Raw genomic sequence first — 144,179 nt, forward strand, 5'->3', positions numbered from 1 at the left:
TGTTAATGTGCAATTAATGGTCAACAATAATGTGGAGTCGATATTTATGTCGATACTTTGTATGTGTACCGTTTTTTTAAACTTGAATATTCTATAAAATGCGTAAATGCGAAGATCACTGCCACTAGATCATTTATGGCAGGTTGAATAAATGTAGCTGAATCCACAGCAAAGTGTGTAGGGGTCCTAACTTTCTAGAATTTTCCAATTCAATCGGGTATACTTAGAGTGAAAGTGTGTGTCCTAATCCATAAGAAAAAACTTTGTTTGGATCGTATCTCATTAAAAAACCAATTATCAAAACCATTATATTATTAGGTACTTAATTTAGCTTGACGTTTCGTCTATGTTCCTGTTTTGTGGCCATTCCCGATTTGATACTTTCTGACATGATAAATGCTCTGTTTATTAATTTATAATTATACATTATTTACCTATGAATAGGTACTTAATAAAAATATAAACAACAATCTACTTATTTGATGACCAAACCACAGGTTCCATTGTCCCCCAGGCTTTTCCTATTAATAAATTATTTATACGTTGTTATTTGATATAATAATAAAGTTAATGTATTTGTTTTCGCGGAAATATAAGGCGTGGTACTAATTGCCATTTTCTGGCACTTAATCGTATCACTTATATGGCTAATAATTATTAGGTTCTATAAAATTGCCAATTTGTATTTAATAGCACCAATCCATGATAATTTGTTGAACGTGAAAGTGATTTATATGACTATTCAATTTGTTTCATTAATGTTGTAACTGTTGGGTATTGTGCAATAAAATTAAGCGAAAGGTGGTGTATTTTGAAGATTATATGTTTTGTTGTGGAAAACCTAGCTTATTTTCATAGGATCGTAGGTCGATCGATCGATCGATCATTCCAATTCCAGGCAGGGGGGCGAGCCGCACATGGCGTGCGTCTTGTGGTACTAGCTTATTGCGGTTATCCCGGCGCACGTCTTTGCGAAAGCGGTTGGACACTCATCAGGTTTTTAGTGGTCTCTACGGCGTACCGTTTGCGCAGTCCCAGTGCGGCAGGGACCTAGCCGGTGGGTCGACCTTTAACAGCGACCACGATGGGTTTCCCTGAGGAAAAAAAATGTACGTCCAGACCTACATCGTTATCTTCTAGCCACTGCGTTATATTATTTTCTGAAGTCTTTGAACAGTTAGCTGCCTTTCGCAGCTTAACTGTTCAACTAAACACACACATGTGCAACACACGAACTAAATATGATATAATTATTTTATATGACTAGTGTGATAAGTATAAATGTTGTGATCAACTACATTTTTATAAGAACAATATAACATTGTTCTTTTACTAGTAAGGCCAAAAGGTCCGAAAAAAGGGAAATTAAATCATTTGTACACTAAACCACTCGTAAACAAGTCAAAATTGTTAACGAGTGGTTTAGTGAGTAGAATCCGACATAATCCGACATAACACTGACACCTCCACAGCGCACAGCTCTTGAAGATTTTCGGATAAAACAAGAGATTTGTGACTATCTAGCTGTGTTTCTAAACGAATACAATACAACTAAGAATCAATAGTAACTCTAAATACCTTATCGATTTCGAAAAAGATCAATCTACTAGATAAGGATTAAGTTATTGATTCTTAATTAAAAGAATAATAATAGTTATCTTATAAAGTTAAATAATTACTATTATGCAACGGTATCATAGATCCAGAATTAATGATGAATACCGATGCTACAAACAAAATGTGGTAGAAGAAAAAATAGATGATTTAAATCCTACTAATATTATAAATGCGAAAGTTTGTGAGAATAGATGGTTGAATAAAAACGTGGTCGATTACATTGATTGGCGTATCAGCGTTTGTTTTGTCCATGGATTACGAGTACATGCTTTAATAGACATCACATAAACTTCATCTTGAAGTGCAAAAAAATACATAATACACCCGACCCGGAAAACCGAGATATAAGAAAATGCTTTTAGAAGTTATTATTATAGGATCACCTATTTTAAAAAGTGTTCATAACACACTCTTTATATATTTTTTTTTGCTTAAATTACTATTACTATTACTGCTTTGCTTAAATTACTATTCTGATGATTAAATTTAACTTTAACTTCAAAAAACTTTCAAATCTTCGAAAAATTAAGATTCGTATGTAACAGAAACCACAACAATTCAAATATAACTTAGTAAGTTAGTATTCGATGCTTCTTAATACTAAAAATACGATATATTCCCTGATGAATGAATTTTGCTACATGCGTTTAATGGAGATCGCCGAATAATGACAAATAATTTTAATTCCGGCGCTAATTAATTTCAAATATGGAGTTCGTGATCACAATGGGCTATCGCTCTAGAAACAAATAAAATACTATCTACCAACGCCTGTATCGTGTTCGATAAAATCACGATCGACTTCGCTACAAGTTGCGCTATTATCTTTAAAACGAAGAGACATTTTATCCCACTTAGATCCTAGAAGCTTAAGAATAAATTAACGGAAAACGAAGGTTTTAGTCGAGTTTGCTTTTACTTAGACTAGAAGCTACTGCACCTATAGTTAGCTAGCTACTGGATATATAGTGTCAAGGGTGAATTGATCTATTAAAAGGTACCGCCATTGTGTTTACTGAGGTTACTGTAAGTATGGTTTATTTTTCTTTATGAAACATAAGTTTTCCATTAGTAACGACCATTGTGTGTGTCACAGGGCACTTGAGAAGTTTCTGAAGTTTACAGATCATCAGGTGCAAATATAAATAGATATTAGCGGAGGAAGAAAATATAATATTGCGGTTCCACTTAGTATACAATGAAGTAGTAATACATAAGTTAATAAACATAGGCTAAAATATGGAACTGGTTGAAATATACAGACTTTTATTGTGATTAAAAGTTTCTTTAGGGTAGGTATTGCCAACAGTTATAATGCGAGTCATATTTCCAAGTGTCGCACGTTTCGTCAGTCAATATTTTTCGTCTTTAGACCAGATAGTAACATGACAAATAAATCCATGAATCATAAATTTATTCTGACAGTCGTATTTACAACCTAACCCAAAGGAAAAGGTTGAACCTTTTCACAAGCACAAATATTTGTGTGAACGAAACTATCTGTCATAACCAAATGATACCGTTAGCTGATCTTTTTTGCAAACGTTGATACTTAATATATCAAAGTTTATTACAAATCGTTGATATTGTGTAGTGGTTTACTTTCTAGTGTGCAAAAATAGGCCACGGTCGACATTATCACTTAAATATACACCTACGTAACCTCCTTTGCAAACAATTAAATCGATTTATAATATTTTTCCGTGATCGTATAATTTTTGCTGGAAGGTCTTTGGCCAACCTGTTGATTAGACTTCTTTCCATTAAATAGGTATGATTGTAAGTGTTAATGATAAAGTATATGTAGAATATAATATGTCTTGTAGCTCCTGACACAATGTCACGTTTTCACACTTTTGATGTAGTATAATACAAAAATGAGCAACTAGATATTTTTGTGAACTCCTGAAACACAAGTCTCGAAAATAACAATTCCTGTATGTCGAGGAACTTTACAAACCAGTCACGGATACAAGTTACAGAACTTGTAAGAAAGACTTTTTGTGAATCACATAAAATGTCGTTTGGATGAAATCCCAGTATTCGAACGGCAATGCTTGCTACAGTTAACAGATACAGCTATTATTACATTGTAGACGATACGTAACTGGATATATGTTTTATGAGTATTGAATTAAAAAAATATTTTTTTGGTGTTGTTTGAGCAGCATTTTACAGAGACGGTATACAAAAAACTTGAAATCGTTATAATCTATCCTTCTATCTTCCCAGCCGGTTTAGGCTGTGAGCGAATTGAGCCTTGCTTAGAGCATCACGTCTAGGGGGGACCACAGACACTTCAAAAAGTTAGACAACTCACGACCAAAAAATGTCGGTAAAATCACGATAAATAAATAATAAAGTGTACATAGATTTGTAAATATCCGTCAACTGTAAATTTCGTAGACGTACAGAGGGGATTTCCTAATCTTCGCAGTCAAATGATCAACCTGCAAATAATATAGTAGAGATAATAAACTCAAACAATATAAACTTGCCGTTATCAGTTGTCTTATAAGACTCATAAAAGAAATAGCCTCGTCTATATTTAAGGCAGTTGACAATGATTGTGTGCACAGAAGTGAGACATCTTTAAGATCAGATAGTCGAATTGTTGGCACAAATCAAAATGTGCGAAAAAACAAGAAACACCGAAAGCGACAGCAATACGAACAATATAGAGAAGAATAAAAATACCGAAGATGTATCCTACGATCAACTTATTGAGTCCGCAGGCGAATTTGGAAAATATCAACTGTTTTTATTCTTTTGTACATTCCCGTTCTACGTATACGGAGTGTTCGCCTACTTCTCACAGCTGTTCTTGACGGAGGATTCGCAAGAACATTGGTGTTGGATTCCAGAACTAGAAAATCTTACAGACATTCAAAGGAGAAACTTAGCTATACCTCTTGATGAGAATTCGCCTTTTGGATACTCGCGATGTCAAGCGTATGAGGCTAACTGGACGGAAGTCCTTGCCTCTGGAGGTAGTCTAAATCAAACGTGGAGGACAGTGCCCTGTCAAAATGGCTGGGAGTTTAATAGGACCGAATTTCCTTACCCCACAATAACAAGCGAGTTAGGATGGGTGTGTGACAAGGATAGCTACCAAGCAACTGCCCAGTCACTTTTCTTCGTGGGATCTATTATTGGAGGCTTTATTGTGGGATGGGTTGGTGACCGATTTGGAAGATTACCTGCAGCTATTTTCAGTAATATGATCGGTGCGATAGCAGGTGCAGCCAGCACATTCACACAAAGCTTTACTGGATTCGCTATTTGCCGATTGATCATGGGTATGTCATACGATAATTGCATGATAATGACTTATATTATTGTTTTGGAGTATATCTCGCCTAAATATAGGACATTGATTACTAATTTATCCTTCTCAATTTTCTACACTCTGGGAGCAGTTGCTTTACCATGGATCGCTTTGGCATGTGGACATTGGAAGACTCTGTCGTTAGCTACCAGCTTACCCATGGGGCTAGCAATACTAGCGCCTCTGATTATTCCTGAAAGTCCAAGGTGGCTTTTATCTAAGGGTAGAGTAAATGATGCCGTGAATAAGGTACTTAGAATAGCAGAGGTGAATAAAAAGGAAGTGCCGCAAGAATTAATAGAAAAGTTCAAAGAAAGCCTTGCTAAAAATAAAGAAGAACCCGGCAATATAATGGAACTATTGAAAAGACCCGTGCTGAGAAAGGTCTTCTTGTGCACTTGTCTAGAGTACATGTGTTGTATGATCATCTTTGACTCGTTGGTAAGGACTATTGGACTACTGAAATTTGATTTCTTTATATCTTTTTCGGTGATATCACTTACAGAATTTCCGTCAATTTTAATTTTATCGTTTGCGTTAGATTTCACTGGAAGAAAGTTTATGTCAATGGCAGTGATGGTTCTGTGCGCCATTTTCAGTTTTTTGATTCCGTTTGTCGGCGGTGGGGTACCATCAGTGATATGCGCTGTAGTGGCAAGGTTCGGAGTGAACATGGCTGCTAATACAGCCATGCAGTGGACCGCTGAAATGTTGCCTACTTCAGTTAGAAGTTCGGGAACATCTATTGTACATATTTGTGGCTATGTTTCTACTGTTATATCCCCATTTGTAGCATACCTTGAAATTTTCGCAGTTTGGTTACCAATGATTGTAATTGGCTGCATTGCAGCTTCGGCTGTATTTATCTGTTTAGTTTTACCAGAAACTGCACAAAAAGAAATGCCCCAAACGTTTGAAGATTCGGAGAATTTAATATCCAGTCAAGGATTGCTAGAAATTCCATTTTTACAGAAAAATAATGTTCATAATAACATGCAAGGCCGTGCGAATGACTCATTTGAGCTCAATTAAAGCTGAATGTTGCACTATTTTGTAATCGTTTTTTTTTGCTTTTCTAGCTAAGTGTGTATAAAATACATAAAATTATTATTAGTGAAGATGTCTACTAAGATTTTTTGTTGAGTGTTAGCGAATGTCACTTAATATTGCCTACATGTTCGTCATAATTGTAGCGAATTTTAATGTAACCTAGTCAATTTTAGTAATAAATCCTTTGACCCAAATGTCGTGTTTGTTTTTTTTCACATAGCTGCAATTCTTCCCCGTATTTCAATGACTTTCTTAAAGGCACGCTGGGAGAATTAATAACAATAATAATTATTATTATATCGAATTTATTTTACCAAGACGAAAGACCGAATTCATTTTATTGAGGAATACGAACTTGTATTTTTCACATTTGTCCATATTTTTTAAAAATATTTATACATAAGTGAGTCGTCCTACATTTCAGTTGAAGTTATAAACAGGCAGGAAGAAAAATAACCATGCAAATGTACATTGTACAAAATATGAAATAGCCTTGACAAATGCATTTCCCGAAAATTGAAAGTAGACCTTGGCTTGGTCGTTGTCAACTCGACTAGAAAATAAATTGTCCTTATCATAACTCTTACTCGTCCTTTAGAACGATGAATATTTTTAGTACAAGGTCCCCCATTTTAGAAAGTTCGCCTGTAACGATATATTACGAAAAATTTGGGGAGCTTGGAGCGTCAGAGAACCGCTCTAACTATTTAATTCGATTTGGGCTGCTGCGACCGCGGCCATTAACGGTAAAGTGTGTGACGACAGGAAAGCTTTTAGGTCAGAAACATCTTAAGGGACTAGGCCGTTTAAAAATAAAGTATATTATAATCTTTCTTTCTTGGTATTAAAGTGGACCGTATGAGAAAATCTTTCTGCTTTGGCTGTGTCATCTATGCGAGGCATCGATCTTGGTCCGCTATTTGGTACCGCATTCCAATAATTTATAATAATCTGTAATGTTTTTTAAAATTATTTAAATACCACCACGCTATCAGCGTACCTATAGAGGCGAGCAGGGCTTCAAAAATGTTCCCATCCATCATAAATATAAGATGATTTTTCTTTATACTAATTGACAAAACGTTATTTCTTTCTCTTTTTCTCGGGACAAAACAAATCACATGATGTTTTCGTATGTTTCTGCGAGAAAGATAAATTGGACGTTTATTAACATGGGTATTGGTAATGCGGCGCGACATTATTCCCTTTACTGTTCAACATTCGTAAGTAGTAAGAAAAAGTAATTGCAAACTATTAATATAAATAAATACTTTGTGAAACGTTAATCAAACCAAAACAAAAATCTAGAAGCTTCGGAACTAAATAGCCATTCATGATGAGTGTGTTTTATGAATAATCGTATAATTTCTAGATTAAGCCACATATGTCACTTATCTAGCTTATCAGTCTATGATTCCATATATTGACTTATAGGCCTGTCACGAGTTACGCCACTTAATTTCGTGTTAAGCCTCATCACATTATTGTAAAACTAAACAATAAAATAAGTATTAACATTGTTCATGTATCTTTCGACAAGGTTTTGTCAATATTGACATTTTAAATTATCGTCATTTAGTCTGTTAATGTGAACAGATTTATCCACTCTGTTAAATAAATTTTAATGTAAAAGGATGTTAGTGATTAATGTAGGAATTTACTACTGAATTGACGGATTGCGATTTTTTAAAGTGTGTTTTCTAACTGGCTTCTGAATTATTGATCAATGCTTTTTATGATATATTATTTTTAAACGTAATCACAGTGGAAAAGTGATCATTTTTTTAAAGTATTTCGTGTATCCATCGTTTACGTTTGTTATTCGGAATTAAATTATTTTTGAAACTGCCAATGGCTAAAGTTTGAATTCTCAATGCAATTAATTGGCTCTGTAGTCAACCAGAATCAGATGCTCCTATGTTTTGTGTTTGATTATTGTGGCTTATGAGTTGGTATCTGATCTAATTACGTGAAAATGTTACTCATTTCCGATATATCTTGCCATTTCATACTTTGATATGTTGAAGTCTACCTACTCTGTCACTTCAGACTAGGTTGAAAGCAAGTCAGAAAACTTTCTGATGTCTTCGCGTTACGTTGCACTCGTGACATGCATTTGACAATCTTCTCTATTCGGTTTGGTTGACTCATCTTTTTCTACAAAATGCTAGATTTTTAGATCGATGTTGTAATAGATCGATTTATACATATTTCAAATGACACTAAAAAGAGATATTATAAATATATTGGTTTCTTAGAAAACGTCACGTGAATCATACATCTTGGTCGTGTACAAATACTGTGCAAAATACTCTACACGATATCTTTAAAATTATTTTTTGTCAACCTGTTAGAATGATTCGCGGACAGAAAGATTACCATTCGGTTTCACTACCTTTGGGAAAACATAAGTGTAAGTTTGGTGTCACTTCATCTATCGATATAAGGCTTTTGTATTAAAAATTGCAGAAAGTCCGAGATATTATGTAACTCTATTCTTTATAAAATACCAAAGTAAAGAATAGCGGATTATATTAAAAATACATACTCGTTCATTTGAAATTCTTGAAGATGCGGGGAACTGTAATAACAAAATAACGTTGCATTTCCATCTTGCTACATGTGTTTGTATTAGGGCACATTGTCATTGTAAGCATAGAGACGAAGTTATGAAGCGATCTTACTCTGCAAATATTATTTTAATATATACACTACCTATAAGACTTAACTCCTAGAACCCAGAATGGATACAGACCGCCAGTGATCTTCTGCAATGGAGATCTTTGGGGGAAGCTTTGCCCAGCAGTTCGACGATACAGGCTTATATTAATAGTAATACTACAATTCACGTAAGTTCTCAATCCTGTCCTAAGGTCCATTTAATAGTGTACAGTCATAGTCACCGGATTGTGAACACTGTTCATCTTTGAGATATTAAAGCAGTCGTCGAGGGCGTCTTGGCTTTGGCCCCATGCACGCCTTCCAAAAATCCGGGACTCTATAGTCCCGAGATATGGTAAGACTTAATAATATTGCCTAACTGGAATCCTTACAAATTTCCTTTGCTTCATTCACACCCATTCATCTTGGCATAATACAGGATTTTGTATTAACATTTTTATAATACATGTAATATTGCCTATGGCTAGAAGTGTTCAGCTCTCAGAAATGTTCTGTGCAAACATAAGAATCCTACAGTCAGTGAGTAAACATAATTAACGTATTTGTTATATTACACAATGTAGGTGATAACGGCTGCTGATGTTTATGTACCTACTTTAATTCCTTTTATCTCCATCAAATCTTTTCTCGGAGTGTTTTCAAGGTTTTCGCTGAAGGGGGTGGTTCTCATGAGCGTTTATTGTTACGTTGCGTAGCAGCGTTTGATCCGACAAGTGATTTTTTTTAGAGATCTGTCGTGAATGAACACATTTGTACCCAATATCCACGACAACAGAGCGCTGTGAAATGGGATCGACTAGATTTTTCTATTGTCATACATACATAAAATTGTACAAAAATTAGGTACCTATAGGAACTAACTAATATTATAAAGCTGAAGAGTTTGTTTGTTTGTTTGAACGCGCTAATCTCAGGAACTACTGGTCCGATTTGAAAAATTCTTTCAGTGATAGATCTGGGGGCACGGAAGTGCCCCCGCAAGTCGAGCACAAAAAAGCGACACGGCCGTAACATCCTTTTCTCGAAGCAATTCGGGCTATTTTTGACACCCCTATAATTTCGTTGTGGATAAAACAAGAAGCCTGGATTTTCAGCAACTAATCAGTCATTGTATAAACACGGTATATTTAAAATTTCAGTCAATTTGAACCAGTAGTTTAAGAATGACAACTTGTTAAAATTTTGAATTTTGTCACTCACTGATTCACTGACTCACTGACTCACTGACTCACCGATCATCAAAAGTCTAAGGTACTTCTAGCAGACTTAGAAGCTTAAAATTTAGAATACAAATAGGGTTTAGTGTCTTAATCATGGGAAAAATTTAATATTTTCTAATTTCGATCCAGTTTTCTAAATACACTGACTGCAACAATAACTTTGTAATCCCATATAAATGTATAAGATTACAAGGTTACATTTGCAGTTAATGAATTATTATTACTGTAGAAAATAAAATAAATAGGTGTAAATAGGTACCTACTATATGAGGCATAACGGGAGGGGGTAAAGGGTGGGTAAGGGTGTTTAGCCCATGAAACTGAACAACATTCCCATAAGAAAATATGTTGAATTATGAAAAAAAAGTCTTTCCATACAAATTGGACTTATGTTCGCTCTACAAAAAGAAGTGAGATGCCACCAAAAACATTCTGTAAAAAACCTCAAGTCTCGCCGTAACAAGTTGTGAGATCTATATAATACCAAGTCGATTAATCTATTTAGTCTCTACTTAAAGGACCTTCTGTCTTAAGTTATTACGTATGTTATTATCATGCCAATTTTAAAAAAATACCTTTAGAACAAATAGATCGACTTGGTCATCGCAAGAAAACACAAATTCGCCATTATTAACATTTCAGGAGCATTAACTTCTTGTCGTGCTGTGTAGTGTGATACATACTAATAATCAAATCATGCGATGGCCAGGTCGGTATATTTGTTTTAGAGTTATTTTTTTTAAATTAGCATGATAATAACATACGTAATAACTTAAGACAGAAGGTCCTTTAAGTAGAGACTAAATAGATTAATCGACTTGGTATTATATAGATCTCACAACTTGTTACGGCGAGACTTGAGGTTTTTTACAGAATGTTTTTGGTGGCATAACTCATTTACCGAGGAAGGCTAGAGGCTATATATCGCAATAGGATCAGAGTACCAGTAAAAAATGTTACAAAAACAGGGAAAATTTTGACCCATTCTCTCCTATGTGACGCAAGCGAAGTTGCGCGAGTCAGCTAGTAAATAATAACTTGCTGGTATTCAGCTTCGATAGTTCAAAGCCTGGACTCTGTGTAGGGGATGAGGATCATTTCATTGTTTATTTAGGCGTTTGTTTACATGCCTAAACTAATATGAAACCTACTCCATCGATATGCGGGTCGGACTCAGTCGAGACTGTCACTTTTTTCGTCTGCTACAGTTTTGCAGCTTAGATTAATAAATAAATAATAATAAGCCCACTGCCGTCCCACTGCTGGGCTAAGGCATGAGACGCCTGACGGAATGAGATAAAGCCTTTGCCGTGAGTCAACCACGTAGTCGAAGTCCGGGTTGGGGACTTTCCATATCTTCAATAATGTAATATTCAATAAAGTAGTAAGGAATATTTGCACCCAAAGAAATCTTGACATTATAGTTTATGTAGGTACCTTATATTTTGTTTTGGTTTATACTTTTAGTAAAGAATGAATATTATTATGCAGTCTGGTTTAATTTTAAGCTTTCAGTTTTTTGAGTAATAAATTTTTTCTACCTAAAAGTCTAATTCAATCATAATTACTATCTAAAACTGTGGTATTTTCACTCTAAAGACGTCAACTTAAATATATTTCTAACAAAATACCAACCCAATTATTTTGTGCGGCAGGTGCCAAAAGAAACGGTCTTAATTAAAACATTTACTTTGGCGTTTATTTGGTCTGACGTCGCGTCGCTTGCTACAATAAAATATAGTGTCGCAAATTGAATTTGTTTTTGTAGATCAATTGACTTCATCACCGAAAGTACATAAATGTGGGCTATAAACATTTAACAGCCTCAATACATGTATGTACAAATACATTAATGTTGTAGTAGCGAAAGTCAGTCTATTTGCCTTCAAACCTTATTCGGCAAAACTATTAATCTGATTGAGTTAAAAATAAATACGATGCTGGAATTCTTCGGTAAATAATCGGTAAATAAAATAGAAAATGGTTGAACGAAGATGCATAGGTTGTAAACTTTGAATCTTAAGATTAAAACCACCTTACAATAACCTCGCGCTAGTTGTCTTTGCCGCCAAACGCATTGTTAGTAGCTAAATGACTTCTTTATGTTGATTAAGCATCACCTAACAAACACTGAGAGCCCCTTTTTCTTTAGGTGTCGTATGTGGAATTGAAAAACCATTAAATGGATAAAAACAAGTTGTAACATTATCCTTCATTCATTATCTCATCCCAGACGTGATAATAGCGAGTCATAAGATTTCACGGCAAGGATGCTTTGCACACGAAAAAGATCATATGACTATTTTATATTATATTACTTTAATTATATCAATTTAAATCTGACGCGAGTGGAAATTCCGTAATCACTACTGATTTCTTTATAACATATGTGTAACGCGGTTTAATTACACGACAAAATATTATTACAGCTTACGTACTTGAATCGAAATTCTGTTAAAATAAACTCGGCAGCATATTACACGTTTTTTAAGGTATCGCGACTTGTACCTACACATAAACTTGCATAAACACATAATATTAAAATTGTTAGACAACTCTTAAACGCGATGCGATTATATATTGAAAGCTCTAAAATTACAGATTTATTTATTAAGTACGGTATGGATCTTCATACTTTTATCCGGTTGCATTTTAAAGCAAAACAATTTACAGTGTCTTAATAAGATTACATTGCATTATATTATCTATCAAAACAAGCTTCAATGTATCGTTTCTTCAACATCATTATTAAAGATGCCATGCTATGAGTATGACCCGTGTTGTACTCTCCATAACATTCATGTGACGACTAGAAAGTACTTTGTATGCATGCCACGGTTTACAACATATTACAACGTCGTACCACATTATTGTGTTTCAGAAAATTGGATGTGTTCTATTCTTGTGGAGGTGTTCGCTATTTTTTGTAAGGATACATTATGGCGTAAAAGTAGTGTGTGAATGTGGGTCACAAGGTACCAACTCGATTAAAAAATCAGCAAATTTTAATTGGTTCTGTAAAGGGTTCTTACTACTTGCTTTAGTTCCAATTACTTTTCTTTTAAATTAAAATAAGTTGTTAATTAACCAATTACAGTCTTACTGGTGGATATTGCACCTCTCGGAATGGACAGCAAACAGTCGCCCATCCGCATTGTCTACCTCTAATACACACACACATATATAGATATCGAATAGATTAGGAGTTGAAAGGCGAAATCGGTCGGAGAGGATCATCATCATACACACATAAATGCAAAAAAGTCTAACGTCTATTCTAATTTGGTAGCAAGAAGAAGGTTTATGCCTCTCGTGTATCTTTATTGTATTTTGTGCAATAATAATAATCAGCGGTCAGTAAACTGATAGGCTCCTCGCCTCCCGCTAGTTAATTACATTGAACCTTGGAGTTAAAACATACTTAGCATATTATGGGAGCGTTTATATCTCTTCCTACGCACTAGGAATAATGGGCGTGGCTTTACTAATTTATATTATGTCTCAATTGCATGTGTTTGTAGATAACTTGGTATAAGCTAAGAGATCTTAAAATAATGATATGTGAAAGGTCCTGTTGAAGTTTTATGATATAGTTTTATGTTTTTTTAACTGCACGTTTGGCGCAGTGGTTTAAGCGGTCACCTCGCCGCGACAACCGTAGCGCCGCGTGTGGTGGGTTCGAATCCCACCCGGGACATATCTTTGTGTGATGAGCACGAGTATATGTTCTGAGCCTGGTTGTGAATTTATCTATATAAGTATGTATTTAGAAGTATATAAGTATGTTTATCAGTTATTTGGTTACCATAGTACAAGCTCTGCTTAGTTTGGAATCAAATGACCGTGTGTGAATTGTCCCACTATATTTATTTATTTATTTATTTATTTATAGAATGAGAAACGATCATCAAAGTGCCTTTTAAACCCTTTTGTAGAAAATCAAATATCTCAGTTTCAGTGTCATCTCAGACAATAAGTCTGAAGATAAATCAATCAAAACCATGAAGAACTTCTATGACATAGATCATTATATGTACATACATACGCAGAAGCATGTAAAACACACCCACATTTCACCAATAAGATATCTTTAGTTAACTGAGTTAAGATTGAGGGTGCTCCCAGCAGTTATATAACGTTAGAAACTAACTTATAACATTTGTTTTTAAACAAATTTGTTTTAAAATTGTAAATATTATCGTGTTACACAATATTGTATAACGTTATATTACTGCTGTGTGGGAGCACCCTTAAACAAATAAGTTTTCTTGCAAATATTATCCGAATTATCGATGATCGATTGACAAGTGAAACTGCGTGGTAGAGCCCTAATTAGGGGTGACATCTGACGTATGACGTCCGAAATGTTTATTCAGACCTGTGTGACCTTGTACTTATTTTTGTTACTGTAGCCGTCTGCCGCTTATCTCCCGACTATATTGAAATTACTACAATACTCCAGTCTAGTCAATGGGAATGAGTTAGATGTTCATTCAGACTAGAGTTCAAATATTATATTATTGAATTATTGTATTTTGCTATAAATATGTATTAAATATGTCTTGCAAAAGGGTTAAATACTTAGTACCCGAAACCGATGGTCCTGCATGAATAGATCTACGTATGAATGTCAATGAAGATAGGGACCTCTGTCTACCTTTATGTATGTATGTCGTGTTATTGTAGTGTAGTATTAAACTACTAAATATATATTACATGATCATTTAAGGTTTTAGTCTTCATTAAAAACACAAATTAAAAGCAATCATATAATATTAGAAAAATATTTAAGAAACAAATATTCAGTTACTATTTTGTAACTTGCGGGTCTTTTATATTGAAAGTTGACATGTGGCGTACCTGCGTCGTGGCCGGAAATTGAACTCTTTTTCAAACGTTATCTTTAGATTGAGGTTTATTTACACGGCCAGTTGAAAATGTCACCATTCTCAAAGAGCCTCCGCAGTACAGTCATGTGAAGCGCTAATACGCAGCTATTCAACGAGGCAATACTTATCTATACTAATATAATAAAGCTAAAGAGTTTGTTTGTTTGTTTGTTTGAACGCGCTAATCTCAGGAACTACAGGTCCGATTTGAAAAATTCTTTCAGTGTTAGATAGCCCATTTATCGAGGAAGGCTATAAGCTATATATCATCACGCTACGATCAATAGGAGAAGAGCAGCGGTAAAAAATGTCACAAAAACGGGATTAATTTTGACTCTTTCTCTCTTATGTGACGCAAGTGAAGTTGCGCGGGTCAGCTATAACTAATATTTTGTTCCTGGTAGACTCGTAATAAAACAGAGAAATATCATAATTTTCATAAATTTTTTGACAGTCGAATGTCGCACGTCGTGTGAGCGAGCCCACCTTTCCTATGTTCAGTAGATTTGAAATATAACTGGACACGCCACGTGTCTGTAAACAAGAACGTAGCTTTACTATTTCCAATATGACTTGTATGGTGAAATTAATTACCGAACTTATTCATACTCGGAATTAATTACGGTAACTGTATATTAAAACATTATTTTGTCGCAGGTGACATAGCTACGATTGCTCAACAGGTTATATATTTGTTTAGTCCCTGAGGAACATGTGGCAATACACGTGTTGTTGTGTATTAATATCGGTTAGAATTTGTAGAAGGTTGATTTATGATTAAAGTATGATTGAAGATTAAGGTATTTTGTAGTACCGGAAGAACGGGGTACTTTTGAATACCCTCTGCATTCTTTAGAATGGAAAGATATGGGATATTTAAAGTCAATTTCACTATTTGAAGTGCTACACTTTTAATTATTGTGATAATTAGTACCAAGAACCGGAAAACAAAACTCTTCGTTAGCTTTTTATGCGACCTATTTACGTATTACTATAATCTATCAAATTAACACTATTTTTTACTAAATTGACTATACCTTTTCTATTACTACAGAATGTTCAGCAAATGTGCTTCATGTTGTTATTTTTATAGCTTAGCTTCTGTTTCGAGGTATCTATGTCTGCATCTGAAGCATAATGACAGACTTTAGTTTTGTACAAAACTTGGGGCAACTTTCTTAGATTTATAATGAATGAAAGACTGCGTCGCAAATAAAACAGCGTCTTTCTTAAAAACACTTTATTATTTGGTTCATTTAGAAAATTCCTAAAACAATATCTTTATTTTTTCGTACTTTAAAGTTATAGCAGCCGTAAGGACAAACATGTATTGTGAAATATGAAATAAAAATACTGAACAAGCACATTATCGTGTGTAAACGAGTTGTTGGTTGTACGTAGTGATTGAATGACTTAATCAAGTGTCGAAGCCCTGTCGCGGCCGAGACGTCGGGGGGCAAACACCCCTGCGTTATTACCTATTATTATGTACCAGTTTAATAGTTAACTGTCACTGTTATCATTGAACGATTTTATGTCATGAATATGCATCTGAATTTTGCAGTGCTCTTCCCTTCGACTTAAAATTTTTAATGTAAGAAAAATATAGGACGTAATTAATCAAGTTTTCAATATTAGGTAATACTTGATGGCACTATAACTAATATGAATGTTAAAAATAGCAGGATGTCAGATCATTAAAAATGAAGTTTGTTTATTATTGCTTATAAACACAATTTCTCTTTACAAAAATCATTCACAAGACACAAAAAGCGGCAGCACGTTTGCGGTCAACCAAATCGCATCAACGAACGCCATGTTGATTTTCAGGATTTTCTTTTCAGCATACGCTAAAGGCTTCGATCAATACCCCGTTGTCAATAGGTCAACATGACAAGATGGTTAAGATGTCTCAATCACTGTTAGATATTTGCAAAACATAAATGGATGGATGTGAATACGAATGGATGTTTATAAGAATATAAATGCACAACAAGGCATTATATTCTTATAAACATCCATTCGTGATTTTCCCTTCGCTTTGACGCCTTGAATTGTCCGAATATGTGTAGCATTTTACCGATCAAAGGATAGAAAAGCGGTATGTTCAATCACAGTTTAAGACATTTGTTGGTTCAAACATAGGAGCTCTTCCTCGCGAGATTCGAGGAAATAGGCCCGATACTTTTAATAAAAGGAGTCAGGTCTCATTTTTGTATCTTTTATTGCATAGTACTTGGAATCGTAGGCATGATTATTTGGATGAATAAATGATTCGATAAATACAATAGTGATAACCGTGTGGTATAAGTTGGCACCTCGCACCCAAGTGGTCGCAGGTTCTGAGGCAACATACCAATGACTTTTCGAAGTTATGTGTGTATTAGAAATAATTATCACATGCTCCAACTATGACGGAAAACATCGTGAGGAAAACGTGCATACCTAAAATTTGTTTAATAAATTTATTGAGAGCATGCAAAGTCCCCAACCCGCACTTGGCCAGCGTGGTTGACTCAAGGCCTAACTCCTCCGTCATTACGGGAGAAGACCTTGCCCAGCAGTGGGACATTAATGGGTTAAATTTATTAATTACAATATTAGTTTAATGCATTTATCGACGGTATGCAAAGTTCCCAACTCGTCCAAAACCCCAAACCTAACTTCTCTAGTTATCTGGTTTCGTTCTATCCTAATAGAGAAATACATTACATCACTCAATTATTATGAGTTTTCCTTATGACTAATATTGTATTCACATTTTATATAAACTAGATCTGATACTCTTATCTTAGACGTCAAGTTCTTTAGGTATTTAAATTGGCTTACTTACTCAAGTCATGTGCGTATTTGCGGTGTGACGACGGCCTGAAATTCAGCCTAGTGGGAAACTCGTAAGTGGGAAATTCTTGACTAAGGTTGCTTTTTGATAGTCACGTGCAGTTTAAATAATATTATTAATTAATAATATATTTCATTGGGTAAATAAAAAGCTTGTACGGGTTGCACAAAAATGCTAATGTCGAGTGGAAATTTGAATAGCGCATTCGGATCCTAATAAAATTACTAAGGAAATATACTTCAAACGTAAGAGTTTGGTTTACTTGAAATAAACAATAATTGTAATGTTCATATGTACAAAATAAATAAATAAAAAAACTTGTGTGACAATGCTCCTTAATAAAAGATAATCAAGTATTGAGTCTGGAATTCTCGCCAAGGAGCATGTAACAAAAAATAAAATAAAAGCAACTTAACTTTTTAAATAATGCAATCAGTTATGAAATGTACTAAGAATATATTTTTGATGTCACAAGCTTACATTAATTACATTAACCTTGTACTAGCCTACTCTAAACCTAATTAAGAATAATTCTAATTAAGATGATCTTGTGAGGTCTTTTCGAAACGCCTCGATAAAATCTGAACCCTTGTTTGAAATTAGACGTACCTAGGTATCTACGTAGACATTTTAGAAAATACTAGAGTACATTGCTAAAATAATATAGGAAGGAGGCTTTTTTATGTTAAAAATATTCAGTGTAGTGTACTTCTTATTTGTTGTAGAAACATATTTCACATTTCTTATCGTGATATGAAATCTAATATTATATGATATTACGAAAATCCTTACACAAAGTAATAAAATAATTCATCAGTAATCATATTTGCTTGCTAGTCTTAGAACTACTTAATTTTTGCTATTTATAAAAATAACATTCATTTAAGGAAAATTACTATAATACTGTTACGTAAATGAGTACATATATATAAATATATTATATTCTTTGGTCTCTGCCTACGGGACCCCCTATGGCAAAATATCGTGAATTTATATATGTGTGTATGTATGTTTGTATGTATCTATATAAAATAAGTGAGATTTTACGATCGTTTACTTTAAAACGCGTTACAATTTGTATTCAAGGACTCTTCTCAATTTAGGAACGTTTTTGATACCAGAATCTCAAAATGTCCCTGGAGGTTAACAATTCACTCGTTTATCTTGAAAAACGTTGTTTCAACTTTTTTTCTTGTGTTTAATAACATAACAAAAAAAAGCTTGGAATTTTGTACATACATACATTATCAATGATTGACCTATTCCGATTTTTTGTGTTTCATGAAGTTAGTGATTTCATATTCATTGCTTCACCCATAGGCACCTAGGCATAGGCATAAGACAAAGGTCGTTTTATGTAAGTGCGATCAATGTAATCCATTTTCCCTTTTCACTTATTATTAATTTAAAATGTTTAACTTGTGTACCTAATATCATTTTTCACACAATTCACCCGTCTTTTATTTTCGTTTCGACAAAATCACGTGCGTTATATTTTAAGTGCATTCATTTTTTATAACACCACTACAAATCACGTGAAATGCATAACTCATTCGAAAACTAATTTAATGTCCTCTTGAACTTTTTAAAAGATAAATATTACTAAATAATTAATTTTACTGTTACATATGTGTTACATAAACAGTAATGACGTACACAATCAGACACTCCATTTAACTACTCGTTATCATGATTTCGTAAAGCAATACTTTAATCCCTACAACAACACGAAGATTAACACGAGCATGCATTATTTACATTTGTTTAACCAGATTGCACCGGCCGTGGTGTAAAGCTTACTGCAAATAGACTCTGCCTAATTCGCCCCCTACTGATAACCATTCACGTAATTTTATATCAAACTATAAACATACATACCTACATACATAATTTCATACATACATAAAATCTCGCCTTGTTCCCACAGGGGTAGGCAGAGATCATAACATTCCTGAAAAGAGTACTTCGAAGTTTACTGCTATCGACCTAGCATTATTGTCGAAGGAGTATGTCGTCGAAGTCGCATTGTTTCTTATTTAAGTTATGTTGAAGAAACGGTTTGTCGGTTTACAATAGTGCCTAAGACTAGGTATATCGAACTCTAGTATTGTCTAAATTAAAACGCATCGGAGTGCCATTTTGTCGGAGTAAAATAGTGTCGTATAAGAATTTGTCGAAGTTCAGTTTTGTAGTCCCACCGGATACGTGTACTATCTACGCATTTGACCTTTTCGTCCCCGGTATTATATACATAATTGTATACCCCGTTATACGCGAAGGTTTAGGCAAAGGTAGTTTTACATACATACATAAAATCTCGCCTTTTTCTCATAGGGATAGGCAGAGACTAAACGCCACTTGGTACGACCTTTACAAACTTCCCTTGCTTTATTCATACCGTACACCTTATCTTACATTCCTTAATTTTATAACAAAATATAAAAGATCTATGTAACTTTATCCATTACTATGACGTACATGTATCAACATGAAAAGTTTTTACAGCTGAAACTTATGTGGGACATCGTCAATCATGATTACAGAGTACCAACTTGCAGACCCTAATCCTAACTAACTACAACTTTAACTATACTTGTTTTAGGTACATAAGACTTTTCGGAATAGATTTTCCTAAGTAAATCTACAAGTCTGGGGGATTGTAATAGTTGTGAGATTGGCAGCGCGATCACAAAATAGAAATATTATGGAGTATTAACTACATACTTTTGATCTCAAATATTCAAACAATAATAAGGATTTATAGTTTTGTTATTCAAAATTGAGATAAAAATTAATTAAATTTATAATGTTGCTTAACTTTATAATAGTATATTCACATAACGTTAGTTTCTAGGTGCAAAATTCTAGTACTGTACATAGTTAATAGTATAGTACCTATGTAATGATGTAAGCGCCTTGGTGTCTAACTGTAAGCTTATATTACATAAAGTTTTCTGATAAAGAAATAAAATAATTAAGTATAACTTACCATAGTTATTAAAAAAGCGTTTAGTACTATTTATTATTCAAGTGACGACAGACGGACGATAAATGAGATGCATACAAACCACTTGTAGATCCCTTATCAAGTAATTAACGGTTGTTTTACACGTTAAATAATTAAATGCTTTAATCAGTGGCATATGCAAATGTTCGAACACCACATGCACGAAGGCCATACATTATATCTAAAAGTAATGAAGCTCGAAAAGCAACATGTTTTTTTAATATAAAATGTGTTTGAATGTAAGATGTGATTGGATTGGCAAAAATCCTTGTAATATACGCCTTTGCGCTTAACCAAATTAACAAACATTGTCTCTGAAAAAAAAATCGCGACGAAAAAATCCTCCTCCTTTTTTGAAGTCGGTTAAAAACAAAAGCCGCGAGTAAAAATTGTAGAAAGTGGTGAAATTACGAAAAGCACGAACTATTCATATTGACCATTTAACAGACAAGTAAAAAGTGAATAGTGCCAAAAAACCGTAGCTTAGTGAATATGTCGTTAGTGTAATGTTTAAATCTACATTTGTATCATGATAGTGGAATAAAACTTTCTTATATGAAATCTTAAAGACATGGTTATAATAGCTTGTTATTCTAATCTCAATAATTTCATGCAAACAGCGTATGGACTCTATTATTCACTGTCGCCTTCGCTCGGGATGAAATATGGATCTTTACGTAGGTACCTTAGAAAAACGTGCCAAAGCAAATCTGCTACGGTTTAACGTTTGATCTTTAATACTGTGGATTATAGGGAAACGAAAGTTAATATAAATCAAGACAGCTTTTAAAAATAAGGAATTTTGTATCAATAAAAAATCACGTTGTTACTCAACCACGCTTGGCTATGGTGCAGCTTGATGGGCTCAAGGCTTAGCCCTTCCCTCATTAGTAGAAGACGCTTGTCTAGCAGTGGGGCATTACATTAATGGGATTTTATTTATTCCATACCCTATTCTTTGCTAAAGCTTATATTTAAAACTCACCGGATACTGGTCACATCAAAGGTTTTATTTGAAATCTATGAAATGAAAGCTCTGTCTGCTATGTTGCAAGTTCTTATATAACTGGCAACCATTGAATTTTTAATTTTATAAATATCTTTCTGCTTGCATGTATTAAACACTGTGTTTAGAAGATACCGCTCATTAAAAAAATCAGCTTCACCTACCAATTATGACCTCGAACACCAACAAGTCCCACACTCCATAAGAGATGGGTTAAATAATTATAATTTCTCTTTAAAGTAAAAAGTTATGTAATAAAATTAATGTTTCAAGAAATTTCTAGACCACGACCTATTTAACATCTGTCGTTTTGTATTCAGCCTCGATTCTTAGAAACGATTCGAGAATAACTTACCTCCTGTAAAGCATATTTGGTACTAAAAATATACCTTATACCTTACCAATAGCTGATATCGAACGAATTTGTTACCATGGTGCAGATTCTTCGTAGAATTCGAATTAGATGTTACTAGAAGCCATCATATATTATGTTAGCTAGCTGACCCGCGCAACTTGGCTTACGTCACGTAAGAGAGCCATAATTGCTTAGCCATAATGCTTGGGCCATAATTTTCACTATTTTGTAACATTTTTACTGGTACTCTGATCCTATTGGTCGTAGCGTGATGATATATAGCCTGCCTTCCTCGATAAATGGGCTATCTAGCACTGAAAGATTTTTTAAAATCGGACCAGTAGTTTCTGAGATTAGCGTGTTCAATCAAACAAACTCTTTAGCTTTATAATATTAGTATAGATGTTTTAAATGCAAAGCAGTATTTTAATTCATGCATTCATCAACACATAATAAATAAGCTGAGACTTACAGATTCACAATTAACTAACACTATATCCCGCTTTGCGATATGCCATAACTGTTAGTTGGATCCTCAAGGTTATTGCAACTTGAAAAAGCGTCTGTTGACGATGTTTGTTACTGCTTAATAAACGTACATAGCACTTACCCTTCGTGACGTCATAACATTGTAAATGTGATGTTTACAAGCGCCAAATATCGGTCTGGTGAAAACGGTCGCCGGCATCGCCACATCCAACCTGTAGCTTCCAAGTAAAGGTTAGTAGAAAGCCTTTTATGCAAGATTTGCGAGTGGTGGAAGTATACAAAATTGGGACATCAGTGACCCGCTCACTGTCGGTGGCCTGTTTGATGCGGCTACTTTATTTCGAAATTACACTGAATTATTAATGTGGTCTTGTGACAGTCTGGTTAAATGATGCATGTAAAGACTCTGTGCTAAGTTATCAGTCTATATGGCTTAATAAAATAGCTTACCTGTTCGTTACACATTATTACCTACTTTATTATAATATTAGGTAACAGTAAACATCCTAAAAGCAATTTGTGAAGAACTAGGCGGGCCTGTTTTACAAATATGTCTTTACTGTACTTTAGGTCGATTACCCTAATGAAAAACCTACCAAAATATCACGCTTTGTCTCTACAGAGGAAGACAGGGACTGAAAAAGCAACAAGCTTTTGTTATAAGTAACTAAATATCTGTAGCGCGATTCTCTACAGTCGGTACTGTCAAGTATTAAAAGATTGAAATATAAAATGTACTGCCATAATAGTTCCTACGACGCGCATTACAGGCGCTGATCAAATTTTCATACAAAATTTCTCGATAGCTATCCAGTTGTTGATACTGGTATCTAATATTGCAATAATAGTAATATATCTGAAATTGACTTTAACTGTTTACGAAAAATTTAGACCTTCACTATCATTAATCACCAATAATTTGTCTTTTAAGAGCTTGTCAGCTAATTTGACAGCTTGTTTAGGAAATGAGTCACAGTTTGATCACGTGAATGGTTACTTTTCACGTCGCCATACTTCCACTAAAAGCTTGGCTTACTTGATGGTCATTCGATCTTGGGCGTGCCTGCGCGATTGTCGTACTCAACTTTACAATACCTATTACATTACAAGAGTTCCCTTTATTAAACCACAGTTGACTACAATCCTAAATATTATAATATGGATATTTATGAAATTATAGATATAACTAAGGAATCGTACAAATGTTTCGATGATCAAGCGTGCTTTTCAGGCACGATATCACAACATTTTGCTATCTTCATTAAATGTTAAGTACTCGGGAATTTTGTTGCAAATCTATTACAGCATATTATTATTATAAAGCCTTGTCAATATGGATACGTCAATAGGAAAAGCAGGAAATTGTACTTAGCCGTTTGCGTTAAACATGCAGCCGAGCCTGCAAATATCTGTCATCGGTGCGTTCTAAGCGCCCACGAACTATCAACACCCACGTGAAACTGACTTTCTCGACGGTTAAAACAATGAGTTGTCGAGTTCGCGAGTATTTATTTCACAAAACCTTATGATCGTCGTCGACTAGTCGCCCAACTAGTCGACAGTGCGTAATAGCTGTAGTGGCTCTAATTATCACGTTGTAGTAGCTCTCAGGCTGTAGGGCGTGGAACCATTAACCCGATGAGCGATGCCTGATAAGAATTTCAAATTACTATTAATTGATTAACAAGGTAAACCATGTGAAATTGTAGTGCGTGAGCGTTACTCGGGATTGCTGAAATTGGTGGGGTTGGAACAGAATGGTGGTTAATTTGATAATATTATTTTAAAGACTCGGTACCTCGTGGTAGTGCGATGACCTCAGCAACCATAAGTACTTCAGTTTTATAAAATAAATTATAGACACTTATTTTTATCATATTTGTGCCTCTTATTGCCAATTTTGACAAAGTTTACACTGCACTTCGATAGATGGCGCTGTTTAACTTTCTTGAGCCGCACGGTCTGCCATCCGAGCTGGCTGAACAAGTAATAATCGACCGAAAACTATGTCCAACTGCCATGAAAAGTAGATTCGTGAAAAAACAAATTTCTATATAGATTATAATATATATACGTTGTTCTTAGGAAGACCTTTTCTTTGTTCCAGAAGCGAATGTGAATGTAATGCCTAGCAAGTGGTTCTTCGGAGGCGGGTCGGTTCGTCCACCGCCGCAGCGGCCGGTGCGAGGTCCCGCGATCCTGGCCACTTCTGACGGCGCTGTACCTCCCGTGCAAGTCATCACCCACAGCTACGGAGGCATCCCTCGGAAGAAAGGATTGGCGGTAAGTAGCCCGTGTTTGCGAAACATTGACGTATTTTTTTCTTGTGTTTAATATTTTTATCAGTGCAAAATTATTCAAGCCGCCTGAATAGTGAATACTCTTTGTTTTTTGATTTTCTATATTGTCAGAGACCAGAGGAAAGTTTTAACGCTATAACGACATTTCGCCAGGGATGGCCCGGGTGGTTGTAAACCGGCTCTGTATTGAAAACTGTTTCAACTATGATGTGAAAAGTTTAACATTATTTCCAATAAAAATACATATCTCAATTACTAAGCAGACTCGAGTTAGTAGTTCTATAGTACGTAGAAACAAGTCCTTTCATATGATAGGCGAACTTTAAATTCACCTCGTGTCACAAAGACGCTCGAACACATAACATAAACTACCTCGTTTTTCTCGAAAGTAATTTTTAACTGTCTCTTGCCAACACGAGCTCCTTTACATATCGCTCCTTCAATGCAAAAGGGCCACAACTCAAAAAAAAATGAAAATCGTTTTATTGCAAAAATGACACCTGAACCGACTATATTTTATAGTAAAAAAAAACCCCTATCATTTTTGCTTATTTTATGGCTGCACTGACTTACTGCCCTTTTTGCATTAGCTCACTTTGACAGGTAATGTCAGTGCAAAACAGCCACTTTGCGAGTTGCGCCCGGAGATTCAACGCAAATGCTCGTCAGTTGCATGAAAAAGTGCCACAATCCAAAATATGTCTGTGTTGGGTGCAAAATTTCAAGTTAATGTGATTATATTTTACAATACAAAACTGCCATATTTTGGAAAACGTCCTTTTTGCATTCTAACTATAGTATTTGTTACCATATTTCGTAATACAAAAGTGCCATATTTCTGAAAACGACCGTTTTGCATTCAAACACTAGTATTTGTTATTATATTTTGTAATATAACAGTAGCATATTTTGAAATACGTCCCTTTTGCATTAAATTATTGTGGAAATTAATAATCATTTTTAGCGTGCTAGAATGGGAAGGCCAGAAATATGACCGTTTGGTATGATAATAATTTTAGTTTTCGTTACAACTTTAAAAATAAAATAATACATTTTGATGCAGGCAAAGTAAAGAGGCACCCTTTCCTTTCAAATTCCTCTTTCAGGGGCTAGATCCGACCAGTCCTTTTCAAATGCGTCTAGATCATCCCGCCATCTCCATTTAAGTCTCCCGCGTCTGCTATGACCATCTTCTGGCATCCAGTTGGTAGATATGCGGGTCCACCTTTCCGAATGCATATGGATAATGTGGCCGGCTCAGTTCCATTTCAGCCAGGCGGTCTTCTCCCTTACATCGGCTATGCGAGTTTGGGAGCGCAGTATAGAATTTCGGACGTGATCTGTTCTTTTGATGCATAATATACTATGCTCCATCGCTCTCTGGCTCTTTCTGGTTTTCCGTAAGGGACCATGTTTGGGCAGCGTAGGTAAGGACGGGTAGTAGGTATAAACATGTCGACGAGCTTTCACTTCAGTGACAGTGGAAGGTTACCCTTCATTAGCTCTTTCCTGGACCAGGATCTCTTTCAGGCACTTGTGACACGTTTGTCCAACTCTTTGTCCCGTCGGTTGTTAAAAGAGGTTATCTGGCCCTAGCAAGTGTACTCGTCGACAGTCTATGACGTGCCCGTCTACCTCGACCCTACGTTTTGTGTTGTTGGTCATAACCTGTGTTTTTGTACGGTTCTTAATCAGTCCAATCTGAAGGTTTGCCGTGCTCAGATCTTTGAGCATTGATTCGAGTTCCGATGCCGAAAAAGAGAAGAGGACTATGTCATCTACAAAACAATGGTTTGTTAACTGTTTACCACTTACAACTATGCTTTTGATTGCCGTAACACCGCCAGGCTCCTGAAAATTTCTCTGAGGGTGCTGGTAAATAATTTGGGAGATAGCGGGTCTCCCTGTTTCACGCTTCTTTGGATTTGGAATGATATTGTTGTCTATTGCTTTGATGAGTTTGATGTATGAAGGTTCGATACTACATAGTATCTTTAAGTAGGACTTGGATGGAGTGATGATTCTATGGCGGAATGAGTAATGCTGTCAAAAGCTTTGGAATAATCCACGAATGCTCAATATAAAGGCTTATAAAACTCAAAAACCTTTTCTATTATCTTATTTCTTTAATACTCCTGCTGCACTCAGTCTACTCGTCACGTAACCCATTGATTGATGATGATGATTGATGTTTATTTTTACTAAATAATGAAAGTTACGCACAAAGTTGATCTCAATAATTTTACTTACTTAATAAAAAGTTAAGATTTTTTCATTTAGATTGTTTAATACAATGTTTTCCTGGTCTATTCAGTTATGGTTTTACTTAGTAATTATTATTAAACTTTTTGATACGGTTTTTTTACCAAAAAAGTACAATTAACCATTTTTATTTGTAAAACTGTGTTTAATTTTTGACATATTTCTCTTAATATTGGTTCAAATTTTGAATGCAAAAGGGACTTATATGCTTTTTTCTCTTAATAGGTAACAGCTATTACAAAGTTTATTTTGTAGAAAGATAGAGCTAAAAAATACGCATCTAATGATATATTAACATCTTATATTTAATAAATAAATATATGAAATGTTATAAAAAAACAGTTTCAAAAATTTGTTTTGGCTCTCCTGTAAAATTTATAGATTTCGATTTGTGGCCCTTTTGTATTCAAGGAGCGATATGCGGGAAAGGGACAAAACGTGACATAAACAAGTTTAAGGGCAAATATATTGCTTACACGTGGAGAGTACTAAGAGTCTCTTATGTCTTTCGAATTGTCGAAATTTTGGGTGGAACATTGACAATAATATCTTTAGAAAAGGTACTGGGAAACTATAAATATGACACGGTATCAAAAATATCTAATGTTATTGCTTTGTTTTAAGAGATTTTGGTCCTTATTATGTGTGGATCTTGACCATAGACCAACAGCTTGAATTTTAACGAAATTGCAACGGAAAAGCAGAGAAGACACTGATCTCAATCTTGACTATATTTATTATCTCATTAGAAAAACTCGGGAACATATTTTGTGAGCTTCTTACATGAACAGTCGTCAAATTATTCAACACTACGCCACACATTCAATGACTTATAATAGTAAAAGACTGGATGGAACATTATAGATTCAATTGTAATTTTTATTTAATCATGTTCTTAACAAAGTCTAACTACTTAAAATGTTTGCCACAAGCCCAAAGGTTTAACCTAATCCTTGTTTTACTCATTCCTGATTAGAAGGTATTATGTACTTAGTTGTAGTCGCTGTAGGTGACCTATACGAAGGATGTAGGTGATCGTAAATGTAATATTGTCTCACCTAGGGACGTAGCTTAACACCTTGTTAATTAATTGTAGCCCGACGTTGTTATAGCCTTTCTTAACTATCATGATAGTAGAATGAATGTTTATAAATAAGTTTTTATTAAGATACGTGTTTTTTTTATTATATTTGTACATAATTATAGGTAAGTATTTGTAATTAGCGTTAAATATACGGTTATTATATTATAATGTCTATGTCACATCACAACATTTAATAAATCACCTTTTCTGTCTGTATCAATTTCAGCAAATTCGTTTTGTTTTGGTCAATGAATAAGATTTGAACTTTAAAATACTACAGTTCATTGATTTTTTAATAATTTTAGTGAATATTTATCCGGCCAGTCAACGCAAACTGCAAGTACTTAGGCGACTTTATAGAATACTTTTCGATGTCTTACCAAATATGTATAATAAAAAGATTGATCTGTGATTATTGCGTCAAACAAATCTATTCTACCATTTACTGATTTCGGTAGGAATTGCTATCCGTGGATGGGTTTTTATGCTTGTATTTAGTAAGCAAATCATGGATAGATAATGCATTAAAAACGGGCGTAAGTCAAACTTATAAAAGGTATCGATTTGCCGAGTTTACATAATCCGAAAACATAAAATCTAGCATAGTTTAAAGGTTTTGGGCGTAGCAAAGTACATTGTTTCATGTACATAACGCCGTATTACACACGTATACATAATATAACGATTTACATAATAAATGAATGTGCTACGTTCGTGTAATGAAATAGAAAATAACGTATGGGCCATAAAACTGTTGTGGATTTTGTATAAAACTTCACAATTATGATCTATTGCCTCTGAAATATGTTTTTTTATAACGTAACATGGTTACTCATCCTTTTATGAATTATAATAATTGAAGAGGCTTTATGTGTACCTTAATTTAAGTATAGATAAGCATTTTTAGAGTTCCTTTAATAAAAGCAACGTTTGATGTACTCTTATGGCAACGATATGTACCAAAAAGCAAAAATAATCATCCGATCTCAATTCTCATTGTTTAGTCTTTTTATCTTATTGAAACAATACGACGGGTACGGGCCCTACTAGACCCCAACTATGTGGATATATTATTTGTAAATCAATTTGTAAGTTATCTTAACACCACCAAAACTAGCTATTAAAATAATTAGTACCTTAAAATTTTACGATTTGTCACTGCAAACACAAAACCCAAGAAACGTCCAACCACGGAACATATAGAAAATAATACCTGTTGTTTGTCTTGCAAGCGTTTACTTGTACTTAGTAACAGATTATCTAGCTACAAGATAATATTAATACGACGAAAACATCAAATAGTTATTCACTTATACCGTATTTAGCGTTAAAAGCTCCCTTTATTGGTTTAACCTTCATAACTTTGATATAGAGTGTATCAATTTCGTACGTGTATCATGTTTTTTGTTTTAGCTAACTAATGTTATAAATGATGTATCACAAAATACGAAAAGATGCTTAAATGAAATCCTAATTTTATTTTAAATACTTTGTTAGATAGTTGTTTGTTTATCGTATGGTAAAGTCTATGTTGTTTACGCCCGATGGCCTGTGAAATAATCTAACTATATCTTTTTCATACCTGACATTAACTTCAGAAATGTGCTCGAAGTACATCAAAATACCACCTGTGGAATTTCTGCGACAATAGCTCAAAAACTACTTACTTTATCTTAAAAGTGACTGGATTAAAACGATGAGGAAATTCTAAAGGCGACAGCGAATTCCTTGCCTAAATTAATTTGAATGTCCCCTTTTGTGAATTTACGTCCTACGTCTAAACGTACTATAGATACATAGTTTCTGAAAGCTAATAACTTTAGTAATCTTAAACTATGAAGTGGACAAAATGGCAGAGCATTATAGAATGAGAAGTATTTTTAAATTGCTCATGAAGTTGTACATTTTCGTAAAGCAGATAATTTTCGTCACCTTCTAGATGGCAATCAATAAAAGTGGTTAAAATCTTACTTGCAACAATTTGCCGGCTGTATAAAACGAATGTTACGGAACAAAAAGTCGTTTCTCATCGACTACTTACTTCCATTCTTTAAAGCGAAGAAATCTTTAGCTTTCTGCTGCTTTCATGCACTTTCATCCATCTTTTTGCTTTTCAGCAGAGTAACGGAATACTAAACTCAGTTTCTGATTCTTTCACGCTAATATACGCTGTATTGTTCTTGTTTTTCAAGGCTTTTCAGGTTTTACGATGTTTTTCAGTAACATTTTTGTCTACAATGCCCACGAGGACCTTTATACTAATTAACGCCCTCCCTTTACGTGATATGTGTGTTGTTACAGCTGTTTTATTTCGTGTGTTGTTTGGACATTGAATACTAATTTTTATAGGCACAAGTAAAGCAAATCTTTAAGCAGAGTTAATTCTCTTAAGGTAAAGTCGCTCGTGCAGTGACCATTAGCGTATACGTATAATAATTTAAGTAAATAAGTTATTGCTTTTTTTTAATCTATACTAATATTATAAAGCTGAAGAGTTTGTTTGTTTGTTTGTTTGTTTGTTTGAACGCGCTAATCTCAGGAACTACGAGTCCGATTTGAAAAATTCTTTCAGTGTTAGATAGCCTATTTATCGAGGAAGGCTATAGGCTATATAACATCACGCTACGGTCATTAGGAGCGGAGTAGCAACGAAAAATGTTACGAAAACGGGGAAAATTTTGACCCATTCTCTTAGGTGACGCAAGCGAAGTTGCGCGGGTCAGCTAGTTCTGAAATAAATCGGGGAGTTCCCTGTTTACAGCAATGCAATGTTGCAGTTGCAGAGTCTATCTAATCATTGCTCAAATACGCAGTCTAGAGATAAATATTTTCTTCCAATTTGCGGGGAAATTTTGATGTATGTAATAATCCGTGACCTCGTGTAGTGTTATTGTCCTCGGGGAGGGAAAATAATATGTTTGAAAATTTATTACGACGTATTCGCTGGAGAGTTTCATTTCAGCTCTAGTTAATTATAAAACTTTTATTATTATAGTTGAAAGTGTATAGATACGTGGACGACTGATTTATTCTAAACCTATTTGTTCTGACCGAGTGAAAATAATAATTCAAAGCAAGACTGTTTGGGAATAAAGAGACTTAATTTAAAATAAATGTGCATAGTGATACATTATTTACGAATATCCGTGCGCGTTGGAGAACATATTTTATTATATTTAGACGAGTGTCACAGAGAGGTATTGCCAATAAATAAAACGAAAATATTACGACTTACGTGTAACTCAAGCTTTTTTAAGGATTCAATAACTTTAATCAAAAGATTGACGGTGAAAAGAATAGTGAGTATTTCGTATTTCTCTCGTTTGATGAATTCCCTTGAGATAAATTATAGCGCTTCCACGTGTGTTCTTAATATCTTTATTTCATAGCCTTCCAGTGGTTCATAAAGCAGTCATTATGCAAACGCCTCGATACCGCGTAACCTTAACCCTCGGCTCTTCTCTTAGAAGAATAATAAAAAGCAACGCAGAGTAAGGTTTCAAACAAGTTCTGTTCGAAAGTATAATAAAAAATGTCACCCTTTGTACATTTAATTGCGAGTGCAGGAACAATGCGACTTGTGGAGCCACGAGGTCTGAAAGGAAAACTTAGAAAAATGTTTTAAGAAGTTAGTTTCCACATGGCGTGTGAATTAGAAAGTTTTCAAAGTGGATGTTTTGTCAGAACACGCGTACATATTGCTTGAAATGTTATAATTGTCTAGTTAATACGATTTTGTATTTGTTGTTCAACCGTTTGGGTGGATAAAGTAACGTAAATGTTCGTACACTTCTTTTTTGTTTGAGCCTTAAAATATCTACCATAATGTTTGTTATTTTAATTTGTTATAATAATTTCTGCTGAAATAGTAAGTTATTGGAGACCTAGATTCTTATACTGTTCAATGAATCTACGTTTAAGATCTGATTTAAGATGAAATAAATTTAATGGTAAAATAAGTACGATACGATACGATGGGCTGGATTACTACTTAAGTCAAAAGGGAAAGAAAGTTATTTGAGATCTATGACTATAATTACATATAGGCATAGTTTCAAAATAACAGGACGTACCCTCAAATGGTGTTCGACACTACTCAACCAGTCCATAAACATGAGACATAACAGATTATTATTGACACTATCGAGCTTATCACATTTTATCGGACACGACTTTTGTCGAGTTTCAGGCTAAAACAGTGAGCAATCTATGCAGTTGAAACATTTCTCGTGGCGAAAAGCAGACACCATTCACGTTAACTAACTTAAAAAGTATACAAAACATCAAAATTCTGCTTTTAAAAGGTATCGGAAATGAATAGCGATAAAGCATAAGCAGACAGATGGACCATTTAATTGCCTACGAGCGCTCCGGGAGATTTTATGTGCTATAAACTTTCATCTCCTTAGTTACTTAAGGGTATATACAATAGTCATTAACTGAATAGTTTTTTGAACTCTAAAGCAAGCGCTTGAAAGCATTATCACATGATATGAACTACTACCTACGTCTGAAAATGATGTAATTGTACCTTTTGTTTTCAGGAGTGGGTGTGGACTCTTACAGGCCAGAATCGTAACCGAGAGAAGGTGCCGGATCCAGGAGGAGAGTTGCAGATCATGTTGCCGGCGCAGCCTGACCGCAACAACTCGGGAGACGTGTGCCTGCTTGCTGAAAGCCCCTTCAGGATCCTGAGGGTAAGTGCTTTTCAAAAATACCCTAAAAATCTACATTTTTGAATTAGTCATTTTTATTTACTAGGCAGTTGAACGCAGAATCTCGAATTGATACTGTTATCGTGACGGTGAAGTATTTTTATATGCATAGAATTGAACAGCGCCTCTATCGTATGCTAATAGAACTAATTCGTTCAAGTGACTTCAAAAGTCTAACACCCGATAAACTGTGTCAAACACCCGATAAGATAGTATCGAAAATTCGGGATCCCAATACAGAGTAATAGCAATATCACAGCAAAATAAAAATAAGCGTTGACAGTAGAACAATACGTATACATTATTCCTAGTACCAGTCAATTTACTGTTAGTATCAACACCGAGGTGTTTCTGGTGTTGTAAATCATGGTGTAATTGACATTTCACTCGCGTAGGCAGCAGTCTAGCGTCGGACTCAGCAATGAGCCATACACAATCTCATTGATGATATCATTGTACTCGTTAATAGGTCTCGCCGCAAACCTCAGTACTTTTACCACCATATTCTAATGGAGTATTAACCACTCTAGATAACATATCAATGTCATTCCACTAAAATGCACTCGGCAGAGATTATACCGTGATCGATACGCTCTATTTATTAGTGATGTTGTTTTGGTTTTCTATCGGGGACATTAAAGAGCTTTGAACTTTGGGAATCTTCTGTTTTGACAAGGGTCAATGCACGCTGATTCTGAAAACATCCAAATTCTACAAACTTTTATTAAGTGTAGTTCAAATCATGTTAATGCTATCGGACATTGTTCTCCCAATAAGTGGAACAAACAAGCACGACAATGTAACTTTGTTGTTGAATCAGGTTGCAAAAGATACCTGACTGAATAATAATATAGTATCTTCTTTAACTTTCGAGTAGCAGACAAACAAACATGACGTAACTAAAGTTTTATTAAAACTAGAACTTCAGTACTTTTCCAATTAGAATTGTTTCACAATGATTACATGATTTATAACTTTATTATCGTATATTTTATATTACAAGTGGTTTTGTAACATTGAAATCGTTATCTTTGCCATATTTATGAGCTTTTTATTCTTTTATTTAGAAGGAAAAGTCCAAACAGTATATGACTATAGTTTCCGGGTTATAATAAAGCTATGTAAAATCATGTCACCTCCGGACGTCATAAAGACGAGCCGATATTAATATTGGGGAACATATTATTGTAAAACAAAGTTGTATAATCTTAATATTTGGAACGTTATGCTCTACAAAATATCTCATTTTTTGTTAGGGATAGGGACCTTTATGATGGTGTGGGTCCACCGACATATATAAAAATAGTTCTTGGATTTTTCAAGGGTAGATAGTTTCGTTTACGTTTCAAGTAAAGAGGTATTTTTGGTGAAAACGGTTGGGCTGAGGCTGGCACTATTCAAATGGACCTGCCCGTTTAAGCACGTAGTACGTGACTGTTACGATTTTAGTGTTATTATCGTTTCTTTACTCGACATTCAGGGGCTAAAGATGTTATTTTTATATAAAGGAAGTGATTTTCTTGACGTTTTTCAGCGCTGCGTTACCGAAGATTTATGAACCTATAGTTTCCTCGTAATATTAAGTCGTTGTCAAAGCTACAGTCCATCTGTACCATCGTGTGTCCATTAATACTCTCATACATTTTCACTGTATTATTTAGAGCATCAAAATCCGTAGTAACAAACATTTAACGTATAAGTTACGTTAGTACCAAAAATAAAAAACAATGGCGTAATTATTGTATTCTTTTTAAAGTTGAATATATTCCATTTGTCGCAAAAAACAACTGTGTTTATTTTCCTGTCGGTAGTTGATTTTCAGGTGATACGTAACAAAACCTATCATCTAATGCGTTCAATTAAACTATAAAAAGTGCCGAGCTTCTACGTAAACTAATAAGCTGAAGTGAGGCTTTCGCACCTCGTTACTTAAACAAGTTGTAAAAACGGGAGACACCACATTATGGACATTAAGCGAATACAATAAGCGATTTGAAAAAAATATTATTGACATTTCTTATTATTATAGTCTGATATTATTGCTATTACCAGATTATGCGAGTTAAGCAACTTGTAGCATGGTCTGTCTTTAGATCGGTGGTCACGTCGTGTATTTTGTAAATTAGATCACTTATGACTTACTAACAAAATAATATCATTGAGATTTCTTATTTTTTAAGTCTGATAATTATACATAGCTACTATTAGCTACCACCAGAAAACGCGTGTTGAGCAACCTTAACCAAGGCCAGTCTTTAGATTAGCGGTCTTGCTGTATTTTAATATTCGATCATTTATGTGTTACTAACGATAACTACCGGAAAAGTACAGCAAGTGGTATATGACAAATAATATGAATGAAATTGGGTTGAAATTATTATTGTTGAAGATATTACTCCAGGCAACATTGAATAAACTTATTTACATTTGTGTGGGTGTATTCAATTTCCTACACAACATCAAAAGTAACTATGGAGAAATTATATGTACATTATTAGAGTTTTATTGCTTCATACATGTTACAATTGAGACTCACCTGCTTTTTGAATTACAATGAGAAAATTTGCCAAAGGAAAAAACGGTTTGATGAATGTTTTGTTTTTGTAGATGCAATATATTCCATTACATTATTTTACCAGAACATTAATGATCCATATTTTTCCTATTTACCGAAGGGTATCGTGTTAATACCCAAGTAACTGGGTTGTGGAGGTCAGATAGGCAGTCGCTCCATGTAAAACACTGGTATCCAGCTGCATCCGGTGAGGCTGGAAGCCGACTCCAACATAGTTTGGAACAAAGGCTAAGCGAATATATATATTTTTTTTTCCTATTTAGGTATTGGTTTCTGGTTCTTTAAAAAAATACAAACACACTATTAATTGTTTGTTTAAAAGTTTCATTCACACATAGTATTTCGTGAAAGGTTTTATTCGTGGTTTGACGCACCAAGAAATAATCCTATCAAACAGAATTAACTCAGGTCCTGTGGAATGATTGTTCAGAAATCTGGGCATACCTACTTCTAGCATAAAAATTTAATTACATTGTTTTCTTTGAACATTTGTTATTTCACCGCTTCAAAGTAACACGTAAAAAAGGTAACAGGATTTGACCGATTTTTTTCAATAAACTCGCTTCCGCTTGTCTACAAAATCGCTACAGCTCACGTAACAAAGCCGTGCCCTCAATGATAGTGTCCGCTGCGATAATCGTCGAACTCGTTACCTGTTAATGGCAGATCGTTGTATCTCGATTAGGTAAGATAAACACGGTCCGTGTAATCTCCATATCGTCATTGCTAATGTGTCAATGAAAGTGGTAGGATGTAAAGAAGATGTGGCTTTTTCGTCGCGCGAACACGGAACCGATTATACCGGTGACGCCTACCAAGTTGTACGCGGTGAGTGACTTTTAACTTTACAATTGATTAACTTATTGCGTATGGTATCTGCATGCACCGTCCTTATGCATCAAGTTCTCTCATCCAGTTAGCTTGGAGTTAATTGATCAAGAACTTTAACCTCACGGTTCGCCCTGGGCAACAGCCCAACTTTTTCTCGTGAATATCAATGTTACTCCCTTCGATGTAACCACAGACTTTTAAGGCTTTTAATGCTCATAACATTTATATGAACAACTTACGACGACATCTACGATTGTTTATAAGCCATTTATTCGCATATTATAAATATTTTGTCCAACATTCCTACTTGCATTGCACCGTCAATTTTAAAACTTATTTCTAACTAGCCGATTAATAAGCCTTGTTTTCATAAGCTTATTCAACGCTTAACATAAACTGTCTTTAAACGAGTGACATCAGACATGTATTTTATGTTATTATGTGCTTGTTAATACATTTCGGAAGTTAAATACATAATTATCACGGTAACTAATTCATGATTGTTACACTGTACTTAAAGCTTAGATGAGCAAACACGTTTCTTCCCACGATAGCAACCTTGTGGAAAAAAACACCGTATGAAAGAACCTATTATATGTATACATCCACATGTGTGCGAAAGGATCGCTAAATACATTTCAATGATTAAGTAACAAACATCAAAACATCTAATAGTATGTCTTGCTTATATATTTCTTCATTCATATAAACTTAATATCGCACCTGTTATAAACAAAGGTGAAGCCAGAGGTGCCTCAAATATGTCCACGTTTTGCCATTAACAATGTTTGTCCATTGTTCCTAATAGTTACTAGTAAATATATTATAGTTCTACAAGCTAACGTAATTACAAGTAACTTTATTTTCGAAACACATAAATCTATAACAATCTGAAAACTATGTGCATGCTAAGGCTCTCTATTTACTTGGACTATAATACTAAATAGAAAAGTGGCAATAGTAGACTTTTTCTTTCTTTTTTTTACAACTCCCGCACTAAGAATTGCTCTTGTGTCGCGGGGACTTTTACAAACATACAAACAACGGACACAAAGCACAACCAGACCCGAAACAATTATTTGTGGATCGCACAAATAATTGTCCCGTGTGGGAATCGAACCCACGACCTCCCGTTGCAGTGGTATCGGCGTAGCGACCTAAACCACTGCGCCACGGAGGCAGTCGACTGAAAATGATCTTTCAAAATGTATATGTATTTACTAGAAACCATTCAAGGCTAGGTTCTATTCATAGTTATATGTTCATTCTGAACCTTATGTTTACGAGTACCTATCTGAACAAACAGACCAACCTCTGATAGGAAAGTTTACTGCTCTAAAGTCGTAAACCTATTTCTAACACAAGTACTAATTATGTTGAAAGGAATCAAGCGCGCTTTTAATTGATTTAGTAATATTGGTGAGAACCACGTCCACATAGCCACTTTCTCACCTTCGTATGTCTAACCCAGTGCTACGGTTAGGGCGTGTTAAGCCATTTCGAAGATAAGCCCTTTGTCCTATCTTCAAACTCTTTTTAGCTTCCGCGCGTAGGTATTGTGCTTGTCCAATATTTTTCAGTCAATTTTGAAACGAAACCTTTCCCGAGGCAAGTGTTTAGACAAACCTCAACATTTCCGTACTTCAAAGAAACAACTATAAAGAAGATTTGCTCTAAATAAGTATTTTTATAGTCAGACTCTTGTAAATAGGTAATAAGTATCTGCCTGGTTAAAAAATGGACAAAACAACATTATTTCGGGAACTAAACTACCGAGAACATACTAAAAAAAGTTTTGTAACAAAAGCGGTTTATATGGTAATGGGGGTAATGGTATCACACATCGTAAACTGTATCGAAAACAAACACGGATACCGTTGACCTTTTACCCTGAACATTTACAAATATCCATAATATACTACGTAAACTTCATAGGAATCATATTGCGAATTTTTCTTTGTTTAGTAGATAGATTGCTACATACCCACCAACCTAGGTTGTTAGATGCACCTTTTCACGAATTCATATATTCGCGTTAGCCCGTGGATGATGAATGACCACAGTGAAATTTTTTTTGATTCGTTGACAGTTAGTTAATACGATATTGGGTCCTGTAACCAGTAGCTCAATTCTCTACAACTATCGACTCCCGACAACCGAACTGTCATCGAGAAATTTTGTATGAAAATCGGATCAGCGCCTCTGACGGGTGTCGTAGGAAACCTTTTGGCAGTACATTCTAAATGTCAAAATTTCGATAGCTAGCCGGTTGCGCTGATCAGATTTTCATGCAAAATTTCTCGATGACAGTTCGGTTGTCGGTAGTCGATAGTAGTAGAGAATCGAGCTACAGTGCGAAAATATCACACCTTTGAAACGTATTATTATTAATTCTACTTTAATTATATATAAAAGTAAAGCAGTTTAAAAAAAATGTTTCTATCATACCTTTTCGGCAAATAAATTTAGATTATTGTTGAAACCGTAGGCGTAGTAAATAGTGATAATTAAACTGTCACGTTTCCGAACGCAGCGATGCTAACGTCAAAGTGACAACAACAACATTTTAGAACATAAATACAAACGAATGTAACTTAAAAACCACGTAAAAGTATGTAATTTAAAAGGATTTTAAATGGATAATTGTATGAATACATTCTTAATGTAAAGAGATCCTCGAATAAACTTAATCAATTTAAACAATAGTTGTTATGTGGTTTAGAAATAGCGTGAATATTTTCTCGAGCTTAGCAACGATTTTAGCTACAATTAAAGATAACAGTATTAAAATGACTGCTTCTTTAGGCGACTTTTAACTAGGTTTAAACGACCATAAACATTTATATTTCGATGGAAAGGCAGTGATAAAGTTCCCTTAAAATTAGGTTTCGTCGCACACAATGTGTGGTAAACAATTTATTGGCTAATAAGTTCACAAAATGATGCCACAGAGAGTTCTCCTTAATATTTATATATATAAATGTTGCATTCCTCGAAGACGCATGCACCAATCTCCTCTATTAAATTGTTGGACTTTACAAACTTGCGACTCTGAATGTGTTTCTCTGTTCCCAGCATATTTTAAGCATTTTGATAACTCGATGTACAGTCAACCTGGGTAATTTTGAATCATTTAGGTAACATTGACAGTGGGAATTTGAACTAGTTTCGATTATTTATTCATATGAAACGAACACAAAGTTTGCAAAACTAAAATAAACCTTTATCAATTGTGTTGGTTACTGTTACCCAAATTATTCAAAGTTACCCAGATTGACCTTACTAGACCTAGTTATAGTTATTATTACGTTTAAGATAGCCTTCTCGGCCATACAAAAATATATTGATATTGGTGTGCCGCTCTACCAAATATATAAAATTACCGACGAGTACAACCGGTCGCTGGTTTATAAAGGGGTGCCGGAGAATCTTAATAGCGAGTTTTAATTCGATGCCTATGCCACCTATTGAGTTGTGTTTCAAGTCTCCGATCTATAGTAAATGATAAGATTAACTTTTAAGTTCCTTCAGTGGCCACGACTCTGAGGAAAGAAATAAATGTCTTTGAGCTTCAGAAGCTTCATTGATACGACTGTTGTTATAATATGACATAAGTTCTATTGCTAGAAAACTTTATTCGACGGCTTCTAAATTAAAATTATATCAAATAAGGGAAATCTACAAAAAGTCATTTTCGATATACGTCTCATCTGCTAACGATCTGAATTAGTAGCATTAATTTGATAGGTGGGGAAGTTGGATGAAGTAGTTACCTGATTTTTAATTCCATCAATATTTTTTCGTAATATAAAAAAAATATCCGCGACGTCCTGTGCAATATTTACCCCCTATCTCGATAGATGGTACTGTACCGGTTTTGTAAATCGCGCTATTAAGATTCTCCGAGCGGCACTATATAAACCCCTGGCCAGTGTTGTACATTCAGTATTCTTGGATTGTTAGCGTCATAACTAACTTCCATACTTTGTTTCGTTTGAGATGTATTATTTTTTGGTATGGTAAATTCATTGTTATCAATGAACACCATCATCTACACTTATCATACGTTTAGTGCTCTCTATATGCGCTGCTAGCGTTACAGTTACATGCTCTAAAAGGTTTTTATTATGCGATGCAATAACTGCACTGCAATAATATTTTAGCTTCGCGATAATGTAGAGCGGTCATTTAAGTGACCGCTGATTATTATTATTTATATGTTACTATACCAATATAATAACTTTACTTGCTTACAAGAGTCAAACATTGTTCTGGTTGAGAAAAAAATATCGTTAAATTGTTAAAAGTGGCGTTTTCTCGTGACATGTATGATTACATTTCGTACTTATTGTAATTAAAAAAACCGTCCCGGAGACACTATTATGATACGTATATTTTCTAGCACTGATCAGTGTTTCAGCACACTAATATCGAAGATAAAACAAATTCTGTGATAACTGAAATTTATAATTACGTTTCAACAAGTTATTTGCTCGTAGCTTTAACCTAGAGCTAATCTTAACATGGCGTAACGGACTAAAATGTTATTGTAAGGGTTTAAAATAACTGAAACTACAGTTAAAAGGTTTAATAGTTGCAACTTCATTAAATAAAATAAGTTACTATGAGTAGTATGTTGAGAAAGCTTCCCTTTCATTGAACTAGTCTATCGTGGATCTACAACTGATGAAGGACAGCCGGTCATTCAGCTAACAATATATTATAAAAACTAATTAAACCACAAATAACATCTCGTTTATAACCATCAGCGTAGTGACATTGCTGATTTTTGTGTTCTTAGTAACGGAAAAGTAATTATTGGACGTTAAGAAATAAATCAAATTATTTATATCATAAGAATGATGATGATTTTAATTTCATATTCCAATGTGTATGACTTTTATAAGAGCGTCCACACGGAGCATTTCTGTTGTCTCCTACACTATGATTCTTATTCATCAATCTGCACTCATTTACTCTTTTTACATAACCATCTTAACATAATATATTGTAATTCAAACTTTACAAACGTACGCAATCATTATAAAATGGCAGTCATCATTATTCGTGATTACCTACTTACAATACACTAAATATTGGGCTTAAGCTTTTATAAATGAAACGGTCTTTTATAAATAAATCGGTCTAAAAATTAAATATACACTGTTTGTTATATGGCAATAGTACACAGTTTTAAATTCAAATTAAAAGATTGTTGTCAAAAACTTGTTTTAAAAAAAAAGGTGTTTTCATTCAGTGTGCACAATGCAGATGTTTTGTGAAGCAGACAAATGGTCCGCGAAACTGAATCCGGTGAATTAAACCAGACGATTACAGTATTATTAGCATTATTATACCAGTCTTTCCCTGTCTGTTAATTTGCGATGATATTCTATTGAAGTTAATGGAATTTCGAAACCGGTTTAATGGAAGGAGACTGGTTAAGTAAAGATTCCCTTATTTCACTCTCTCCCACGCTAGCTAGCTCTCACCCACGACTACGCCCGAGTCACAGACAAAATAATATTCTTAAGGGCTTTGTAATGTTTTGGTACTAGATACTACCCGCTTTTCGGCAAGAATACATTTTACGGGGTAAAAAATATAACTATGTTATAAACTATATGTGCCCATAATGCTATCAAAATCTGCTTAGTAATTTTTAATGATTGAATACAACTCGTATAAAAGTTTGTAACAGAGTTTAGTAATTAGTTCAACTTAGCGCCAATAGATGGCATTAAACCACATTCATGTTTTCTTAGCACTTGCTACGAGTTAACTGCTTGCTACGATAATTGCGCTCTTGCTCTTTATTCTTTATCTAAGATCTAAGATTCGATAAATTGTGCCTGTCGCGTTATTGTCATATAACCCAAAACTACAGCTTAATCTACTAAATTTGATTGATATAGGATGGCCAAGAAATTGGCCGAACTTACCAAAATCAATCATTCAACGTTTTAAGTTATTATTTGGCGAAATATTTGTTGTGGCTAGGTAATAAAAATGGCAAAAGAAAACGAATCCTAGCGGTACATGACTGTACAAGAGTATTGTGGCTTGAAAGATTGTAAAACAGCCAATCAACACAGTCACTTTAACCCACTCTTAAACCCAGAAACTTTAGATAATTTCATATTTAAAGTACCATTTGTTTGTTAATGCAGTTCATACAAAAAAAAACACGTCGAAATATTTACCTCGTTACTCGATAGATGGCAGGATTGCATTTTTACGGTTTTCTAGATCGCGCTATTAAGTTTCGCTCGGCACCCCTATATAAACCCCCTGTCAGCAATGCATATTTGCCTTTGTGAGGTAGTTCGTGGTTTACGGACACTCACATCGAGAATTAATTACTTCAGTCATTTTTTGGAACGGTTAATTCATTGTAACCAATGAACACCGTCGTATACTCTTTATAGACGTCATTGATATTAAAAGTCACATATGTATTTAATTTACTGGAAATAAGCTAATGCCTGTTCCTAAATGAGTTGTAAGCAGTGGTAATGTGATCATGAATGTGCAGGGTAACATGATTTATACAAACATTGGATATTACTTCATTTTGACATATATGTATAAGTACTCGCCGGTTTGAAATAGTCAAGAGCTTACCTCTTGACTATTTTAAATAAAGAGAAGACTCAATGTTAAGATATGTGTCTGAACTATTAAGATATTACAGAGCAGGTTTGTTGTCTTAACTTTTGAACTTTAGAGTTGCATGTTTACGTACATACATACAATCAAGCCCTTTTCCCATAGGTGTTAGTTGGCCTAACTTTATTGGAAAAGGAGGAGATCAGAGACGCCGTTTACTATTATTATTATATAATAGAATACGGGAATCAACGCAAGTACGCAATTTAGCTTAGAATGCCTGACCGCAGCCAGTGTAACCTGCGTCAAAACATTTGTCTCTTATTTATCAATCTGGATTAATTTAGACATAATGATATTACGACTTGATAATTATACGTTGCTATCAAAAACCTGTTTTTAAACAACGGTGATTTCATTCAGTATGCATAAAGCAGATGTTTTGTGAAGCAGACAAATGATTCGCGAAATGAATTAAACCAGACAGTATTATTATCATTATTATACCAGTCCTTCCCGTTTTTATTAATTCATGATAATATCCTATTGAAGGGTCAGTTTAATTGAGACTGGTTATGTAAATATCCTCTTATTTATCTCTAACTCATGCCCGCATCAGTCTCTGTGGAGTATTTAATATTTTATAGTCTAGGTAATATTTTGGAACGTAAGCTATAATGCCAAGTTTAATTAATTCGTACTCTATAAACATTAATTGAAACAGCCAAACTTTCGAATTTTTAATCACTAGCTTTGGTCCGCGACTTCGCTTGTGTAAAACTGCTTAACGGGTTAAAATCTTACTGAGTACCTACCAAATATCATCAAAACCAGTTTTTTGCATTTTTGATGTGATTGACAAACGAGTTTACGACCAAAAAGCCTTACATCAAATCGACACTAGTACTCACATAGAAATTAAATATTGGCTCATACAATAAATTAAAATAAACTTCTCAAATTAAACTATTTAAAATACAAAGTATAGATCTTTACCCCATTTAAATGGTATCTGATCTTCCAAACCACTCGTCGTGGAAACCTTTGATACAGAACTTTGTAACTAGTTCAACGTTGCGCCGATAGATGGCTTAAAACCACGTCCTTGACTTCGTAGCGCTTGCTACGAGTTAATGCCTGCTACGGCCCTTATTTTCTTACTTTTGTTTAAGTATTTTTCCTTAGCTTTGACTATTATGTTAGACGTGACTGTCCCGTTACATTAAAGTATTAGTTTTGAAATCTGAACCTGTTATAGCTCATAGTAAAGAGTTAAATCATAAAATTTTATACGAATGCATCAAGTGTGCCCAATAATTTCTGGCCCGTTTTACCAAATTCAGCCTTTCTACGTACTACTCATTTGTTAAATATCTCAAAACTTTTTAACATTCTGGGCATGTACGTTATGTTTTGTATAAGTGACCAACCAATGCAGTCGTTTGAACCTTGAAAATCCACGTATTATCTTATCTCCCGATTGTGTTGACATTTTGCAAATTAGTTAAAAAGAGTTCTTTTTTATAAGCGCTAGAGGCACTGTACATTTTCCATGTAAAAAATATCGATAACAAGTCGATAACAGGTTTTTTTCTCGAGTCTCTGGACTAGAAAATCCGATTATTAATGTCTCGCTAAATGTACTACAGTGTAAACATACTACAGTTTATTTTAATAATAAGTGGTTGGTTTTTATATTCTTGAAAGCATTTTTATCAATAAAAATTGTGAAATTACCTTATTAACTCCCGTAATTTTACAAACACCGAGCACTGTTTTTTTGCATCAATAGCAACAAATAAATTGATATTTTCACATCAAAAAGTACGATTCAACATGACAATGTATATGTATTTATAACAAAAACTCCAACTAAATAGGTACATCGAAATTGGGTCATGACACGTGACAATACTTTAACTATTTCTTCTCAACTATGGAACCTTAAAAACCACTTTTCTCGGTACAGTTTCACCTCATAACAGTCGTAAAAGACAAGATAACGACGCCCTGTATATACTTGTCGTCGCACTTACTTTATTAAGAAAAAACACGTTCTCATTCCCTTGAACCCTACATTCTGGGGATTAAGGTCCTATTGTTTGGGACAATCAAGTTTTAGTGTCGCCGAACTAGATCTTACTTACTAACGAATGTGTCTATAGTTTCTACAATCGTTACTAGTCGAAGGAATCCAAATTACTTTTTAAATTATTTGCAATAATATCAATTCGTATAGTGGGATAGAAAATTATTGCTGCTTTCTTTTGTAGTAGATAAACGAATTTGGAAGTCTTTGAAAGACAATAATTTATAAAGTTTCAATTATTCAATCATTTAGCCCAATTGATATTCATCATTAAATTGTATCATTGTACATTATATTACTGTTTGGAGCATACGATAAAATTGAATAGGAAGATTCAAAAGTATGATATGTAATATCTCGAACTAATGATCGTATTTTTACCATCATTAGAAGTTTCATGACTTTCAATTGCGTTATACAATTCACCTCCTAGGATAGTGCGATGTTAAGCCTTATATAATCTAAAAATAGTTAGTGAGCGTTGAATCACGTGTCTTTAGCACCCGCTCTCAACGTGATCGGTTTACCCGTCGATCCCGTCAAATTGACTGATGCTTCTAATAGAGCTTTTACTCTTAAATGATCGTTCTAGCGATGAATAAAAACTTCTTATTATAAATAAATTGATTTATATTCTTTGACGGTCACACGACCCTCGGATTCAACTTTTAAGGATAATGGTTTTATTTTTGTAAGAATCTCGAGTTGTACTTTGTATCTACTTTTCTATTTTAAAAACGGTCATATCTTACGTTGTGTCGTATAGCCGAAGTTAAGCATACCTAATGCATTTGTCTGATATACTAAAGGAACAAAATAATGTAATATCATCAGTCAGCACATCGTTACACAATACTGTTTACAATATGAATATATTGTTTGTCCCAAACATCAATCAGTATGAACGAACGTATCAAAACAAAACACATTTTTTCAATCTTAATCAGTCAAGCTGAATAGCACTTCATGTTATTCAAACCATCACAGTAACCACTAACCAATAAATACAATCACAAATATTAAGATAATCTAAGATTAGAGGGCACAACTTGACTGCCTTTTAACTAATTTACATACATTAGTATAGCACTTACAGTCTATAAAACAAAAGCACTTCATATCCTAAATAATCGCTTTAATCTTTTGTATTAAGTATTCTATGGCAATAACCTTAAACACATCTCAGAAATTTAGAAAATTGTCAACTCCCATTAAAAGGTACTTTAGCATAATGTATTATATTTATGAGTCATTATACTTCAAAAGATACAGTTAGGACTGTTATTCGCTGTATATAATATATTAAGAAAATGCTTAAGACACTGAAAATTCCCGAGAAGGATATTTGTTGTATAAAACCGGCTCCCGTAGACGGAAAGTTTAGTAGGAGTCATGTAGTCGGCACAGCCGCTCGCTCACTCCGTCGCGATCATGACACTCGTACAATCGACGCTTGTTCTCCCTCTTGTTTAGAATTTGATTTCAATAATCGGGTTTAAACAGAATTTGTGTTATTTCAATTATCGCATTTCATATTCGTGTGTGATGGGTTCGTTTACCCAATCGAAGCGTTTGAAAAACCTGCAGAATTTAAAAAGTGGCGCTATTAAGCTTCCTCGGCATTGGTCAAAAATGCTTGGACTTGTGAACGTGAACAAAGCTTCTGTTGAGGAGATATTACAGGTAAGTTAACATTCATATAATAATATTATAATTACCTCGGTCGGCGGACGAACAAATGGCAAACGCAGATTTGAATATTACTCAGTTGTACTCTGAATAATTTCACAGCAACAATTAACGGATGATTAATAAACTCGAGTGTGAAACTAAAATTATGGCTCAAGAGAAGCTTCAAAGTAAATTAAAATTTCCTCTTTTAAATTGGACCTTTAATTTAGTTACAAAGAAGAAGTTTAGACTGTTGCGCCGTTTTCTTTGAAGGCAATAGAGATCCTAATTAAGGAGTTTACATCACCGCAGGCTATACGTTATAGACTACTAATTTGTTATGAAATAAATATTCATATTTTTACATATAATTAATTTCGTGTTATTATTTTATAAAGCAATACTTTGAACTGTATAATGAATATTCTAGACCACAAAAGACAGACTAGATTCAGATAAAGATAAAAGACTACAACATTTGAATATAGATTTTTATTGTAGTTAGACTGGAAGGTTTCGCTGATAGAGTAATTTATGTTTTTTGAATAAAAAATAGCAAATAGAAAGATTGATTGAAATGACAATTCCGTGGGTGTCAAATATTTCTTCTATTTAAAGTAAGTATAGATCTTTCTCAAATTATATTATTGCCTGGGCTAACCTACAATATATGAGAAATCCGACTGTGAAAGACTTCCACTTTTGCAAACAATAGAATAAATTCTCTTAGTTTTTGAGCCCACGTGGAACGGTAATTATAAATTAGGAGCTATCTTTTCAGCAAATAAAATTTTAAATAAAAAAAATATTCTTTGCAAATATTTCAATGAGAAATCGATTAATAAGTCCGGTAATTACACAAAAGGTTTTTGTGCTTTTTATCATTTCGACATCAAAAGGAGATAAAAATCAGACCAGGAAAATTAGCACAAGACGATAGAAGATCCTTTGACGAATTTCCCGCATTCATGTCGAACGGAAATAATATAAACGAACCTATTCAAAAATTTGCTTGAGATTTATCTCAGAGATGGTTGAACGATTATAATGGGAAGAAAAATAACTCATATTGAGATGACCATTGAAAAACAACAATTGACAATAACAATGGAATTCTAATTATAGTTTTTACTTTTGGTAAATAATTGTGGATCAAAAATATTTTATGTTTTGTCTACTACAAAGAAACTTGAAGCCTTTTTTCATCTTTAGATAAATTATGGATCTATCCGAGAAAGTAACGTCAAAACGAAAACACCTGTCACGATACTGCTTGATGAGTTAACCGATAATTATGAAGTGATGAATCCTATTATACACTATAAAATGTTATAAATACTATAAAATCATCACAAGAATACTGTGTTTTGTTTATTATTTATTATCTTACAACATAACGTGAAATGCACTACTGATTTACATATTAAGCATGTATATAAGTGTCTTAGTTTGTACAACATTATCAAGTTTCTCCATTCTATATATGTAGTTGTAGAGGCACGTTCGAATCATCTTTATATTTGAAACACAAAAGTTTGGGCGAGTAACATAATATGAAGTACTGGCATACAATAGCCGTGTATTATTACAAAAAAAGAATTCAGACGAATAAAATTGGATTGTTCTGACGATAGTAAAGATACTATACATAAAGGGAGCGCGTTGAACGTTTCAAAACACACGCTCGTTGAAAACGGGAATATTGTCGAGTTTTACAAAGCGTTACATTATGTAAGACCTATGTATGTATGCGTATATTCTCTTTGACGATTTGAGTTCTGAAAGAGATCACGAACCACCTGTGTCTCCATTATCTAGGCCTCAACGAATTTTTTATAGAAAATTTGACTACTTCGTCCAAATTACTATGTATTATTATTACTAAATTAGGATCATGAGTAACTCTCAATAAACGTGATACATTTGATCGAAATTTCTTAATAAAGCTACGATGTTGTGCTTCAGAGAGCGCGAACAATTTCGATCTCAACTATTGTCTGTGATGGTTGTCGACCGTCGTCGAAGCAAGAAAATCTAAAACTTCAGAAACCCTCGGATGACTTAACTTTAATAATAACACAATTTCCTTTATGTCATCTTATATTGAAGGACGTTTACAATACTTTAAAGCGGAATGCTCGTTGCGCGTGTACGCTCGATTTTGTTAATTTGTACAAATAGCTAAATTCATTTGAATTGCTGTAATATACGTTTTAATACCTTGCCCTCTAGACAAAGGTTAATATTTGATATATTTATTGTAAAGAGTAAAGCATATTTTATTTTCAAAGATGAGAAAACCTAAATAAAGTTTCATATTTTTTATCCTAGAGAATAATCCAAGGCACAGAAAGCCTTCAAACTTGAACAAAGTAGCCGTCAAAGGATAGTTGTTTATATTTTTACTTAGTTATTGAGTTAAGACGGACACAACGAAGTTGTAACTCATTCAGTGACCTATTTCCATTAGTTGACCCCTTCTGATAAAACTTTTACACCACCAAACTATTCCGGAAGGTCTTTGTATGTGCAACTGTTCGGTTACAATCCACTACGACAGTACTACAAAGCACAAATTCCAGATTTCAAACAACACAACAAACTAGTTGCGCTTTGGTAAATCAAGAATTCTCAAAGTGCAAAGAAATTTTCAAGAACTTTGAAAGTCAAATAGTAGTAAGAAATGCACAAATTGCACTTTTATCTCCTGAAAATTTTGGATAGTTTTGCCTTATCTTAATTACCGGTTTATTGCCACTAGGAAAGAAAAAATATAACCTGCACAAAATTGTTCTATCTTAATTTAATTAGTTTTCTTATTTATTGTAAACTCGTATAGAAAATTCTAATTAGGTGTCGGTGTCTGTCTAAATGCCCGTACCTATGAAAGATACCCGATGTACTGAAAAAAGATGTCAAAAATAATAAAAGTGGTCACACTGTCAAGATTCTGTCAACTTTTTTAAAGCGCTATATCTCAAAAACTGTGCTATCTAGCGCCTTGAACCTTTACTATATTATGTAATTACATGTCATCTTTGTAAGCTGATTTATTTGGCCTTTGTACGTTAATTATTTCTATTATGTATGTACGTAAATATTTCAGGAATTATACGCCTTTAAATGCGATTTACGCGTTAATTACATGGTATTAAAAAATATGGACTTCATTTATCGGAACCTTTTCACTAGATGTACATAATGCGCTAATTTTAAAAAATCTAGAAAATAGTTCGTTCGAAACGTCAAAAAAACATCAAAGGTTATAGGCTTTGAGTTTTTGACGATTTCTTTCAGGCGCTATATCTCTTAATCTATACTGTTCAGCGCCTCAACTCTCCATTGTGTTACATAATGTCGTATCATTTTTGTAACGCGACATGTTTTATCTCTGTACATTGTCGTTGTATTTTCGTAATCTGGGGCATGATTGCATTACAGAAAACCAATATTATATTCACTAACATAGAATAATACACCCAAACACGCACACACACAAATGAGTGCCTTAAACATGAATATTCATGACATGTTACTTTTTTAATGTGATTTACTTAAACCCGGTTATTTAATAACTTCTATTATTTTTGGGGCATATCAATATGCAGAAAAGCTAATTACATGTCTTTGCCTACCTCAATGTCAGTATCTGCACCTGTCCGCGTGTCTGTTGTCGATATGTACCTGTAATAAATTATCAAATGCACTGGAAAAAACATAAAAATTCATTTCGCTGTCAATCTCTTTAAGACGCTATATCTCTTGAACTATACTGCTCAGCGCATACATACTTAATTGTGTTATGTACGTAGCTACATGTCATCTTTGTAACGTCACATGTTTGATCTCTGTACATTGTAGTTGTATTTTTGTAATCTGGGGCATAATTGCATTCCGGAAAACCAATTAAATACGCACAAACATACAACAATGCATACAAACACGCACACACACAAATGAGCGTCGTAAATACGGATATTCATGGCAAGTTATCTTTTTAATGTGATTTATTTAGTCCTTATAATTTAATTCTGGCTCTCATTTATGGGGCATAGACTCATATAGTAAATACTTATTAGGTGTCTGTACCTACTTCAGTGTCAGTGTTTGCGTCTGTCCGCGTGTCTGTGTCTGTCTGTACCTTTAATAAGTACCAAATGCACTTGAAACAAATACAAAAAATACATTTCACCGGCAATCTCTTTAAGACGCTATATCTCTTGAACTATACTGTTCAGCGCCTATATACTTAATTGTGTTATGTACGTAGTTACATGTCATCTTTGTAACGTCACATGTTCGATCTCTGTACATTGTAGTTGCATTTTTGTAATCTGAGGCATAATTACGTACCAGAAAACCATTTTTTTACGCACACACATGCAATAATATACACAAACACGCACACATACACATGAGTGTCTCAAATATGCATATGTCTGACATGATATCTTATAAATGTAATTCAATTAGTCCCAGTAATTGAATTATTCCTCTTAAATTTGGGACATAGGTTCACATAGAAAGACACTTAATAGGTGTCTGTGCCTGTCTGTCTATCTGTACCTATGCAAGGTACGCGATGTACTCGAAAAATATGTTAAAAATAATAATAGTAGTCACACTGTCAAGATACTGTCAATTTCTTCAAAGCGCTAGATCTCAAATACTATACTGTCCAGCACCTTGAACCTTTACTATATTATGTAATTGGAAGTCACCTTTGTAAGCTGATTTATTTGGTCCTTGTAAGTCAATTATTTCTTATGTTTGTACAATCTTATGTGTGACAAAAAGGACTTAGTAAGCACCAGTTACCAGCTCAATTGTTTACAACTATCGACTACTGTCAACCAATAACTTTTACCCGAAAATCTGTTTAGCGCCTCTTCCGGGCTTCGTGAGAACTATTTTGACAGTACATTTTTAAAGTCAAACTCTCGATACTCGATAGTACAGACTGTAGATAAACTACAGATCCAATCTGTATAGATTAAACTTTTTCGATACTGTGTATGTGACTTACTGACAGATGCAAAGCCCAAACAACTGAACGCAAGAAGCAAGCGTGAAAGTGTATGAGAATACTAAAATTTGATAATTCTGCTCCGAAAGGGATAAAATTCCACGCAGACAAAGCCGAGCAAAGAACAAGAGAGAAAAGATCTAAAATAGCGTAAATTTGAAGTAGTTTTTAGTATCGAGATCTGCACACCTAGAGCAATAGCTACGCCACCGTCGTCATTGCTATTGTCATTCACGATGATCTATTACAGTTTTTACACAGCACAATTGTTTACAAAACACCATGGTCTTAATTAAAGCGAGTAGGAAGTATCATAACGGTCTTATATGGAATAGCACTTCACAATAAGAAGGCAATAATTCTGGTTTATGTTACCCCTTTGATGTAAACAATAAAGGAGGTTGCGTAAACAAATAACAATACAGTAACCATCTATTGACGTGGTTTATTGTAATATGCTTTTGGCTACTGTTCCTTCGTTTACCTTTTTATATGTTTATTGAGGAAAATCATATTTTTCTTAATTTGAATAAAAAAAGACAACTCCCGCATTCCGCAATAAGAATTACTCTTGTGACGAGGGGGCACAAATTATAACCATACCCAAAACGATTATTTGTGGATCGCACAAATAATTGTTCTGTAAGGGAATCGAGCCCACGACCTCCCGATGCAATAGTAGCGGCGTGGCAACCTAAACCACCAGAGGCAGTCGAAGCCTATGTAACTGCACGTATGACGTGGTTGACGTGGTCACTTTGCTGCAATATCTGTAGTGTCGCCTGGTGCTTTCAATCTCATGCGAGACAAATATTTGTGTGATGAGCACGAATATCTGTTGATTCTGGCTTTTAATTTATCTATATGAGTATGTATTTAGAAGTATATAAGTATGTTTATCAGTTTCTGGTTACCAGTAGTACAAGTTCTGCTTAATTTGGATTTAGGTAACTGTGTATAAGTTGTCCAATGATATTCATTTATTTTTGTCTTTGCGTGTATAAAATCACACACGAAAGTTTGACACTCTTCGACCCGTTAACAAATACAAAGTTCCAAACCTTTTGTTGGTTGACATTGAGTTTGGTCCGTCCTGCGGTATTTAGTGACTAGACAAATACTAGCGAAGGCCACGTTAAGCCACCACAGTCCTTGTGTGACGTCAGACGCCTAAATTCGGGAAAATAGAAAGGATATTTCAGTATATTCTCTCGTGTTTTCTCAGCAAATATGACCTTGATACTAATACCTGGGATAAACTGACCTGAGATATTTTACCAGAGTTAATATCCAGTTACGAGTTTTGTAGCAAAATATGGTTTCAACAGGTCGATATCGCAGTAATTAATATGATACATTAACGAGATGTTATTGTTTTATAAAGCATACGCTATGTATTTAACATAATACAGTTTTTTTATTCATTATATTATAATTGTAAATATGTTTTGTTAGTCATAGTTTAAGATGAAGTCTTTTTTATAAATAATTAAGTATGCTCTCAGTTATGAAGAAACACACGCATGGCTAGAGTAATTTGATTTCTAATTTAAATAAGAGGATTTTCTTATTTTAATAACGTCTTAAAATTTACAAATAAACAATCTCCGTACATATAATAAAAATATGCATATTTTATAATCATTCACTGCACTACAAGCTACTACGCCCAACAACGAGTACATTTCAATAAAACAACAAAGAATGTAGTGTTTGTAGTATTCATTGTCGCATTGTCATTCACGTACAAGACGTGCCGAGAGCAAATATTTGTTAGTGGATGTGTACGTGACAGTCTACGACTGATACAAACAACTTCAGACTCACGCCGGCTATTTTTATTTTTACTGTTTGTAAATAATACGTAATAGAATATTGCTGGACAATCTGTCTTGAGCGAGGACAGAGAGACAAGCGATAGTCGTAGTCTATTGTATATCGATTTATTTGTAAACTGTCGCTTGAAATAATCGAAAACTAAACTAAACGTTGAACAAAATTATGCGTCTAGGAACATTGCTTACTACAAAGTTAAAGCTTTTCTGTCTGAGGTACATTTAGCGGTAGTTTATCTATTCAATAGCGTTTAATCAAATATAAAACCGCTATTGAATAGATAAACTACCGCTTAATGTACTAGAAGCCGGGGGTTATAGAAAAAGGTAAAATAAGAAAAGCTTTGATTACCTAGTTAAACAATGTTTCATATTTGCCACTCATATACGATTTCAAATTTGATTGAAAAAAGGTGACGTTTGTAAGTACGGCAGCTAAGCCCCGTATTCATGGTTAACATTTGTGTAGCAACAAAGTTGAATCAACGTGTTGTGGAATTGCTGTCAACATTAGCCACGTTGACAGTAGTCAACGCTAGCAACACTCTGCCTTGCAGAGCAGAGATAACAGCATGTGTAAACGAAGTTTCCAGTAGCTCGATTCTGTACCACTATCGACTACCGGTAGCCGGCTTGTTATCAAAAAAAATTGTATGAATATCTGATCAACGCCTCTAATGGACGCCGTAGGAACTACTTTGGCAGTACATTCTGAATGTCAAACTTTCGATACCCGACAGTAGCGACTGTACAGAATTGCGTTCAGCAACATTGAGCAACAGACCGTTAACACCATGCATGCATATACAATTTTTCAAAACAAGAAATGGATTTATTTTCCTCGAGTTCACGTATTTGCTAGGTAAATATTCTGACGGTCTATGGTATAAGTACACCTTCATTTATTAGAGGTACCTACACACAATAAGTCACGCTTCGGACACAACACAATCAACATTTTTCTAATATCGGAAAGTTGCCATGCCGAGATAAAGTTGCATAACCATAGATATCGTGGTTAAACCATGAATGGAAATCAAAACTGGCACGGTTACATGCATATTGCATACATAAAATCACGAATTTATACTCGAAGATGTAGACCGAGTGGTACTATATACATCGCGTTTCGCCATTAACGATGGTTAAATAGGCCACAAAGCACTTTGACCTCAGAATTGAACCCAGAATTTCATGTTTCGTAGACAGACACAGTGTTCACGCGTTATAGAGGCAGTCTTTAAATAAAGTAACAATATTTTCCTTAAACGATGTTATTCTTATCTCGGTTTCATATTACAGTGCATAATGGATGTCAATCTATTTTCTCAAACGTGACGTTTAATCCGAAGGTGTAAGTAGTGTTTGAAATATACCCACGGTTCGCCCTTTACAATGTTTCTTTATAATAGTGAGCGACATGCGTCACCCTTTTTCTTACAATATGTAAGAAAGGTTTGATGACTGGACAATGCGTCTTACTTATGAACTCGAGCGACATCAATGTTTTGTAAAAATAAAATAAAATATTGGCTATTAAAAAGAGCCGCCAAGAGTTCTGATTTGCCGAGCCTTTTGACAATTCATAAATTCATTAACTTAAACTTGGACGATCGTTACTCAAGATTTTTATTTCAGATTTAGGGCTTATTCCCAGAGGTCTATAGAAACTAAATAAGTTGAATTTTGATTTTATATCTATTTCCGTTTCACTAATCTTCAAACAACTATTATTAACTATTGAGAATATTCCAAAATAAATTGAAAAATCTCGACAGCATAATACATAATACCCCCACTGGAAATTAAAGCTGAGACTTAGTTATCATGCAGCAGTCGTATACACTACCATTCAGACGTCTATGGTTATAACAGTTATGTAGGTAGGTATGTACTTCTCCAAATACATACAAAAACATTCGATTTGTGGCTCCAATACTCAAACGGCTCGGTCCGTGTACCAAATTCTAATTAAACCCGTTTAGCGGTTTTTGGGTGCATTGTTCAAACGTTTCCTCTTAAGGATATTACAATTCTATTATTATTAGCATCGTGTGAGGGTGGTTCTACCCTCGGTCCTTGACCCTACCGAAATTTAATCTCTAGAGTAATGTGTTACCTCCTGAATTATTAGGTTTTTCTGTCTGTGAATATAGTAATAGTAACTGTAGAAGACAGAGATCTTTATATTATTACGAACGACAACTTTGTAAGTGATACTTTTGTGCCTTACTTTTTAATATTGTTGAGGAGACGGTGGAGTTCAGTGTCCGGGATTTTTATGTTTGTAACCGGTGAAAATGAGTGCCAGAATTTCTTTGTCAAATAAAAATACGGGTTGTTATCAGAACTAAGCGCTTTGCTAAATTGTTAGTCACTCTGATAGAAGACAGTACTACTGATCCCGCCTTCACGATTTTACCCAAAAATCTAACAAACTTTGCTAAACAAAAACATAGTTTTCAAAAAAATGAAATCGGAAACAATAACCGTCTTTCTAATCATACGATAGTGTATGTGATTGGTAATCACAAAGTCTTGGGTTTAGTTCTCAAACGAAACTGCCGAAACTGCTGAGGAATAAAGCCGTTTATAAGCAATTATTAATATTGTTGTAATATTATTTTCATCAACTCTTAAGCAACACAAAAATAAAACTACTTGACTCAAAGAAATGTAAGCAACAAATTGGTTCCCCAGACAAAACAATACTAATTGTTTCAAAGAACTCGCTAACTTTGTGAAAAAGTAATATGAACGTTTTTCTTAGTTGATATATTGGCCACTTACATAAAGTATGTAGTTATTGTGTAGTATTCCTTACTACAATATAACCATACTATATATACATATGAACTTCTTTAAAATCTTTAGACGATATTAATGCACAGATTCCTTATTAAGATACACAGATAAATCAAAATATAATCTATTTGTAACTCTATGCAAAAACTTATTACTTGTAATGTCAAACATTGTTTTCTTTTCGACTGACTATAAACACAATTATGACCGCTATTCAAATAACAAAACTGTATTATTGATTCCTAACTTAACTATCATATATTCTTCATAACTCAAACTAGCACTCTTAGTTGTAAATTAAAGGCAACCAAATCCTTAGAATTCAAAGATAAGCTTGTTCAAAATATTGACCTGAATCAAATATACATTTTTAAATTACAATCGTACGTTATAAAAAGCAACCTTTTCACTTTTTATACATCTTAGTTACTATCTTAAAATACTACGTTAGATTTATAACAATTCACGAAAATAATCTATGAGCATTTAAATTCTAATAAAATGCAAATTAAGTTGTTAAAATAACTTGCCTGAAGCACTAACCATGTTAGTACTTAATATTCATTATATAGTTCGTCATTCATAGGAATTTTTAACAACTTTGGTCCGCAAGCGAAGGTTATATTTTCGTACAGTCTGTGGTCAAAGTTACTGAACAAATACAATTTAGATTAAGGATGAACTTCGTATTGATTAAGGCTATTCTTAGACTGTCCAGAAATACCTATTTATATACAGTAAACAATAATCTAAGTTTATAGAGTTTTTTAGCTTGTTGGTTACTTAGAATCTTTCACGTTTTATAACGCAAAGTTTTTCTTTTCTGCAAAAGTACGAACAATAACTGCTATTATATCATTAAATTAGTTAAAAAAAGCCTATGAGAGACTTTAAGCCTAGGCTAAGGTAGCGTTGTGTTACAATTCTCCAGACTTTCTCACTCACGCAACTGCACGTTTGGCACAATGGTTTAAGTGGTCACCTCGCCGCAATAACCATAGTGCCGCGTGTGGCGGGTTCGAATTCCACCCGGGACAAATAATTATATACACGAGTATTTGTTCTGTGCCTGGATGTTAATTTATCTATATAAGTATGTATTTAGAAGTATATAAGCATGTTTATCAGTTGTCTAGTTACCATAGTACAAGCTCTGCTTAGTTTGGAATCAGATGACCGTGTGTGATTTGTCCAAAAATATTTGTTATTTATAAATATTTATAAATTAACATGACTTGTATGTACTATATTCTATGTATTTCTAGTGCAACCACAAGGCTTCAAAGTGTTACTTTTCGAAAATGAAAATGGCTGTATAAAAACACTTTCTAGAATGTTCTACAAGTGTACAGTGAATGAAAATAACGACGGCTTACTGTCACCCAACACCTAATTACTAGACAACAGTGTCGCGTGCGATGTCATTCAAACTTAGTAGCTCATAGTACGACGCTCGTTTACATATTTGTATATGTGCTATCGCTGTTGTGATCTCAGTGAGTTAGTACCAACCTTGGGACTTTAACTTGGATTACGATCAGCCTCTCAGATCTAAACAATTAAGGTCGGAGTTTCCTTGAATCCGCAAGGACTTTTACTGATTGATTTCTAATTTGTTAATGTTTAAGTGGTATAAAATTGTTCTACGAATATTAATAGCTTCAATTTAATTTTAGTAACAATACGAATAAAATTATCTGTCAGTCAAGTGATATTTCTTAACGATATCATTTGCGGAGTCTTGCTACGGTAAATATTGCGAAGCAAAGATAGAAATTACTGGAAATTCCATGATAGAACCTTGGTATCGTGTAAGGGGACTCAATATAACCCGAGCTTTGGTATCTGACAAGGTGTCTACTCTCCCCTAATGCACTATCAAACAGAGTAGCCATTTCTGCTGTTGATTTCTTCGAGGGTTTCCTTGAAGTTAGACGTATTTTATATTAGCAACTAGCTTTTTTCGTGTGGTTTGTGACTTAGGATTTTTCATTTAATCTCATCCCTTATTTTATCCTCTTGGGGGTAGAATTGATCAAAATCCTTTCTTAGCAGCTGCATGCCAAATTTCAGCCCAATCCATCCTGTGGTTTGGGCTGTGCGTTGATAGATCACTATCTCAGTCAGTTCTTTGTTTAAAATGTATTTTAACAATATTAGTTTTTTGCTAATGTAACTAGCAATACATATTTTACTGAAAACTTTTAACATAATTATGTATTAAATTCGCGTTATTCATTATGAAGGCGTAATCATTCGTCTGAAAAACCTTTTCTATGTTTCAAACGTGTATTCCCACGATACTGAGAATTATTTCTTTGATTAAGTTTCTTTTTAGAACATTTCTACTAATTAGTTTTAAACCTTTAAGTAATATCACCGCTACATTGTTTTGTTCAAAACTTATTATAATAATTTTATAATGTGTTTTCTGCTACCTACGCTTACCTGCCTTATAACAAACGACGATCAAAAAGTACTACAATCGTAAAGAGTATTTAACACCGGTTCGGCACAGAAACATTAATAAGTCACGACTGATCACGCGAAGAAATAACAATAGGACTTTGTCGACTAGTTAAGAACTTGGGATTATAGTATATAATAAGTTTTCGCCGAAAACTTATTATATACTTTTGTACAATCAACTTCAGTATTTTTTGCCTTTAAAATTAATATAATCATAACCAACTCTTTTTAAGTAACTTAAAGAGTTGATTGCACATGAAAGACGTACTAAAGTTTGAATGTCTATCAAAACATTATCTTTTAGAATAAAATTTGTAGAATTGTAATTTTTTTGCTGATGATCTGAAATTCAAAAGTGAAAGCCGTGAAAATTTTATGAGCTTTCCAGGAAGAGGCCTCAAAGGAAAAAAATACGCAACAAAAATAAAACAACGTCAAGTTATTGTCATGGAATTTTGTTAGCAATTTAAAAAGCTGAACTCCTTTTTATATTCAAGGCTAACCTAGTCTTGACTGCTTCCATACATCCATCATTTACATGATCCTCGCTTCGCTTTAAATGTCCATACGTCACAAGACTTTAATAAATTGTAGTCTTAAGCATGATTTATGGGTCTTCCTGCATAACCCACTGAGGGTTATAAACGATATCGAATATTGTTAATTAAAATCTTGACATAATATTGTTTGAGCTTCGAGGCTTAGGTCCAAACGATACCTTTTTTGTCAACGTTAAACAACCCTTTTTGATAAATTATGTCAACATGTATGCCCTCGGGAACGATTGAATGTGTTGTATTTTTATTGTATTTTGACCTTTGTTCTCTCTGTTTATAATAATACAATTCTTCTACGACTTTGCCTACTGACTACCGGTGTGATTAAAAATCCTTCTTTAAATTCTGTAGAGTAAAGTCATAGCGCGTTGATGTCTGTCATTTTCTCAAAACCTAACTCTATTTCTGTATTACAAATGCCATAGACCCAACTATCATGGCCTGAGGGCTGTTAGTATGTAGTACAAAGTTTTCACTTAGAGTACGAGTGGCGGTGTATTCGTATAGAGTTTCAAAGGTCCAACATATAGTTGAATCTGATACATTTACCGTACGAAATAGCTTTCACTATCAATACATGTTCTAATATTAGAAACATACTGTTTTAAAATAGATAAAAGGTGAGCGGTATCTATTGGCCTCCCACGTAAAGGGTTGGTGCACGACCTTTTGACTTTTCGTAGTAACGTGTGTCGAATTAATTACAATCATATTTATGGTAAAGTAAACGAGTAAAAACGTAAACAAAGGATAATTACAAATTGTATGTGATTACAAATCTTCGATGTAAGATTGTCGAACGTTTGAGTCTAAAAATATTTGCGAATTCGTTCTTTCGAAGTACGTTACAATTTTCAACGAAAAGTTGGTTATTGGTGGGGCGACTTTATAGCGGACTTGTAGTTCGCGAAAGCCTTTCAGCATGACATAGCGTATCCACAACTTGTAAAGAAGCTTTATAAATAGTTCCTGATGGTATGAGATCTAGCTTACGTTTGTTCGACGTAGAACAAAGTACTTCCTTCCCTCACATTTGTTACTGTCACTAAATGCTTTATTCGTTCGCATTGCAACCTTTCACGTATTTCACGATACATCGACTCTTAGCCCACTTGGCTTCCATCCAAATTGGACTAACAGAGACCTCTCGATACGACAGAATTTTAAAATAGGTACATTTATATTATAAGTTTCTGATGAACCAGCTGAAAATTTGGTTGATTTCGTAATTTTCTACTGCGGAAAATGACTTTCATCTTTTGATACAAAGAGAATGACCATTCAACGAGAACTATGTGGAATTTCGACATGTTTTTTAAAGAATACAGTAAGTTATAAACGGTTATAAGTACTCTCGAAATAAACCGGGAACGTCAAGGACTAAACAAATCGATAAAGAAGGTCCATTCACACTCAATTTGCTTGATTGTTTTATTTCTATTCACGTTCAATAGTTCACTTCGCATCCAATTATGTGATGTCAGATATATGTCTTGATAATATCATGTCATACGTTAATTATTTTTTAGTTGATAAGTGGTTGCCTTTTCAATTGTCAGGTCATGGACTGTGTTTTAACTTAATTGCTATGACGATACAATTGTTGTTGATACCACACCTATATCTTTTGAAAATTTATTGTGCCTCAGTTTAAGAAAGGCTTAAGTGAGTGTGGTATTGGTTTGGTCTTATGATTTTTCTCAATTCCAAACCTTTTGTGTATAGTCAGGTGGTGATTAAACTCGTTAATTCTTGGAAACCTGTAGTTTAACGACTGCAATTTAAAGAACAACAAGCTTTTCTCCGATACGAGTAAGCGGACACTTAACCGGGGATTAACGCTAATGGTTGTTTACAAAACAGTGAGTGCAACTGAACGTCTAGGATATGTTAGATTCTCGAATATTCTACGAAGTTGTTTTTTCTCGTTGTTCTGTACCTCGATTCTCTAACACTATCGACTACCGACACCGGCTAGCTATCGAAATTTTGACATTTAGAATGTACGGTTAGAGGCGCTGATCAGATTTACAGACAGACAGGTCGGTTGTCGGTAGACGATAGTGGTAGAGAATCGAGGTACTGTATACAAGACTTAAAAGTAAGGATTTATTTGTCCTTAGTAACATTGTGATAGATTGCTTTACCTTTTTTCATGATGAAGGCCAGTGCGTGCTGTGACCATTACAATGATCAATCATGCGTATTATCCTTTGCCAAATACATCAGAAAATGTTCGAAAATCACCTAAAGCTGTACGAAAAGGTTCTTAGAAATCTTACTTGTTCATTAGATTGGAAACCGATCCTTTCTTAATAATACGAATACGGTAAACTATAAATAGTGGAGGAAAATATGAATCGAATGTACTTAAGTAGGTTGAAGTTTGAATGGGCGATGTATTAATATCACCATCGACGATTGTGGAAAATAGATTGGAACATTTAGTGACCAAACGTCTCTTTATAAAACTTAATGCATTAGGTCATTATTATTTTGTTATAAGTTGTAGAAGCTTTCAGAACTTGATCTTGGTTTGCTAATTTGAATTCTATCTAAATGAAATGCAGTCTGGTTCAAATGCTGTTGTCGTTTAACTTGTATTGTTGGTTAATACAAGTTTCTAATTATAAAATTATTTCATGCATTTTGTTTTAAATATCTGATTTTAGGGCATCACTTATATAAATATCAAAGGTTGGTATACTTAATCCCTTAATATTAATAAATAAATAGCATAGTTTATCTTAGTTAAAATATATTATATCCATTGTAAATATTCTAGTGTGAATACTAAATAGTAAATAAAAAATGTAAAAATGAACTTATTTGGATAACTCACGCATGGTCATCTGATTCCAAACAATGGCAGAGTTTTCCTATGGTAGGCAGACATTGCTATTTATACACTTCTAAGTACCTACATACTAATATAGACAACTTTACCTGCTTAACAAAATATCATACTTTTTGTCCCAGTCTTTTACCGGGTACACGTGTGTAGATTGAATGTGAATGGACGGCGTTTTAACGCGAGTCCATCAAAGAAAGATCATTTCTCATCATTACTTACCTAACTTGCGAAATAAAGCGAGAAAGAACTTTATTACAAGTTGTTTGGACGAGACTTCCGCGCCATTTAACGGCTTATAAACGTGAAATATGATTGCGCCAATCTGAAAACAGTCACTAATGGAATATTAACTTTTGTTTTACGCCTGTTTTTAGAATGATGGAATGATAGCAGAGGGGTATGTGGTCTTAACCTACAATCATTTCATACAACAAAACACTGGACACTGTTGTGTTCAACTCCTTGTAACTAAGTATTTAAAAATGCGAATAAACCTCTGTACTATAGCGAAGGGGGCGAATTAAATTAAATAAGTACTATTAACCACCTGGGTGGGTTATTAGTGCCAACCACCACCCCGGTGGCAAGCTCAGAGGTGGCGAATAGGAATAAACGGTTGATTCTTAGCTAGTGTCACTCACTTCTTGGTGGTTTATAAAGGAAGTTGATAAAGGAGGCTATGATACTGACGGCCGCTATTTTTCTCTTTGACGAGAACAGTCTCTATTGTAGTCAGAAATTAAACAAATGAATTTAACCCCTTGCTGTTCCGCTGTTGAGCAAGGGTCTCCTCTAGCAATGAGGGGAGTGAACTCAAGTCCATTACGCTGGCCAAGTGCTGGATACTGACTTTGCATGTGATTATTACTGTAATAATTAAGATATAAATAACTACGCTTTCAAATGAACAAAACATAAAATGTAACCCATGAACATAGAAAAAGATTTTAGAAGACACTTTTTGGGAGGACTATCGAAGTTTTCATTGCGGACTGATTCGAACTTAATGACAATATAATGTTGTGCTTATTTTTATTGTGTTACTCACAATATTAGAGTTCATTAAGTGTTCGGTTATTTCTTAAAAATATGGTAGGTACGTAAGGTAAGATTTTAAATCGATTGTAATTCGGTTATAAGATGTTTTAAAATAGTACAGTTAGCTTTTGTGGTTTATATCTTTGTTGACTTTTCACCGAGAGTATCGTGTTATAACTGAGTTGTGGAGGTCCGATAGGCAGTCGCTTCATGTAAAATACTGGTATCCAGCTGCATCTGGTGAGACTGAAAGCTGATTACAACATAGTTGGAAAAAGACTAGGCTGATTGATCTTTGTTGACTACAAAATCAGTCGCAAAATACTATAAAAATACAATATAAGAAATAAAATAACAATTTCAAGTGCGTTGAACTCAAAGACTATGAATATTCATTACTTATTTAGTTCTATTTTGCGTAAGTTCCTTGACATCAAATTATCTTCGTCTGACTTAACTACTCATCCATATAAACAACCAAATCTTCGATAATTTGTACATATATGAAACCATGTCTTCTCGCATCTTCTTCCATGGGCCCAGGCGTCTACATCCTACCCATTAAATTTTATATTCTACTACATACTGCACAGATTCTAACCATCCCTAATGTTGTATTACAGTAGGCGGAGTACACTATGTGTAAAACGTTATCCTAAGGCAGAGACAACTCTTGCATTAAAAGTAAACTTTGTTGTGGAATCCCAAACTCTAAACTATACTAGTCTAAACAAGGTTCTAGTAGCCCCGAATTCTTGACAACGCGTCTTTAGTTGCCGAATTTATGTAGATACATATGTTTTCTTTATTTTTACATGTTAAACTGTAAATTTAAAAACGACGCCTACACAAATTAGTATTTCAATACTTATAAAAGACACAGATAGGTACGTTTTGTGGATACCTTCTATTCCATCAGAGAGACGCCCATGGCCAGTGTTCACCAGTCGGTAAACGATCTGTGGGTTAAGCAAACCTTGGTGCGATGATATGACCCATAGATGAGTGACCGCATAGTGGTATTTGAACTGGGCGTCTTCGTGCCTTGGAGGGCACGTAAAAAGTCGGTTCCCGATTGTTGTCAATTAATATAACAGTTTTTAGGCCACGTCAAAGGCCTTCGGGCGCCTTGAACAACTATGACACTAGGTTAACCACTAACCATACGATAAGAAGAAGAGGATTCCATCAGATAAATGAAAACATTACCTCATTGTTTAATAAATTGTTGTTTTTAATTTGTTTGTTTGACACCATTTTCAATCATTACTGTTTTGAAAACACTCATTCATTCGATTGCTCATAGACGTATAGTACGAGTGTTTGCAATCATAGTAAACATCATTGAATTCAACAATACGCTATTCTGAATGAGTAGGGATGTAAAAGTAAACACAAACTGTAACATGATTACAATTCACCCTATGGCGAACGTTTCCTTGCATCGGTGTACTACACACTAATTAGCGCTTCTGGCGTAAGGATTTCTTGATAAAACAGCGAAGTCTAAACAGAAGCGTGAGAAAGCGATCCGATAAAGAACTTTAAGCGTGTCGTTTACTGCTAAATTAGTAAGAAAGATAGTTTTAACAAGATCTCTTTTACTTTTTACATCGTTTACTAGCCATGATAACATTAGGCGCATTATCGTTTTGAAACTGTACATATAAAGTCGGGGATAAAGTCTTTTCGCATATAATGCGAAAAGACTGTATGTATGAACTTGTAATAAAATCTTTTCTCTACACAAAAAAGCTCGTTATTTGGGTTCCTCACGAGTAGTGATACGATATGATGAACCGTGTACCCATTTGTGATTCTTGATCATACATACATACTATAATGCGAAAAGACTTTTTCCCCGACCTACTATGTAGAGCTATTAGGTATAAATAAATACCTTATTTTTGGTAATAATAACTCAATCGTAGAACTAGAGAGCTAGTTATAAAAATGTTAATGTCTAAAGTGCTGTTTAAAATGTAGAACGGAACTTACGAAATCCAAGTGGCTTGTTCGTGACAAATGACGTATTAAAAGCAATCGACCGGAAAGGAACAGCCAAGGATTTCCACGCAGCGCATGAAACACGCTGTTACATTATGTATTTTGATAGAAAACCGTTTTGAATTGATGATAAATGATATAGACATCTAGAATTGAAATGCGTAACTTGACATACTCATGGAAAATGATTTATGACGGTAATGTTGGATACTATTAATATAATAAAAAAATTTGGCGTTTAGATTATACTTACTTATATGTTTTAAATGTTCTGTGTTATGTTTAAAAAAATCATAAAAAATGTGTTTTACACTTATAGAGATCGTGAGACTTATTAAAATATGCGTTTCCATAATATTTACAATAGTAAACTATATTTCAGACACAGATTCGTGTAGGTAGCTTATGGGATTTTTGTTAATAATATTTTATATTAGATTTGTAAGTTATATTGCATAATTATTACATGGAACCATTCATGTGTTAACTTTCATCGACTATCAAAATATTCTTGATGCTATACACGGAGAGACCGTTGATTGCACCTACGTGGTTCAAACTACATAATTATACATGAAAGTATATGAAATACTTCGTCAATATTATTTCACTTGAACAAAGAGATACAAACTTTGCAGTCGTAGTACGATTATTGACTTCTAGAAAGAATAGAAGAATAAAGAAAGGAATACTGTAGGTACACTGTCCCTCTGTCTTCCAACATACAAGACTGATATCTCCACTCCCGTTTAAAATACCAGCGTAAGTAATATTAAAATAAAGAATGTATAACGTACGTCAGTGAAGGAATAAAGTTATAAAAATGCATGTGGTGCCCATAAAGTTACCATAAGCGCGCAAAATTGTGCTTTTTATGTTGATAACCTAAGATTAAAGTGAACGTTTCACGACACAGGAGATAGGAGATATCTTGAGCATTCATTATTGAAATGACTTCAGTTCAAGACTGAGTGGAGAGATAGCGTTGTCTATTTAGGGGATGGTTGAATGACTCACTTGCAATGTAGGGTAATAGAATTGAATGAACGACTGATCTCTGACTAGAATTTAATTAATTTCTAATTGAAAACTTGTGTCTTATTCACATTATGTTAAGTTCAAGTTGACTATACGTTCAAGACGTTTGATAATATGCTAGTAAATCTGAGGTAGTGATTATTATCAATAAAAAATATACGTCGCTATAATTGGTTTACAAAATGAACAGCTGTTACTTATTTACATTACCTTAATTCAAGAATTAAATACACTGTTTTTTAAATAAGCGTGAATCGTGGAATTCATTTTTATTCATACGGATTCAAAGAAAATAATAGATCCGACAAGGGCATTGACCTTCGAGTCTCAAAACTGTAAGACTTAAGCAAAAATTGTAACGAGCAATGACGTAATAAATAACTTTGACGGTAGACCGAAGTAACGCAAAGTATTTAATTAAAACAAACTTTTGTTTATATTGGGCACCCGCTGTATTCCGACCTTGCGATAATTCTGCAATAATTCTTGTTAAAATCACAGGCAAAATTGGGTGAAAGTGTGGTGAAAGTTTCAGGCAATAACAATGATTGTTACTGGGTCCATAGGCTGACTACTTAGTAGAGAGTCTTGGCGTGCGCGATTAATCTAGCTTGAAACTAGATTAATAGAATAATATAAATAAACGATTCCCCAACCCGCACTTGGCCGCACTTTCGAGTGGTGAACGTAAGGCCAAACCCTTCCTCGTTTGGGAGGAGATCCTTGCCTAGCAGTAGGACTGTAACGAGTTAAAGAAAGAAATAAATAATAATTCTGTGTATTACGAAAACACAGTAGTTGCAGTTAAAAGGTCACCGTCATCAGATGTACATGTATATTTAAGTCATAAAGCCACTGATCGACGGACGAGTAAGACCGCGGTTTTAAATACCGACGAACCTGGCTCGCGGCTCGTTGGTGCTGATCGATTAGCAAGCAAAACAGTCGCAAACATGTCTTGTTCCGAGTCTGAAGCCTTGTGTTATCTCGCCATAGGATATTACGCAGTTATGAAAAAAAAAAGAAAACGCCCTAAAGTTTGGGTTAAAAGTTGGATTGAAAAAAGGCAAGCTTTGTCACATACCGATGGCGAGCCGAGTAAAAAATATAGCACGACGACGAGCCGCGAGCCAGGCTCGGCGGTATTTAAAACCGTGGTTTTGCAATGATACACCGGCGAGCTTTACCGACGAGCCATAAAACCGCGGTCTTACTCGTCCGTCGATCAGTGGCTTAAAAGATCTAAATATTGATTGTATACAAGGCTCTCTATTAAGTTGTTGGACTATCGTATTTTTACAGAGAATCCTTTATTGTATATTACTTATCTGAAACACGCGGTCTCGTGGGATTAATAATGCCTGAATAAACATATGTTTGACAATAGTTTTGTAACTATCTATAGCTAATTTTTATAGAAATCCGTTCAGAGTATTACTAGCGGACTTTATTATTCATATTAGTATGATTTGAGTATATTCTAACACCATCTTTCTCCTATGACAATGGTCCTTGTACATTATTTGTAGTTACTTAAGAGTACACTGAAAGCGGTTACTACTCGTACTAACGCTAAGTAACACAAGTAGTTACTTATCGTTTACACCGCTGAAGGGCTCTTGCCTAAACTGTAGGGATAAACTCTGATGTTTCACGCAAGCCGTATGCTGTGATTTTATTTAACCAATGCTTCATATTTAACAGTAATTATTAGGTCGGGGTATAAGTATTTTCGCATTATAGTATGTATGAACTCGTAATAAAATCTCTTTGGCTACAAGAATCACAAATGAGTACACGGTTCCTTAGGTTCCTTTCAATGAGCTCGTGAGGTACCCAAATATCGAGATTTTTTGTGTAGCGAAACGATTTTATCATACATACTATAATGCGAAAAGACTTTTTCCCCGACCTAATATTATCTTAGTTATGGTGTTCGATTCGAACGAATCGATTTGTTCTTTAGTATCCACCTACATCTATGGTCATGCATGTATGTGAGTAATAAAATAAGTATAACATAACATAATATCTCAAAACTTGCATGAAAATAGTTTTCTTAGAGGGAAAGTACTCTATCCGTAGTTGTCCTGTGTAGTGAAAACTCAATGCTTTCACTTTTTTCCCAGCAGTGAACAATAATGGTTTAATTTTATGTTTCGATAAAACACAGAAATTCTTTTAAAGCGTGAGCCTATATATAGAGAGTTATTGAAAGTATTTTCTAGTGTAAGTACCTAATAATTACAGTAAAACGTACCCAAAATTAAAGTGCCGACAAAAAAGTATGCAAACGAGTTACAGGCCCGATGTGTCAGGCACTGATTATAGTTATTTTGTGCTTTCCTAGTGGTTATACCCTCAATAAGTGTCGAGTTTCCAAGGAACACTTGCTATTGGATACCGTTCACCTATTATTCCGTGTTTTATAGCTTCAAGCAGCTGAATACATACATAAAATTATACTTTTTTCCCATAAGAGTAGGCAGAGATTATAGAACGCCACTTGGTACAATCTTTAAAACTTCAACAACTTGTCATACAGGACCGCCGGTTACTAACACTTTACACCTGACCATTTTGCAAAACATCGCTGATATTAATATGATCTGTGTGTGTCTTGTAGGGCGTCTTCTACCAGCGTTTCCATTTACAATCAATCATTCGTCAATCAACATTCATTCATTCTCTCTACGCGACTGAACTATCTGAACATTCCTTTATAAATCCTTCTCACTGCATAATCTTCTAAACCACAACAATCTCTTATCATGCTGAATATCAGCTAAAGATATTTGTTGAATATTTTGAAACTAATAGTTGTTCAACAAAATGCGTAATTTGGAAAAGTATACAGCGGCTTTCGCTGTACACTTTTCAAAATTATGCATTTAGTTGTGTTGTTGTTTTTCGAAAGTTTGAAAAGCTAAAAGCATATTTACTACGCAATAAAAATTGTTACGGTTGTTATGAATACCAAATATTTCTGTGATGTTTCGTAAGTATGATGCATTCTAGCACAGAGGTGAAAAAAGTGTGGTACATTTTGTGACTTACGTTACTTACTTTACTTTGCAATTACTAAAGTTTTACATAACTAGCATCGGAAAAGAATTTTCTCAGGTTTTTCTAAACATTAGCTTAACCGATCGAGATAGCGTTATAATTATAACTCGATTTTTCCTGAGGTCAGTTAAGGGTAATTTGTTTATAATTATTAAGCTACAGTTATCAAGGGTTAAGGTTGGTGATTATAGAAGATACAAGTGAAATTGCGCCTCAGGACGCGAAGAATATTAACATAAGTATGATGTCAAATAGAACTAAAAAGTGAATGCTGTGATTTCATAAATATAAAAATTATGGACACAGAGTACTTACATCTAGATTCAATAAAACTAAATAAAAATAACGTGGGAATCTCTTGGTTACAGTAAATGTGTTGTTTTGACAATATTGTACGGAAAATGTATGTTGCACAAAGACATTTCCTTATTTTCTAAACATTATTAGCTAAATCGGTATTGTTATTACATACGTTATTGGCTTATTAGTATGCATACAGTCTTCATTATTAAAAGTAATATAGTAGAACTGTTCAAATAATAATCAAACAAAGTCCCTTTTAAATCAATTAGTCAAACCTGAATACTAAAACTGCAATTATTTATACAGGCAGCAGAGAGCGGCAATGTGGAGGACTTCATGCGGCTGTACCTGAGCGAGCCCTCGCGGCTGGCAGTGAGGGACGGCAGGGGGCGCACCGCAGCACACCAAGCCGCAGCCAGGAACAACACCAACATACTGCACTTCATCAACAATTATGGTGGAGGTAAGCTTGCTTACGGCATTTGCGGGTCCATCGTGGCAGAACATGGCACAGGATAGACAGGTTTGGAAGGAAAGAGGGGAGGCCTTTGCCCAGCAGTGGGACACATATATAGCTTTATTCTTTTATTTTTTTACTACGGATATAATGTACAGTCTTCTTTTTTATCTTGTTATACTACCTTATCCTACGTTGCGAAAGATCGCAACAATATGCTTGGAGACAAGAACAATGTTTGTGTTTGTGAGACGCAACATATAGTCAGCTTCAAAGTTATTATACAGTTTCACATCTTCGATTAGTTATACAATTTTGAATATAAAAATCATTTAATTACAGCCATTGCCAAAAAAGTCAAAAACGCAGTGGTTGTTAAATTAGTTAGTTATTAATACACAGTAGTAATTGCTCTATTTTCAGTGTTAGTACGCTTTTGATTATGTGACAAAGAATACAAATACTAGTAAAACTAACCGCCATAAAGTAATTTGAGTGTAAACTTAGTGTCAAAGCTGACCAAGCAACTTGAAGGCATTTTTGTCATATGGTTTGGAGTTTATATGTATAGTGTTACAAACTATTTAAAAACGGCTGAAGGCGTTGGACATGACTGAAATAACTGTGAGTTAGTGACTATTCCCAATATTTTATGCATAATAATATGTTTCTTTCGTGTTGTCTGTTTATCAATTTCGGGTGCGAAGATACTTCTATTCATATTTACAACAAACACTTCCCCAATTCCCGAACAATCTTTTTGACCGTGATCTGAAGAGACTATTATATTTTTGGAATTAGTACTTTATTGTCAACAATCGATTAATATTTTCTTTGTACTTTTCAAAGAATGGAAATAGTAAGTTCAAATACCACTTAAGGGCCGCTCATCTATGGAATGTCTTCACTTTGAAAATTGCGTTACAAAATGAACTATTATCAACAATATAAGACGTTATTTATATAGTGAGCGGTGATAGCCGAGTGGTATAAGTTGGTACCTCCCACGCAAGTGGTCGCAGGTTCGAACCCGAGGCAACACACCAATGACTTTTCGAAGTTATGTGTGTATTAGAAATAATTATCACATGCTCCAACGGTGAAGGAAAACATCGTGAGGAAACCTTGCATGCCTAAAAATTTGTTTAATACATTTATTGCGGGCATGCAAAGTCCCCAACCCGCACTTGGCCAGCGTGGTGGACTCAAGGCCTAACCCCTCCCTCATTACGGGAGGAGACCCTTGCCCAGCAGTGGGACATTAATGGGTTAAATTTATTTATTTATTTATTTATATAGTAATATTCTGACTTGAAATACATTTAACAATGGTTGATAAAGAATAATGACCGAACTGATTTTATCAAAAGCTTAAACATCGTATTAGGTCTTCCTTCGTTAGCATTCGGGTATGTTCGGATTGTCACGAACTTCTATACTTGTATAGCTGTACCTCGATTCTCTACCACTATCGACTACCGACAACCGAACTGTCATCGAAAAATTTTATATGAAAATCAGCGGGCTTATCACGTATCTCAGTTGACAGCTAGTGTACGTCAAATGGATGGTCAGTATTCAGTACATTGCTGCTTTGACGTAACGTGTTAATCAATGTTTCTAAGAGAGAAAACAATGTACAGCATAGTGGTTTTCAAATAAATGTCAACTGAGATACGTGATAGCCCCCCTGATCAGCTCCTCTGACGGGTGTCGTATTAAACATTTTGGCAGCTCATTCTAAATGTCAAATGTCGATAGCTAGCCGGTTGTCGGTAGTCGATAGTGGTAGAGAATCGAGGTACTGGAATAACCCTTTACCAATTCAAACCCCCTCATTTCGGTGGAAACTTACTATTCGTGACATAAAAACTAATGTTTACAATAGGGTTAGATTTACATAAAAAAGTGGATTTCTCTAAAAGCTGTATTAATTATTTGTATAAGGGTTTACGCCCTAAGTTTAGCAAAACGTAGAAGATAAGGTAAGTTTTCAACTCAATCATTATTAAAATCATTCTGGGAACGTTTCCGGTGAACAGCGCTGTGGAGAAGAACTACGATCCATAGCACACTTCCCCTCTTCAGTCTTACATACATAAAATCACGCCTTTTTCACATAATAGGCAGAGACCCAAAAATCTTGTACAGCTTAAGATAGCTTAAATAGGTTTTCGATTCACAATTTACGCGATTACCAAAAGAGGTAATTTTCAAGTTCAAAAGCCTTATTATTACAGTATTTGACGCGTTTCGAGCATAAACCTACTAAAAAACTAACGAAAGTACTAAATATAACATTTAACACGAATTTGAAACTGCCATTTATTTTTTATGGTTACTTATTTGATATTATTCCGTCGTTGTTGGCCAAATTGTGCTCCTAATTACGTCTTTGACCTTTACATTAGGCTTGTAATCATAAAGTACTTGTTTATTAACTTGCTTAGCTATAATTATGCACAATTATTTGCTAATATCTTAGTATAACATCTAAATCATAATATTATGCTATAATATGTGCAATTAGTATCTATTTAAAAACAATTTCTAATGCCATGTTAAAATATTTCTTTTTATGTAAAGTTTATGTACTTTTTAATGTATTTTATCTTGGAAAAACCACAAAGGAATCATATTTGGCGATTGAATTGTTAGTTCCATGTAATAGAGTCAATATTGACCCTTTATAGGATTATTTACTGACCTCCTTCTAAATCCCAGCAAAATCTGTATTTAGATGTAAATACAATAATTCATAATAATAAAGTAAATTTACCGTAGTAACATATTAAAATACAATAAAAATATAAATATGTTTTACAAACAGTAAACTTCAATAACCAGTAACTAAATTGAAGAAGAAAAATTAAAGGTTTATTGCACGTGCAAACTAGTAATTTTTCCAAGACACCGGTGGAACTAGAAAGGAAAACAGGAAATTTCGATCAATTCCTTGAAAAACTAATTTTTACGTTATTGCAAGTTGTTGCATTTCTCCGAAAGAAGGTTCTGGATCAAGCCTTGGGAATGAAAGAAAATTAGTTCTATTATTACGAAGTAAACAAAAAAGTCTACCTCTATTACGATTGTTAGAATAAGTACAAGTTTCATCAATCAAACGAATAAACTTAATAATTTCCCACTGCTGGTCTTAAACGAGAGAGAGGTTAAGTCTCGAGCAGGCTTAAGAGCGAGTTTAGAACTTTGTATTCCTTCAAAACCAGGAGATTCTCAAGCATGCAACGTTGCATCACGATGTTTTTAGTTAGAGCAATTGGTATTATTTCTAATCCATATATATAACTATGAATTCATGAAGTTTACTTCGAAATAAACGTTTTAATAATCTATGCCATCGTTACCACAGAATAAATAATAGTACCTAATAAATTAACCATACTATAATCGCATTCACGACGGGGGGCTGTCCATTAATAACATGAGAATTTTAATCGCTTTTTAAACTTGGTTTTGTGTTACGCGATAAAGTTTTGGGCTAATCCTCTGTCACTGTCAAAGAGACATGCGACATCTTATGCTTCTTCGAAATTCTTAAAAATACCTAATGGTATTTTTTTTAGAAATCACACAATAAGCGAAAATAAATGCACGCAATAATCCCACTAAACCCCCCCCCCGATATCATGTTTCCCAGTTTTGTTCCCTTATTTCGAGCCTCGCGTGATTATGGGACGGCCCGTACTGAAATTAGTTCTTCTAAGTTCCGCTTGGGGCGCTGATCAATAATTGTAATCTCTCGCCTCGTATGTAACAATAACAGTACCTCGATTCTCGACCACTGTCGACTACCGGCAACCGGCTAGCTATAGAATTTTGACATTTAGGATGTACTGCCAAAAAAGTTTTTACTACGCCCGCTAGAGGCGCTGATCGGATTTTCATACAAAATTCCTCGATGACGGGTCGGTCGGTCGATACTCGATAATAATAGAGAATTGAGCTACTGTAGCGTGATTCTCTACAATCGGAACCTTCGAGTATCGAGAGTTTGATATTTAGAATGTATTGCATTAATACTTATTACGACGTCCGCTAGAGGCGCTGATCAGATTTTCATATAAAGCTTCTCTATAGCTAGCCGGTTGTCGGTAGTCGATAGTTGCAGAGAATCGAGCTATTAGTATATTGGGTTAAATGTACCGACCGAAATCTGCCGCAAGGCAATCAAATTATTTTTTGTCTCTATGTATGTCTGTGTTCCATGCTGTGTAATTCATTCTCAAGTAAATCTCACAAAAAGGGATGCCAATTTTCGCGCAAAGCGATGGAACTGTTAGTTACAATATATAAAAGTTCAAAAGCTCGGACGATATAGAGATACACAGCTGAGGCAATTTGTCTAGTTTTGTAGGAGTCAATGACCTTGTTTGTCGCGCATCGTGAAACTAGGGAAAATCTCATACTCGTCGCCTTTACTCACAGTAGTTTGAGATACTGAGAAAATCGTCAAAAGCATTTATATGTAAAATATTGTCAAGACTTGTGCAACTATCATGTAAGCAATACATTTGTTGTTCTAGTTAACTTACACAGTTTTATACAGGTCACTTAATGCAATTATATTGATGATCATACGTGTATATACTGGAGTCACATTAACCGGTTTTTTTTGCAAGGAGCGAACGCAATTCGAAGGCTCTTATAAAAACATTGAAAATAATATTATTTATTTCATTCATAATATTATTATTTGTGACTTCTAATCTGATATACTCAATGATTATGATTGACTCTATATCAATTTATTAAATCAACTAGCTTACCACTAGACACTCAGTAATTTACATTTATTAACCGTTTAAAGTTTTTATTGCGCAATATCTAGTTTTAATACAACGTTCAATTGTGTTGTTCATTGAATTTGTAGAATCTTATTGCACAAAGCAGGAGAAGGGGCGGCTCGAGTTTTGGATTAAGGGAGCCATGCGTGACATGCTAAAACTACCCAAATTCACAAAAAATACGCTCAGACTCAAGTCATGAACAAATCTTTTACAATTGCGTCCTTTCGAGCACTTGTATAAGTGCACTTTTGAAAATTACTATCGGCCTCGGTCAGCTTCGCCTGTTTGCCCGGTTTTGTTTGCTTATACATTTTTAAGATTAGATTTTTCAATACCAGTATTGACATTATAGAGCGAAAACGTATCACGAACGAACTCATATGAACAATGATTGTCTACACTTTAAAGAATCTTAGATCAAGACTTTGACATTAAATAAGTACGTACAGCGAAAATAATTCCCACTGGGCCCGCTAAAGGCACTGCGGGCTCATCACGTATCTCATTTGACAACTAATTTATGTCAAATTGATGGTCACTACTCAGTACATTGCTGCTTTGACCTACCATGCTAATCACTTTATTCTAAGGAAGAAAGCAATGTACAGCATAGTTTCAAATAGTTGTCAGCTGAGGTACATGATAACCCTTAAATTTTCATACAAGATTTTTCGATAGCTAGCCGGTTGCTTGTTGATAATGATAAATTTGAAGAAATAGTGGATGCATGGTAGCGTATACGATTGCTGACCACGTCAGGCAAAGTGCTAATGAGCACATATTTCCATAAAAGCCCGTAGCTTAGTATCATGCCCGGTGCCCTAGGCTTCACTTATCACTCTTCGCCACTCTATCAAGCACCATACATTTGCATCATCGAGCTACTCATTAGAAAACCGGCAGAATCGCGAACTATCGAGTACCTTTGACATTGACATTGAGACTCACTTAAAGACTTACCCTCTTATTCATAAAAATATATTAATATGAAGTTACCAAAGGCTTATAAAGAGTTTTATTTCTTTCACTCCTTAGCAAAATGAAAAAGAGAAAACATATTTTCGTAGTTTTTTAACTAAAATAAGTTTATAATGTGTTTATAAATAAGAGGGTTACACTTGACATTTAGCGTGTAAATTTTTGTATTTTTTTTGGTACGGAACCCATTGTGCGCTTTTAACTCACACTGTGTGCCAATAGATTAATGTTTTGAATTAATTTTCATCGAAAGACAAATTTAACTTACTTTATAACTTAGTCAAATATTACTCTATAAAAGTTACATTATGTATGTTTATTTTCAAAACCATCTCCTGCATTCAATAAATAAGACCATTATTTACTAAGTAACAAAGAAACCAATTAACATTTGTGCTGACTAAAAATGTAACTAAAGCAAATACCTATTGCTCTTAACAAAGTATAATCAAATTAAAAATCATAATCATTTGTCATCGGGTATTTGTTCTGAGCCTGGTTGTTAATGTATCTACATAAGTATGTATTTAGAAGTATATAAGTATGTTTATCAGTTATGTGGTTACCATAGTACAAGCTCTGCTTAGTTTGGAATCAAATGACCGTGTGTGAGTTGTCCAATGACATTTACAGGAATCGTAATCCCGACTTTTAGTGAAGTGGCGATTACAAACTTTAGTCCACCCTGTATCAGATGGCCATGATTTAAATTAATCTTCAGTAAACAAACGAACATTTACTAGTACTTCTTTATGCATTAACGGGTCTCATTTGTTCCACGAGGCGTGCATTTTTCATGTATTCTGAAGGCGCACCATGAGGTCAATTCATGCACGGGCAATGCTACTTACCGTTTACTTTGCCATTATACCCTGATCGATACACGATACTAAGTTACTTTTATTTGTTAGAAAGTCGAATGGAAAAATATTGGAAGAATTTTCGGCCTTAAATCATAATTTTTTTTTGCGGGAGACTTTTATTCAAGAAATATTGTCTAAGTCGAATTAAAAAGAACAAATAATTCACAAAATAAAGTATCCCTTAATATTTTTTCATCGGCAACTATGTCTGCAGTTAGATAATTCGATAAATTCTTGTGGTTAAAAAATATCCTAAAAGTTTCCTACATAAATCCAGCTTTAACAATGCCGCTTGCATCAACGTTATTGGAAAATTTAATTACCCTGTCATTGCATCATCGAAAATTTATAGAACCGTTATAATTCTTAGCCTATCGTTGACTAATAAATTATTTAAAACTCGAAAGAAACTCGCCCCTGTTTCTTGGATGCCGAAATAAAGTATGACTTTAAAATTTTACAATAATTGAAAATCGCCCCGTCTTCATGAGGCAATTTTGCTATTTTTTTTGTGGGTTGGATTTTCAAAATTGTCGATAGTACCCAAAGTTTGACATGGCTTAATGACTTATCTCATCATCCGTCCGCCCTCCGAATCACGGAACGTATATTACATATTATTTTTTTCGATATCGAAGTCATAAATATTTCCAAAGCGACTCGAACAATGGTAGCCTCTTCCGTTGCAAGTCTAGGACGGTGGTAGCAAGGAAGTAGCGACGACGCAGGCGCAATCCATCAACCTTGAATGACGGCCCTTATAAGTACCTGTTGCACTCCTCGGCCTAGGTATTCTAGACCGAGCCTACGAGTCATCAAGATGTGCATCGCTGTATTCTGCGCCTATCTCAACTTGTACCTTTTTTTATTCAAATGTACCTTACTGTTGTACTTCTTGATAAAGAGGATTCTGGACAGACGCGTAAGTATTAAACCACTATTTTTCATTTTAAACTTTCATTATATTATTTTCTTACAAGCTACGTATTTTTTATGCAACTTTTAATATTTGTTTTCAACCTAATAAGCGTGGTGTTAAATGAAAAGTTTTCCAAAGTTTTCTTACTTTTAAAGTGAGGGAGAAACAAGGTAAAACTTGTTGCAGTTGCGTGTGTTCGAATTCTGTTTTGTTTGTAATTTACAGGTGGTTTTAAATAAGTATTTATCCACGTGTTGATTCTTTTCTTTGTTAAAATTTGTTGCAAGTTTATTAAGATATTTCGGAGGTGTTTTGTTTTATTTGCGATTTTATTACCGTAATAATTTATTCGATTATTCTACCATTATCATGCAATATTTGTGTGAATTGAAAGGCTGATTGTATGATTTTTTAACAAAATTCCTATCTGTGCGATCGTCAGTAGGTATTCAAATTCTTCTTTAATTGCACAAATTTTTAATTTTGTTAATCATTCAGCCTTTATTTATTTTATGGATATAGTTGCATTAAAAAAAATAAACTCTTATCCAATTTATTGTGAAATTGCGCTGCATTCGTATAAATAAAATCCAAAATCATCGAATAACGGCATAAGTTCATTAAACAGCATAAATATCATTGTTCTTCACGGCTATTGCTCTTTTTCTTAAGAATTTGCAGCATTTCATAGGATTCCGTAAACAAAGATCGCCCCTATCTCTATAAAAGTTTTATTGAAGCCTGATAAATTTCTTGCGAACTGGTATGCGTTTATTATTTGTGTTAAAATAGCTGGCCGATAAAATTCTTGAACAATTAAATAAAATTCATTTATTTTTGTGACCTTGCCTGTAGTTTTTCGTAATCCGATAAAGATTGCAATTACACCGTCAATTGAATTCTATCCGATTGAACTCTAAACTTCTGGTGGTTTGATTTTTATTACAATAGCAAATTATTTTTCGGCCCAATTAATTTAACGTCAAGGTTTTTATGATGTGTCCATATTAATGTGTTGTTTCAATCTTAACGAGTTCATGTAGTCAGTATTACCTATTTATAACAAATGCCAGTGACAAAAAAATAATTCGTATAATCAAATTCGTTAAACAAGGAACTCACGAAAATCTGATCTAAGTTCCTAAAATGACAAATCAAATGAGTATTGACAGTTTCTTGCACCTCGTTACTTCATTTTTAAATGATTATCACCAGGTACATTTTTTTAAACATATGATACTAATTTTCAATGCTTATTTGACTAGTTTGAGCGCCCATTTTCTATAGCCAAAGTGCCACTATCACTAAAACGACCACCTGTATAGAATACTGGAAAGTTCACCGGTGAAAACATATAACAAAGACGTGCTTTAAACCGTTTGTCGTTGGTTACAAGAACAATAGAATACATCAATTTTCTTTGTTACTTCAAAAGTATGCAAGTCGATTGACCCGGTATCGACCTAACGGTAACGATTGTCTACTTACAATGCACTTATCAATTAGTCAAGTCACCAACTCATACAAAATTACTTCACAAGGCCTAAGCTATAATTTGAAAACTCCCTTTAAACGAAGTAAATGATACGTCCTTCTTTAATATTCAGCTTAATTCGATATACTTTACGATCAAGGCTCTAACAATTTTCTATGAAACTTCGATGCAAGTACTTAAATTGTTATAATCACATCGATTTTTCAACATACACTATAGGTTTCATCTTATAGTTACTTGTAACATACTAGCCTTCCGCCCGCAGCTTGTCTCGCGTGGAATTTATCCTCTATTGGGGTGGAATTTCCAAAAATCTTCTTTTAGTGCTCCTTTACACTTCCTTAGGAATCATCATACCCAACTTTCTACGCTCAGTAATTTTGGCTGTGTGTTGTCCATCAGTCGGTCACTCAGTAACTAAAGAGTTTTATATATTAGGTGGGCAAATTTTTTTCGTATTATAGTATGTATGAACTTATAATAAAATCTTTTCTCTACACAAAAAAGCTCGATATTTGGGTACCTCACGAGCTCACTGAAAGAAACCTAATGAACCGTGTACTCATTTGTGATTCTTGAAGCCAAAGAAATTTTATAACAAGTTCATACATACTACAATGCAAAAAGACTTTTTCCCCGACCTAATAATATGTCGATTGATTTTAAGAAAGCCGCAAACTTAGTATTTGTTTCCAGCTATCTCCTAACGCATCAACTAATAAGATGTCTTCTTTCCCCTTATTCCAAGTCAATACCACGTTATCTGAGATTAATAAAAGATTTTCTTTGCGATGGAAAATGACAGATCTTTAAACGTACTCGTAGTCGGCGCCGTTTCTAACAACTGTCTTAGATTTCAAATGATAAAAGTTATTTGAATAATGATAACGAAAAGCAGACGAGAAGTAATTTTAAATTATATAATTATTTCATTTCTTCGTAATAAAATTAATTTGTTTATTGTTAAAAAGGGCATACACCCACGTCTATGAAACGAGGTCATTTAAGCTTACAATGGACAGTAGAATAAAATGTAATCCTATAGAATTGTTTCTACGGTAATTAGAATTCGAGGAAAATCATCGAAACATTGTGTAATACACGTGTGTTCATAACAATGTAGAACAGGTATTTTAGACAACTGAACTTTAAAGAGCTTTAGTAGAGAATATATTCCGTTGCCACGTAGAAACTCGTCTATTTGTACTAACTTTGACAAAACAGTGATAATTAGCCGAAGATACAAAACAAGACTAGTTAGTGTCTCGTAGCTCGAAGTGCAGCTTCACTCGAACTATTCTAATTAGTTCGTTTCGCAGATAAAAAATTGTGACCTATTTAAAAAGTTATGGAGTGACTAATTTGAACTTTGCCATAATTTTTAATTGCCACGCTGTGACGTTATTACTTCTCTTCTCGACTGAATGTGTTGCCATATTTTTTATTAGGAAAAAAACAGTGTCCAATATTTTTAATGATCTACTGGACGGAATAAAAGGTTCTTTTTTCTATTGCACCACAACTCCAGTGGTCGGGTGCCTTTAAGGGTCTCAGCACACATATGGGATCGGAAAGGGATAGTCATCGTATCGCCTCGAGCCGTTCAGAATGGTTTGTATTAAACGCCCTACTGCAACGCACACTAATCGGAATAATAACGTAATCGCCTCGCCTCGGAACAGGCTCCGAACTTGAATTCCCGCGCTTACGGCTCATCGTCCCCGCGCTTACGTTTCTCCGTCCCCGCGCTTACGTCTCTCCGTACCCGAGCTCACATCACTTCGTCCACCCTTTCCCCTTTCCCCTCCCGCGACTTGCCTGCTAAAGACGCCGCCAAGTGCTATGGCTATGATAGCCAACTCACGTATTGTAAACCAAGACTTAGAGTCTCAGCACACATATGGGATCGGAAAGGGATCGTCACCGTATCGCCTCGAGCCGTTCAAAATGGTTTGTATTAAACTCCCTACTGCAACGCACACTAATCGGAATAATAACGTAATCGCCTCGCCTCGGAACAGGCTCCGAACTTGAATTCCCGCGCTTACGGCTCATCGTCCCCGCGCTTACGTTTCTCCGTCCCCGCGCTTACGTCTCTCCGTACCCGAGCTCACATCTCTTCGTCCACCCTTTCCCCTTTCCCCTCCCGCAACTTGCCTGCTAAAGACGCCGCCATTCGCAAGGAGTATTTCATTCGTGTTGCGCGTATGTTTTATTTAAAATTTTAAGTTCGATTCAAACACAAAATAACGATGCAAAGGGAGAAACTTATTGAAGAAGTGAGAAAATATCCATAAGCGAGGCGTAAGCGCGGTGTCGCCTAGCCGTAGCCGAGTTGACGTACAGGCGCTGCTGATACGCTTTCGTTACGTGCATACGGTAGGTTGACGCCTGGTTGACAGCGAGGCGAAAGGCGTTACGGTTACGATCCCTTTCCGATCCCATATGTGTGCTGAGACCCTAACAATGAAATTGTCTAATCCACGTACATCGGAAATCATAAATCAAATGTTCGATCTCGATCAATACTAAAATTGTCCTTGAAGAAAAATCGATCAGCGATTGTTACATGCTTTAAAAGCCATACTTAGTCGGCAATTTAAATGTCAAAACTTCAAATGTAACATGACAGTAATGAAGGCTCGTAACAGCGGTACATTAAACTTTCTTCGCATTTACTAACTAAATCTTTTAGAAATGAGCAATGCATTATAGTTCTGGGTTACTTCATAACTTATTCAGAACATTAACAATACTGTGTCCCTGAAGTTCGCTTTGAATGTAAAAGCCATGTTCTTATAATACCCGGCAGTAATCGTGGCTTTTAAGGTAAATGTGTATCCCTTATTCTTGTTTTGGCAAAGAAAACGTAATCAAATGTAATGGGGTCTTTTTTTATGATACACGATTATGAGCTTTCGATATTATTGTCACGATTATAATCATTCAAATAAGTTAGAGATTCAACAAGAAATATTAAACTTAATTACATAATATAACGGTTTTTTTATCCGAATGTTTGGGCAGAGGTGTGTGAAATACACCCATGTTTCACCGTTAATAATAATAGTCCCATGTAATACAGCCTAACCTATATACCTTATGCATAAATGCACCTTCTTCTTCTTATCGTATGGTTAGTGGTCAACCTAGTGTCAAAGTTGGTCAAGCCGCTCGAAGGCCTTTGACGTGGCTTAACGACTGTTATCTTCGACAACAACCGGGACCGACATTTTACGTGCCCTCCGAAGCACGGAGACGCCCAGTTCAAATACCACTACGCGGTCACCCATCTATGGAATGACCGCGCCAACGGTTGCTTCACCCACAGATCGTTTACCGACCGGTGAGCGGAACTGGCTATGGGCGCCTCATAAATGCACCGACATTGTATGACATAGACTCCCGCTCGAAGTAAAAGTCGATACAGAATCGGTAGTTGAATCACAAGCATCGCGTTACAAGTTTAATTAATTAAGGTTCGTAGCACACATCGATACGTTAACAAAACTACACCCTAGAACTTTGCAGCGTTCGCATTTTTCTGTATATTTTTATACATAATATAGGATTTTTATCCTACTTAAGCGAAGGCCAGACGTCATCGTAACGCATCGCGTCGTTTAACCCCATTGACGGGTAAATGTCAACCAGCGGTCGACAAGCCATTACATTTTAGTAGTCAACATGCAATCTGTGATCTACTTTCATTTAAATACGTGCTAATATTACCAAGTGGGTATGTGTGCTGCAAACCATTTCTAAATAAGTAACGTTTCGATGAACAACACTGACGACAGAATTGTAAAAGAGCTTCGAAGGAGTTGAATGCCTTAGGTAAGGTCGCAATTAAATTGACAACGTAAGGTTCTTGTTCTGTTTTATAATTTACTGAAGAAAATTACAATGAAAAATACAGTACTAGATAATTTTACGGTTATAGGAATAGAAAGAAATATGACAGTGGCTTTCAACGGTGATGTAGGTTTTCTAGAAGAATACATAATGAACGGACTAAAAAACGTACAAAAATATATAGAACATTTTTGAAGTCTGAGTGAATCGTAATCGTGTTATAGACCCCGCATGGTACTAAAATTTAAAAGAATCATGTCCAATTTCAAAAATAACATAATAATGTTCATAAGTTCACGTCATACGCGTAGCGGAGGCAGTACGGCGAGCATTAGTATTTTTCCATTCCATATTATAGCATTAAATTTATTTATGTCAAGGTATTCGAAGACTCACATAGTGACAATTTGTATACTGTATATGAACAATAAATAATAAAAGCGTACAAAAACATTCCTCTGATAGAGAAGCCAGCAAAAATATCATAAACTTGAACTAACAAGATAACGTACCAAAAATCTTGTATCCTTACACTTTTCGACATTATTGTGTGTAAAAAGGACAAGGGGCACTAAGTAACTTGGTACAGATACAATTCTTCAATTAAATCGTATAAGACTTGAGTTAAGGTCAAAATCGTACTTTGAAATTCCTATAATTTTAATGGAAATTATCGACTGAACTCTCACTATAGATTTGCATCGGGAGTAAGCCAGTACTAGGTCAAAATACTTAAAAAATGTCTATTTCTTTGGCTGGACTTTGACATGTACTGTTACTGTATGATATAGTTATTATAGTCTGGTTATGACTCCAAACTCTTATTCCAAATAAATATTTAAGTGTTATGTTAACCTTTAATGGTATAAGTCGACATACATATCAAAGGTCCGACCAGACTTCGAATAAGAAGTTCTCGTTTAATTTATGAACGGATTCTCAAAAATGAAATTCTTTGGAAAAGAAGCCTTATTATATATTTAGTGAACCTTTCATTCCTAGCACTTGCCTCTTATAATACCAAGAATTTAATGTTAAATGACATTGACGAGCTGAATCTTTCCATGACTTTAACTTATCATGAACCTTTATGCTTTCTAAGAAATATTCAAAGATGGCTCCGTTACCTATTTTTCGAACCTATATCTTGAAATTCTGACCGTATCGTAGCATCCCATTTCCTGATTCTTTGGTATGGTATCCAAAAGGTCGATGCTACCTAGATCGTTTACAGATATTTTGGTAAAGTATGCCTATAGTTTGAGTCTACCTTGATGTGAGAATATTGAACTTAAAAATGCTTGTTTTTATATTTTCTGCTGGATTTCGTGCGTCAATTCGGTCATTTTTTAGCCAATTACTGCCCCACTGCTGCGCAAGCAAGGATTTTCTTTTGTAAAAGGGAGAGGAGTTAGGTCTTAAAAAAAGCGTACCTTAATAAAAATAAACAATTTAACAATAACTCAAAGCAGCTAGAACCGAAGTCGTCGGACACAAAAATAACGACCAAATAAAAGAAAACTTTGCTATATATTACGTAGAGATGACCTACAATGTATAAAAAATCCGATATTCTGATCTCAACTGTATTTCACATGTAGAGTATAAAATCACATTTTTTGCTGGATGTAGGGTGAAGGATTCTCAATTATCCCCTGTGATCGCACAATGGAAACTTTTACAGGCACAATTGCCTCGCATGTAAGTTTTTTCATTTGTAATAGATATGGTTTCATAATAAAATAAGTTTATATCAAACTTAGGATTGGGTTAAGCTGAAACTATAAAAAAAAACCTGTATTTTGGTCTCTTTTCATATCCACATAAGTTATTTTATTATGCCCAAATACATATGTAAAACACAGTTTTTTTGTCACAAAACTTGATAAACAAATACACAATGTCTATAACGTATTAAGCTTCTATATTTTGCGAGTAATCAAAGTTTTACAAACAGTGTACATGTGGAGATAAACGTATAAATATGAGTAGCGATATAAAACATTTTATCTCTCTTCAGTCACCATCTAGATATCGCGGGAATCAGTTGTATCGTGTTGTGTACAATGTCAATGGGACGACCCACGTTGGCTAGCGCGGAAATGTGTTGATATAGAGGTAGTATGGCAAATATCTGTGGGGTTGGGGAGATGGTGGCATAGTGTGAGCCAATCTCAATCGGCTCTCAGGCGAGTGCAGTCGATTTGCCGGTACGTTGCTAAAAATAACTTGCATTTTTATTTTGTATTTTGTTTTTGTTTATAAATATAAACATAGTTTTGAGTTAAAGTGGACATTGTGTTTTGGGAATTGGGTGTCGAGTTTATTGATTAGTTTGGTTTCTTGTTTATATTATTCGTTTAATTTTGTTTTGTGCAACAAGTAACCTTACCCAATTAACTTAACTAATTTACGTTGAATATTAAGTGGTTACTATCTTTTCATATTCATCTACATATATCTTACAGTTACTGGAAACAGCTTAATTAAGTTGCAAGATTATTTTCTTCGACTTTGAACAAAGTTCACCAAACATAACATAAGATAACAGTCATAATTTTTATACGCATATTTTTAGTAATTAAACCTAAATTTTCTTTCACATGCATTACTTTCTTTAATTTATCTTTTCTTAAAGTTTCATTGTCTGTAGACTGTAGATGTAAACAAACTTGAAAGTTCAGGATCAGCTGTGTCGCCGCATCAGAGCGCGGTGAACGTTCCGCTCGTGTTAACGTCACGTTGATATTATGAAATAGTTATTGTCGAATTTCACTTCCATCCGTTGCAATATTATACGCCAGTTAGATAGTGCACAAGTGGTGGATAGTTTATCTTATCTGATAGGTAACTTAATACGTAATTAATTTAAGGATATCTGTCAAAATTACTGTTGATTTGATGTTTAATAGAATATGAGAATTAACGCGAACACGCATTTTACCTTAAAATGCCTAACGTTTCGGCGCACTGTTGATTTGTAGTGGAGATCGTAACGTTGGATATTAGATTTATAATGTTATATAACCTATTAGCCTATTATATTAACCTAATTAACTTATACATAATAATATGTTTTCATAAAATAGTCTTCTTGCAAACATCGCCTAATATATTTATTTTTTGTAAATACAGTCAGTTTTGTTTAAAAGTAATTACTACAGTCCACCTACAATAAATCTTCTTTCTTCTTAATTATTTCTTTTAATGATTACGATCCTTTTAGACATTCGACATTAAACATTTTTTCGGATTTTAGTGGACTATATTTGTATTACTTCTCTCAAAATGGGCTGGTCAAATTTTTTAAACAAAAAATATTTTTGAGGTATGAAATTCGTACCCACTTATCTCCAGCTAAATGCCGTTGCATCCGTTTACCCATTGCGTCATAGCTGCTGTCAATATTTTAATTGTTTTGTTATTTACAGACTTGAATGCAAAAGACAACTTCGGCAACACTCCACTGCACATCGGAGTGGAGAATGAGGCTCTGGATGCGATCGAGTTCTTGCTGCAACAGTAAGTGATCACTTCTTTAATACTTATAGGTAATAACTAAAGCTGCTGTACAGCCAACCTGGGTAACTTTAAATTGAACACAATTGACAAAAGTTTGCAAAACTAAAATAAACATTTATCAATTGTGTTGGTTTCATATGAAAAAATAATCGAAACTAGTTCAAATTCCCACTGTCAATGTTACCTAAATAATTCAAAGTTACCCAAATTGACCTTAATAAGATTTTTGAAAAAACCCTACCCCATTTTAATTTTGTGAAGAACTGCACCAAATTCCTTTACTTTTTTATGTACTATGTTTGTATGAGATTTGAAGCATCAAATTCCCGCAGGAAAGATTTTAACGTTATAGAGTTGTACTACATAGGCTGCTAGTGTCAAGATAAAATTTGTTTCACCGCTTAATTAGGTATTTAGGTTAGTTAGTGGAAACAGAACAGACAGACTTCCCTAACCACATCCCACTTATGGCTTGTTTTAAACGAGCGTAAGAATATTTAACTAACGTTAGAAACTTGCTCGAGTTTTGTTTTGTGCTACATTAAAATTGTTTCGAAGTATTGTAAGCATGTCGAAATTATCGATATTTTTATGTGTCACGAATATACAGAATTTTCTCAGAGATTCATTTTTCCGATTTTTTCTGTGTATTATCTTTTCTATTATTTAAAGCCAGACTCCAGGTTAATAATATAATGTATCGCAATTGCTAATTTATGCGTAAAAAAATTGCGTTTTAAAAACATCGTTCCGTTTTGTCTTTCCAAGTTTGTGTACCAACATTAAGATCAAGTCAGAGTTCAAGGACAAAAGGCTAAGATCAAACCTCCTTCACTTACCAATTTGCATTTACAAAGTTCTATATTTTGATATTAATTATTACTCACTTGGTTTCCCACTTTTGTAGTTAGTAAAAGGACCATCTTAGTTGTAGTAATCTTAGGCGGTCCTTCTTGGCATGTCATACTGTTCAAAGAGAATGAAAAATGATTGATGAGCGGCAAAAAGAAAGCAAACGTAAAATATTTTTAATACTTTATGACCGGTCGGTAAACGATCTGAGGGTTAAGCAACCCTTGGCGCGGTTACTCCATAGATGGATGACCGTATAGTGGTATTTGTACTGGGCGTCTCCGTGCCTTGGAGAGCACATTTAAAGTCGGTCCCGGTTGTTATCTACTAAGATAACAGTCGTTAAGCCATGTGAAAGGCCTTCGGGCGGCTTGAACAACTTTGACACTAGATTGACCACTAACCATACGATAAGAAGAAGAAGAAGAAGACCCATTAGCGGGAAAATCACTAACTAACGAAGCCTTTTATAATGTACACTAACTTCCGACTGCATCCTTCGTCCACCTGAAATGATTACTCTTGCTAATAATCCTATGTGTTAATCTATGTTTAAACTATATGTGTCCCAAATTCCATTAAAAGCTGTTAAGTAGTTTTTTCCGTGAAATCGTGACAAACATACATATTAAGCTACATAAAGTTCAGTGACCGAAAGAAGACAGTCAAAACACAGCGCACTGCCTCATTAAACATACCCACTGTTTACAAAACAATCTACAAATATATGAAATAAATACACGAGAAAAAACCTCACTTGTTTAGACTACACCTAAGCGCAGTCACAACAATTAATTAGGTATATCTCTACTGCGAAATCTTCTTTCATTTCGGAGTCAGTTACCTCCTTTCAGATGTTATATCTTGGAGAATCTTTTTTAGTCCTCGCCTACCCTTGAATTGAACGTGAATTTGTGTATCTATATCTGAATCGCCCGGCCTTTTATTTTCTAGTGACGTTAAAAAAGTACATATTGGTGCTGATTCAAAACTCACGGATTAAGAATCGACTTGATTATTACCAATAACATCACTGAATACAGTAAATTTTTCAAAAAGTAATCTTACTTAATATGTAAGACTATTTTGTATCATTTATTATATTAACTGTTAGGACATAAGGGGAAGTCAAACACTGCGGACATGCTATTCATACACGTAAATGACGTCCATCTTGCACATGACGCATCCACGTATTGTCTTAACTTTAACAAAGAATAAAGTTCAACCTAGGCTGATGTTTCTCAGACCTGCACCCACGATCACCACAAAGTTATTTTCAGTCTTTTAAATAGTGAATAGAATGAAGTTATTGACCCCCACCTGTAGAGGACAATATGAAATATGATCTTGGTGTAAACATCAATTAGTTACCAGACTTGTAACTGATAGGTCTCACCTATTGTTATTATTTACAGTTAAGAGATTCAAACCTTTTATTAAGATGCCTTGACATTCTCCTGACATGTCTTAGAATAGTCTCCCATACTAATATACTAATATTATATTTTTTACTAATATTATTTTATAAATGCGAAAGTAACTCTGTCTGTCTGTTACTCAATCACGCCTAAACTACTGAACGAATTTGCATGAAATTTGGTATGGAGATATTTTAATACCCGAGAAAGGACATAGGCTATATATCATCACGCTATGACCAAAAAGAGCAGAGTACCAGTAAAAAATGTTACAAAAACGGGGAAAAATTTCACCCATTCTCTCTTATTGGACAGCTAGTTTCTTATAAGTCTGGTGTTAAAAATGGCGACGGAATTTTCCTAGGAACGGACTTATGATGTGTCTTTTATGTAGTTAATAAACATTCAGTTTAATGCACCTACTTTGTTTTATCTCTGCATTACTTTAAGGGTTAGTAGAGATTGTGGTTAAGATTATGCTTGGATGTGAGATATTTGAATAAAGAAGTTTTGGAACTTGAGATAAGAGTTATAAAGTGAACCTTTTCCATTCAATTTATCATACAACGATGTTTAAACACATATGTAGACGTTTGGTTATTTCTATGTTAGTGTTAGGTAATAATGGTAGTAGCTATTGCTAATAAGATTCTTCAATTTAATCAATGTCCCTATGCTGAGACGGCTATGGATTCAATCTGTAGGTCGTTCGCTATCTTTAGTTATCCGTATTGGAACGTATTGAGATCCTTCCGCTATCTCCGCATGTATCTCCCACGTCGCCTCCGAACTTATTATGGCAACCATTTTGTCGCTGTATATTTCCATCTATCCGGTTGCATTCTATATACAGAACTACACAGGTTAGTTTATTTGACCGCGTAAAGACTTTTTTAGACTAGTATTCAAAATCAAATCATTTCTTCAATTAGGTCAAATATTGACACTTCTGATGATCGTTACAATTACTGAATCTACCACTAGCTCGGAAAAGGGGTAGTGCCTTAACAGTGCGGATGGAAGGCCTTTAACTGATGTTTGGAACCTTTATCAATTACATGTGCTTTATGTTCGCACAGAAAAATTCTAAGTTTTATCAACCCTTTCTGCCCATATGCTGCCTAAAGTATCAGTCTTGTGAATAGCTTACACGTACATGTGTATCTGTCGTAAATTTGGTCGCGGTTGCCAATAGGCATTTTTGGCCAGGACCGTAAGTGCACTAATTCTACCTGGTGCCACTTTAATCAACTGCAAAATATGAAAACAAGCGAATTAAGAAAGAAGATACCCCAGCGCATATAGTAAAAATGTGATGTGAATATTTTTTTCACTACGTTCCTACTAATTATAGCTATACATGTAGTCATTGTAGAGTCACTTCCGAATATTCGGTTTTATTTTAAACGTTCGTCTCTTTTGTCCCAAAAGTTTATAAGAACACAATTTCTGGGCTGCTGTGTCTCAGATAATTACTTCAATATTAAATAATTTATTCAAGTTAAATATTGACTCTTATGATTGTCAAACTTATTTAATGAGCTACCCAAAGGTTATGAAACTCCTTCATGACAACAGAGCTGAAACACATTGGTAGACTGCTTCTGGTATAGTTTTATTAATAAAAAAACCTTTTAAGTTTTACTTTAATTATATTGTAAATATATGGGTAATTGAGGAATGTATTTACTAATTCAAATTTCAGAAATTACACTTAGTATAAATATTTTTAGTTTCTAATTTCATTCCTAGAAAATGCAAGAAAATATTTTACATTTCTCATTAAGAATTAGTTTATTCTTTGACCGGAATTAATTACATCACACATGGTCCGACGCGGATCCTATGACATACATTAAAGTGTATGCACGAGTGCCTTGCTCCGGTTAATTATTTACCTTATCATAGACTGACCCCCGGTTGCTGAAGTACATTTAACGGTAGTTTATCTATTCAATACTGTCAAAACTCATATAAAAAACGCTATCGAAGAGATAAACTACCGCTAAATGTACTCAGAAATCGGGGGTAAGGAAAGCATTCAGTTATTCCTGCTGTCGTTTCAGGTGGCTGTCTACTCATGATTCTGCCAAAACCTGCAGTACCAAGTTGGTTCAATTGATTACTTTCTCTGGTTCTCTCGTATCACTTTTTAACTTTTGTATTTCCTTTACACTTGTTCTATCTATTCCTGTCTTACAACCTACGAGTTGCTCTTAAGTTAGTAGTTGGAAAACTGTTCTGTGTTAACATTCAACACTGCAGTCTAGCTAACATAACACTGTATTACCATTTGACATTTTGATATGGATTAAATAATACCAGAAGCATACTTACAAGTATTTTTATTTCAAAATCGAGAGTCATAACATAACATTTGTAATAACTTAACTTCAGAAATAACAGTTCAATAAAATAAAATCGCACCTCACTTGCATGTAAACAGTTACGGAGTAACAATAAAATAAAGCAACGATACATAGAAACAGCGATTGGAGCAAATTCTTCTGTTTTATAACTTGGGGTCAACGTTCTCACTTGCCACCTACATTGGAGAGATAACCGGCGGACTTTTTTCATTATCATTAGCTATATCAGTCGTTTGACATGATTTTTTGAGACCGGGTTTTAGTGAAGCTTATTTGGGCTGTCGATTAAAATCTGTTCTTAATGAAAAAGCGTTTTTTTTTGTCGTGAAAATACCTCGCTTACTCATTTATCTATTGATAGTCTAGATCTATTGAAGTGTTGGTGTAACAACTTTATTTAGACGTACAGATTAAACTTTGTAAAACTCAGGTAACATAGTCTCAATTTATAAAATCAACAACGGACACTAATTTGTACTTACACATGTTGTTTATAAGGTTTTTGTACGGTTTCTGTAGGCAAAGTTTTTCGATCATTTATTCAAAAATAAGTAACATGTTATCTCAAAGTGATATTAATCCTAACTCTATTATTTTTAGAAATCTTCTATTTTTCTATGATAAAATAGGGCGAAACTGTATCAACCGTAGGACGTTAAGAAGTTTCTACGACATCCGGTAGAGCATTCTACGATATCCGGCGGTGGATTTCCTTCTGAAAGATATCAAATGAAATATTACTCATATTTTCTTTACCTTTTCAAACGTTATTGTCATACACATGGAGAACACTAAATAAACTAATATCAATTTCTAAGACCAGACTAAGATCGCTAATAGGGACTCTCCATTAAATACACAAATAAGTTTTCTGGTCAGTAATCGAACCTAGAACCTGGGTCGTGGTAGTCTCGTCACGTATATTTATTTGTTTGATGTATATCCTAATACAAACCTACTGGAACTGCTTCTTATATAAATAATAACAAAACGTTGATTAATTTTCATTTATAAGAATTTATGTTCATACAATCAAAATTAATTAATTTAATATTATATTTACTGTTTCTAAGTTCTCTGCTACCTTGTGGTCTTATTATTAAGTCTGTTTTCAAATAAATATAGTATAAATATGAAAGTTAGATCTAAGAAACTTTCGGTAGCTTTACGAGTAGACCTTTAGGCAAATATAAATGTAGACTAATAAAATTAGGCTAAAGTGAGTGTTGTTCGTTAGTGGTGTTGATCTTTAGAATTACTTAACAGATTTATAAAATCTTTTCGTGTAAGATGTCTATATGAATGCGGGAGGACCATAGATGGAGTAAATCTATGGGACATTGCTAGTTACCCAGCACTGACCAGTAAAAAGCCTTGGACTATCTATTTAAGTAATTAATACCCGCAATTATTGATTAATAATTCCGGGTATTATTAATTATTATAATCCAAATTAAACTAAACATGCATAGGAAAACAGTCTTCTACATAAGTCAAAAGGTAACTGCAATCTTAATCCTAAATTTTGTATACCTCCGTCACCCAAGTATCTTTTATAATGGTCTCTTTGCTAAATAGTTGATATATAAACCCTATAACTAAATTCAAGCTGCTTTTTCCGGAAAAATTACCTTTGAATATAACGTGAGTGATGTGGGATGAAACAGCTGAAAGCTAATAGACCGGTGGATGTAATAAAGATAAATTAAGATAATTTGCAATAACTCGTTATCACCCATTAAGCTGTTATCTCATACAAACTTCGTACTTCAGTGTTCGTCTGATTCATATGTTTTGTTGCAGCCGGGTCGACACCAGCATATTGAATGACAAGAGCCAAGGACCTCTGCATCTCGCCACCGAACTGAACAAGGTAAACTTCTCATTAAGTTTTATTCATTCGTCTTATACCTTTTCTTATTTGAAATTCTTGAGATCTCAAATGTTCTTGGATTTCCATTTGAACATGCTCGGTTACTTTGACCTTTGAATCGTTCCTGTGATGACAGCTGAAATATTCACTTTTCTCAAAACTATAGTTTGCAGTGAAATTGTTTTTCGCAGGTTCCTCAGCTATAAATATTCAATGTCACCATGGGATAAAAATCTTTAGATATAAAATACAATTTTTAGGTCACACAAATATTTGTTTTAGTGAAGGCAACTGACCCATAACGCTTCGAAATCAACACATTAACGCCGAGGCCATACGCGTCTATAATATTAAACTTTTATCATATCTTTAAAAATATGGCGAGAAAAGTCTCTAACTTTGCAAAACAAACAAGAAAAAATAGGAACATAGTACTACACAAATTGCGCGTTTCTAAAAAGCTTTTGCTCAACGATATTTACAGAAGAGATTCAACGGTTCGTGAATGTTTGTCCGAAATTCTGACGCACAAATATTAAAGAATTTTCGTAACCTTCAAGATAGCTACTCATGTGAGACATCTTGCAATAATGATGGCATTTTATACAAGTTGCTACGTTTGATAATACACACGTGACTGAGACCTTTTAGAAGGAAGTACTGTCATTATTCCCTCGGGGAATGATTGGCGTCCATTGATAGACTGTAATTGACTCCCGCCTGATATCTCTTCGACAATACAGATTTAATCTTTTGTAAATTGGATTTATGTGTGAAGGGTATTTTTGGTATCCGTTTAATTTCAATCCGAACGATAGCGAATTCTCCAACTGACAATATACAAAGTTAGATTTGGGACCTTTAATTTTAGTACAACTGTAATTGTAATTTTAGTTTGAGTACGATTTTGAGGACTTTATAGCACAAAAATAAAAACTCTATGTTTAAGTCTACCATTCTATTCATTAACTGCACGTTATTAGTATTAATTCTCGTAATCGTTACACCGTTGCAATCGCCAAGCGGCATATTATGATGGCTGAAAGCGCCGCTACCCTTGCCCTAATTTATGGCGCGATCGATAAAAAGACAAACTGTCACTCTGACAGCCGGCAAGTTTGACAGATCAGAATGCCTCAGTTGTTTTGAAAACAAACTTAGTCATTTGTCAAGAGTTTTTCTTATTATAAACGAATATGAGTATTATTTGTTTGTAAATTTTGAAACACTTGGAAACGGCCCGATCAGACGATAGCTGTAATTTTGTGGTCATTCTTGACAACTATAATCGGCACAGACAATCATTCGCAATCATGACTCGTAAGTTTGGTTTAATATTATTTTACTTCTATACATTTTTGTAAAGGTTGAGTCGATACAATATTCTTTAAATTTACACTGTCTTTCATAGACAGGTTATGCTTATAGTTTTTATTCTGTAGAAGTAGTTTCTTTCGTTTATATGACAATTTGCCTCCAAAATAAACGTAAACCTTTTGTTCGTGCCAGTCAATCGATATTACGGTTTCGTCGATACGTATTGCATTTAATATTATTTGTAACTTAAAATATTAATACCTCGCCTTTTGACCTTGAAGCGATCGAATATAATATGAGCGCATGGGAAAGTTCTACTAATTTATGCACCCTAGTAGCCTTCAGTTTTAACTCTTTGGCCAGTATACGATGGACTAGTATGTTTTAAAGGGTGAAATTCTCAGCACGATCGTATAGCAAACTGGTTTTTAGTTGAATTTACTTCATTATAAAATTATAGTCTCTTAGCTACAGTATCTTTACGTAAACTTTTTATCCCGGCAAAGAACTACAAGCGCCTTTTAAATTAATTAATAACTTGTAATAATTTAATGTTGCCAAAATACATGGTGGTTTTCCGTGAATTTCACTTTAGTAGGCCTAAGGATTGTATTAATTGAAAAAAAAGTTTTAAAGTATAACAAGATTGTAAATTACTTACAAGTCGCCTTTCTTGGAGTACTGGTATTAAAACTGTGCACGTTAAAAAACTTTAAACGAAATTAATTAATTTACATTGATGCTTATTTAGGGATTATAGCCCCGGATTGACCAATTCTGAATAAGCGTCGGTTAACTTATTATTATTATAGATTTTGCCTAAGATGGGTTCCAGGTGGGTTTCTTGAATATTTTGTTTCACAAAGACGTCAATTTAGACGTTTAAGGGTACCTTGCAATAATAAATTTGTTTCTGCTAGGTTCTTAGTTGCTTTTTTACATAGTTGTGCTTTCGACTTTCTTACGTTAGGGATTAGTGATAGATAAATAGTTTGATACTTCTATTGTCACTAAGTTGCTTCTTTAAAGTGTTTTCCGATTCGATTGCATTTTATCAAAATCCTTTGTTTCGCTTAGAAAGGAGTTATCTTTGTACATTCTCAGTTCGATATACTCGGGTCCTGCTATAGATTAGATAGTCGACGGAAAGCGTTATACCATCTCACGTTGATCGTATTGTATGAATCTCAAGCGACGTATCGCTGTTTCTATTTATTTACTCTTTTTAATACAACAATTTGAAAAATAATAATAAAGAATTTAATAATTTGTTAAAGCAATCATAAACGTAGCTCATTAATGAAATATTAATAAAATCCACAATAAATCAATGTGTATACTGTTAATACGTCACAAATGTTTTGATTCAATACAATGACGGGACTCAGGCCTGAAGTTGACTTCCACTAACCCTTGCTGATGCACGTCGTCTCAAATATAGAGCTCATTCATCCTCGAAAGCTTTTTTGTCTTGTTTACTATACAATGCTTTCTTTCAACCAAGAACCTTCCGCTGTCTAAAAGAAAACAAGCGAACTACACTACATGTTCGTTTTGCTCTCTGTTTTGCTTTATAAAGAAACAACACCAGTCACAAAGATATGGTAATCACTGCGAAGTTCACGTTTCTCATTACGAATTATGTTCAAAGCAGACGCGTCTTTATTAGTGGCTTCAACTTAAGATATAGTTTCAAGTTTATTTCAAATCAAATGTACTGAATAGTGTGTAGTATTTCAAGGCGAATCCAAATGAGCTTATTTAACCTATCTGAAGAGTCATTCTGCTCCCGATAGTTGAAAAGACACTAGATGCGTCTTTTCAAGAAGTAGGAACTAAGAAAAAACTATTTTATTTTTCGAAAAGTATAAAAACGCAAACAAATGCGCTTTATATTGATAAGCAAAAACTGTAACGGAGTGACATAGACAAATATAAAAAAATAAGGGCAGAATACAGCCGGAATCAGCAAAAAAGGAGCAATTTTTTGCCGATTCCGGTTTATGTGTATGTATATAGCTCAATTTCGGCAAAAATGATAGATACGTTTTTTTTAACTATCGGAGGCAGCTTTGGAGGTAAAGGCTGAATGTTTTGCCTAGTGTTTAAGAATACCATTGTGGTGAGAGGTCTAGGTTCTGCATTACTGAACCTAACTGCTTCGAGAGTGCGCGGAGGGGAGGCTTCTATCATGCACCCCCTATAATCTATAAAATAATATGATTATGTGTTGTTGTTGTTAAAATTCATAAAGCATATTGTTCTCCATTTGATTTTAATGGCTTTTGTAGCGCGTTATCAGTAAGCTGTCCGCGAAGCAGTGAACATTACTCAAATAGATTGTGTTATGATATTTCGCTGTAGGATTTTATACATTGAAGGGGACGTTTTTAGTTAATATGTGATTGAAAGTGTATTTTAAAAGAATAATATAGCCGAACCGATGTAACCTGATCTCAGATTTTAAATGAATTTATTACCTAGTTGAAAAATCAAACAATAAGTTGGTTCTATCACTGTCTTCTTTATTGCAAACTGAATAGATTTTATACTTTTTATACTTATTTCTTTTCGAAACCATAATTAGCTAAATTCTTGCCAGTCTGATGCAGTCCACTGTCAATTTATGTCGCCAAATACAGCAACGCTACACGCATACTGTATATCCCCGCAGTTTCATTTTACGTCCACCGAAATATATTAGGCTATAGATTAGTAACAAGAGTTGATAACTACTATGAAATTGCCTCTCTATAGCCGTTAGCTGGTATCGTAAATTTAAACGCGTTTGTTAAACTGTATACCTAGTAGGCACTTTTTAAAGCATTAGGAAAATGCTATCATATGGGTCCCTTTTTTACATACGCATTTCATTATAAATTGGCTAGGTTCGAAAAAAAATCTAGTAAGTAAAATCAAAATATATTTTCTCTCATTAAATAAATCGCCGTGAAAATTAATCTTTCAATGTGAGATGAAAATCATCAGATTCATGATATTATTTAGTGCTTATTGGTTTAATGTTTCGATCGAAATGCACGACCGTGATGGCCGAATGCTAGTTCGATAATCATTTATTCTAAAATATGCATGATTTAATTAATAGCTGTGTAGCGTTACATATTTAATGATGGAGAATTTCACCATTGTTAGGGTACGGACAATCCATTTTCGAAAATAGGCGGTAATGTTTATTATATAATAGAATTCGGGAATTAACACGAACGCGTATTTTACCTTCAATGCCTGACGATTCGGCGCAGGATACACTGGCCATGGTCCCGTGCTTTAATTTCCGGATACTATTACGTTTAAAAGTTCGGTAAAAATGAATGTCGTCATTATTGTTCAACAGGTATCCGTGCTGCAAACGTTTGCAAGATACAAAGATCAGTTCAACGTGGAGTTGGGTGGAGAACACGGTCGCACCGCTTTGCACTTCGCCGCTATACATGACCACGATATCTGCGCCAGGCTTCTGGTAAGCTCACTATATTTTGGCCAAATTCCAACAGGTTTTTATGTTCGGCAAGTTGATAAAAAGTTGCTCCGGGCAATGTTCCAGTTTATATTTCGTTAATTTATTGCTTGAACATGTTTTTCTCTTCTCATCATTAGGTTCGGTAGTCTATGCGGTAGAATTAGTATATTTATGGAACTGCAGAACCTGGTTTTCTATTTTGAGTTACAAAAAGTGTTATCAGGTTTTCTATCAAGAAATTGAGTTTAACAATATGCCTAGCAAAACAATAGTTCGCCAACTATTACGAATGTTTATAAACATCGCGAACTGCTTTGGGAACTATAAGAATATGAGAAAAAATCAACTACGATTTTCTACATCTAGATCACCGACTTGGGTGCCGAGTGTAAGAGACCCTGCAACAACGGGTACTATCCGATCCACGAGGCAGCTAAGAACGCTTCATCGCGCACCATGGAGGTATTCCTTCAGTGGGGAGAGTCCAAGGGCTGCACCAGGGAGTCCATGATATCTTTGTATGATAACGAGGGGAACGTGCCACTGCATTCGGCTGTCCATGGCGGAGATATCAAGGCTGTGGAGCTGTGCTTGAGGTCTGGAGCCAAGATATCCACACAACAGCACGATCTGTCTACGCCTGTACATCTGGCTTGTGCTCAGGTAAGAAAAAGCTAATCGAACCTAAATACATACATTAAATCCAACTTCTAACCATTAGGGTAGCCAGACCAGATAAATTGTGCAAAATTTATCAGAAGTAAGACTAGTTGACGTTAATTTTTTTATGATTTAGGCTGTCGAGTGTGCTACTAGCATAAATCAAATTATGTATACCAGAATATGTGAAGAATTAGTCGGTTATTGACGATTCGATTTTGATGTTCCTTTAAATAAATTGGATTGAATATAATTTAAACTTGTTTAGTTGCCACCAAAATAATCATCAACCAAAATTCCTGCTTCATTATCATCACAAAACATGTAATTTTTCCAGGGTGCGCTTGAAATCGTGAAGTTGATGTTCACAATGCAGCCAACGGAGAAACTTGCTTGCTTAAACTCGTGCGACGTGCAGAAGATGACACCGATTCACTGCGCGGCCATGTTTGACCACCCCGACATCGTGAACTATCTCATATCCGAGGGGTCGGACATCAACCCGCTGGATAAAGAGCGTAGGTCGCCTCTGCTGTTGGCTGCCTCCAGGGCTGGCTGGAGGACTGTGCATACTTTGGTAAGTCATTGATGAATAATATTGTGAAACCTGTAAGTTCGACGGCCGTAATTAGAAAAAAATAACTACTGGATGTTTTAGGATCTGTAAATCTGGAATTTCCAGCAGTATCTTCGTGTATTTGTTATCTACCTTAAATAAGTAGAAAATTGTAATTTCATAGACAACCAAGTCTCTAGTATTTTTATTGATAAAGGAATTAAGCGTTTAGTTAACTTTATAGTCGTACTATTAACCTGGAAACTCTATTACTTTCTTCTATCCTCAAATAGCGTTATTTCTCTAGAATACTGGGTCAAGGGTATTAATACGTTAACTGTCCGCGTAGCAGACACAATAAAAAGCAGCGTGTAATACATGGAATGTAATCAGCCGGCCTGCAGTCTCGTATACGTCGCCTCACCCTTTATGCGCTGTAATGTTTCTATTCATTTTTATGAACTGAAATGAGACCATGAGAGAATACATTGAACGTATGTTTCTGCACGATGTCAAGACTAAGCTTTAGTAAGTGTGGATAACTTCCAAACTTAAGTACGAAATTAGAATCCGTCCCTAAAGTCTTGTATTTGCTTGATGAACAACAAATTTGAAACACAAACGTTCTCCCAACAGACTGTCCGACCTACAAATAAGTTCGTTCAGTTTAGTTCCGACTCGGTGCAGTCCATTTGGCTCTTAATTGCCCGCTTTGAACTTCGATTACTGAAACTTTTGTAATAAAATTGATTGAGACTAAGATATTCCGAGAAAATCAAACTTGATTATGCTTGCGACGTCATTTTCGCGAATTCCTTCATTCTATTCACGACTTTTGTATAAATGTTCTTGTTTTTGTTTAGAAAGGATAAATAAAATATGTTTCCGGATTCTCAATAAATATAGGTATTCTTAGTATCAATCCGTATCAAGCGCGAGTAAAAACTAGTAGCATAGAAGAAGAAATGTTTTTTGTAAAAGGTGAAAGTGTAGCTGTTGTTAATTGTAACGTTACAGATCCGTCTCGGGGCCGATATTGAGCTGAAGGACATCAACTCTAGGAACGTTCTCCATCTTGTTGTGATGAACGGCGGCAGGCTTGAAGACTTCGCAGCCACTTGCAAGGTAAACTTGACAATATCCATGATAATTTACACCATACATATAACAATATTATATTCTATGTTTTATTTATTTAGCCTGTATCTGCGTCCCACAGCTGGGCAAAGACCTCTCCCTTGGATTTCGGTCGATTGTTTTGTATTGATTATGCTATTTTATTTTGTTACCAAATACGAGTAAATATGGAACTTATTTAACTTAGTCTCTTACATCTGCGCTGACCTTGGATCGCCTCCTAGTATAAAAGACGTGCCAAGACTTGGTACTTTTAAGCTAGCCAGTTTCTGATTAGACCTTAGACTGGTTTAATGAACCGTTTCTGTATGCATACAATTTTCAAGATCCTTTCCTGAACTGTTATAGCAGATGATATTTTCTGCATCATTAAGCATACAAAATCGCTGTTGAGAATAGTTTTTGAATACAATTTTGTTATTATTACCTAACTGCATTTTTAAAGCGAATTCAAATTATAGTCATTTTGAGTCGTAAAATTGTCGTAAACAACTAAAAGATTGGGAGAGTCTTCGATATGAAACTTTTTACAACTTTACTTGGTACGTTTTACGGGTGCACCTTGCAACGACGTCTCATTACAGCAGTCATAACTCCAAACCAACATCTCTTTATATTTTATTTGACTTGGTACTTTAGATAGGTTGATCTCACAGCACAGCAGAACAAATTAAATTTAAAGGAGTCGAAGACATCGTACATATTAAAAGATGAGAAATACCTCTATCCTTCTAAAAGAAAAAAAACCTATTTAGTTTCTGTATTGGGATACAATAACTATTATTTCAGTAGTTTTAGCCTGAGCGTGTTTTAGCAACACACAGGCAAATTCTATTTCATTTAATATTCTAGTCCTTTACATATGTTTTCCTGCAAAATTTATTTTACTCTTCCAAAATAGTATTTACTATATACTCTGCTTTTTGTTGTTATTTTATACAACTGCGAGGTTACATGGCTTGTTAAACGTTAAAACAAATAATTACTTCAACTCTTACTCTCTCGTGGGTCGTATACACAAAAATGTAACAAACGTGTCGCTCGTAAAAGTCTCTCTAGAGAGTTATTAACTAATGTATGCTTTTCGTACAAATTATGCATACTTCCTTGTTCAAATTAATAGTTCCCATTTATTATTCCCAACCAATTATTTTGTAGGGTTTATTTTTATGTTACCTTTTGATGATACCCAAGAAAGTTCTTTGTTATAATATTTTTTATTTATGACTTTACTATGTGGTCCCAAATTGTGTTAGTAGACAAATTCATTTATTTGTTGCCAAAATCATGAACTACATATCATGGTTGCGGCGACACCAACACATATTCTTCTGTATCTTCTAAAGAACTTACCAAAAAAAAATTGATCCAGATAGACATTTACTCAGTTTAAACTAATTCCAACTGTTTTTTTCATGTAACAAAGATCTTGTTTCAATGTGTTCGTAGTATCTGCCTAATATCGAACAGTATACATTCCAGGACCGCTGCGACAAGAGCCTGACGCAGCTGCTGAACGAGAAGGACAACACGGGCTGCTCCCCGCTGCACTACGCCAGCCGCGAGGGTCACATCAGGTCTTTAGAGAACCTCATCAGACTGGGCGCGTGCATCAACTTGAAGAACAACAATAATGAGAGCCCGCTGCATTTTGCTGCTAGGTATGGACTTTGTAGTTTTGATTGAAAAAATTGTAGTTAAATTATTTTAGTATTGAGGATATACTTATTTCTTGAGGCAGTAGATAATGCTGATGTTCTTTTGAGCATGATATCATTTTCTGTATCTATCAAGGTAACAAGGAACTATAAGGTCGCGCTGTGTGTTCAGTATTCAGACTATGAAAATAACACGATCACAAACAATACTATTGGTACTGACCATGGTGGCAATGAAGAATAGAGTATGCAACAACTTAATATTACTTTAAGCTATTGAAAAAGATGGAAAGCAAATATATAGGTGAAAGGTGGTGATAAAACAAAGAAAGATAAAATGCACTTTGGAACTAAATCGAAAAAAATAAATAAAACTTTACTTTTTAATTTTCCATAACTAACGTCGCAATTTAACTTCCAGATACGGCCGCTACCACACCGCCTGCCAGCTTTTGGACTCAGACAAGGGGACGTTCATCATCAACGAGAGCGACGGTGAAGGCCTGACTCCTCTCCACATTGCATCTCGCGAGGGTCACACCAGAGTCGTTCAGCTGCTCCTCAACCGCGGCGCCTTGCTCCACAGAGACCATAATGGAAGGAACCCTCTGCATCTGGCCGCTATGAGTGGGTACACTCAGACTATCGAGCTGTTACATTCAGTACATTCGCATCTGCTGGACCAGTCTGATAAAGATGGAGTAAGTATTTCGTATGGAAGTTTTTAATAGGTGTCGCTATTTATAGATCACTGAGACCACCTATATCAAAATTTTCAAATCATTCTTCTAATTTAGGAAGAATTTCTTATATGGATTTGTATATTTCGTTTTTGCTCGAAAGATCGAGCAAAAACGAAATATACAAATCCATATTGGCACACGGTATTAGTTTTGCATATTATCAATCAATTTTGCTGTCTTTTATTTGGTGTGATTCGGGCTTGCGCTACAAAAATTTACTTCGATGTGCGGCTAATACTTATTTATAACATTTCCTAACTCATTTGCTTTCATTGTTACTATCGTAATAAATTGTATAGTGTGAAATAATTATTTTGATAAATATTTATGAAACAAAGTCCAAATGACTTGGTCGTGCTTATTTTTAAACTAATAACTGGCTTATTAAACTTACAGAACAGTCCCTTACACCTGGCCACGATGGAGAATAAACCGAACTCCATAGCTCTGCTGTTGTCTATGGGCTGTCGACTGAGCTACAACAACTTGGATATGAGCGCTATTGACTACGCCATCTACTACAAGTTCCCTGAGGCGGCTCTTGCTATGGTCACACATGAGCAACGGTATGTATGATTGTTCCTTTGAAACTAATGGTAATATTGGGATTCTTATATTTTATTCCTTATAATGAAAATAAAATATTAAGATAGTTAAATACTTATACCAGTCGTTTGAGGAAAAGCCTTAGTTTCTTATTGACTTAAGACCTTCCATTAGTTCCATCGGCTCCTAAGAATGATTACTTTCAATCCTCAATTTACATTTAAAAAAAAAAAAATTAAACCTTGTGATTTTTAAACTGCATACACGTTTATAACTTCTTTCTCAATTTGTAAGAAAGAAAGCTAATTTCTAGCAAACAACAAACTTCCTCCTGATGGAGTTTTTTGTAACATAGTGTAAGATAACTGTAAAATATTACAAATAAACAGAATATCCATTGCAGTTGTAATCTTAGTACAATTTATAATGTTTAATCACATTTTTCAGTGCTAAGGAAGTAATGGCTCTTCGTTCTGACCGTCATCCTTGCGTCACTCTGGCCCTCATCGCGTACATGCCGCGTGTCTTCGAAGCTGTTCAGGACAGGTGCATCACTAAGGCTAACTGCAAGAAGGACTCCAAGAGTTTCTATGTAAGTTCTTTGTTGTAAATGAAAAAAATAATTGTTACAAATATTAAATTAAGTAGTTAAAACAACAGGAAGAAATCTTTTATATTTATTTTTATGATAGTTTCAAAAGGAGGTATTTACTACTACTTCTTAAATAATAAGCATAATTGTAAAGTAAGAACTAAGGTTAGAAAAAGTATACTTAATCGAAATGATATCAGTAATCACTATCATGAAATGAACACTTATTCATTGGCATATTTTTAACTTCTCTTCCTGCTGGGCCCTCTTCGTGCAGAAGTGGCCTGGACAAAATACATCTACCTAACTATTAGTTGATGTAAATACATTTAAGATTATAATAATAATAAATTGTGCATCTAGATAAAATACAGCTTCGACGCTCTTTGCCCACAATTAAAAGTGGAAGATGGGAATAACACCAGACGGCGGTCTGAGAATGTTCCCAAAACTCAGAACATACCGTTGCCTGCTTTAAATGTAAGTGTTCTATATAACAATATAATTATATTTTCTTTTCATTTGCATCGTCGCAGATTAAGTACTCTTTCAAATTCTACCAACGGTCGAAGCTAGAAGTTGACGCGTTGAGACTGGCACTCAATGATCCAAAATACCGACCTGAACCGTTGTGTGTTATCAACGTGAGTTGCATACTCTGTGCCGAGTGGTGGCTGGCTTTAACACTTGTTCACGGAAATTGGTGCTCTCTATATTAACAAAGTCAAATTTTCGACACCGTTTTATAATAAAGGTTTTCACAGCTTTAAATTAGCGTAGTAACACAAGATTTCGTAGAGAAAACTCATAATGTGAGAATTATATTTCTGCACATAATGAACACATTTTAATAATTTAGCATCGGACCTAGTAGATCTCCTTGCGGTACTCCGATGCCTAAATTTAATATTACTGATAACACTTTTATTTATATATTCAGGAACTTTCTTTACACTATTGTTTCCTAAATATTTTTCATCGTCAGTTACGATTGGAGCATCAATTTCTATAATTTTTGGGTTTTTGTGAATACACACGCACACTAACGCTTAACTACTTTTCCTAGTTTTAATTAGTTGGTTGAGGTCTTCGTTTATGCTTGTTTTGTCTTTATTGTTCTTGTAAATTACTTGAAATCACATCGCTACCGTATACGGCACTGACACCTCGTATGATTTATCTCCGATGATAAAAAATAATCTTGGTTCCAGTCGTTAAAAAGCTCAATTAATTTATTGAAAAATTTTTTCAGCTTTGTGTTAAAACAAAATATTAAAAGTATTTTTCGTGTATATCGTGATATTAATGATAATAATAGAAAGACGTTAATTTCTTTTAATTAGAAATTGACCGGTGATGAAACATTTTCAATGTCTGGTCGGAAAGAATAATTTTGCTCGTACTAGTATTCTCGGAGATTTATCACACGTAAAACAAAAAAGTATTGAATTAAAAATTATATTAACATAAGATTAATTTCAGGCGATGGTAGCGCACGGCAGAGTTGAGTTGCTAGCTCATCCATTGAGCCAGAAATACCTGCAAATGAAATGGCATTCATACGGCAAATACTTTCACTTGACCAACCTGCTGTTTTACTGCATATTCTTGATATTTGTCACCGTTTACACTTACATGCTGATGTCTAGCGCTAACTCGTACGTAGCTAAGAAAGCCGATTGTCCGGTCAATGTTACCAATGACGCGAATGCCGAAGCTGAGAATAAAACTGAGAGAAGCAAATTTGAGTTCAATCCAGGTGAGTTTGTTAAAGATTGTACGCCTTTACAAAGGTTACTAATGCCCGCTTTCTTAGGTCTCCAGTTAAACTTTGTATAGTATTTGATTCAATAAAGTTATGTGTACTTTAATCTTCAGTTATAAAGAGAGAAAGATAGAAAAATAGAGAGGCCAAACTCAATGATATCTAGTAATATATAACTAAGTAACTAGTAAGCTCAATTTTCTTTACTGGAAAAATCTTTGAACTGTTTTTCATCTTATCTGCCTCATACATTTGAAAGCAATAGTCATGACGATTTGTATAATTTACTAACATAACTCACTCTGCTGTTTCAGACTTTGAGTCGAAGGTGGCAATGTACACTAGTACAGTGGCTATTCTTGTGTACAACGCAATTTGTCTGATCCGCGAAGCTTACAACGTGAAGCAGCAAAAATGGCATTACTTAGTGGACCCATCCAACCTTGTGTCTTGGTTACTCTACGTGAGCTCCACTTTGATGGTTTTCCCAACTATTTGCGGATATTTCACTGAAATACAGGTAAGCATTATATTAAATTGAGCTCCCTGTGATCGAAAGTATCAAATGGATGTAATTTATCATCGGTTTCATTACTTCTGGATAGCTACTGGTTAGCTCTAAACGTAGAATATTTTGTTCTCATTTCATACTTTTGTCTTTTATCTTTCAAACCAACTCAAGGCCTCCCCCTCGTTTGGGAGGAGACCTTTGCCCTGCAGTGGGACAGTAATGAGTTGAGAAAAAAAATTCTTTTGCACAGTACATCTATTACTACTACTATTATTAGTAATGAGACCGGTAGTAAAAGTTTGACAGTAACAATATTGTGATGAGATACTATTTCTAACGATTCATTTCAGCCGTTTTTTACAATGATGGTAAGTAATCGGGCAATCGTATCTAATTTTTTAAGGTAAATGATGTGATTTGTTTTTGACGAAATCAAAGTAGGTTTGATACACTCGTATTCGGCAAGTTTTATAATATTTTACTTTTTGATTTCGCTCTCACTGAGTTCAGTATCAATATCAGCATTGTTTGAGAGATTTGCTTTTTCATTTTTATACAATTTACACTATTTTTTACTGCAAATAAGTTTTGAAAGTTAAAGTTTTAAAATGCATGTTTTATTTTATCTGCAATGTGTACTAAGGTTTAAAATCGTTATTCTGATATTATGTGGTTTAACAACAATTTGAAGTTACCACATTGTTGCATTGCTGTATGATTTTGATCACTGTACACCAAACAAATTACTGTTTTCGTCACTTTTTCTGAAATAGCCAATATTTTTATCGTCACAATTTCAATAGCAGTTTAGTTCACTACCATTGTATAATAAAACTTTATTAGTATTATACCTGCCAGTTGGTTTGTTCACACAATGCAAAGGTAAATTTATCTTATGATGGATTACAATAAACTTTATGTTCCAGTTTTCAGCCGCTTCGATAACGGTGTTCTTAGCGTGGTTCGAGTTGCTGCTGTTGCTCCAACGTTTTGACCAAGTGGGCATCTACGTGGTGATGTTTCTTGAGATCCTGCAGACTCTCATCAAAGTTCTGATGGTGTTCTCTATTCTGATCATCGCGTTCGGCCTGGCTTTCTATATCCTCCTGTCTAAAGTGGGTCCCGAAAACACGGTATTTATTGTACATTATAATTGCTATTTATGTAGGGAATCTAAATTGATGGCCATCGCCCTGGTATGAATTGGTAAAGTATACGGGGTTTCTGCGGTACAAGCACATAATGCTTCCATGCTTTGCGTTCATGACGTCATGAAAAATTTCCAGTTAGGTTCGAATTTTAATTAGCGAATTTTATCAAAATTGAACTTGGTAGCCTTAGCGAATGATGTAGCGCGGCGAAATTTTTGATTTTTCGAACAAATTTTCGATCTTGTATATTTGCAGGGCCATCATTTGTCGTTCAATAGTATCCCGATGTCATTGATGAGGACGTTTGCTATGATGCTTGGGGAACTGGACTTCGTGGGCACTTATGTTCAACCGTATTACAAGTCGGAGACGGATATCGTGCTACCTTTCCCAATGCCTACATTTGTGATTCTGGGTTTGTTCATGGTTCTGATGCCGATCTTACTGATGAACCTGCTCATTGGTTTAGCTGTTGGAGATATTGAGAGTGTGAGGCGCAATGCTCAGCTTAAACGCTTGGCTATGCAGGTAATTATAATCTTTTCATAATATCACATTTCCCCGCGCTGGTTAATACCATTTTAAAGAATTTGTTAACACCACTATAATCTCTATTACTGGACTTTTATAGCATTTTAATAACCTAGTAGAACTGGCGCGAACGTGCATTTTACTGAATGGCTAGGCGTTAATCAGTTAGGTGTGAGTCGAAAATTACAAAATGTCATTTTATATTGTTTGTTTTCAGCCACGTTAATTCCTTATTCTGTATTCCAGTAATAGAACCTTATTTTTCGACATTTATGGATTAGGTACAGTACAGTAGCTGTCAGTTCATTAAACATGGAAAAATCTTTATATTTCCAGGTGGTCCTCCACACGGAACTGGAACGCAAACTGCCGGCGATACTCTTGGAGAAGGTGGACAAAGACGAGTTGATCGAGTACCCGAACAACAAGAAATGCAAACTTGGCTTCTTGGACCTCATCTTGCGCAAGTGGTTCTGCAACCCCTTCAGTGATGATAGTAAGAACGATATATTTTCACTCTTATATTTTGTTTTAACCTTTACTGTCCCATTGTCGGGCAAAGGTCTCCTCCAAACACAACCAGCTGTCTCAATCCTCGGCTATTTCCTGCACCCTTCTAGATAAGTGTCCAAATCGTCTCTTTTATATAATGCTCCAATTTCACAGCTGGTTCTGATTTTCTATAATGGTTTTCTTGTATGTGACTAGATGATATTCTTCTTTTTATGTAGCTTCAAATCAAGGTACGAACTCAGTTGAAAAAAAAAACCAGTCGGAGAAAACCATATGCTAATGACGAACGTTTTAATTCGTGACTTAATAATTATTCCATAATAATACTTATACACCATCACAATTTTCCACTGCTTAATTTATTTTACTAATTTAAGGTTTCTCGAATAACGTGATCTAAATACTAAAACGCACAATTTTGTGTTTTTGCAGGTGGCTTAGACCTGGTGCTGGAGAGCAGTGAGGATTACATCACAGCTGAACTGGACAAACAGAAGCGCAAGCTCCGAGAGATGTCACACTTGTTGGAACAGCAGCACACACTCGTCAGGCTTATTGTGCAGGTAGCATTAATTACATTGGGTTCACCCACATTTATTACTTTTAGTTTAACACATTGTAGTTATAAATCTACCAAGAATTTTCTGGTTCATAAATATTTCATCTCCCTTGCTGCCGTTAAGTGTTCTGTGCCTATGTACAAACCTCTTTTTGGCACAATTCTTATTGCATTAGAATACTTCTTACAATTTTACTTAGCTGATAGTCGCTCGTCAGGTCAGGTCACAATGTCCTATAACATTTTCAAAGAGATGCTTCAATAATTTACAGAAAATGGAGATCAAAACTGAAGCCGATGATGTGGATGAGGGCGTATCTCCCGGAGACACCCGCGTGGTTCCTCGCTGGAGCTCCCCTCGGAGCCGCAAGAAGCTGCGCACAGCATCCTCCTTCAACAAAGGTGGTTAAACACTCACCAAACGACCACGGCGACGTCAGCACGATCACGATTTACCAAAACATATTTACGAGATATAATAATATCTTGAAGTAGATTCGTAGGATTAATCTATATTCTAGAAGTGTAATATTTATTTATGATACGCATTTAATCGATACTGAAATTTTAATATTTAGTTAATTTATTTTGCTATTTATTTCAAACGCGCTTCTCATAGCGCGATTCAGGACAGTCATGATTTTTGTAAATGCTTGTTGTTTATATTTAATGCCATTAGATGGCGCTATTGTATATTATCGTTTATTTCGCATTTTACGATTGTATTTTAAAATATCGTAATTAGTTTTTTATTAATTTAAAGCACTCGTATCAATAAGTGAAATAGTTTGTGTTATTAGCCGTTTAAAATAAGTTTATTCTTACTCACTCTATTTGTAGTAATGAAGAATGTCTAGTGACGTTCTGACAAATAGTTTGCACAATGAATTCGCTTCTTAACCGTTTGCTAATATCAATTAATGGAATGTAATCACATTTTAAATGTTTTAAAATATTTTATATATGAATGGAATCATATGATATCTAGAGATAATAATTGTAACGGTAAACATTTTTACATGTTAATGTTGTAACTTGTAAGCTTAGTTGAATGTAAGTTGATGGCCAGGGAAAGGAAAAATTAGGACGGTATTTTAAACATCTGTTTTATGAAAAAAACTAATTATATATTGAGAAGAAAAAGGCCGTTTTCACGTTGCGCGTATTTCTTTTTAATATTTCTTGCGGGAACGGTGCGTGTACGCTACTGTCACGTGCACTATACGCAAACGTTACGCGCTCTTCGGTGTAGCGGTCTTTGAACACATACAAATTGGTCATATAGTAGACAGACAATTACATAATTGACATGTTATAATATCATCTTGGTAGTGGTAAAGAATTACGAAACGGAGGCTTTATTATAATATTTAAATGTAGTTTCTTAAATGTTAGGTTATATTGATAAAATGTAGGTTTTAACCATTATTTATTTTATTTCCTTGGCTGGCCAAGATATAACAATCTGATACCGAAATTATTTAAGATATGTTTTTTCTTTTTTGTACTTAAAATATGGAAGTTAGAAACAAACTAGTCAATTAATATTTGTCTTTAGTTATCAAAACATTCTAGTCTTATTATTTCACAAGTTAAGCGTAAATAGTAATTATGTAATATAATAATTATTTTTTTGTGTATGCTATTTATCTAAAACATATTTTGTTACTTTAATACGAAGATAAAGAATTTAATAAACATAAGCTTGAAACGCAAAAAAATATACAGGCAGTAGAACTTGATTCCCTTTTTTTTTACAAAAATCAAATGATTCGTATAAATAACAAATAGTCAAAATATTTTGCTCTTATCGTCTGTAAAACCGAATTATAAATTTCTCAGTGACGATAAATATAAGATATACTTTTTATAAGTACAAGCTTTACAGAGAGCGAGGCTCTTTAAATGAGAAAGTCATGAAGGTATCTCGACTTCGATTCGACCATGATATAATAATATGACAATTTTTATCTATTTATTATGTATTATTATAATACAATTAAGGTTAGTATTTGTACGTAATTTTTATAAGAGCTTGGATACGGTGGTGCCATCCTAGTCGTCATAAAATTTAAATAATTATTGCGACATTGACAACCCTGCTAAGAAATTAGTATTTCAATAACCCTTCATTATTTATCGAATACAACGAAAATACTCGAAAATATAATAACTTAAAAGCTTTAGCATTTTAATTTTGGTACTTAATATAAATATATATCCACAAACGAGACTAGCTAGGCTGGTAGTGCCTCAAAAGATGTGTATTTTTGGACGGACATGTTTTAAAAACATGTTATTTGAAACAAGTAGACAATGGGTAAGTTATTCAGAGCTTGGAATGTTTCGACAACCGTAGGGTTAACGAGGTCATCGCCGTAAGACTTGATAAACAATCTTGAAATTGTTCTCAAAATATCAGTTCTTTTTCGTAAACTAGTATTTAATTCAGCCTACGTATTTAATGTTTAAAACACTGTAGTAAATATTTTTGTATTTCTAATAATGTAAAGAGGTTTGTAACGAAGTATTTTACTAAATTTCAATCTTGAATGTTCACATATTAGTTTGACTATAAATCAAAATCTGTCTGCATGTGTTATTCTTAGTCATGTTAATCTAAGACTACGTTTATATTTTGACTTCATTACAGGCCTTATTTATCATGAATGGTAGATTCCCACCACTGCAGCTTGTATGGACCCCAGGAAAATTATTCGATGTAAACTTTTTGAAAATAAAGTCTTTTTTAGTAGGTATAAGTTTGTTTTATTTATGCTCAGTCATCTTTGTTGCTGAAAGACATATTTACGCAGTGCAGATTTATAAAGACACTTGCAGAAAGAGAGTCCGATGTCCGAGTGGTCCGACTGCTGGACAAGGGTCTCCTTACGTATTGAAGGAGGGGTTAAAATTACACCAAACACCTGAGCAGAATTTCATTTTGAAATCCGGGATTTTGAATAATCTCTTTGAACTTTGAATTTAAATAGCAGTCGGCAGCAATTTATCGGTTAGTGACGACCTCTAGTATTGAACTAGATATCATTTGAACAAGTAGTTTAAAGATACTACATACCTATCACTTGGGACTATACAACCTCGTTACACTCGTAATTATACAATACGATTCCTTTATGAGCCGTTGGATTCATCAACATAAGAGATGTTTCGCTAAGCTAGCGAGTAACAGTGGTCAACATTGTGAAATAAACTCAATTAAAAAAAAACTATTCCTCAGGGGGGAAGGAAGAAAGCGATTGGCCGAAAATAACATATTTTATAGAGATTTTGTAAGTTTTTTGAAACATTGCTGTCTTCTGGAAGCTAGATAGTCTTGGCCGATTTCTAGTGAACTAAAAATCTTTCAGCTAGTGGGGCCTTTTGTTGAAATTCTATACTCTGGAATTAGAAAACAGATGACATTTAAAGAGCGCGATCAACATAAATTGAGTGAAAAGAAAAATTTGACTTTCGTAAGAACTATCGTTGAAAATGGCACATTAGACATTTTATTCTTTAGTAAATAAATCGTGTATTTACCAAACCATGCTTATTTTTACAAATCTGTGCCTGTAACAATGTTTAGTTTTTAACTCGATAGATGGCACTGTACTGATTTTCTAGATCGCGCTATTAAGTTTCGCCCGGCACCCCTATATAAACCCCCGGTCAGTTTCTCACAGTTATACTGGTGGGGCAGTAAAATTAAATCCTTTCCTGTCCTATTCCTATACTACATTTCTTCAGCATTTTTTTGGCGTGGTATATTCATTGTAACCAATGAACACCATCGATAAACACTATGATATATAATTTAATATCTCCAAATCTGAATAATCTTATGCATTTTTAAGATTATATCGAATTATTTTATCACTGGTACTTAAAATAAATAGGTACGACATACATATGTTACTGTAAAAGCCCGAACTGTGGTAAATCCTAAGATTTACCAACTCTCAGTGGTAAAAGTCCGAACAAGCCGGAGTTTAAAAACTATGTTACGGTATACAAAAAAACTCCTTCTTCATAACTATGTTACGGTATAATTATATTACAATTAGATCATTGCCAATATTGAATTTCAATATTTGATGAAGCATTGCTAGTACTAGTAAGTGCAGGTGTACTAAAACTGCAAGTGTCTCAAAGACACTTTCCAAAATGCTTTAAGGGAAATTGGTTTAGTCGTTTTTCAGTTTTGAGCTTAGCAACACATTTGGCGATTCATTTTTATATTATAGATTAATCTAAGTTGATCCATAAGTCCAGACACTTGGTTGGATGTCTCTGTTTAATGAAACAGATTTCGTGTAATTAAAAGCTCGTTTTAATATTGAGCCCTTTCTATTCAGATGTCAATTTTACCTACAAGGTAGGTACTCTTAGGTAGTAGGTAGTAGTAGGTTATATAATAGAGAGAGACACTTCGTGAGATAGAGTCGAAAGAAATCTCTAGAGCTTTAGCGAGTACTTGAATGAATACCATTGGGACAAATGGTAATTCAATTTAGTTTTGCTCTTGAAAGCTTTTGCTACATGTGCTGTGCAACAATTAAAAGTGACAGAAAACAGCGCATTACTGAATGATTAGCCTTAAAAAGTATGTTTATTTTTTGCAGATAACTCATATTGGTCACAAGCCTAACGATTGATACTATTGTTTATGCACCGCACCGCACTGAATTCGTGAGTTTTCTGCAAAATCGGCTATCGCCAACGTGATATATCATTAGTCACAATTTTATTAATACTTGCGAAGCTATTTAACAATGCACCGGTATTGTATATCCAAATTCATACAAATAACACATCAGCGCTTCGTATTAAAATTTTGATACTTACATTGGATTGCAGAGATTAGGGTCCTGTTTTATATTACAAAAAATTGCATACATCTGCGTCTGCAAATTAATTTCACCCTTCCTATTTTATTCGATCTTATTTGGTATATGGAAACAATCTGGACCTAGCCAGACCAGTCTCTATAGAAAGATGCAAAATTACTGGTTAGCAACAAACTCGTTCGAGTGGTTTGAATGAAATGATTGCAAGTTATAGCAGCTGCACATTATTTTTGTTGCAATTGGGTATTTGTCTGGGTTAACGAAAAAATATTTAACTTGTTAAGGTTCATTTAAAATGCTCAGGCTACGTTATGTTTTTCGTACATGCTGTTTAAATGGTAATAGTTACAGACTATATGTATATAATTAGGCACTCATTTGATACTTACGAAAATATGACATTGTGACGTAATTATGTCATATTTTTATACTAAAATGTGTATTTGACATTTCTATTGCTGGTTTGCTATTACAGACTTGATTCCAACGAAAATACGGTATTGTGATGTCACTACATTATCTATATTTCTATACTAAAATCTGTTTTTGACATTTCATAAAGAGTAATGATTTGACTAATACTTGATTGACATTTAAACTGTTAAGGAATCTTCAATGTACCATACGCAGTACGTACGAGAAAGAAAAGTGAAGAGAGCAATTAAACTATAGTAAAGCAGACAAATGTAACTATCGAGATTAATTTCTCTGTTTTACTCAGTTGAAATAAAGCGATGATACGCTCTACAATATTGCTAGATGACTTTGTTCCTAGTTTTTTGTGTATACGATGGTGTTCATTGGTTACAATGAATTGACCACACAAAAAATATATTGACTGAAGTAATTAATATCAAAGTGGGTGTTCGTAAACCACGAACTACCTCACGAAGACAAATGTACAACACGGACCGGGGGTTTATATAGGGGTGCCGGGCGAATCTTAATAGCGCGATCTAGAAAATCAGTACAGTACCATCTAGTGAGTTACGGGGTAAATACTATGTTTCACGGTCCTTTTTTTTAAATAAATTGACGGCAATAAGAAATTTCAATAAGAAATATCCATCAAACGAACTCGATACGTTTATCTAAAGGAGAGTCACTCATAAAGATTTAAAAATATCAAATAACTGGCACAAAAGTGTTCCTCGTGCATTTCAAGGACACCCGAATCCGAAGCTTGACCAAGGATTTCAAAAGATCAGATAATTGTGCAAAAAGGTATTTTGAGTAGTCAACCAGTCTGTTTGAACCAGGGACCTCTCGATCTGTAATCGAAAGCTCTACCTCTGAGCTATGTCCCCCTAAGACTGTTGTCTGAAATAACTTAACATTGTACACGAAATACGGTAGTTTTATTCAGGGTAAGAAACCGTGTTCATATTTTTGTACAACTGCTACCTACACCAAACTACAAACAAAGGGCTACGCTGAGCTACAATGACTCGTAAGCACTGAACATCACTAAAGGACTTAAAGTTGTAAAAGACAACATATCATGTATGTATTTTCTGGCCCGTAATAAATGTTTCAGTTTTCAATTAATTAACTGTTGTAAGTAGAAGACTTACTCTGAGATTTTTTACCAAACACAACTTACAAGTGATTTACTCAAATGATTTGTAGTTAGCGACTAGCGAACAACAATTTATTTTTAAGTGTAGAAATAACATTTTATTACTAATTCGAAAGTTTCAGTCGCACAGTTACCTAAATAATCTTCGCTAGATGCCGCCATCTAGGAGTTCAAAAAAGCTAAGGGTAGAGGGTTGTGGTGTTGTAGAGTCGTTGGTTCGTTGTCGCTGGAAAATGCCGGGAGATGGCGCTAGTAGTCTGTTTTTTGTCTTTTCATTAAGCTTTCGAGAAAAAGTTGTAGCAAAAGTGGGCTTTGCTCATTCGTTAGCAATACATGCTCAATACGTAAATTTCACACGTCTTCATGATGTTTTATGTATACAGCTGATTAATTCAATGCGCTTTAGTAAAACTCAAGTTTTGTACAAGTTACAAAAGTGCTGTCTGTGCATCGATAGATTTATTTGGCCTTTCGTTAATTGCTCAAAAAACAAACCTTAACTTGAATTCCCACTTACACATCAGCGTTTCCGTGTACTTTGTATTACAGTAGATACTGTAATACAAAACTTACTTGAATAATTATAACTATTTACTAATGATTTGCTGTTGTGCGATCAGCCGGCTAAAAAAAGATGCCCATTACAATTTCCTTCCCAAAGTAACAGACTTTCATAACGCTTAGAAAATAACGGATTTTCAGCTCTACAACTCATGTTAAACTTTGAATTTAACTTAAAGTTATCCACTGTCATTTGCCAAGAAAACAAGGAATGTAATTATACAAACCTGGTTTTTAAAACATTATTTTGAGGTGTTTTCGATGATATTCTTGTATTTTATACAACGAATATCACTCCAAAAATATATGAACGGTTGTGGTAAACCGGTAGCAAGTATCTTACTACCAGTTTTAACACTGATGATTGTACAAGCAGTGAGTTTATATAGGGGTGTCGGGAGAATCTTAATAGCGCGTTTTAGCAACATGTAATATTCAACTCATGCCATCTATCGAGTTACGAAGTAAATGTTTACGATTGTGAATGTATACAGTATACACTCGTAGTAAAAATGCATAAATTTTATTCGAATTTCAATCTGTGAAGTAGGTACTCACCTACCTACTGCTTCAATACTTCTTTAGTCGATGATTTTCAGAGAATTAAATTGAATTAAGAAGCTTTTTATAGCCGGCCGATTGCACATAAATATGTACATCATAACATAATTGTTGTTGAATGTGGGCCTGCGCTTGTCATCCTTACGTTCAATACCTAAGCAAACTGTGTGGTCAAAAGAGCTATTGAAACCTAATTTAAATAGATAGTAACTTATTGCTAAGCATCATGAAATTTAGTTATTTTCAGATAAATTTTGATGAGAAGCTATTTATAGCCGGCTGATTGCATATTAGCTCCTCATCAGTAATATAGTATAGTCCCAAATAATGTGTGTAATAATGTGATATCGGTCGTTAAAATGACTATTCAATAAGCTATTATAGCGGTCAAGCGTAACTCGAAAATTTATACAAATATAAACAAATACTGACTAATTATTAAAAAAACTGAGCTTTTTCTTAATGTTATAAAAGGGTACGATTTAATTAGAAAATTTTCGAGTTGCATCTGCGTCATTTTGATAGATACTCATGACCATAAGTTTTAAATTACTGAAGTCCCAAACGCCATGATTATTTGTTAAAACTATCGTCAAGCGTAATATTTACCCCGTAACTCACTAGATGGTACTGTACTGGTTTTCTAAATCGCGCTATTAAGATTCGCCCGGCACCCCTATATAAACCCCCGGTCTGTATTGTTCACTTGTCTTCGTGAGGTAGTTCGTGGTTTACGAACACTCACTTTGATATTAATTACTTCAGTCAATATTTTTTTGTGTGGTCAATTCATTGTCACCAATGAACACCATCGTGTACACATGAAAGTATATAGGAATCATCTTAAGAGTAATATGGGATAATGCGTGGCTGTAAGCTAGCCGTCGCAATTACCTACACCTATTCTTACTCCTCATAGGCCCTAAACTTGCCCGTTTTGACGGGTATCAAAATTACTGCTATTGTAGAGAGGCCGTAAGCTTGTGCGTAAACTGCTTGCTTGCACTTTCATCGAGGTTAGAATTGGCTTATCATGGCTCACTGTGATAGTATGTTAAAAATTGGCATGAGTAGCTTTATATAGCCTGCTTACTACCTCGTGCTAGCAGTCATTAGGAATATGAGCTTATCAATAAAGTGCATAAATTACGTACTAAATTACTAAGTATACCAATCAGCAAAGAAGCTACTAGATTTGTGGCATCAGTGAACATTAACCATGATTACAGATGTAGAAACTACGTGTTGTAGTCAAAAATGAATGTTTTTTCTCATCTTCACTAATAAATAAAATAAACGATGATGACGATAAGTTCGGTCAAGTCTATGACTTTATTAAGAGTATCAAGACTTATCTTTTTACGTATTTATGAGCTACTACCTCATAGATGTAGACAAACAAATCTATACAAAAAGTTGACTTATAGAGTTGTCTTTTCATAAACCTTTGACACCAAACGATGGGGTTAAAACCACTTGAGTAAATTCCAGCGCAGTAGATGTGTAACCGGTACTACAGTATTAATAATGCATGATTTTATTCCCTATTCTAAACATTTACCTCAGAACTCGACAGGTGGCAGGCATGAGTATAGCGTGTTGCTAGAACGCGCTATTAAGATTCTCCGACACCCCTATATAAACTCCACTGCTCGTACAGAATCATCAGCTTTAAATCTGGTAGTAAGATACTTACTATCAGATCGCTACAACCGTTTATCAATATTTTTGGAGTGGTATTCATTGTATCAATGAAAACCATAAAAATTACTTAATAATAATAGGTACATTAATTACAAAGTTTATACAAATGCATCCATTATGAAATCCTGCATAAATGCAGGTAATGCAGTAAATGCACACATTTACTTTAAATACTTAAGCAAATTTTAGGGCTAAAAACTGAACTGCTTAAATATAACCCTGTGGTACGTTCCTATCGCTTAAGTTTGACAATATTTCCTAAGGATCGTGGAAGTCTTTTGTTTGCAAAGAAATTCTAATGAGAAGCTTTTTATAGCCGGCCGATAAGCCGGTTAAGATAAGCACATACATTAGTCTGTGCTGACTTTTTGTGAAAAAATCAAAGGTAAGCAAGGTCCTTTGTAGAGTTGTAGACCAGTGTCTACAAGTGTCAGTATACAACGATCCAACTGTTACTTTCAATGATACATAATCGTCAAATTTATTACTAGTGAGGAATATATTCTGTTGTTATTATAACACTTGCGATACTGCATAATTATGTAACATGTTTCAGACACAAGTTTAAATAGAAATTCACAAAATAACTGAAATGAATACCATGTCTGTTTATAACATACGTGACAGTCAGCAGTTATCTGCTATCTCAAAAAAAACTTGAAACAATTATCTTACACGTGTTTGTTACAAACCAGTAATTTTAAATGTTCATACTGGAAGGGTCCAGGTTCTTTTTATACGTGAAATAAAGAAGGGACAAATAAATCTGGCCACGCAGGTCTGTGATTATATTTTGGTGCTTTTAAACTTGTACGGTATGTAAGTTTCGACGTAAATAAAATAAAAATAAAAGATACTTATTTAATATTAATATTTTTCTTTAGACTACTTTGTCTCTGTTCTACTTTAACTCTGTTTTAATCTTTGTATATTACAATAGTGTAGTGTTATTAATGATTGTAAACTCGTAGCATTAGTCTAAGAGAACCCTTTCGCATTTAAAAGCCTTTGCAGTAAATATTTTGGGGTACAATCTCCTAAATATGAATTTTAATACTAAATTGCATTACACACACTTTTCAGACTTGTAGCGATTGGTATCGCTTCGCCTCTTCAGATCGCTTACTATAGCCTCTGCCAGCCCCTGGGGAATGAGGCGTGATATTGTATGCATGTTATGGTCATATATTAGAGGTATTATGTTTGTTTCGTCAAACTCGATTATTATTTGAAACAATTATTTACAGTTATTGCTAAGTTTCGAAGATAGTAACGTTTTATCACTTTATTACTATTAAATGTTGAAATAATTCCATAAAAATATTACAAAATGTACAAAAAGTTATTTGTAGTTCTGAGACAAAAGTTGCAAATAAAAATCAAAAATGTTAACAACACTGCAGTTACCCATACCCACTTTAGAGGCGTGAGTATGGCTGTTGCAGTGTTGTTGACAGTGTGGGGATGCTCGGATTCGAACCGAGGTCTCTCGAACCTTTCAGTCGAGCGGCTCTACCACTGAGCTACATCCCCTTGATGCACCAGGACGAAATACTGATTCAGTTGCGTCGGGATACAGCAAAAGTGCAACCAAATTTAGCCCTTATTGTCTGCCGAAACCTGGATATAAATTTTGTAGTTTATGCATAGGTGTCGGGTTACCTATCTAATAGATAAAAAGGCAAGAAAATCTCAATGTCAATTCAATACTGATCAAATTCGTATCATGCTACTTGAAAAGCACTACCTTTGAAATGTGAAACGAAACTTCATAGTGGGTCAACCCAATAAAATATGAGGTAAACATTTAATAAATGCAGACGAATTGAGAACGTTCGTAATTTTAAATGTGGTTACAATAATTACAAAGTTGCATGCAGATTGTGCTAAGATGTAAAGTTTGTTGATTGCAATTAAGTAATAAGCTTGTTTTATTTAATACGCATGTAAGTAGATTATAAGAATTAGTTTAATCGTTTAACACTGCTGTACCTATATTTCGTTGCCTCGTAAATCGTTTAGAAATATATTATATCGAAAGTTGTACTTCATTTAAGCAGAAGATTGTTCATGGTTTAAGACTTTGCTCTTTCTTTTACCCACCATTACTAACAACTACAACCCATTACTGTCCCACTGCTGGGCAAGGGTCTCCTCCCGTAATGAGGGGAGGGGTTAGGCCTTGAGTCCACCACGCCAAGTGCGGTTTTAAGATATATACTTATTGAAATTTACTAACTCATCGTGAATTGGATTATTCGTTATGCAAAAATTGCAAATTTGAGGAGAGCTCTAATGGCACTAGGTATATTTGACACACAATATGATAACACCTGACACATGCGCTACGAGCCTAAGTCTTTTAGAGAAACAAGCTTACATTAAAGTTTAATTACTTCAGATGCAGTACTTTGTGTTATTAAAAGTGCTTTGACGACTGAAATGAATTGCTGAACTTGCTCCAGACTTATGATGAGAAATTAACAAGTCTTACCTTCAAAGAACTGTGACGGTTTATTTCTTTATTTGGTTTGTGAATATAATGAGATAGTTATTAACATTTTCTCGTTATTACGAAAGGCAGACAGATGGGAGGGGTAGACGATTCTTGGGGTAAACTGGTATGACATTAAGGCGAATTGGTATAAAGAACGCACTGTCCACGGTTTTGCAATTGGGCTAACCTTATTTTATTTCTCTGGTAGTTTGCCTTTATACGCACTTCATGACACCAACTTTTACTAAGATATTTATTCACGGAGCGCCCTCTAATGTAGTCTTATCAGTAAAATATTTCAGCAATATTGTCCATGCAGTTGGAAGTTTACCAATTCGATTCAAAGATTTTTTTTCGCCTTAACTATATGCACCTACTGACCAAGTTTGTTCTTTCAATGTGTTAATTTATTGTAAGTCTTTATAATAAATTAACCCATTAATGTCCCTCTGCTGGGCAAGGGTCTCCTCCCGTAATGAGGGAGGGATTAGGCCTTGAGTCCACCACGCTGGCCAAGTGCGGGTTGGGGACTTTGCATGCCCTCAATAAATGTATTAAACAAATTTTTAGGCATGCAAGGTTTCCTCACGATGTTTTCCTTCACCGTTGGAGCATGTGATAACTATTTCTAATACACACATAAATTCGAAAAGTCATTGGTGTGTTGCCTCGGGTTCGAACCTGCGACCACTTGCGTGGGAAGTGTCATTTTATACCTCTCGGTTATCACTGCTCTCAAGTCTTGTCTTTATAATCCAAAAAAAAAAATTATGTTACTCGAAATCGTATATTTAAGAACCCAAAACAGTACATAGCTGTCCATTTAAGTGAAGAAACTAACTCGTCATCTTAAAACAAAGGGCATTGCTAAGCATTTTTATTAACTCCCATTCCATTTGAGACAAAGACATCAAAAGGCGTTCAAATGAATGTCGCGTGTTTAGTTCCAAAGTAGAATAATACTACGTCACGGAATAAGCTTTAGTCTACCTGCACAAAGAACTAGGAGAAAGCAAAAGACTTCCTAAGAATTTTAATAACAAGCAAACGAAATGAAAATTTTAATTTTCTGCAAATACGCATTCAAAGGAAAAATTAAAGTCACTTTCAATCCTTTGGCACCCCACGTCTTAGTTAATAGAACAATAATTACAGCTCTCAAAGATGCGTCCCCAATTACGAATAAAAATTGAAAATTAAACCATTTAGTCCAGACATTATTAATTGTAGGGGTCGCTTTCTTTTATTTAAAAAACATTTTTAAGCAATAGTTCACAAATAATTTATGAAAACTTTAGATACACAATAATTCAAAGATAATATGTGGATGCTTTTTCATATTTAGATTTAGTATCTAAATATAGATACTAAATCTAAATATGAAAAAGCATCCACATATTATCATTATCTTTTTATTGTTACATTATCGATACACAAAAAAAACTAAAAAGGATTGGCAATCATGTGAAACTTTTGTAGCTACCGAATGAATTGTTATAATTTTGTAACTGACTTGTCTAATTGAGCAAAAGATAATAAGTATCTTCGTTTGTTACATGTTTTAAATGTACATCAGTGCAACTTCTACTAAATACATACTGTATATTTGTATGACATTCGTACTAGTCGAAAGCGGTGGCTTTGACATCGACATCAAAAATGAACACAATAGAAATTTCAGAATCCACATAAATATTTTGTGATACGTGTTCAAAAACCCTTTCAATGGATCCAGTTTGATCCAATCAAGGGGATTATTCGAGGCTTTGATACCAACCCGCAAAGCTAGCCTTTGTGCTATTGGGAGTGCATTAATAAAATGAACATTTAGTATGATTAGCGCAACAAAAAGGGATGATTCAATCAATTAGCATTAAAAATCGAGATCAACGTGATTATTAATGTGCAAAATTTATTCTTTGTTCTGTGTTATGTCATAGAGCTGTACACGTACACAATACTACTACTAATCAAATATGCTTAATTGAATAATTGTTAACGTAGGATAAAATATGAATAGGTTTCCCAATGAAAGGAATACCAATCCACCCGTGTAGGGAAACCTATAGCTCAATCTCTATTACTATCGACTACCGACAACCGACCTGTCATCGACAAATTTTGTATGAAAATCTGATCAGCGCCTCTGACGGGCGTCGAAGAAACTTTTTTGGTAGTACATTTTAAATGTCAAATATCGATAGCTAGCCGGTTGTCGGTAGTCGATAGTGGTAGAGAATCGAGGTATTCATTTGTTATAATTTTGTAATAATACAAATAATAATAATTGACTTGTTTAATTGAGTAAAAGGTAATAAGTATCTTTGTTTGTTACATGTTTTAAATGCGTTCACAAATATACTCAGCTTATAAAATAAGTAAAACTAACATAATCAAGTAAAATCTAAACTAAAGCATATGTCTAATACAATAAAATCACAATTTATTACTATCCTATTTTTTTGTATAAATATGGACATACTGTAAATCTCTGTAAGCGTACACACACATGCACAAAGTAATTTCAACCATTGTTCGCGCTAGAGATTGACAAAACATTACAAATAGAGATAATTATATCGACAAACAACTGAATTTATCAAGAAACTTGAGTTTAATTTTGAATTTACCAGTCGTCGATGGTGAGGAGAAGTACTTCGACGCGAAACGCACTCCCTTTTGTTTATATTGTAAATATTTAATTATCTAGCTTAATTTTTTTAACTTAATTTTAATTTAGATTTTGATTGCTTGCTGATTGATTGAGCTTAATTTTGTTATTTTAGGGTTAATATTATATGAAACGGGTCTTAAACGCCATTGAAAATTTGAGGTTAAAACACCTTATTTGTTCTACCGACGTATAGATCGAACCTTAAATTCACAATCGGGTTTAAGACTCGTTGCATTATAATATTATGTGTGATAGTCGTGAGAGTTTAAATTCGTTTTAGGATTAAGTTTAGAAATTAGTTAATTTATGTTATAACCAAATTAAATATGAAAAATATACTCTAACTAACTCCTAAAATTTATTTTATCAAGATTAGAGAGATATATATATAGAAATAATTTCAGTTAAATATTCCTTCCCAATTTGGAGTAGTATTGCTACTGTATATATCTGAACCCATTATCGCATCACTTCCGGGTACTCTTCCAAAATAACAGAGATATTGATCATGAATCCGCTTCTCCAGAAAAGCGCGGATTAAGGATTAGGCTTCCCTATACCTGAATAATTTTTTGTGGATTTCTCAATACAAGGCTTTCTGATAATATTTCCACCGAAAAAAATGCTAATATATTTTGTCGGTTGCTCTAGGTACTCTACACTTGCGTGTTGCGAATGCTTCAACAATACAGTTATTACTGATTTTTCGTCATTCATTTTCATCATTATCTTTGTTGTAAAGAAACTTAGAAAGTAACTTAGAAACTTAGCATTAGACAAAATTAGATGAAGATATTTTTATTACGTTATTAAGTTAAATTACGATGCATTTCTTTGGGTCTCAAATCTATTTGTTTACCAATAAAGCATGTAATTTCTAAATTTTGAACCACAATATTATTTCGAAACTGTTAACGGTCCATCCCTTCAGATGACTATTTTTTGCATTAAAACCTGTTTGACGGAAGGGTGACTGTTATTCACATAAAACTTTTGGGGACAAAGTAATACAAATTTCAAATATTTAGTAATATTGCTTCTTGGTACCTTAATATCAGAAATACCTAGATATTTGCTTTTCCTTTAATAGCGTATGCTGAAGGTTTTTGACATTGTGTCTCAACTACAAGTAACAATTTGCAAAGGGAAAGTGACTATTCTCTTCAGCAAAAACCTGCCTCTTCAGAACAATTCTAGTTTTTTGGTTAAAAGTCCAAATTCCTAATTTTCACTGCAGTAGTAGTTTTTACAATAGTTACTGTTCGCAGTCATAACAAAGATCTCCCCTTTCATCGATTGTCTCTAAAAGCAATACTCGGAACATTTCAATTAGAAATCGAAAAATTGAATCTGAATAAAGCTCACTATTAGCGCGGGGTAATTATCTCAAGCGCACAGAGTAACATGACCATGCGTTTTGCTCCTGCGATGGGAAATTGTTACCGTATCACTTTCCTGTTTTCATCCAATTTTAACAATTATTTACTGAAAAATATCAGGATTTTTCAATACTTTTTTCGCATCACAGGAATAGTGATAGTTTAATCACGGTATTCTCATATTTAAATTGCACAGTCAGTCTTGTTTTTGCCATAGCAGTATTGTTACTTTATCAATAGTGCATCGAGACCCCTCACATGTCGGCACTAGTTTGTTCTCGCCCAAATAATCTGGTTTCGGTAACACTACGCCCTAAAAGCAGCCATTGAAAATCCGGCGTGGTGCTAATGGCACTGATTTGAAAAATTTAATTATCATAGGAGTAAATGATTCAGACAAATCCTTTCGCTGTAATGTTTTGGTCTGTGTTGAATTTTAAAGCCCTGGCTTGTTTAAAATAACTTTCACTAGAATTTGACAACATGTGATAGTTATGCTTAGACAGTTTCGGAAGTACCTACGTCCTACATACATATAAAGGACTTTAAAAATAAAATGTCTATAACATTTTTTTAAATTACCCAAACTAAACTAACTACACGAAGAAAATTATCGGTACAGTTAATTGTGTGCTGCAATAACGCTAAGTCTGCGTCAACGCAATATTTTGTTTAATGCTGGTGTTTGCAATTATGCACAACTAGCTTTTAAGAAAAGTATAAGAAAAAAATAAGCTTAGCTTCTCGAACAAGTATAAATTTGTTGTCTGTGTGGGAGCTCTTGTAAGCCAGATACAAAATCACCGCGGGCGGCAACCACAAATAGATTGTATGAAACCTACCTGGAACCGGTGAATAGGCTTCATTACGTCTTGAATTTGTTATCAACAACTATTGAAGTAGAAAGTCTTAGAAATTGCGCGTATCATTGCGATGTTATTGACACAAATGAGATGCTTACACGGATAATTGAAGGATACAGCAATTTGCCTACAATTTTCGTGATGAACATAATTCTAGTATTAAATAAATTGATTGCGGAGTATTGTAGAATGTTCAAGATTGATTAAAGACGTACGACATTTCTTACATAATATATTTGAGTTTTAACTGAAGAAAAATGCGATTGTACTATTGTAGCACATGAAAAAATAATTGTACAGTTTTATAGCACGTAGCTCATTATGTTAATCGATATTATACAAATTGATTATTTTCTTAAACGTTGTTCGAATTAGTAACATTACATCAAAAGTTGCTATACCAAACAAGGGTGAACCCATGAGTAATTCTACCTAAACATATAAAATTACTTTTATTGATTGACTGATACAAACTAAACTAGAAATTAGAAATATGAAATTTGGGAAAGCGGTACTTTTTATAACGAAGGCACCTTGTATTCTGCATAACTTTACGCGAGCGAAGCCGAGCGAGTTGACTAGTGAGTAATATAGAGAAGGGACAATGGAAAAGAAATGTATAAAACTATCTACGTTTGAAAAATTAATCACTTTTGATATCTCCCTTTCCTCTTTGCCGAAATTTCACATTTTTTTCATTCTTTTAACCAAATACTACTTAATTGCAAATGTGGTCACTGGTGAGTGTACTTAGTGCTTCATATTACATCCAGACTCGACGCACCGAACGAAATGTTTACTTTTTCGTTTTAATTACGCTTTGACGATCGGAACGTCCCCTCTCTGCATAATTAGGCTACAGTTCAGTTAACCACATATTAAAACCCTGGATAAATATTTTCATGACTGGCCTAAGGGCTTTTTATGTTTCGCCTAGTTTTTGTTACGAAATACTTGTAGATATTACCTACATACTAAGTTACACACTCACATAAAATCATGCCTTTCTCCAATAGACGAATGGTAAATCCAACGAAACCACTGCTTTTATTACTAGAAACTTTTTTACACCATTCACATTCATACATTTTACCATAGAAGCCAATTACATATTTAAATGTATAGATGAGCACTGTTGCGCGATTTTCTGCTGCAACCGACTATCCACAATCGTCTGGCTAGTATTTTTTTTATGAAATTCTGATTAGCTATAGGGCGCCGTAGAAATACAAATTTTACCAGTACATTTGAAGCGTCAAACTCTCGGTACTCGAAAGTAACAAATGTAGAGAATCGTGCTATTAGTTACAAACTAGACTCGATTAAATCAATCAGCCTCATGGCCGCAGTCTCAAACTACGTGATGCGTTAATGGATGACAATCGACAATCTAACCACGGCTCTACGTCTTACATCAATTACAAGATCGTATTGAATTCTATTCTATTGTTTTTATAATACACACGTAAGATTTCATAAATTCTGCTTCTTAATGATTAAGACAAAGATCTTATCTCGAATGTTAAAATACCAATTATTTTCACTTTTAGTTAATTAGTTTTAAGTAGTTTTAGCAAAAAATTCAATGGCTTCTATATTACTTAAAGATATTATTATGTATGTAGGCACATTCTTAACCGAGTTCTATTTTATTATAAAACAATGAGCCGTGATTGGAATCTATTTATTGTCATCCACGTCACTTGGCGTATATTTGTGTTGTAATAATCAACTGTTATGCATTTCTCTGTTGTCTAGTATATATTTACTTATGTATTTGTATGCAAACAATACGTCACAATATAATAAACAATTTATTGTTTTATTGGAATCTTGGATGTGAATGCCTTAGTTACCTATGGATCAATAAAATTTCACTCGAAAGTTTATTATTTTATCTTAATTGAATTTTTGTCTTTTTAGTTTGGGCTGCTAGAATCATTAAACGCAGTTGTTTATTTGTTAAGTCTAGAAGACAAATTGAACAATTTTGATGTAGTAAGACATACATCATAGTAATTAAAAATATTCATTAAGTAGTTACACAAAGTACAAACTTATTGCAATTAAGACCATCCTATGTATAAATCGATTGTTTCGCCTTCATCATTAATGCAAATTTACTAGTTCGATTACCAAATAATAAAACCATAACATCAAAATATTGAGTTTTGAAGCGTATCATCTTTGTTATTACATGTTTTAACAGTGACGCTACGCAAAGGTTTATATAACACGAGAAATGAAAGTAATACTAAACGACTGGTAAATTACGTACCGGAACTCGCGTAAAATAATGTAGTGGCCATTTTGCTTTATCTTTATGACTTTAGGGTGTTTATAAGTTGGAAGTTTGTTAACAAAATTTCTAGTAAAGTTAGTAGTTAGTAATAGTAGTATAACTGACTACTTTCGCTTTTGTAACGACTGTCAATTTAAAGCGCCGCAATAAATCTACAATGGATATCCAAAAGGGCTAAAAACTGACCTAAATTCAATAACAAGCTTGATTTCAATATAAAATATCAACGAAATCATACAGTTACCATTGTCACCGAAACTGCGAAACGATTAACTTCTAAATGCCATCATTACAGCAACACAAAGGCAGTTATGCACTGTTGACTGAAGGAAAATTATCACTATGCATTGTGACAATCTCTGTAATAGGTGAAAACAACTATTGTTCTTCTTTCCGTCGTTTTCATATATATAGAAATGGATGTATTAGTAACCGGACATTTGTATGTTGGATATTATACAGTAAATATGAGAGCTAATTTGATGATTATCGTGTTATGTTTCGGGTACGGTGCGTGTGAAAAGAACGCTAGTGGGCGAGGCGTCATGACTATGTCTTTCCCGAATATCAAGGGAAAGGTACCTGAATTCAAGGATCAAAGGTTCTGGTCTCCCAGCCAGAATAGTCCGAAGGAAACGCGATGTAAGTATTACGAAAATATCTTTAATTTCTTTTATACTATTTTATTCTTTAGCTAATTCTATGATTCAAATTGGTTCTCGCGGCTTTGCACTCATTATAATAAGTATAGGCTGTGTCATTTTAATGTGTGATTTATAGTTATGTACAAAAAAATATCGAACTCCGTTCAGTAATATTTTCCAGAAATGTAATTTACAAATATTCCCTACTTCCTCCCATTTTTTTACTACTAGTAGGTAATTATTATAATATTGAAATTACCTCCATTTTTCGATTTATAAAAGCTTTGGCGAATCATGAATTCTGTTTTCCCAACATTATGTAGACACATGATAACTTTACTTTGACTTAGATTACTAGCTAAAATAAGTGAATAACTGATTTGTTCTGCATAATTAATTCTAAGCTTCGCGACACATGCTTTCTACTTGAAAGCAAGTCTCTTAAACCTGCCGTCTAACGTCTTCCTTGGCAAATTAACATTTAGATGTAAAATTAGTAATGCAGGTTTATATTGTTTTGTTAGTCCAGTTATATGAATATAACAATTTTTAGAGAGGATCGTAAAATTTACCTATAATAATAGATATTTTCACTAACTTCTTACAAAACTCTCTCTCTCTCTCTCTCTCTCTCTCTCTCTCTCTCTCAACAATAATTATACATAGTGTTATCCGTTACTGAGTGACGGATAATGGACTAATGGACATCATCGCACAGCCGAAACTACTAAGCTTAGAAAGTTGAATGTAGTATGGAGATTTCTTTGTAAGCGTTCACGAATACTAATAAAAAATTACATTTGGAAATTATATATATCCCGAAGTGCATGATATTTCCAAATGTAACGCTAGTTTTACGATATATAAATTTCACTGGATTATTCACACACGGTTTTATTTCAAACTAAGCAGAGCTTGTATTATATTGTCAAAATAACTGATCAACATATTTATGTAGATAAATTAAGGGATACTCATGCTCAACGCACAAATATTTGGCTAAGATGGGTTTTGAGCCCACCACACGCGGCGAAATAGCCACATCAAACACTGTGCGAAACGTGCAGTTAAATTTCAATTCCTTCATATTCTGTTATTTACCGTCGTACAGTATCTGACAACCACTTTATTTCCTAGTTCTATCGCTGTTCACGGTGGTGACATTTCCTAACGGCGAGTGCGCGGGCGCATCCGGGGACAACGGTGTGTGCATGACGGCGCGCGAGTGTTCCAGTAGAGGAGGCTCCGCTAACGGCTATTGCGCTAATGGCTTCGGCCTATGTTGTGTTTGTAAGTATTAACCAATTCACATCTATATAAATCAAAAAGAACTGTCTACTTTTTAACAGTTGCATAAATTCGGATTAACAATGTTTATATAGGAATGATGGAATCCGAAATCTAACAGAAATGGGATCAACGAGATAAAAATGTATTATCTACCCAGGCGAAGCCGGGCCGCTAGTTTATTCTTTATAATAATTTTACCGTTTACGAGTCTCGGCGGTGATTTATAAACATGTTATAACACGGTAAGAAAATCAGGAAGTGTGTTTTACTTTACAAAAACATCAGCACTTAAGACAATCGACATTTACGCTACTTACTTAAACACAAATAGGAAAATAAAAAAAGGTAAACTTAATAATAAATCTATATTATAGAAATTCGTTATTTGCAGTTCGTTAGTCTCGCTAAAACTCGTGGACGGCTGGACCAATTTGATATAAGATATTATTATGTTAAAATGTAGAAATATTTAAAAAACGCTATCAATATCAAATAACCACTGTAGTTAAAAATAGTTCCGTTCGTTTGGATCGTAGATAGAGGAATAAAATTTACCCTGGAAATAGATATCTCAAATTACTTGCTATACGAGTAGGAGGTTGCATTGGAAATAAAGCCTTACCAGTAGTTTTGAACGGTTCAGTGATATTGGAAACGAAGCCATAATATAATAGTTCCAAACAGAAATAGAATATCTGTGAAGAGATAGCAGTTTTATAGTCCGACAACTTAGTAGAAAGCCTTGAGTGCAAGGTTCGCGACTGGCGGATGTCTAAGTTACCTGGATTATAACACGATATCGTTCGGTAAGACTTTTTGTCAGACTCTAACTTCTGACTACTGGTAATGACTGTCAAAGATCTTCGAAATCTTCAGTCAGGGCACACAATTTAACATGACTACTTGCCCCCTTGAAGGAACTCATAATATATAATATGGTCACCCTTTCACAGAACAATCTCGACAGTAGCTTAACCTCAAAAATCGATCCGCGCGGCTGTTTTTTATTAGGCCACGAGCGTAAAAAATATGAATTATAATATAAGGAAATCGCGCCTGCCAAGGCTTTCGCCGAAGTTGTCAAATCATAAGCACATTCAACGAACGGTATATTAATAGCAGAAAGCGTCGATTCGCAGATAATCCTGATCCACGTCTGATCGCTTGCTAATTAGCTTGTTTGCTGCACTACAAGCTTATTCCGAGAAGGGTTTCCAAGAATATCTTCCGTGGTATTGAATTTCAGGCGACGAGATAATGATGTTACGAATATGATATAACTAGCTCATTTCTGCGACTTCGCCTGCACGAATTAATTTCCCGGGATAAAAAGTATTATTTGTGTTAATCCAGTTTATAAGCTATCAGTGTACAACATTTCACTTAAATCCGTCTGGTGGTAATGTCGTGAAAGGGTAACAAACATACATATATCCATCCATCTATAATTACATACTTATGCATTCATAACATTCGTAGGATTCAAATTGAAACCTTGATAAGTTAAAAACATACATATCTAAAATCACGTTTGTGTACTCGAAGGAGTAGGCCGTAGAATATAAACGTTAATGTAAATACATCAACGTTTCGCCATGAACAATATTAGTCCCATGTTATATTCGAGCCTATTACCATATACGGTGCCTTAATTAAAAGGAGCAAAAGCAATTCGCCCGATTCGGGAATCGAACCCGAGAGATACCTCATGACCAGCAGTCGGATGCACTACCATCCACGCCATAGCGGCAATAATAAGGCATATGACGTAATGAATACATTTTTTTACAACTTATAAATTTATCAAAAAAACTTCAGTGTGCCAAAAATAAATTAGATTTTTTAATCATAGTATTAGATTTGGCATAGATGCTACTCGTTGAAAGCAAACTACATTTAATTGTCAAAAACAAGTGAATGTACTGTATTTCTTTATATTTGTAACCTCGTAGTTTATTCAGATGACCTATTTGGATGTTCCATTTCAGTTTCGAAAAGTAGTGCTTTCCATGCACCTTCATACAAATTTCATCAGTATTGACTCGTAATTTAAATATTTCTATCTACATAATCTTCTATTTAAGCCATCCAAAACTTATCCATAAACTGCAAGAAAATTATGCAGGTTAGTAATGACAATAAGGGCTATATTTGGTTCCACTTTTGCTGTATCCCGACGCAACTGAATCAGTATTTCGTCCTGGTGCATCAAGGGGATGTAGCTCAGTGGTAGAGCCGCTCGACTGAAAGGCTCGAGAGACCTCGGTTCGAATCCGAGCATCCCCACACTGTCAACAACACTGCAACAGCCATACTCACGCCTCTAAAGTGGGTATGGGTAACTGCAGTGTTGTTAACATTTTTGATTGTTTTTTTTAACTTTTGTCTCAGAACTACAAATAACTTTTTGTACATTTTGTAATATTTTTTATGGAATTATTTCAACGTATAATAGTAATAAAGTGATAAAACGTTACTTCCTCCAAAACTCGGCCGAAACATAACTTTATATAATACTTACACATTAAAATATTATATATTATAGCAAATATATATGTATAGTAGAGTGTAGAGTAAAACATCAGTTCAAATTTGAAAATAATTAATGTTTTAAATTCTACCCGAGTGCACGACATTGTCTATAGGAGATACAAATATAAATAATCACAGTTTGTGAATAAATTCAAAATATCAGACATGCTATGAATTACTTTGACTAAAGTCGGCATGTAATGGGAAATACCGATCAACATCACAGACCGCATTGAACGCGGAAAGTCTCCATGTTTTATAAAACTAGCCGACCTGCGAAGATTTACTTGCTTTTCGAATTTCGATAAAAGCATTTACAGCTTTTAGTTTCCTAAACAAAACTTGGTCCTTAAACATATTAGGTCGAGGAAAAAGTTCTTTCGCATTATAGTACATAATAATATGTATGAACTTGGAATAAAATCTCTTTGGCTGCAAGGATCACAAATGAGTACACGGCTCATTAGATTTCTTTCAGTGAGCTCGTGTGGTACCCAAATATCGAGCATTTTTGTGTAGAGAAAAGATTTTATAACAAGTTCATACATACTATAATGCGAAAAGACTTTTTCCCCGACCTAATATGTTTAATTTTAAGCCTTCAACTATCCCATGGAAAAATAAATGAAAATCGATTCCCTAGTTTAACCGTATAGCGTAACAAACAGAGACTTTATCATTGATATTCGTATGGGCTGTAACCGCATATTATCGGTTTCGGTAAAATAAAACAATTGGATTTTAAACTCAAACAAGATTGCCGTAATTATTTTATTGGTAACAATCTGACAAATAAGTACGCTCTCATTTTTGACCGGAGTGTTTATTAAAAGCTCATTTACCTGTCTGACAATGTGGAAATTATTTCAATTTTGCTCATAGGTATTCGGTATGGAATAATTAAAATTCCGTGGTCGGTTCTTCGGGAGTTGTTTCTATCAGTTTTTAATGAGGGTGGGGGGCTTAATAACATACTGTTAAAAATTTCCATACGATCCGTAGATATGTGTAGTTGATAATGTAATACTCGTAATTGTGCATCTTCGCTCGCTTGTATGCCGTATGCATATAATTATTTGATTTTTATTTAATCTTTGTTATTTCGAATCTTCATCTATTTTACTGCTTTTAATTAAAAAATCAGTGGTAGCCGTACAAGCGTAACAAACAGACTTTTGCATTTATAATTAATGTAACCCATATACTTGATAAATTTATATGTCTAAAGTAGACATGAGGAACTTGTTATTAAAACAATCAGAGTTATAATTTCCAAGAAGTAATTTTAGGAATAAACTAAATATCATGTTTTTATTCAGCAACTGTTAAACTGTGTTAAGAATTCAATAAATGTGAATATATTCTTAGCAGTTTAGGTATTCACGTAAATTACCTAAAACCTAACAGCCAATATGGTATGCAAGTAATTCACATAACACCTAGACTAGAATTATACGTCATCATATATATTATCTTTCACATGTCATACCTACGATATAACCATGTACTTCTCTTCCAGTTATTATATCCTGTGACAGCACCACGTCTGAGAACGGTACATACTTCGTGAACAACGGCTATCCTTCACAGTACGACGGCACCGGCTCCTGCGAGCTCACCGTCATGAAGTCTCACCCCGATGTCTGTCAGATCAGGTAATATAAAAGCAAGAATGATGCTACATCAAGCTTATAAACGACTAGCTGACCCGCGCAACTTCGCTTGCGTCACATAAGAGAGAACGGGTCAAAATTTTTCCCGTTTTGTGACATTTTTTATTGCTACTCTGCTCCTTTTGGTTGTAGCGTGATGATATATAGCTTATAGCCTTCCTCAATAAATGGGCTATCTAACATTGAACGAATTTTTCAAATCGGACCAGTAGCTCCTGAGGTTAGCGCGTTCAAACAAACAAACAAACTCTTCAGCTTTATAATATTGGTATAGATACTCAAGAGTCTTATGTAACGTATATAAGCTTACTTTTAAATTAGCAGTATCCGAAATCTTAAAGGTTGTGACGTTCTGGCTTTGGAAGTGCTGGAATTTCTGTTCAACTATGTTTTTTTATCTAAAAACTTGCACTTTGTAAATTTGAATTAAAGTTTATAAATAACTTAACCGAACGTCTTTGAGAAAGAGTAGAAAAGACCAAAAAAGTGTGCCTCGGTGGAATTTAATTTCTTATTTATAACGCACAAAGAAAGTAGAGTATAGTCAGTAGACATATTGCAAATACACAACGTAATGTTTTTCCCTTCATTCAATATATTTTTCATTTGATACGAAAACCTTTATATTTGCAGTATGTGTCTTTGAAAGCTTGTTAGACATAGAAAGTTACCTTGAAGTTGCCAACCAATTAGAAGAAGAAGTAAAAAGGCACATCAAATAAATAGAGTCCTCTACAACATCAAACTATCTTCGTTCTATTGAGAGTTTGTAATTGAAAGGCTTGCATTGGAAAAATATTTGGTTTGATGTTTCTAATGGTTGAACAAATGTTGCGTTGCTCTAAAAGGAAAAGCATAACGCCGGTTGTAAAAGTAGTACGGTTTGCTTAAGTCGCATAATAATATGACATATACGTATTTGAAACAAAGTGACAGCATTGTATGAAAGTTATTGTGGAAATTTCATTTAATACGCTAACCGATACTTGTTCAAGTGTTTGAACCGGGGCTTGTTCTTATAAAACATACGCTTACAAAATGAAGAGAAACTATTTTCAGATTGAGTTTTCACTAGTAATGTAGGCAGATACTTTACCCACAGGTATAATGAAATTATAACCCTAACTTAATATTAACCTGGGTTTCCTTGGTTTGACTAAGTTTACTCAAGCCGGCAAAATGCTTGCTTGCGCTCTTAAATATTATTAGATAGTAATCATGCAACGGGAAAGTTTAAAAGTTTCGTGCACTCGCTTGACTTGAAGTAATTTTTCATTCCTGTGTGCATCAAACTTTGTAAACTAACCCTCTTATTCATAAAAATATTTGAAGTTATGAAAGGCTTATATAAAGTTTTGTTTCTTTCACTCCTTAGCGAAATGAAAAAGAGAAAACATATTATAGTAGCCTTTTAATTAAAAAAGGTTTATAGTGTGTTTATAAATAAAAGGATTAATCTAAAGGAAGTAAGTAACATCAAACATGACTGTTTTGCTGTACTTTGATTTGGTACTTATTAACAGATTGGATTTCAACCGATTCTCAATCGCCGGTCCGGAGACAACGAACCACGTGTGCAATCAGGATCAGTTCATAGTATCCGGGGGTAACCCGATACCTACCATCTGTGGAGTCAACCAGGGCGGCCACAGTAAGTTAACTATTATACAGGTATTTAGAAAATTTCAAATGTCAGATTTCCAGTGGTAAAAAAAGTTTAAAATTTTTATAAAGGTAAATTATATACATTAATTAAAGGTAGAGTTAACATTTTTGAACCTCTCTGTATTTTATCTTGGGTATTCGTACCATATGGCGGTGGTCAGCGTTCTCTACACTTTCTGTACACTTTGCCCTATTCTTAATATCGTCTTCCTCAACCTCACATGCCTTCATGTCTCGCCGCAACATTTATGTCCACGTGGTTTTGATTTTGAGCCTATATTGTTCAAATAATAGTTTAACGTGAACTAAGTTTTAATAAATGCATGAGTAATATCGAAATGCAAACTTTACGACTAAGACATAAAAACGAAAATGGAATGTACTCATTATACATAAAGATTACCATTAGATAATAGTCATGCAATACAGTTTTTTTAAAGTTATGACGAAATATGATCATAAATCGATTGGACATGCAAGACCATGACCTTATTATCACCCCTTGTATTTGCCACAACACAAATGCACCCTACCTAAATCACGAGGAGATATAAATAAACTTCTGTAACGAACACTGTCTAATGTCGGCTTAAATCAAAGTGATGAATAATTGAGATTTTTCAAAAGCGATATTATTTGACGATTTTTCCTAGTGACATATCTCTTTACAAAGAGTATTTCAAACATTCGGCAATAATGCAAGTATGAGACCAGAGCCAGCGAGACATTTTTGATATTTTTCAGTCGTATCTAGGAGGCAAGCAAGCGCGCCTAACTTGACACTTTAATGGCCGAATACTCAAATGACGCTGAATTTTAAGCAGCCTCTTAGTCTCCTGTTGTTACTGTTTCTTTGCAGTTACTGTTTCTTAATACTTAAGCATTACTTAAAATTTACTGTCTTTTGAGTATTTGGCAACAATAGTAATAATAATTTTTGCTCTAAGTAAGTTTCCTTTAAATATTCTAAATTACTAAAAAATAGAAACAAGAGGTCCTTAAGCTATATAATTCTGTAAAATAAATAAACAATACGAAGTAGAGCGTTAAAAAGGAACATTTCGTGCAAAATGATGAACAGCTAATGTTTCTTCACACTCATGTTTGTTGAAAAATCACTACCTTTCCCAAATGTACGAAATATTTGAAAGGAATTGCACTGCATTGAATTCACGGTACGTTTCCGAAGTGAATTCTGTAAGACATTTTGTAAAGACTTGAATGGGCGTGCTTGATTTCTTCACGATATGAGGTGAGAAAAGAATGTTGTTTGACCAGGAAATTTAATTTAGGAAATGACTACCAGTCTGCAGACAATAGTCAGTAATTGAATATAGTTCTGTAGGTTCTTGGCAAATTCACTGCACTAATTACTTAAAAGATAATGTATATCATTGTAATATAGCCTATTTCTATCTGTAGTCGAATGAATCTAACGTTGATACGTCTAGTAGCATAAATAACGTGTCTAAGCTATGGGAATCCTAAGAAGTGATGAATATCGTAAACAATTTTCTAATCTATTGCTGGGATAGATAGAATGTTCTATAAAAAATATTCAATATCATTTAGCGTGAATCAGTCAGTAATATCAAAGTCGGAATTAATTCAATTGGCCATCCAGCCAGCCATTATCTAAAATCATGAAATCTAACACTGAGATACATAAGAATTGAGCCCTTTTTTAAATTGTATATTTTAATAATTATTTTATTCTGTAGTGTACATCGACGCGGGTATAGGAATGACGAACCCTGTAAAGTTGACCTTCGTCACCAGCGGGAACACCTTCGAGAGGTTGTGGAAGGTCAAGGTCACGCAGATCCCCTGCAGCACCATTTATAGAGGTAAGGCGTAACAAGAAAAATAACGTTTTTGTATAATATAGCGATTGTGAGTATATTTAATAGTTTTGTAATGTATTGTGCGTTACTACGTATCAAACGCACCAACGTAATTGAGGGCTTACTATGGTTCCTGAAAATGAAACTACCTGAAATATTGGAGGTACACAGAGCGAACTGATATTGCTCGCTCTGTGTACATAGACTGACTTACATTTTATAAGAGATATGAAACAAAAGGAATTTCAACGAATATTCGTTAATTGTTTGTAAGCTTTGCCACAAAAATTTTCACAAGAATAAAGTTGTCAAACAAAGACAAAATCGACCTTTGCAATAGAATAGAAGTTACTTTATTATCATTAATCTCTGAACAAAAGCAATTACAACTATGGAAAGTATGCAAACAAAAAAATATAAAATACTACAAACAATTCAATGAACCGTGTATTTCCTTCAATCCTGTTTTCCAACAATTTAATCATCGCTAATGTAAAATAAAGAAGGCTCAGTACACTTCATTTTAAATCCTATGCTTCTGTGTTGAATATTTTATTAATAGAATGAAAAGTATAGAGAGTGGGAGCACAAAGGCCAGTCTTCCTTGTATTTCTAAGCTGATCTTATACTGCCCAGGAGGCATCTTAAGGTATATTTTTAAAAGGACAATAAACAATGTATTCTTTGTGTAGTAGAAAACAAGCTTATCTCTCAGAAGGATCTGCTTTCCATTGTGTGGTTTGTAGTACTTAGGCTTTAGTATTGTGGTGTTTGAGATCAACACCATATGGTGCATTGTGCATCACGTGCAATTTTGTATTGGTCTAGAATGATAGATGTTTTCATATATCAAAGCTATAATATGTCATTTCCGCGCGGTAAAAGATCTGTGCGTTAAGTAATCCTTGGTACCTACGGTAAGGAAATTGGAGATAGTCTTTTGTTCGTCGTATTCTATTTGTCCTTTATTTAATAAAAAATGCGAGAGTGTTTATTTTCTACTTGCCTGGTAACCAAATTGCAGGCTTTGCTTACATATATCACGCCTGTTTTACTTAAAATTGTTAGCATTACCATTACCATTAAGCCACGATAGTCCCATATCATAAGCCAAGGCATTTACCGGGCACGATACAAAATTTCGCCTGATGTAGAATAAATAGTAGAATAATATAATACATACGGGTCTTAATATCCTTGCACATATATATTCGTTTAAAACTAAAGTCGTATTATTTTTCGACCAGCTGACGAGGGTTGCCTCCAGTACTTCACGGGGGTATCAGGACAGATTCGCTCCTTCAACTACGACCCGTCATCGGGACTGCAGCTCAGCAACCAAGACTACGGGATCTGTGTCCGAATGGAGAAGAACTTCTGTGGGATACAATACACATCTTGTACAGATACAGGTAAGATTCTACACATCACTTCATAACCGCCCAATACATAATGCTTCTTTGCAATTCTACGCCTAACAAATATTTGCGTTATCCACTATAGTCCAGCATTTTTAAAATCTTACGAGTATGTGTAACGCTAGCGGCCGACGGATATACAAAAAAATCATAATTGAGAAAATTATTGACTCGCAAGACATTGCAGCTGACAGTGGCCTGTTATTTTCTTTTTTTTAAAAGGCAACGACCGCAATTAGCTTTGCTCTTGTCTCGTGGAGACTTTTACAAATTACGGACACAAAGTACAACCAGACTCGAAACAACTATTTGTGAATCGCACAAATAATTACTCCGTGTGGCATCGAACCCACGACCTGCCGGCGCAACGGTAGTGGCGTGGCGACCACACTAGTATTGTAATATCAGTGGACCAGAATGTTTTAAAATAAGAAAATCGATATTGTGAGTCGGACAGGGGGCAGTCTAGTCGCGCCTACAATACAGCATCCCCTCTCAACTGTCCAGTGTCACAGCAAACTACAGAATTATTTTGAACCAATGACTACTTATCTAACCTAGATTTTATTTCGAGATACAACCTTTACGTAGGTTTGAATTGGACGACCCGTTTATTACATGACTCATTTCAGTTCTACATTTTCCTTGAAAAAGCCATTATTATATGTGATAACTTAGTAAATCGGAGTAGTAAAAAACTTCAAAACTATACTCTGGAAACCGTCTGGTAAATGTTTTCTTAGTAAAAACAGTAGAAATTAATTGATATCAATGTTGAATTTATCGCGGTGAAACAGCCATATTCGACTAAAAGCGTTTTTTTTAATTGCGTCTATTTAGGAGACACACTTGTGTCATCTTATTAGCTTCTATTTTATCCTGATCAAATATTGGACAAGCTCCTTAACCAAAACTGACCGGGCACACTAAAGAAGTCTTGATTAAAACTTTAGCAATAAATCGATCAAGTGATGTAAAATCTGGGGGCACGGAAGTGCCCCCGCAAGTCGAGCAAAAAAAAAAGCGGCACGGCCGTAACATCCTTTTCTCGAAGCAATTCGGGCTATTTTTGACACCCCTATAATTTCGTTGTGGATAAAACAAGAAGCCTGGATTTTCAGCAACTAATCAGTCATTGTATAAATACGGTATATTTAAAATTTCAGTCAATTTGAACCAGTAGTTTAAGAATGACAACTTGTTAAAATTTTGAATTTTGTCACTCACTGATTCACTGACTCACTGACTCACCGATCATCAAAAGTCTAAGGTACTTCTAGCAGACTTAGAAGCTTAAAATTTAGAATACAAATAGGGTTCAGTGTCTTAATCATGGGAAAAATCTAATATTTTCTAATTTCGGTCCAGTTTTCTAAATACACCAACTGCAACAATAACTTTGTAATCTCATATAAATGTATAAGATTACAAGGTTACATTTGCAGTTAATGAATTATTATTACTGTAGAAAATAAAATAAATAGGTGTAAATAGGTACATACTATATGAGGCATAACGGGAGGGGGTATAGGGTGGGTAAGGGTGTTTAGCCCATGAAACTGAACAACATTCCCATAGGAAAATATGTTGAACTAGCTGACCCGCGCAACTTCGCTTGCGTAACCTAAGAGAATGGGTCAAAATTTTCCCCGTTTTTGTAACATTTTTCGTTGCTACTCCGCTCCTAATGACTGTAGCGTGATGTTATAGCCTATAGCCTTCCTCGATAAATGGGCTATCAAACACTGAAATATTTTTTCAAATCGGACCAGTAGTTCCTGAGATTAGCGCGTTCAAACAAACAAACAAACAAACTCTTCCGCTTTATTATATTAGTATAGATTATGAAAAAATAACGTCTTTCCATACAAATTGGACTTATGTTCGCTCTACAAAAAGAAGTGAGATGCCATCAAAAACATTCTGTAAAAACCTCAAGTCTCGCCGTAAAAAGTTGTGAGATCTATATAATACCAAGTCGATTAATCTATTTAGTCTCTACTTAAAGGACCTTCTGTCTTAAGTTATTACGTATGTTATTATCATGCCAATTTAAAAAAAAATACCTTTAAAACAAATAGATCGACTTGGTCATCGCAAGAAAACACAAATTCGCCATTAACATTTCAGGAGCATTATCACACTGTGTAGTGTGATACATACTACTAATCAAATCATGCGATGGCCAGGTCGGTCTATTTGTTATAAAGGTTTTTTTTTTAAATAGCAAATTAGCTCAGTTCCTTTAAGTATTAAGTCTGCTGTGTGAGTTACGAACAGTTCTATCTACATCTATCCAACATGTAGATAGAAAAATTGTCCCGTTGTAAATCAAAGGTAAAAGGTTTATAATCCTGCGTTTTATACCTTTGAGTCTCAAACACCAGACACAAAGGAACAAAATACAAACGTCTGGTCAGAGCTTACAACATGAACACGTATCCGTTACCTGAAACGCAGACGAGCAGACGATCATTTTCTCACCCTATATATACTTTTATAATAATAATACAAAATTTATGTGCTTGTTTGTCTGTCTGCTTGTTAGTTTGTTTGAACGCACTGATTTCAGGAACTACTGGTTCGAATTGAAATATTTTTTTCAATTTATGAGAAAGGCTATACAGGCTATATTCCATCACGCTCTATTGGCTTTGATAAGAGAAAAATGGGTCAAAATTTCCCCGTTTTTGTAACATTTCTTACTGGTACTCTGCTCCTATTAGTTGTAGAATGGTGATATTATATAACTCATAGCCTTCCTCGATAATTGGACTATCTAACACTGAAGAATTTTTCAAATCAGTCTAGTAGTTCTTGAGATTAGCGTGTTCAAACAAACAAACTCTTCCGCTTTATAATATTATTATAGTATAGATATAACATCACGCTATATACGCAGGCTTATGGGAGTGGAGCTGAAAACTAAAGTCCACGCAGACAAAGTTGCGGGCGGCCGCCATGTTTTATAACAATAGACAATTAGAGACAATCTCGAGGTTTAACTTTCACTAATAGCGAGATGTTTTGTTAATTGGCAAATGTATGCTTTGGCTATGTAAGCTGAGAGCCTCGGAACTCGAGTTACCGCCTAATTGAGTTGAAATTGTACTGTTAACTTTTGAATTAAGAGTTGTAGCTCGGTTGTTATATTCATGTTTGTAACGTTGAATAACGGAGTAGAACATTGTAGGTATTGTATCTAATTTAATTATTTTGCAAAGTAAAACATACTGTAGCTCGATTCTCTACTACTATCGACTACCGACAACCGACCTGTCATCGAGAAATTTTGTATGAAAATCTGATCAGCCCCTCTGACGGGTGTCGTAGGAAACATTTTGGCAGTACATTCTAAATTTCGATAGCTAGCCGGTTGTCGGCAGTCGATAGTGGTAGAGAGTCGAGGTACTGCTTAACATTTACACAGGTTGATATATTCAAATAAATCGTAAAGAAAAAGTAAAAACTGGTATCAAAAGTATCAAAAATCATCTCAGACTTTTGATAGTTCTACACTACATACAAGTTTGTGCCCTTTTTTTAAATATTCATTTTCTATAAAAAAAAAACAGAGTCGTCAGTAAAACGACATGTAAGATGTTCTGTAGTAAAAAGATTGCCATTTTTCCAATAAAATACATTACTTTAAAAAGAACACCTTTGATATTACACATTACTTTTGTCAAATGTTAAGAGTACGAAACGTTTTTACTTGTCAGTGTTGAGAAATATATAACAATATAAAAGCATCCATTAGTTCCATTTGCCTTTGGTTTTAAATACGTATTTTGGTTTCGTTCTTTGTTTTTCGTCTGCTTATTTTAACCATTAACCAATCATGATTTTATGTTGAAATAGTAGTAACTTTACCACGTGTGTCGTAAGTTTAAAACCCTGTTTAAGACACATATTATATTATCATTATCGTAATGTAATTGATTAATTATTTATTTGTTTATAAAGAGTATGTATTTAGAAATATGCCAGTGTAATTGGTAAATTGTTATTAGTTGCTTGATTATATTGGCATTGTGCTAAGTTCAAAATCAGAGTCTGTGTGTGAGCTGTACAAAGATATTTTTTAATTCCACACTCGCACGTTTTACAAAGGAATGAGTTATCGAATTGCATACAAATGTTTTGACGCATGGCATCTTAATAACCTTAGCCAACATTAGCGTTACTTATAGGGTATTTCAGAAAGAGTGTACTAATTTAATATTAGTATCTGGATACCTGGAAATTATACAGCTGCAAAGTATAGTTCGCATTTATAAAACACGGCTTTGCCAAATTTTCAAATTTATATTATTTTATTTTTTCCAGTAAACAACCGTTCAAGATCTTTCACACTAAGCGGCAATAGCAACACTCCCGTGAACTCCATGATTGGCTCAGGAGCTGGACCCAACAATTGCGCCAACGACTGGCTTCTGGTACCATGTGCGACCAACGTTGGCCGCATACAGCCAGCACAGGCGCTGTGTACTGACAGGATATGTGGCGGCACCTTCTCAGCAGATTTGTCCATGCAGTCTTCAGCAGTTTTGAGTGAGTTTTCATACTAATTAAGTAAAGGTATGATATGCCACTGCCGTATAGAGGTCTCTGATTCGAATGGATCGGGCCAAAAGCTATTTTTTTGAGTTTCCGTTGCTAAGAATTTCTCAGAGATTTTCCGCAAACAGGAAGTTGAGGTCTTAGACCCTTGTGCCTCGTAAAACAAAAAGCCGTCGGCCCTGCGACTGACATCTCTCTGGTCGTGTCGGCTCAGCCGACATATTAAATTATGGACCTGTAGGACTAATGGGCTATAATAGTAAAGAAATAAGAGTGTATCAGTGCATTGTGCACACTTCAAACAATGTCCAGCACAGTTGGCTGGTTTTTATGAAAACGGCCGTCGTAGCCGAATATCGGCCAGGAGGATATAAAGCTAAAAGTTAAAGCCCCGATCGATACTTAAGTAAATATTTTAGTAAGTTGAACATGTTAGCTTTTAAAGTTTAGCATCAAACTTCGCTAAGGTAGAGCAAAGTTGATTTACTTACTTAATGTTAAAATTTGGTTAATCTTTAAGTTACTCGCCTCAGAATATAATTCTGGCTAGTAAAGATCTAATTTTAATAAAAAAAAATATGCCTTCTTTTTTTAAGAGTAGTCCTCAAATAACAGAATAAGTTCCGTGTTGTAATTGAACTCGCGGCCCCCACCACCCAGGTGATTTTAAAATAAGGCTTTACATTTTTAGGCTCAATATTTTCCGCTATACAGTTCCCGTTAGTTAGAAAGGAACGGATTATGTATCTCAACTCCTACCTGTGTAAAAGCCCCGCCCCTCATGCAATGCACTGTGTCACACAGTGCATCTAGTTGGAATGCATCGCGT

At 34.4% G+C, this 144,179-nt stretch overlaps 3 protein-coding genes and 2 non-coding genes across 7 annotated transcripts in view; 4 read left to right on the plus strand and 1 right to left on the minus strand.

Annotated features, from left to right (window-relative positions):
• Positions 1-4,184: 4,184 nt before the first annotated feature.
• On the plus strand, positions 4,185-6,178 carry LOC142986655 (solute carrier family 22 member 13-like). Its single transcript, XM_076135207.1, has one exon. It carries the CDS (start codon positions 4,247-4,249, stop codon positions 5,975-5,977), a length of 1,731 nt encoding a protein of 576 aa, XP_075991322.1. The 5' UTR covers positions 4,185-4,246; the 3' UTR covers positions 5,978-6,178.
• An 18,463-nt stretch (positions 6,179-24,641) lies between these two features.
• On the plus strand, positions 24,642-111,507 carry TrpA1 (Transient receptor potential cation channel A1). Of its 3 annotated transcripts, XM_076135043.1 has the most exons (21): positions 24,642-24,768; positions 32,676-32,828; positions 69,926-70,082; positions 86,426-86,516; positions 92,962-93,031; positions 97,704-97,829; positions 98,196-98,492; positions 98,827-99,066; positions 100,063-100,170; positions 101,653-101,843; positions 102,262-102,541; positions 102,980-103,149; positions 103,577-103,721; positions 104,085-104,201; positions 105,204-105,480; positions 105,801-106,006; positions 106,924-107,112; positions 107,404-107,676; positions 108,016-108,175; positions 108,625-108,755; positions 109,024-111,507. In XM_076135043.1, exons 2-21 carry the CDS (start codon positions 32,751-32,753, stop codon positions 109,159-109,161), a joined length of 3,444 nt encoding a protein of 1,147 aa, XP_075991158.1. In that variant the 5' UTR covers positions 24,642-24,768; positions 32,676-32,750; the 3' UTR covers positions 109,162-111,507. The 3 variants fall into 3 exon arrangements, with proteins under 3 accessions (XP_075991158.1, XP_075991156.1, XP_075991157.1); XM_076135041.1 differs by lacking the exons at positions 24,642-24,768; positions 32,676-32,828 and adding an exon at positions 46,496-46,633 and having other exon boundaries at positions 101,665-101,843; XM_076135042.1 differs by lacking the exons at positions 24,642-24,768; positions 32,676-32,828; positions 104,085-104,201 and adding exons at positions 46,496-46,633; positions 104,258-104,365 and having other exon boundaries at positions 101,665-101,843.
• Positions 111,508-119,465: 7,958 nt separating this feature from the next.
• Positions 119,466-119,539, minus strand: TRNAF-GAA (transfer RNA phenylalanine (anticodon GAA)). The gene has a single exon. It is a non-coding gene; the product is annotated as a tRNA-Phe (tRNA).
• An 8,583-nt stretch (positions 119,540-128,122) lies between these two features.
• Positions 128,123-144,179, plus strand: part of LOC142986453 (uncharacterized) — a 19,567-nt gene continuing 3,510 nt past the window's right edge. The window contains exons 1-7 of the mRNA XM_076134966.1: positions 128,123-128,363; positions 129,503-129,655; positions 133,707-133,842; positions 135,384-135,511; positions 137,247-137,372; positions 138,617-138,781; positions 143,117-143,341. Of these exons, the coding sequence (XP_075991081.1) occupies positions 128,138-128,363; positions 129,503-129,655; positions 133,707-133,842; positions 135,384-135,511; positions 137,247-137,372; positions 138,617-138,781; positions 143,117-143,341 (1,159 nt within the window). The 5' untranslated portion in view covers positions 128,123-128,137. The remainder of the gene's footprint in view (positions 128,364-129,502; positions 129,656-133,706; positions 133,843-135,383; positions 135,512-137,246; positions 137,373-138,616; positions 138,782-143,116; positions 143,342-144,179) is intronic.
• TRNAF-GAA (transfer RNA phenylalanine (anticodon GAA)) lies at positions 131,868-131,941 on the plus strand. The gene has a single exon. It is a non-coding gene; the product is annotated as a tRNA-Phe (tRNA).

Source organism: Anticarsia gemmatalis, chromosome Z (assembly GCF_050436995.1).
Source record: "Anticarsia gemmatalis isolate Benzon Research Colony breed Stoneville strain chromosome Z, ilAntGemm2 primary, whole genome shotgun sequence".
Taxonomy (NCBI): domain Eukaryota; kingdom Metazoa; phylum Arthropoda; class Insecta; order Lepidoptera; family Erebidae; genus Anticarsia; species Anticarsia gemmatalis.

Bases quoted from the DNA above. Each gene is read 5' to 3' on its own strand.
- TrpA1 (XM_076135041.1), top strand. From the start codon at position 46,496: ATGGGTTCGTTTACCCAATCGAAGCGTTTGAAAAACCTGCAGAATTTA. The intron at 101,844-102,261 runs GTATGGACTTTG...TTTAACTTCCAG, and splicing joins CCGCTGCATTTTGCTGCTAG to ATACGGCCGCTACCACACCG. The intron at 103,150-103,576 runs GTATGTATGATT...CACATTTTTCAG, and splicing joins ATGGTCACACATGAGCAACG to TGCTAAGGAAGTAATGGCTC.
- LOC142986655 (XM_076135207.1), top strand. From the start codon at position 4,247: ATGTGCGAAAAAACAAGAAACACCGAAAGCGACAGCAATACGAACAAT.